General features: G+C 35.8%; 1 protein-coding gene across 2 annotated transcripts; it reads right to left on the bottom strand.

Moving 5' to 3' along the window:
- Nucleotides 1-4,315: 4,315 nt before the first annotated feature.
- On the bottom strand, nucleotides 4,316-117,541 carry POF1B (POF1B, actin binding protein). 2 transcript variants are annotated; one of them, XM_025372545.1, is made up of 17 exons: nucleotides 117,437-117,541; nucleotides 116,970-117,292; nucleotides 101,868-101,942; nucleotides 94,245-94,325; nucleotides 86,733-86,834; nucleotides 81,765-81,947; nucleotides 66,540-66,670; nucleotides 55,114-55,141; nucleotides 53,839-53,913; nucleotides 41,733-41,825; nucleotides 40,777-40,890; nucleotides 39,794-39,946; nucleotides 39,333-39,452; nucleotides 37,899-38,027; nucleotides 36,964-37,046; nucleotides 10,001-10,115; nucleotides 4,316-6,866 (listed from the first exon to the last, which is right to left on the bottom strand). In XM_025372545.1, the coding sequence occupies exons 2-17, from the start codon at nucleotides 117,249-117,251 to the stop codon at nucleotides 6,861-6,863; spliced, it is 1,770 nt and encodes a 589-aa protein (XP_025228330.1). In that variant the 5' UTR covers nucleotides 117,252-117,292; nucleotides 117,437-117,541; the 3' UTR covers nucleotides 4,316-6,860. The 2 variants fall into 2 exon arrangements, with proteins under 2 accessions (XP_025228330.1, XP_025228329.1); XM_025372544.1 differs by lacking the exon at nucleotides 4,316-6,866 and adding an exon at nucleotides 9,581-9,613 and having other exon boundaries at nucleotides 9,952-10,115.
- Nucleotides 117,542-123,082: the final 5,541 nt, after the last annotated feature.

The following is a 123,082-nucleotide window of genomic DNA, read 5'->3' as shown; positions in this document are numbered from 1 at the left end:
GATAAAAGCACCTGCTGTAATTCTGGCACATGTTAATTACTATGCTTAAACAGATAGTTGTGGGTGAGTGGACAGGGAATTCTTACTGAGGACATGACATTAAAGCTGAGATATGAGTGGTAAGAAGCAGCCAGCCAGATCTTGTGGAAGAGCAAGGCAGAGAAACCTGCAGATGCAAACAACCTGAGATACAACAAGCTTTGGCTGGACAATCGTTAGCAAGGGAGAGTGATAAGAGATGGTTGCAGTGATCCAAGATTGCGCCATCGCACTCCAGCCTGGGTGACAAGAGTGAAACTCCATCTCAAAAAAAAAAAAAAAAAAAAAAAAAGATGAGACCTATGAGAAGTTTGAAACGGGAAGTCCTTGGGAAAAGTTAAGGAAAGGAATACTGTTACATGTTTTGAAAATCACTCTGGAGGCTCTAAGAAATGTAGAGGAGCTGAACGATGCAGCCATGTTAAGAGGTTATTCTAGTTGTCATGGTTACAGTGGAGCTAGAGAAAAGTATATGGATTTTCTTCTATATGTATATTGGGCTTAGAAAATGTCAGCCCAGGTAGAGCAGATATGAATTTAGCCCATGTTACAAACAAAATACTGTCTTTAAAATATGGATTTTCCGGGCATAATGCTTTCCTACATACCAGAACAGATTCCACCTAAAAAATGTAAATCTGTAAGTCAAAGTACCTTCACAAGACAAAGAAAAAATTGGGAATTACTGAAAAAACATTTTTCTAGAACAGTTCAGGGTCATATGTGTAGACAGATTTATCCAATTGTCACTTTTAAATTGCTTATGCCATGAAGGAGAAGATAGTATTTGGGAACTCTTACCCAGATAGGGCCCTTAAATTCAACTGCTCATGTCTCTTACAGGACAACCACAAGTTTAGTTTGAACCTTGAACTTTCTTTAAAGATACATATCCCTTTAATTGCAGAAAACCATATAGAAAAATATAATGAACCTCTATATAGCCATCACCCAGCTTCAATAATTATCACTTTATGGCCAATCTTGTTTCATTTGTATTCTTCCTCACTTATCCCTTCATCCACTTACCCCTGATTAGCTTATTTTGATGCTTCCTTCCCCCACTGATTTAATTTGTAGCAAATCCCAGACATCTTTGCAACAAGTTTTGAAGGATACAGCACAATTCTTAACATGCTTACTTCCAAGGGGGAAATGACTAGTCTTCTATGAAGGCAGAGGGACAAAATAATCATCTCATTTAACTCTTTCAACTTCCCCTTGTGAGAACCAAGAAAAAGCTGACTAGACTTGGTATTCCATACAGTACGATTTTTTTGAACTAATAAGGCTTTAGAGAAGCTGCAGGACTAGATTAGAACCTTAGAATATAATTGGTTTGAGACCATTCCCAATCTCCCAACTTTGTTCAACTCCACCCTGTCCTTCCAAAAGAATTATAACTTGTAAATTTGGAACTGATTGAGAAAGATCTCTTCTTGTCTTGGATCCTGGATAAGAACTGGATATTGTTATGAGGGGTCTTTAGATTCCTAAAGGTCCTGCAGAAGAACTTGGCTAATTTGTAGCTTCAAGGGCATAGAATTAGATGTCCCAAACTAAAAATGTGTCGCTTGCCTGTTTCAGTTATGCCTTTCTCTTTGATCATTACCCAAGTAACTACTCCAAAGGGAACTCTCCTCCATTTTAAAATCTGGACCAATTGACAATATTGACACTATCTCATTTAACCTATAATGTAAGTCCTAGTCACCTCCCATCTGATTCCAAAAACCTCTTGTCCTAGATTCCAGTGCCACTCACCCATCATGACATGGCTGGCTCATCAGACTCTTTTAGGGAACTAGATCAAAAAGCCTATATTTTCTCCCATTTAAAGACATTTGTCTGTCTTATTGGATCTTGGCACATATGAGTTAATAAGTATTCAACACTGTTAGCAAACAAACTACAGAATCAAAGCATTACATTGGAAACACTGTTCCAACATAAAGGATCTCTGGAACATATACTTCAATTTGAAAAAGAATTATTTTAATGTGGTAGGATGGGAAACCAAGCGTAAAGGCTATGAACTTAACAACATCTCATTGTCTGTGACAGGCCAATCTAAGATTACCAAGACTGCCTAGCTATCTAATTTTCTCGTAAAACAATTCTGAGGTATGTCTTCTTCAGGACTAAATATTGTTAAATGATTTATTAAGAAAGATGCACTTGTTTATTACTTCCTTTATTTAAATGTTTTCTATGTACTATTTCATATATCCTAAGTTGTGTGTGAAATACTTCATATTTTTTTAACTGGACAAAAAGTACTATGGAAATCCAGTCAATTTGGTTTTGGCATGTGGTGGGGAAGATGTACCTCATGAGGAAACTTTTTCACAACATATTATTTACTTTCAAAAGAATTAATATTTTCAAAAGAAACATGTCATCTTTGTAGATTGCAACAATGGGAAAGGTGTGATGATGGCTTTTTGTTAAGGTGATCTAAATTGGGCGGTGAGATGGAAAGTTTTTTAAAGCTTTATTTTGTTCCTTTATGTTAAGAAGGAGTAAGGCAGCAAAAGCACTATTACAAGGATGGGAAGAATGCTTTATGGAACAAGTGAGTTATGGAACTTAGAAATCTAAGTTTGATCCAATCTGTCACTGATGGACATTTGGGTTGATTCCAAGTCTTTGCTATTGTGAATAGTGCTGCAATAAACATACGTGTGCATGTGTCTTTATAGCAGCATAATTTATAATCCTTTGGGTATATACCCAGTAATGGGATGGCTGGGTCATATGGTACATCTAGTTCTAGATCCTTGAGGAATCGCCATACTGTTTTCCATAATGGTTGAACTAGTTTACAATCCCACCAACAGTGTAAAAGTGTTCCTATTTCTCCACATCCTCTCCAGCACCTGTTGTTTCCTGACTTTTGAATGATCGCCATTCTAACTGGTGTGAGATGGTATCTCATTGTGGTTTTGATTTGCATTTCTCTGATGGCCAGTGATGATGAGCATTTTTTCATGTGTTTGTTGGCTGTATGAATGTCTTCTTTTGAGAAATGTCTATTCATATCCTTTGCCCACTTTTTGATGGGGTTGTTTGTTTTTTTTCTCTTGTAAATTTGTTGGAGTTCTTTGTAGGTTCTGGATATTAGCCCTTTGTCAGATGAGTAGATTGCAAAAATTTCTCCCATTCTGTAGGTTGCCTGTTCACTCTGATGGTAGTTTCTTTTGCTGTGCAGAAGCTCTTTAGTTTAATGAGATCCCATTTGTCAATTTTGGCTTTTGCTGCCGTTGCTTTTGGTGTTTTAGACATGAAGTCTTTGCCCATGCCTATGTCCTGAATGGTACTACCTAGATTTTCCTCTAGGATTTTTATGGTATTAGGTCTAACATTTAAGTCTCTAATCCATCTTGAATTAATTTTCGTATAAGGAGTAAGGAAAGGATCCAGTTTCAGCTTTCTACTTATGGCTAGCCAATTTTCCCAGCACCATTTATTAAATAGGGAATCCTTTCCCCATTTCTTGTTTCTCTCAGGTTTGTCAAAGATCAGATGGCTGTAGATGTGTGGTATTATTTCTGAGGACTCTGTTCTGTTCCATTGGTCTATATCTCTGTTTTGGTACCAGTACCATGCTGTTTTGGTTACTGTAGCCGTGGCATATATACACCATGGAATACTATGCAGCCATAAAAAAGGATGAGTTTGTGTCCTTTGTAGGGACATGGATGCAGCTGGAATCCATCATTCTTAGCAAACTATCACAAGAACAGAAAACCAAACACCGCATGTTCTCACTCATAGGTGGGAACTGAACAATGAGATCACTTGGACTCGGGAAGGGGAACATCACACACCGGGGCCTATCATGGGGAGGGGGGCGGGGGGAGGGATTGCATTGGGAGTTATACCTGATGTAAATGACGAGTTGATGGGTGCAGCACACCAACAAGGCACAAGTATACATATGTAACAAACCTGCACGTTATGCACATGTACCCTACAACTTACAGTATAATAATAATAAATAAATTTAAAAAAAAAAAAAAAAAAAAAAAAAAGAAATCTAAGTTTGAAAGCAAAGAAATTCTAATTTAAAGAAGAAACTTGCTTCAACTGGAGGTTGAACTATGTTAAAGTAGTCCACATAAGGAAATTTTCTGCTTTTGTTTTTAATGAGAGTGATGCTTGTTAGCTCCAACATAAACATTCACATGATGATAATTTCCTGACAAAAATATACAGCTAAACTAAAAATCCTTCTGCATATTTCCTACTTGGACTTTCACACAAACCATGTAAATACTTCACATATTTTATTTAGACACATAAACAGATTACTTTGCATGTCATTGCGCAGTCTCCATTTTATGTGACAAATCTAAAGTGAAAACATACTGGAATATAAATTAGATAAATAGGCACTCCTCACCTGACAACTTTGAAATTTTCAGAGATAAGCAGTGTGAAACTTATGAGAGGGAAATTTATCACTACTACCTCTATTGATCTTAATCACAAATTGGAAAAGATACATATTTGTCATTTAAATATATAGAACAGCTCTTTATATCATCACATTTTGTATTACAATTGAAAAAACTGTTAAGTATGATAAGGATGTTATGACCCCAATTCACTATCCATGGATCAAGTGAGCCAATAAAGTGCTGACTTCTTACTTTTTAAAATCTTTGTGGATATATAATAGGTGTACATATTTATGAGGTACATGAGATATTTTGATACAGGCATGCAATGTGAAATAATCACATCATGGAGAATTGGGTATCCATCCACTTAAGTATTTATTGGTGTTACAAACAATCCAATTATACTCTTAGTTATTTTAAAATGTACAATTAAGCTATTATTGACTATACTCACCCTGTTGTGCTATCAAATACTAGGTCTTATTCATACTTTCTAACCATATAGTTTTTGTACACATTAAGCATCCCCAGTTCCCCTCGCACACCCCTTTTCCCAGCTTCCGGTAACCATCCTTCTACTCTCTATATCCATGAGTTCAACTGTTTTGACTTTTAGATCCGACAAATAATTGAGAACATGCAATGTTTGTCTTTCTGTTTCTGGCTTATGTCACTTAACATAGTGACCTCTAGTTCCATCCACGACTCCTTAACTGCCCCCGAATTTTGGACACTGTTTTTGTTAAGTATTTTGGAAAACTCACACCTGTTCTCATTTTTAAACCTTAATAATAACAGTTTCCTATTAAGCTAATAAAACTTCCCCTTATATTATTTGTAATGTGTGCATAACATAGAACACTTTTTTTACAGTTACATATATGAATTATTGGCAGAGGAGAAACTCCTCTGTTGTTCCTACACCAAGGGAAAAAAATGTAAGGACTGTATAGCTCATGAAGAATATTAACATTTTTCTATCACAAAATATTGATAAAACTGGAATTGTATCAATTCATGTTATGGAGCTTAACATTTTAGCCAAAATATTAAGATAATATAAATGAGGCTTTTAGCTTCATATCAAGACCTATTTGAATACTTCTAGAAAAGAACATTAAAAGTTTTTTCCTCATTTATGGTTTGATGTAGTGTAGTGCCTCAACTGTTCTTAATGGTTTTAGTATAATGCATAATTATTATAATATAATTATAAGGCATTGCAGAATTTTATGTGGATACTTGCAAAGATATTTCAGTTCAAAACTTCAAATTATATACCCAAACATGTTTGTTGCCTTAATCTGTACTTGGACAAAGGCAACATTTTAATTTTTGCTAAGTCTTAACTTTAGCCAGATGGGTTGAAATTTAAAATTTTCATACTCATCTTGCATTGAAAAAATACTTGTGTTCACTTATGTTCACTTTGTAAGGTCATTAAAGCCCAATTGCTAAATCAACTTCTAAGCATACTAAATACTCTGCTACAAAATATTTCTCCCAAGTAGGATAAATCTGTCAAGTATTTGCTGTTGCTATTTTTATTCCCTAGGTCTTTATATCTATGTAATATTTCAATGACATGTTTGCATACCACTATGAAAAAACTTACCTTCCTTCCACCTACTACTACCATATTGTGTTATATGTTTTTTAAGAGGTAGGCTCATTTGGGGAAGGTATGCTTTAAAAGAACAGATTTGCCAAGGGACTAATATGTACTTAGAACCAGAATAGCATACTGTATAATTTAGTGGACTTAGTTATTTCAAAAGATATTATTCCACTTACCTACTAAATGAAATTAATCATCACCTTTGACTTAGCTATCTCTCCAACAGGTGAAAATAGTGTGAATAAAGCATATCTTTTAGTCATAAGGCCTAGTGTGAAAAGAAAATGTGAAAAGCAAAGTAGATATGTATTCTATACTAGCTATTATTTTTGCTTCAATTGTATTTTATCTTTTTCTGTTAAAAAAAAAAAACCATTATTTCATCTTGTGACTGAACTGCACATATAATATCAGAGAAAATCTTCTAATGGCATAACTTGTAAAATCTCTACCCCAACAAATTAGTTCAATATCTAGGAGGCACCCTATCTGAAAAATAATGAGCTATCTTCTACGGTGTCTGCAATCAAATTTTAAACAAGCAGGTCCCTCTTTCAATTAGTATGTTGTTATACTGAATACATGAGTGTTACAGAAAAGATTTAGGTCTCATAAATGGCTGAAGAAGCTGTCATCTACAGAACTAATTCATTCCATTAGATTTCTTGGGTTAGCAGCATGGTTCCAAATTCTGATTGGCCTTTAGTGATGGAAAAATAACAAAGTACTAATGCAGACACTCACACACACACAAAACAAAAACGCCTTTGAGTTGTAATACTTTGAAGTGGATCCATTCATGGCTAGAAAAGAAAAAAAAAGTTATCTTACAACTGGTTCATAATTAAAGTCAATGTTACTGTATGCAAAGTTATGGAAAATTATTTAAATTGGTATGCATAAAACAAAAGGACATCCATTGCACTTTTGTGGCACTGTTTTATACATATATTCAATGACACAATGATTTGTCTTTCTTACTTTAGTCATGGTATGTTTCAAATGACTTTAAGAGCGAAAGAGAATTAAGTACATTTCCTTCTTAGTATTATTTAGAGTTTAAGTATGTCCAATTGTCTCTTAATAAATATGGATTTTCATCTGTGAATGCATTTAAATATATTCTGACCTTGCTATCAGTATCTATAGATTCTTCAAATATCAATTTTGATTTTTACTGCTGCACATTTTTACTGGAGAGAGAAGTAGCGGCTACTGTTCTGTAGACCCTTTATTTGGCAGGTCTTCATATTGCCACCTCTGGGACACATGTGGTTAGGGTTAGTAGCAGCAATTGCTTCTCAGTCTTAACTTTCGGCATCAAATTATCTTTGGCAAATTTTAAATTCTGTGGGTTGATAATTAGTAGTAAGTAATTTTCAGCTAATTAATGACCTAACAAAAACAACATTTCAGAGTTTAAATGCGGTTATTTTTACTTTGGGATTACTAAACATTGGTTGCTTTCATTGATGACAACAACCATACTTAAAAGATTGATGGCTGGATTGTAGTAAAAGAAGGGCTTCAGCGCTAAAGAAACTTTTTGGATTTTTTTTTGTTGACTTAAATATTTGAGCTTGTTCAACCAAAAGATGTTTCTGAAAGTTATTTAACAGATGTTTAATTTTATTAACTATACATCTGAAGTGTAATTTTTAAATATTTTTCAAAAGGTTCTGCAGAATACCTGATTGATATTTGTATATTTGTCTATTGCTCACCATGGTATACTTAAGCATTTCAAGGCTTTTATTGAAGTATAATAAACATGTAGAAAAAATTGACATAAGTATTCAAATAAATGAATTTTCCCAAACTGAACATGCATACGCAACCATCTCCCAGATAAAGAAACAGAACATTATTAAGACCCTGAATCCCTCCTTATGCTTCCTTTTAATCAGTATCCACCCCACAAGGATAACCATTTCTTCATTTAATAGCCATAGATTTAGTTTTGCCTACTTTTAGTACCTCAGTAGTTTGACAGGTAGATAATTTATCATAAGAAGTCAAAAGCTGTCATTTTCACAATGTTTTAAGTCAGATCGGTATGATTTGAGAACTAGAATCCTCAAACTTTTCTCTGTTCATTTCACCAGAAGGATATCACACATTCCTATGATCCCTACCAGTGGCTTACTATTAGAATCTCTTGAACCAGTGTAGGAGTATATAATTAGGAAAAAAACCCAAGAACATTCTGTTAGCAGTTTTTCAACCTCAACACTATTTACTAGGGGCTGGACAATTCTTTGTTGCGGGAGACTGTCCTTCACACTGTATTATGTTCAGCAGCATCCTAGTTCTCTAACCACTAGATGCCAATAATACCCACCCCTCTGGTTGTGAAAACCAAAAATGTCTCTAGGCATTGCTAAATGTCCCCTAAGGTACAAAATTGCTGCTGCAGAGAGCAACTGTGCTAGGGAATATATAGTTGGCCCTTGGTATCCATGGGTTCTCCACCAATGATGGGTTGAAAATATTCAGGAAAAATATCACTTCTGTAATGAACATGTACAGACTTTTTTTACTGTTATTACCGCCTAAACAATACAGTATAACATGTACTTAGAATCTACATTGAATTAGGTATCGTAAGCTAGAAATGACTTAAAGTATACAGTAAGATGTGCATAGGTTATATGCAAATATTATGCCATTTTGTATAAGGGACTTGAGCATGTACAGATTTTGATATCTGCAGGGGATCCTGGAACCAATCTCTCATGGATATTGAAGGACAACCATATACCCCCTGTTTGATGATCATTACTTTAAAACTTAATAGAGCAATATGTGAAAGTTTTAGAGAAGTAGCTCTCATTCCTTTATAAGAAGGTTTCAATAATCAGTCCCCTTAGCAATGGATTGGACCACCTAAAAGATGCTAAGATCCATGTCACCTGGCCATTTTGGAGGATGTTGTAGAAGGTAAAGTAAATATTGGAGTATATGATGTTTAAAGTATTCTTCAGCAGCCTCACTATAACTGTGGGATTTAAAGCTGGAGGATGTTACAATCTAGTGAGGAAGCTAGAAGCATCTCTTCTTTCTAAATCCTAATTATATATATATACACACATACACACATATATATACACACACACGTATATACATGTGTATATATATATATGTAAAATCCACAGGAATAAGTACCACAGGCAAGATTGCAAGACAATTCTATTGAAACATGCCTCTTCTCCATTTTCCAGTTGCCTTCATAATTGTCTATGACATTTGCTACCTGCTTTAGAAAAAGGGAAACTTTTTTGGAAAATTTGAATGGAACCCATTCAATAACTACTGAGCTAGGCAAGAAAATAAATAAAATTAGTATATCACTAATGTTTATCTTCCTTTTGTGGGGCAAAAATTATATTTATATTATAGCTTAAATAATCAATTATATTGCCCTATGTATGAATCTTTCCAAAATTTCTTAATTCCCACTATGTATCAATAATGGAAACAGAAAATCCCAAGAGAAAAAAATACTCAAAAGTTTTTGGTTCATTTGATTTTTTACATCAATTTTAAAAAGCTGTACATATATAATCGGTCGGGCGCGGTGGCTCACGCCTGTAATCCCAACAATTTGGGAGGCCGAGGCGTGCAGATCACGAGGTCAGGAGATCGAGACCATCCTGACTAACACAGTGAAACCCCGTCTCTACTAAAAATACAAAAAAAATTACCCGGGCATAGTGGCGGGCGCCTGTAGTCCCAGCTACTCGGGAGGCTGAGGCATGAGAATGGCGTGAACCCAGGAGGCGGAGCTTGCAGTGAGCCGAGATCGTGCCACTGCACTCCAGCCTGGGCCGCAGAGGGAGACTCCGTCTCAAAAAAAAAAAAAAAAAAAAAAAAGAAAAAGAAAAAAACCTGTACATATATAATCAAAATAGGGCTAAAAATGTCCAAGTGAACTTACACAAGTGTATTTGTCTTCTGTTTTCTCAATCACAATAGTCTGTGTTTCACTACCCGGTGGTATATATTCGTAGTCATCATACAGGAGGCCTAGGATTGGATATTGTGTCCTGTACCTGTAGACAAGAAAAGAGTTTACAGGCTGCATGAGAAAATAACTTACATTCCTTTTTAGTCACTCCTAGTTTGATTGCCCTTATTAAGCCAATTTGGCTCTGAATGACTTTTTAACTGTTACTGAAAAAAGAAAAAAAAAAAATCCAATTTCAATGGACAAAGATGTACAACCATTATTTTCAAGAAAATAAAATAGAGAGACTTCTGTTTCTGGCCATGATGGACCACTGGCAGCACAGGACAGTGACCCCAGAAAAGGGAAGCAAATGATATGGGCCCTACAAGTGCTTAGCTCACTGCCTGGAGAGATTTTCTTGGTCACAGGATAAGGAAAAGGAAGCTAAACAGATCCCAGCAGTCTCACCCAGATGAGATGATAAAGTTTAGAATAAATATAGGCAAAGGCACCCTGAGTTTGTGCGGCACAGGAGCAGACAGAAGAGAGCTACATAGGCAGAGGTCAGGACAGCTGTAGGGGTTTTCCCAAGAACCTTTGGGTGAGTACCGATCAGTGTGTCTATATGTGGAGAAGCTACCAAGACTTAGGAAATAATGACTAGAAAAGAGCAGGCTGGCAATTTTTAGAGCTCTCATAGGGTTAGTAATGTTTTGTGTTCCACTAAGCAGAGTGAAAAGCTCTCCCGATGTAGAGGCCATCAGATAGATACCACAGAATATTGCCTTAGTAGTGGGATAAAATTAGCCTCAAAGTACAGGTTATTCTCAAAAAGCTTAAAAGCAAGGCTTTTGAATGTATGAAATTGTTTCCAAGTAATTTCCTCTCAGAACAAAACCCCAAATATTTTAAGTAATACCCTAGCAAAAATCTAAAATTCAACAATATAAAATCACAATTCATGGCATTCAATGAAAAATGAATAGTCATGCAATGGAAGATATGACTAATAATGAAGAGAAATATAAATTAGTAGAAACAGACCAGAAGACAATACTGATAAAAAATTAGTAGGCAGATGTGCATTTATTACAAACATGCAAAATATACAATGTATATTCAAGAAGTTAGAGGAAAACATGAACACAATGAGGAGAGAAATAGAGAATATAAAAAAGATCCACAATGGACTTCTAAAGATTAAAAATATAGATGGCATTAACAGCAGATTAGGCACTGCCTTAAAAAAAGACCAGTAAATTAACAGCAGATTAGGCACTGCATTTAAAAAAAAAAAAGACCAATAAATTTGAATACATCAAGAGAAATAATCTAAAATAAAACAAAAGAAAATGGAAAAAAAATGAGCGAAGCATGAAATAACTGTGGAAAATATCAAATGTCCTTATATATGTATAATTAAAGTCCTGCAGGATTGGCAGCAGAAAAAAATAATTGAAGACATAATGACCAAATTATTTCCAAGTGTGATGTAAAGCTATAAACACATGTATCCAAGAAGCTCAGTGAATGTGAAAAAAAGAAACATGAAGAAAACTACAGAGAGGCACATCATTATCAAATTGCTGAAAACCAGTCAAAGAGAATCTTAAAAACAGTCTCAGAGAAGAAAGGACATTATTCAAAGAACAAAAATCATAAGATTAACAAAAAACTTATCAGTCACAATGAAAGTCAGAAGACAGAAGAGCAACATTGTTAAAGTACTTTTTTAAAAAAAGTGTAAAAAAAAAATCTCCTTAAGCTGATAAGCAACTTCAGCAAACTCTCAGGATACAAAATCAATGTACAAAAATCACAAGCATTCTTATACACCAATAACAGAAAAACAGAGAGCCAAATCATGAGTGAACTCTCATTCACAGTTGCTTCAAAGAGAATGAAATATCTAGGAATCCAACTTACAAGGGATGTGAAGGACCTCTTCAAGGAAAACTACAAACCACTGCTCAGCAAAATAAAAGAAGACACAAACAAATGGAAGAACAGTCCATGCTCATGGATAGGAAGAATCAATATCGGAAAATGGACATAGTGCCCAAGGTAGTTTATAGATTCAATGCCATCCCCATCAAGCTACCAATGACTTTCTTCACGGAATTGGAAAAAACTACTTTCAAGTTCATATGGAACCAAAAGAGAGCCCGCATTTCCAAGAAAATCCAAAGCCAAAAGAAAAAAGTTGGAGGCATCACGCTACCTGACTTCAAACTATATACAAGGCTACAGTAACCAAAACAGCATGGTACTGGTACCAAAACAGATATATAGACCAACGGAACAGAACAGAGCCCTCAGAAATAATACCACACATCTGCAACCATCTGATCTTTGACAAACCTGACAAAAACAAGAAATGGGGAAAGGATTCCCTATTTAATAAATGGTGCTGGGAAAACTGGCTAGCCATGTGTAGAAAGCTGAAACTGGATCCCTTCCTTACACCTTATACAAAAATTAATTCAAGATGGATTAAGGACTTAAATGTTAGACCTAAAACCATAAAAACCCTAGAAGAAAACCTAGGCAATACCATTCAGGCCATAGGCATGAGCAAGGATTTCATGACTAAAACACCAAAAGCAATGACAACAAAAGCCAGAATTGACAAATGGGATCAAATTAAACTAAAGAGCTTCTGCACAGCAAAAGAAACCACCATCAGAGTGAACAGGCAACCTATAGAATGGGAGAAAATTTTTGCAATCTACCCATCTGACAAAGGGCTAATATCCAGAATCTACAAAGAACTTAAACAAATTTACAAGAAAAAATCAAACAACCCCATCAAAAAGTAGGCAAAGGACATGAACAGACACTTCTCAAAAGAAGACATTTATGCAGCCAACAGACACATGAAAAGATGTTCATCATCACTGGTCATCAGAGAAATGCACATCAAAACCACAATGAGATACCATCTCACACTAGTTAGAATGACAATCATTAAAAAGGAAACAATAGGTGCTGGAGAAGATGTGGAGAATTAGGAACACTTTTACACTGTTGGTGGGACTGTAAACTAGTTCAACCATTGTGGAAGACAGTGTGGCGATTCCTCAAGGATCTAGAACTAGAAATACCATTTGACCCATCCATCCCATTACTGGGTATATGCCCAACGGATTATAAATCATGCTGCTATAAAGACACATGCACAGGTATGTTTATTGTGTCACTATTCACAATAGCAAAGACTTGGAATCAACCCAAATGTCTATCAATGATAGACTGGATTAAGAAAATGTGGGATATATACACCATGGAATACTATGCAACCATAAAAAAGGATGAGTTCATGTCCTTTGTAGTGACGTGGATGAAGCTGGAAACCATAATTCTGAGCAAACTATTCCAAGGACAGAAAACCAAATACCCCATGTTCTTACTCACAGGTGGGAATTAAACAATGAGAACACTTGGACACAGGGTGGGGAACATCACACACCAGGGCCTGTCATGGGGTGCCCCAAGGGGGAAGGGATAGCATTAGGAGATATACATAATATAAATGACGAGTTAATGGGTGCAGCACACCAACATGGCACATGTATACATATGTAACAAACCTGCACATTGTGCACATGTACCCTAGAACTTAAAGTATAATAAAAATAAAAAAAAAGACCAGCTTACTCGTCTATACACAACAAAAATATTTTTGAATAATGAAGAATTGATAAAGACTGTTTTCAGACTTAAAAGGCCAAAAGAAGTATTCAGCAGAAAAGAAGCATGATAAGAAATGTTAAAAGAAGTTTTTAAGGCAAAGGGAAAATGATACAAGATAGAAATTTGAATTTGACCAAAGTAATACATAGTACCAGAAAAGATTAATATGTAGGTGAATTTAAAATATTGTTTTTCTTATTGTTAATATTTCTTTAAAAGATAATTGACTGTTGAAAACAAAAATAATAATGTATTTAGGGGCTAATGATATATGTAAAATAAGTATATATGATAAAAATAGTGAAAGTCATATTAGTCATATGAAGGGGAAATGGAAGTTGATTATTACAAAGTCGTTATGCTACATGTGATGGGATCTAATATTATTGGAAAATAAGCAGTGATCACTTAAAGAAGAATATTATAAACCCTACAGCAATCAAAAGAAAGAAGTATACCTAATAAGCTAATAAAATAGATTAAACGAAACATGAAGAAATAATCCAAAAGAAGAGAGGAAAAGAGAAAGAACGAAAATGTGAGGTAAATAGAAAACAAATAGCAAGAAAGTAAATTTAAATCTCTCCATATAGATATGTATGGCCTAAACACTACAATTAAAAAGCAAAGATTGTTAAATTAGATAAAAACTCATGACCCAACTACATGTGCTATTTACAAAAACCATACAATCCTTAACACTTTACATACAAGCAAACTAATAGATTAGTGTAAAAGGATGGAAACATATGTACCATGCAATTTCTAATCAAAAGAAAGTTGGAGTGGTTATATAAATATCAGATGAAGTAGCCTTCAGAACAAGAAGCATTAGTGCAGATAAAGGGTGATTTTATAATGATAAAGGTGTCAATTCATCAACAAGATGTAGCAATCCTAAATGTTCATTCATCAATAAAACATAACAATCCTAAATGTTTATGTACCTCCCAGCAGAAATTCAAAATACATGAAGCAAATACTGATAGAACTGAAAGGAGAAATAAGCAAATCCACAATTAGAGTTGGAGATTTTGGCATGCCTTTCAAGATAATTGATATAAGTAGAAAGAAAATTAGTAAATATATAGATGAAATCCCCAAATATGTGGAAACCAAAAAATACAAATCTGAAAAACCGGTAGATCCAAGTACAAATTAAAAGGAAAGTTAGAAAATATTTTGAACTGAATGCAAATGAAAATATAACTTATCAAAATTGTGGGATGCAGCTAAAATAGTGCTTAAGTAGAAATTTATAGCATTCAAAGTTTATATTACAAAAGAAGAATGGTCTAAAATCAATGACCTATGTTTCCAGGTTTTGAAACTGGAAAAGAAACAGAAAAGTAAGTGGAAAATAACATAAGAAAAAACAAAGATAGGAGAAGAAATCAGTGAAATAGGAAAGAGAGAAACAGTATAAGAAAATCAATTAAATTGAAAGCTGATTCTTCAAGAATATCAACTTAAATTAACACAACTCTAGTCAGACTGGTTAGCAAAGAAAAAGAACATACAGTTTACCAATATCAAGAAAGAAGGGATATCCCTGTAGGTCCTACAGTCTTTGAAAGAATAATAAAGAAATATTATGGCAATTTTATGCCAAAACTTGGCAATTTAGATGAAATGCACAAATTCCTCGAGAGCTACAAACTAAAAAAGCTAACTAAAGAAGAAATAGATAATCTGAATAAGTATGGGTCAATTTTTAAAATTGAATTTGCAATTAGATGCTTTCACACAAAGTCAACTCCAGTCCAGGATGACTTTACTAGTTATCTCTACCAAAAAATTAACAAATAAATGATATCAATCTTACATAAACTCTTCCAAAATATAAAATAGTAGGGCATACTTCTCAACTCATTGTATGAGGTCAGCATTACTCTGGTGACAAAGCAGTCAGAGGCATCATGAGAAAAGAAATGTACAGGCTAATATCACTAGTGAATACAGGTGTCAGATCCTTAACAAAATTTGAGCAAATTGGATCTAGCAATTTATAAAAAGGATACTACATTAATCTAGCACAATTTATCCCAGTAACAAAAGGTTGGTTTAATATTCAAAAATCAGCAATTCATCATTTTAACAGATCAAACAATAAAAACTTACGTTTGGGTTTGGGATTTTAAGAATAGAGGAGTAAGGAGTTTGACAGACCCTCCCTACAATAAAACAATTATTTGATGATTTCACTGGTTAAAATAAACTGCATATTTAAAAAAATTAATCATTTTAAGTCTCTGGAACTCATTTAAGGGAGGACAGCAAATAGAAAAATATTCAAGAAAATCTACTAAACCTTGTTAAGAACATTGAAAGACTATGATATTTGAGCCATGACCTGCTTCGTCTAACTACCTCCTATCCCTAAGCTCCTGTTTCGGGCAAGAGTGGTTGAGAAGTCGTACTCTCTTCTTCTACCCTGTCCCCCACTTGTAGAATGGAAACTCTATAGCAGACATGGCAGGCTGAAAATATTGGGTTCCAGATCAACTCTATCCAACATACTCCTTGGTCAGAGATTCCACAATGACAGAAGCAAGCCAAGGAGACCACAGGCTGCCACCTCCCCTCAATGTCCACTGACAGAACAGATTGTCACTGGAAAAAGTGGGTACCTGATCCAGTTCTGGTGCAGTGGCACAGGGATTCTTCCCAGGTTGAAAGGCAATGATATGGTTTGACTGTCTCCCCACCAAGATCTCAACTTGAATTGTATCTACCAGAATTCTCACGTGTTGTTGGAGAGATCCAGGGGAGGTAATCGAATCATGGGGGCTGGTCTTTCCCATGCTATTCTCTTGATAGTGAGTAAGTCTCATGAGATCTTATGGGTTTATCAGGGGTTTCTGTTTTTGCATCTTTCTCATTTTCTCTTGCTACTGCCATGTAGGAAATGCCTTTCACATCCTGCCGTAATTCTCAGGCCTCTCCAGCCATGTGGAACTGTTAAGTTCAATTAAACCTCTTTTTGTTCTCAGTTTCAGATATATGTTTATCAGCAGCATGAAAACGAACTAATACAGGCTGTCTATAAGTACAAATGCTATGCAGCTCTGTGTGATGGGACTGACTTCATTTGAAACACATAATGTAAAAATCCACATCTAAGAACGTTGTTGAAAATACCGATGGACTTTGTGGAGAGCAATTAAGAAGAGGCTGGAGGCTCTAGAATACAAGCAAAATGGCAGAGCAGCCTGAAGATAAATAGGAAAAGAGATGGCTAAAAAGAGTCCTCCTGGGATCACAGTCATTCATGGGAGTCAAGAAAGCTACGCACATATGCTAGGCCACAACCACTTAGGCGCATGCAGAGCAGAAATTGGGGGAAGAAATGAAAGCATGTCACAAGGTGGACATACCATCAACACAGGTCACATGACTCACTGGCGCAAGGGGCTTAAATGTAACCTCTAACAAATTGTTGAACAAAAAGTTGCTCTGGTCCAGGGGCAATTCCTAGGAAGCCAAGCTACAAATAAAATCAGGTTCATACATGGCAGTCGGGCCAACCATGTGCATGCCCAAGGCTGCACGCTCTCATGTGCAATCAAGGAGGGAGCTTCCAATACACTAGTCTCTGGCTAAATGTGGGTCAAAAAATGCAAATATCCTGAACTGTGATGGCAGCTCCCAAGCCACACATATATCCAATAGTGTAAAAATATAACTGGGTAAGGTGTCATAAGCACAACTTTTTACCACTAGGTGGCTTATTCAAGCTTGGGGGCATCCTCTGGGTAGTTCAGTCAGAAGGGCAAAAGCAAAAAAAACAAAACAAACACACACACACACAAAAAAAAAAAAAAAACAAGAGAAAAAAATCTGAACAGGGACACTAGAAGATAAACAATTTGGAGAAAACAAAAGACTTTGAAGAATTAGTTTAAGGAAAGTACTAAGTACATAATCATGCAAACAACCCCTAGCAAGAGGTGGGGGTGTGGGAACAGGGATCAGTATCCAGAGTTGCTACAGCATATTCTTCAAAATGTCTAATTTTCAAAAGAAAATTATAAAACATGCAAATAAAGAAGAAATACTGACACATAAAAGGAGGGAAGAAAGCAGGCAATAGAAAATTTTTGTATTTTGTTTATTTTTCAACTTATATTTCAGAAAACGGAGTACAAGTGCAAGTCTGTTACAAAAGTTTACATGATGCTGAGGTTTGTGGTATGAATGACCCTGTCACCCAAGTATTGAACATGGTACCCATAGTTTTTCAGCCCTTGCCTGCTGCCATCTCTCCACCCTCCAGTAGTCCCCAGTGTCTACTGTTCCAATCTTTATGCCCATGAGTATCCCATGTTTAGCTCCCACATTTAAGTGAGAACATGCACTATCTGGTTTTCTGCTTCTGTTAGTTTTATACAGGATAATGGCCTCCAGGTGCATTCATTTTACTTCAAAATACATGATTTTTTTTATGGCTGCACAGTATTACATGGTGTATATATACCACATTATCTTCTTCCAGTCCAACATTGATGGGCACCTGGGTTGATTCCATGTTTTTGCTATTTTGAAATAACACTGCAATGAACATGCAGGTGCATGTGTCTTTGGGTAGAATGATTTTTTTTTACTTTGGGTATATACCCAGAAATGAGAATGCTGGGTCAAATGGTAAACTCGTAGTTCTTTGAGGAATCTCCAAACCGCTTTCCACAGTGGCTGAACTAATTTACATTCCTACCAACAGTGCATAAGCATTCCCTTTGATCTGCACCCTCATCAGAACCTGTTGTTTATCGACTTTTTAATAATGGCCATTCTAACTGGTGTGAAATGTTATCTCATTGTGGTTTTACTTTTATTTCTCTGATCATTAGTGATGATAAGCATTTTATTCATGTTTGGTGGTTTCTTGTATGTCTTCATTTGAGAAGTGTATGTTCATATCCATTGCCCCTTTTTAATGATTTTTTTTTTTTTGCTTGTTGATTTAAGTTCCTTACAGATTCTGCATATTAGAACTTTGTCAGATACAGAGTTAGTGCATATTTTCTCCCATTTTGTAGGTTGTCTGTTTACTCCCTTGATATTTTCTCTTGCTCAGCAGAAGTTCTTTAGTTTAATTAGATACCGTTTGTCAATTTTCGCTTTTGTTGTCGTTGCTTTTGACATCTTCGTCATTACATCTTTGTCTGTGCCTGTGTCCTGAATGGTAATACCTAGATTGTCTTCCAGGAATTTTATAGTTTTGGAGTTTACATTTAAGTCTTTAGTTCATCTTGAGTTAATTTTTGCATATAGTGTAAGGAGGGGTCCAGTTTCAATCTTCTGCATATGGCTAGCCAGTTATCCTGGCACCATTTATTGAATAGGGAATTCTTTCCCCATTACTTGTTTTTGAAACCTTGGTCAAAGATCAGATAGTTATAGGTGTGTGGCCTTATTTCTGGGTTCTCTATTCTGTTCCATTGGTCTACGTGTCTGTTCTTGTACCAGTACCATGCTGTTTTGGTTAGTGTAGCCTTGTAGTATAAATTAAAGTTGAGTAGTGTGATGCCCCCAAGCTTTGTTCTTTTTGTTTTGGATTGCCTTGGCTGTACGGGCTCTTTTTTGGTTCCATATGAATTTTAAAAGTTTTTTTTTGTAGTTCCGTGAAGAATGTCAAAGATAGTTAAGTGGAAATAGTATTGAATCTATAAATTGCTTTGGGCAGTATGGTCATTTTAACAATATTGATTCTTTCTATCCATAAGCATGGAATCATTTTCCATTTCTTTGCGGCATCTCTGATTTTTTTTTTTTTTTTTTTTTTTTTTGAGCAGTGTTTTGTAGTTCTACTTGTAGAGATCTTTCACCTCCCTAGTTAGCTGTATTCCTTTTTGTGACAATTGTGAATAGGAGGTCGTTTCTGATTTGGCTCTCTGCTTGATATTTGTTGGTGGATAGGAATGCTAGTGACTTTTTCACATTGATTTTGTATCCTGAGACTTTGCTGAAGTTGTTTATCAGCTTAAGAAACTTTTGGACTGAGACTGTGGAGTTTTCTAGATATAGGATCATGTCATCTGCTAACAGGGATAGTTTGACTTCCTCTCTTCCTATTTGGATGCCTTTATTTCTTTCTCTTGCCTGATTGCCCTGTTCAGTACTTGAATGTTCAACATTCAATACTATGTTCAGTAGGAGTGGTGAGAGAGGGCATCCTTTTCTTATGCTGGTTTTCAGTGGGAATGCTTCCAGCTTTTGCCCATTCAGTATGATGTTGGCCGTGACTTTTTCACACATGGCTCGTATTATTTTGAGGTATGTTCCTTCCATACCTAGTTTATTGAGAAATTTTAACATAAATGGATGTTGAATTTTATAGAAAGCCTTTTCTGCATCTATTGAGATAATCATGTGTTTTTTGTCTTTAGTTGTGTTTATGTGATAAATCAGTTATTAATTTGTACATGTCTAACCAACCTTGTGTTCCAGGGATGAAGCCTACTTGATTATGGTGGGTAAGCTTTTTGATGAACTGCTGGATTTGGTTTGCCAGTATTTGTTGAGGATTTTTGCATTGATGTTCATCAAGGGTATTGACCTGAAATTTTCATTTTGTTTTTGTATCTCTGCCAGGTTTTGATATCAGGGTGATGCTGGCCTCATATAACGAGCTAGGGAGGAGTCCTTCTTCCTCTGTCTTGTAGAATAGTTTCAGCAGGAATGGTCCCAGCTCTTCTTTGTATCTTTTTTTTTTTTAATTTATTTATTATTATTATACTTTAAGTTGTAGGGTACATGTGCATAACGTGCAGGTTTGTTACATATGTATACTTGTGCCATGTTGGTCTGCTGCACCCATCAACTCGTCATTTACATCAGGTATAACTCCCAATGCAATCCCTCCCCCCTCCCCCCTCCCCATGATAGGCCCCGGTGTGTGATGTTCCCCTTCCTGAGTCCAAGTGATCTCATTGTTCAGTTCCCACCTATGAGTGAGAACATGCGGTGTTTGGTTTTCTGTTCTTGTGATAGTTTGCTAAGAATGATGGTTTCCAGCTGCATCCATGTCCCTACAAAGGACGCAAACTCATCCTTTTTTATGGCTGCATAGTATTCCATGGTGTATATGTGCCACATTTTCTTAATCCAATCTGTCACTGATGGACATTTGGGTTGATTCCAAGTCTTTGCTATTGTGAATAGTGCTGCAATAAACATACGTGTGCATGTGCCTTTATAGCAGCATAATTTATAATGCTTTGGGTATATACCCAGTAATGGGATGGCTGGGTCATATGGTACATCTAGTTCTAGATCCTTGAGGAATCGCCATACTGTTTTCCATAATGGTTGAACTAGTTTACAATCCCACCAACAGTGTAAAAGTGTTCCTATTTCTCCACATCCTCTCCAGCACCTGTTGTTTCCTGACTTTTGAATGATCGCCATTCTAACTGGTGTGAGATGGTATCTCATTGTGGTTTTGATTTGCATTTCTCTGATGGCCAGTGATGATGAGCATTTTTTCATATGTCTGTTGGCTGTATGAATGTCTTCTTTTGAGAACTGTCTGTTCATATCCTTTGCCCACTTTTTGATGGGGTTGTTTGTTTTTTTCTTGTAAATTTGTTGGAGTTCTTTGTAGGTTCTGGATATTAGCCCTTTGTCAGATGAGTAGATTGCAAAAATTTTCTCCCATTCTGTAGGTTGCCTGTTCACTCTGATGGTAGTTTCTTTTGCTGTGCAGAAGCTCTTTAGTTTAATTAGATCCCATTTGTCAATTTTAGCTTTTGCTGCCGTTGCTTTTGGTGTTTTAGACATGAAGTCTTTGCCCATGCCTATGTCCTGAATGGTACTACCTAGGTTTTCCTCTAGGATTTTTATGGTATTAGGTCTAACATTTAAGTCTCTAATCCATCTTGAATTAATTTTCGTATAAGGAGTAAGGAAAGGATCCAGTTTCAGCTTTCTACTTATGGCTAGCCAATTTTCCCAGCACCATTTATTAAATAGGGAATCCTTTCCCCATTTCTTGTTTTTCTCAGGTTTGTCAAAGATCAGATGGCTGTAGATGTGTGGTATTATTTCTGAGGACTCTGTTCTGTTCCATTGGTCTATATCTCTGTTTTGGTACCAGTACCATGCTGTTTTGGTTACTGTAGCCTTGTAGTAGAGTTTGAAGTCAGGTAGCGTGATGCCTCCAGGAAACTAAAAATCTTGAAAAAAAAAAGTGGAAGAATTGATGGCTAGAGTAATTAATGCAGAGAAGGTCATAAACGAAATGAAAGAGATGATAACCATGACACGAGAAATACGTGACAAATGCACAAGCTTCAGCAACCGACTCGATCAACTGGAAGAAAGAGTATCAGCGATTGAGGATCAAATGAATGAAATGAAGCGAGAAGAGAAACCAAAAGAAAAAGAAGAAAAAGAAATGAACAAAGCCTGCAAGAAGTATGGGATTATGTAAAAAGACGAAATCTACATCTGATTGGGGTGCCTGAAAGTGAGGGGAAAAATGGAACCAAGTTGGAAAACACTCTTCAAGATATCATCCAGGAGAACTTCCCCAACCTAGTAGGGCAGGCCAACATTCAAATCCAGGAAATACAGAGAACGCCACAAAGATACTCCTCGAGAAGAGCAACTCCAAGACACATAATTGCCAGATTCACCAAAGTTGAAATGAAGGAAAAAATCTTAAGGGCAGCCAGAGAGAAAGGTCGGGTTACCCACAAAGGGAAGCCCATCAGACTAACAGCAGATCTCTCGGCAGAAACTCTCCAAGCCAGAAGAGAGTGGGGGCCAATATTCAACATTCTTAAAGAAAAGAATTTTCAACCCAGAATTTCATATCCAGCCAAACTAAGTTTCAGAAGTGAAGGAGAAATAAAATCCTTTACAGATAAGCAAATGCTTAGAGATTTTGTCACCACTAGGCCTGCCTTACAAGAGACCCTGAAGGAAGCACTAAACATGGAAAGGAACAACCGGTACCAGCCATTGCAAAAACATGCCAAAATGTAAAGACCATCCAGGCTAGGAAGAAACTGCATCAACTAATGAGCAAAATAAACAGTTAATATCATAATGGCAGGATCAAGTTCACACATAACAATATTAACCTTAAATGTAAATGGACTAAATGCTCCAATGAAAAGACACAGACTGGCAAACTGGATAAAGAGTCAAGACCCATCAGTCTGCTGTATTCAGGAGACCCATCTCACACGCAGAGACATACATAGGCTCAAAATAAAGGGATGGAGGAAGATTTACCAAGCAAATGGAGAACAAAAAAAAGCGGGGTTTGCAATACTAGTCTCTGATAAAACAGACTTTAAACCATCAAAGATCAAAAGAGACAAAGAAGGCCATTACATAATGGTAAAGGGATCAATTCAACAGGAAGAGCTAACTATCCTAAATATATATGCACCCAATACAGGAGCACCCAGATTCATAAAGCAAGTCCTTAGAGACTTACAAAGAGACTTAGACTCCCATACAATAATAATGGGAGACTTCAACACTCCACTGTCAACATTAGACAGATCAACGAGACAGAAAGTTAACAAGGATATCCAGGAATTGAACTCATCTCTGCAGCAAGCAGACCTAATAGACATCTATAGAACTCTCCACCCCAAATCAACAGAATATACATTCTTCTCAGCACCACATCGCACTTCCTCCAAAATTGACCACATAATTGGAAGTAAAGCACTCCTCAGCAAATGTACAAGAACAGAAATTATAACAAACTGTCTCTCAGACCACAGTGCAATCAAACTAGAACTCAGGACTAAGAAACTCAATCAAAACCGCCCAACTACATGGACACTGAACAACCTGCTCCTGAATGAATACTGGGTACATAACAAAATGAAGGCAGAAATAAAGATGTTCTTTGAAACCAATGAGAACAAAGATACAACATACCAGATTCTCTGGGACACATTTAAAGCAGTGTGTAGAGGGAAATTTATAGCACTAAATGCCCACAAGAGAAAGCAGGAAAGATCTAAAATTGACACTCTAACATCGCAATTAAAAGAACTAGAGAAGCAAGAGCAAAGACATTCAAAAGCTAGCAGAAGGCAAGAAATAACTAAGATCAGAGCAGAACTGAAGGAGACAGAAACACAAAAAACCCTCCAAAAAATCAATGAATCCAGGAGTTGGTTTTTTGAAAAGATCAACAAAATTGACAGACCACTAGCAAGACTAATAAAGAAGAAAAGAGAGAAGAATCAAATTGACGCAATAAAAAATGATATAGGGGATATCACCACCGACCCCACAGAAATACAAACTACCATCAGAGAATACTATAAACACCTCTATGCAAATAAACTGGAAAATCTAGAAGAAATGGATAATTTCCTGGACACTTACACTCTTCCAAGACTAAACCAGGAAGAAGTTGAATCCCTGAATAGACCAATAGCAGGCTCTGAAATTGAGGCAATAATTAATAGCCTACCAACCAAAAAAAGTCCAGGACCAGATGGATTCACAGCTGAATTCTACCAGAGGTACAAAGAGGAGCTGGTACCATTCCTTCTGAAACTATTCCAATCAATAGAAAAAGAGGGAATCCTCCCTAACTCATTTTATGAGGCCAACATCATCCTGATACCAAAGCCTGGCAGAGACACAACAAAAAAAGAGAATTTTAGAGCAATATCCCTGATGAACATCGATGCAAAAGTCCTCAGTAAAATACTGGCAAACCGGATTCAGCAACACATCAAAAAGCTTATCCACCATGATCAAGTGGGCTTCATCCCTGGGATGCAAGGCTGGTTCAACATTCACAAATCAATAAACATAATCCAGCATATAAACAGAACCAAAGACAAGAACCACATGATTATCTCAATAGATGCAGAAAAGGCTTTCGACAAAATTCAACAGCCCTTCATGCTAAAAACGCTCAATAAATTCGGTATTGATGGAACGTACCTCAAAATAATAAGAGCTATTTATGACAAACCCACAGCCAATATCATACTGAATGGGCAAAAACTGGAAAAATTCCCTTTGAAAACTGGCACAAGACAGGGATGCCCTCTCTCACCACTCCTATTCAACATAGTGTTGGAAGTTCTGGCTAGGGCAATTAGGCAAGAGAAAGAAATCAGGGGTATTCAGTTAGGAAAAGAAGAAGTCAAATTGTCCCTGTTTGCAGATGACATGATTGTATATTTAGAAAACCCCATTGTCTCAGCCCAAAATCTCCTTAAGCTGATAAGCAACTTCAGCAAAGTCTCAGGATACAAAATTAATGTGCAAAAATCACAAGCATTCTTATACACCAATAACAGACAAACACAGAGCCAAATCATGAATGAACTTCCATTCACAATTGCTTCAAAGAGAATAAAATACCTAGGAATCCAACTTACAAGGGATGTAAAGGACCTCTTCAAGGAGAACTACAAACCACTGCTCAGTGAAATAAAAGAGGACACAAACAAATGGAAGAACATACCATGCTCATGGATAGGAAGAATCAATATCGTGAAAATGGCCATACTGCCCAAGGTAATTTATAGATTCAATGCCATCCCCATCAAGCTACCAATGAGTTTCTTCACAGAATTGGAAAAAACTGCTTTAAAGTTCATATGGAACCAAAAAAGAGCCCGCATCTCCAAGACAATCCTAAGTCAAAAGAACAAAGCTGGAGGCATCTTCTTTGTATCTTTGGTAGAATTCAGCTGTGAATCCGCCTAGTCCTGGCCTTTTTGTTGTTGTTGTTTGGCACGCTATTTATTGCTGCCTCAATTTCAAAACTCATTATTGGTCTGTTAAAGGATTAAATCTCTTCCTGGTTCACTCTTGGGAGGGTGTATGTGTCCAGGAGTTAATCCTGGACACAGCAAAAGAAACCATCAACAGAGTAAACAGACAACCTACAGAATGGGCAAAAATTTTTTGCAAACTATGCATCTGACAAAGGTCTAATATCCAGCTTCTGTAAGGAACTTAAACAAATTTACAAGAAAAAAAAAACAACCCCTTAAAAAAAAGTGGGCAAAGGACATGAACACTTTTCAAAAGAAGATGTATATGTGACCAACAAGCATATTATAAAAAGCTTAACATCACTGATCATTAGAGAAATGCAAATCAAAACCACAGTGAGATACCATCTCACACCAGTCAGATTGACTATTATTAAAAAGTCAAAAATGACAGATGCTGGTGAGGTTGTGGAGTAACATGAACACTTATACACTGTTGGAGGTGTGTAAATTAGTTCAGCCATTATGAAAGTGTAGCAACTCCTTAAAGACCTAAAGACAGAGATACCATTCAACCCAGCAATCTCATTACTGGGTGTATACCTAAAGCAAAATAAATCATTCAATTGTAAAGATGCATACATGTGTATGTTCATTGCAGCACTATTCACTATAGCAAAGACATGGAGTCAACCTAATGCCCATCAATGATAGGCTGGATAAAGAAAATATGGTACATTTACACCATGGAATACTACGCACACATAAAAAAGAACAAGATCATATCATTTTCAGGGACATGGATGGAGCTGGAGGCCATTATTCTTAGCAAACTAACACAGGAACAGAAAACCAAATATTGCATGTTCTCACTTATAAGTGGGAGCTAAATGATGAGAACACATGGACATGTAGAGAGGAGCAACACACACTTGGCCTTTCAGAAGGTGGAAGGTGGGAGGAGCAAGAGGATCAGGAAGAATAACTAATGGATACTAAGCTTAATACATGGGTGACAAAATAATCTGTACAACAAACCTCTGTGACTCAAGTTTACCTGTGTAACAAATCTTCACTTGTACCACTGAACATAAAATAAAAGTTAAAGAAGAAAAAAACAGGCATGGTGGCTCATGCCTGTAATCCCAGCACTTTGAGAGGCCAAGGGGCAGACTGGCCAACATGGTGAAACCCTGTCTGTACTAAAAATACAAAAATTAGCAAGGAGTGGTGGTGCATGCCTGTAATCCCAGATACTCTGGAGGCTGATGCAGGAGAATCACTTGAATCTGGGAATCAATGGTTGCAGTGAGCTGGAATCATGCCACTGCACTCCAGACTGGGTGACAGAGCAAGAGTCCATCAAAAAAAATGAGGATGAGTAAGAGGAAGAGGAAGAGGAAGAGGAAGAGGAAGAGAGAAGAAAGAAGAAGAAGAAGAAGAAGAAAAGGAAGAAGACGGAGGAAGGAGAAGGAGGAAGGAGAAGGAGGAAGGAGAAGGAGGAAGGAGAAGAAGAAGAAGAAGAAGAAGGAGAAGAAGAACAAGAAGAAGAAGAAGAAGAAGAAGAAGAAGAAGAAGAAGAAGAAGAAGAAGAAGAAGGAGAAGAAGAAGGAGAAGGAGAAGGAGAAGGAGAAGGAGAAGGAGAAGGAGGAGAAGAAGGAGAAGAAGGAGAAGAAGGAGAAGAAGGAGAAGAAGGAGGAGAAGGAGAAGAAGGAGAAGGAGAAGGAGAAGGAGAAGGAGAAGGAGAAGGAGAAGGAGAAGAATTATTAAAAAGAATTAAAGAAAATCCTGGCCGGGCGCGGTGGCTCAAGCCTGTAATCCTAGCACTTTGGGAGGCTGAGACAGGCGGATCACATGGTCAGGAGATCGAGACCATCCTGGCTAACACGGTGAAACCCCGTCTCTACTAAAAAAATACAAAAAACCAGCCGGGCGCGGTGGTGGGTGCCTGTAGTCCCAGCTACTCGGGAGGCTGAAGCAGGAGAATGGTATAAACCCAGGAGGCGGAGCTTGCAGTGAGCTGAGATCCGGCCACTGCACTCCAGCCTGGGCGACAGAGCCAGACTGCGTCTCAAAAAAAAAAAAAAAAAAAAAAAGAAAAAGAAAAAAAAAGAAAATACTACTGAATTTTTACATTAGTTTTGTGTTCTGAAACTTTACTGAAGACATTTACTAGGTCTAGGAGGCTTTTGGTGGAGTCTTTAGTCTTTTCTAAGTATAGAATCCTATCAGCAAGGAGAGAGAGTTTGACTTCTTTTCTTAATTGGATGCCTTTTATTTCTTGCTCTTGTCTGATTGCTCTGGCTAGGACTTCCCATACTACGTTGAATGGGAGGGTTAGAGAGAACATCTTTGTCTTGTTCCCGTTCTGAAGAAGAATGTTTCTCTCATGCTGTCAGTGGGGTGTTGCAGTCTCCCATTGTTATTTTGTGGTTGCCTAAGTCTTTTCATGGGTCCAAAAGAACTTCTTTTACAAATTTGTTTGTATGCAGATGTTATGTTCCAATGTTGGATGCATACATATTTAGGACAGTTAAGTCTTCTTGTTGAATTGAACCCATTATCATTATGTAATGCCCTTCTTTGTCTTTCTTGATTGTTGTGGGTTTAAACTCGTTTTATATGATATGAGAATAGTAATTTTGATTAGCTTTTGTGTGTTCAGTATGCTATTGACTGTGGGTTTCTCATAGATGGCTATTATTATTTTGAGGTATGTTTCTTTGACGCCTAGTTTCTTGAGGGTTTTTATCATGAAGGGATGTTGGACTTTATTGATAGCTATTTCTGCATCACTTAAGATAATCACATGCTCTTTTGTTTTCAATTTTGCTTATGTGGTGAATCACATTTATTGATTTGCATATGTTGAACCAACCTTGAATCCCAAGAATAAAGCCTACTTGAATGTGGTGAATTAACTGTTTGTTGTACTGCTGGATTGGGCTTGCAAGTATTTTGTTGGTGACTTTTGTGTTCATGTTTGTCATGGTTATTGGCATGAAATTTTCTTTTTTCATTGTGTCTATGCCAGATTTTGGTATCAGGATAATGCTGGCTTCATAGAATGAGTTAAGGAGGACTCCTTCCTCCTCTATTTTTGGAATAGTTAATGGTAGGATTGATAACAATACTTCCTTGTATGTCTGATAGTATTTACCTGTGAATCCTTCTGGTCCAGGGCTTTTGTTGTTGTTGTTTTGTAAGGATTTTTAAATTACTAATTCAATTTTAGAATTCATTATTTTTCAGTTCAAGTTTTCACTTTCTTCCTGGTTCAATCTTGGAAGGGTATATGTTTGCATGAATTTATCCATTTCCTCTAGATTTTCCAATTTGTGTTATAGAGGTTTTCATCGTAGTCTGAGGACCTTTTGTATTTCTGTAGGATTGGTTGTAAAGCCATCTTTTTTATTTCTGATTGTGCTTAGTTGAAACTTATCTTTTTCTTTGTTAATCTAGCTAAGTGTTCAATTGGTCTTTTTTATTCTTTCAAAGTACCAATTTTGGTTTCATTGATCTTTGGTATGAATTTTGCATCTCAATTTCATTTAGTTCTTTTCTAATTTTAGTTATTTTCATCTGCTATCTTTGGATTTGGTTTGTTCTTATTTTTCTAGTTCTGTTAAGTGTAATATTAAATTGTTAACTTGAGAACTTTCTAACTTTTGTTGTAGGTGTTGAGTGATGTAAACTTCCTCTTAACACTGCTTTGGATGCATCCCAATTATTTTGATATGTTATTTCTCTATTTTCATTAATTTTAACGAAATTATTTTTTCTTTCTTTCGTGATTTTGTTGTTCACCCAAAAGTCATTTGGGAGCAAGTTGTTTAATTTCCATGTAATTGCACAGTTTTGAGATATCTTCTTGGTATTGATTTCTATTTTTATTGCACTGTGGTCTGAGCATATGCTTGGTATAATTTTGATTTTTAAAAATTTATTGAGGTTTACTTTATGGTCAAGCATATGCTCAATATTAGAATATGTTTGGGTGGATTATTCTGTAGGTGTCTATTAGGTCCAGTTGGTTGAGTGTCAAATTTAAGCCCCAAATTCCTTTGTCAGTTTCCTGCCTTAATGATCTCTCTCATGCTGTCAGTGGGGTGTTGCAGTTTCCCATTGTTATTTTGTGGTTGCCTAAGTCTTTTCATAGGTCCAAAATAACTTCTTTTACAAATCTGTTTGTATGCAGATGTTATGCTCCAATATTGGATGCATACATATTTAGGACAGTTAAGTCTTCTTGTTGAATTGAACCCATTATCATTATGTAATGCCCTTCTTTGTCTTTCTTGATTGTTGTGAGTTTAAACTCATTTTATATGATATGAGAATAATAACCCCTGCTCTTTTTTGTTTGCTATTTGCATGATAGATCTTTCTCTATCCCTTTACTTTGAGTCTGTGAGTGTCACTGCCTGGGAGATGGGTCTCTTGAAGACAGCAGACAGTTGGGTCTTGTCTTTTTATTGAACTTGCTACTCTATGGCTTTTAAGTCGGCCATTTTGACTTTTTTACATTCCAGGTTAGTATTGATATGTAAGATTTTGAACATGTCATCTTGTTGTTAGCTGTTTGTTGTGTAGCTTTGGTTGTGTAGTTGCTTCATAGTGTCTGTGGGTGGGATATATGCTTAAGTGTGTTTTCATGGTAGAAGATATAATTCTTTCATTTCCATGTTTATCATTTCTCTAAGAACCTCTTGTATAGCTGGTTTAGTGATAATAAATTCCCTTAGTGTTTGCTTATTTTGGAAGTTTATTTCTCCTTCGCTTATGAAGCATAGTTTGGTGGGATATGAAATTCTTGGTTGGAATTTCTTTTCTTTAAGATTGCTGAATATAGAACCACAATCTCTTCTGGCTTGTAAGTTTTCTGATGAGAGGTCTTCTTCTAGCCTGATGGAGTTTCCTTTGTAAATGACTAGAGCCTTCTCTCCTGTAGCTTTTAATAATTTTTTCTTTCACACTGACCTTCATGAATCTGATGACTATGTGTCTTGGGGATGTTTGTCTTGTATAGTATCTCACAGAGGTTCTCTGTATTTCTTGAATTTGCATGTCAACCTCTCTAATGAGATTGAGGAAAGTTTCATGGACCATATCCTCAAATATGTTTTCCAAGTTATTTCTTCTCTCTCCTGTCAGGAATATCAATTAGTTTTAGGTTAGTCTCGTTACATAATCCCATATTTGTCAGAGGTTTTGTCATAATTTAAATGTTTTTTTCTTTATTTTTGTCTAAGTTGATTATAAGATTCTGTCTTCAAGCTCCAAGATTCTTTCCTTGGCTTGGTCTATTCTGTTGTTAATGCTTCAAAATATATCAGGTAATTTTTGTAGTAATTTTTTTCAATTCCAGAAATTTCATTTGGTTCTTTCTTAAAGTGGCTATTTTGTCTTCTTTCAACTTTTGGAGATTTTCACTGTATATCCTGGATTGGATTTCACCTGTTACCTGAATCTTGATCAGTTTCTTTGTCATGCAGATTCTGAACTTTATGGCTTTAAGTCATTTCAATCTGGTTAAGAACCACTGCAGAGAAGTTGCCTTGTTTGAAGATAAAGGGAAACTCTGACTTTTTTAATTGCCAGAGTTCTAGCACTGATTCTTTCTCATCTGAGCAGGCACGTGCTCCTTTGTGTTTTGGATTTGCTGTAATTTCTATGAGGCTTTTTGTTTTGATATTCTTTATTTCCCTTTACAGTTTAACTGTGGTGCAAGTTGAGTATAGTTAATTAGCTTTGTTTCTAGGTGCTTCCAGGGTGCCAAGGCTCTGTATGGGATCTTTATTTGTGGCTAGATTCTTACCTTGGGTTTCACAGGCAATGTGTATTGGCAGAATACTTTTGGTGTTGTAATTTGGGCAGTAATGCAGTAGATGGCAGTTAAGAGTAATGGTTGGCAGAGAGTCTTACTCTGCTCTGTGGCTTTTTTATATTTCTGCACATTTGCAATGGTACTCTGTGGGGACCGGGGGAGAGAGATGACCCCCTAGCCAGGTCCATTCCCAGGCCTCAGGGTAGCCCCCCTTGATCACTGGCACTGCATCCACATTTCATTTGTTAGATGTTCTTGGCCATGGGGCTCTCTCAGGCAGAGACTGTGTCTAGCAGACAGGCCTCACTCTTCCTGGACAGGCCCTGCAGACGGATGTGTGCCCTGCTTCTGCACTGGCCTATGAACTCATACCTCACACTCAGTGTATTGAGATTGGGGGTTCCTCCCCAGGTTGCGTTCTGGCAAAAATCTCAACTCAGAACTCCTGAGCTGTGTGCTACAACCTTGGGGCATTGGAACCATGCCTGTGGCTTTGTCCTCTACCTCCTTGGGATCAGGCGCCTGTTGTGCTGGGAGAGCTGAAGTGTTCCCAGGCTGTGGGGAAAGCACTCCAGCAGGGCCACTGGCAAGACAGTCAGACCAAGCAGTGGAGGCTGTGCTGCGTGAACACACTTGCAGAATCAGCCAGGCAAAAACTTTGGAGGGATTGTGGACAGAAAGACATGCAGAACAGATGTGTCCAGACAACCCTGGGGGAATGGGCACCAATGGCCACATTTTGTTGTAGCTGCTCCACATGTAAAACCCCCTGGGGTCCATGCAGGCTAGAGCTCTGTCTTTGTCTATTCTTTGAGCAGATCCTCCTGACAATTGAAATGACTGCAAGAGTCATGGGATCTCTTGTAGCTAGGATGCCAGAGGTCCATGGTGAGAGTGGGTTGCCCTGCTGTCACTTAACTCACCCATTCCTTAGAAGGTGTTTAGGACCAGGAACTAATCCTGGTGCTTGGCACACCAATGCAGTTTTCCCAGCTTTCTCCCTATTCAGCCTTAGCATCTGTGTTACCTATCAAATCTCAGTGTTTTCTGTCCGTGTTTTCTCTCCAAAGATCTTTTTAAAGTACAAACAGATAGTGGAGAATTTACTGGTTTGTTTATTGGATATTTTGGTCTCTTGTGGTGAGAGAAGTGCTTCCTGGATGTGTATACTTGGCCATCTTGTTCCTCCCTCCAGAAACTACTTTTAAAGAGGACCAGATGGTGTAGTTAGAAGACAAAGACTTCAAAGAAGCTATAATAAATATGTTTTTAGGGCTGGGCTTAGTGGCTCATGCCTGTAACCCCAACACTTTGCGAGGCCATCATAGGATGATTGCTTGAGACCGGGAATTTGAGGCCAGCCTGGGCAACATAGTGAGAATACAAAGAACTGAAAAAAACCGTGCTTAAGGAAGTAATGGAAGACGATGTCAGTGAAAATGTATAACAACCTCCAGAAATGCTCTATGCCATAAAAGAAAAAGGAAATCTGGCCAATAAAAATCAAAACTAACTTTATCAGAACTCTCAAAATTAATAAAGTTTTACAGTCTCCAGAGAGCATTTATTTAGGAAAAACAGTTAAATCTTGGTTAAATAAACAAGCTTTGTGACATTTGAAATTGTCCTATTCTCATCTCTGTCTCTCCAACTATGCAATAGAATTTTAAAACAATCTTGGTAAAACCCAGAAGCCTGGCAGTCACTACAAGACAAAACAAGGCTAGAGCTCCTTCAAAGCCACATTGTCATTATTTTAATTGTCATTGTTTGATTTGTCTGTTGATTCTGTGGAAAACTCCACTTGCAAGGATGTCTTTTAAAACTTGACTTGTAGCTCAACCAATTTGAAAATTCTTTTTCCTGGGAACATTTGTCAAAAATAATGTGCGGAAATTGTTGAATATCACAACTACCTGAGGTGGCTATAATAGTTCAGGCAGACAAGAAATTGACCAAAAATGATAAAAGGAAAAACTGAGGAATAAATTGTCCATAGTGGGCTTTGAAAAGTTGTTATATGTTCCCGGGAATCTAGAAAGCCAGAAGCATGTGTAGGGCTTTGTACATGCCCAAGGCTGTACGCATGTGAAGGAAAGGCCTGAGAAAACCCTGAGCCCTCACTACTGGCTAATTTTAAAACTCTGTGTAAGCAGGAAATGGGGGCTAAAGACGAGCTATAAATTGCCTACCAGAACATTGAAGAGGTGTCCAAACACAGACAAAGAGACTTTCAGTGAAAACTGGGAGACTTACTAGTTTCATGTTTGTAACGAAACCTCTGTTTAAATGTTAACTGACCACTAAGATAAATGAGCAGAGACTTCAGTGACCACATACAAAAAGAATACAGACTTTACAGAATTAAATCAGAAAAGCCACTAAGCAAAAGACAATAACATCAATAGTAAACAATATCATCAACGAACACCTTGGCAGGAGGGAGTGTCTAATTTCCAGAGTTACCACATTATATTATTTTCAACAAATAATATTTTATTTGTTGAAAATAAATAAATTTTCAGTAAAAAATTAGAAGACATACAAAGAAACAAGAAAATATTGCCTATCATGGAAAACATAACTTGAAACAGTCCATTAAGAAGCCAGATGTTGCATTTACATAGTCTTTAAATTGGCTATTTTAAGTATGTTCAAAGAACTAAAGAAACCATGCCTAAAGAACTAAAGGAAAGGATTAGAGTTGTGCCTTACGGAATAAAGAACATTATAGAAAATTAATTTTAAGAGAAACTACAGTAATTCTGAGGTAAAAAAAGATAACTAGATTTAAAAATTTCTCAGCAGCTGATGTGAATAAATGGAAGAAAGAATCAACAAATTGTGAAGAAGGTTCATTGAGTTTATCTAGTCTGAGGAACAGAAAGAAAAAAGAATGAAGAAAAATAAACAGGGCCTCAGATAACTGTGAGTTTCCTCCCTCTCCACAAGGAGAGGGAGGAAAGTGGCAGGAATAATAGCTGAAGAAATGTCTGAAAACTTCCCAAATTTGATTAAAAATATCAACCTGCACATCAAAGAAGCTCAACAAATGCCAAATAGTGGAAAAGAAAAAAAAAAAAAAAAAAAGAGATCCAAACCTTGACACATAATAATCAAACTGTCAAGGGCCATAGAAAAAAATAATCTTGAAAGCTGTAAAAAAGAAACATGTCAGAGGGATCCTCAATTAAAAATTATCAACTGATTTCTCATCAGAAATTATAGAGGCCAGAAGGCAATGGGATGACATATTCAAAGTAACAACAACAACAACAAAAAACACTGTCACCTGAGAATTATTTTATCCAGCAAAACTATTCTTCAAAAATGAAGGAAAAGCAATATTTTCCCATACAAGCAAAAACTCAAAGAATTTTTCACTACAAAACCTGTTCTACAAGAAATACCTAAGGAAGTCCTACAAGAAATACTAAAGGAGTCCTTCAGGCTGGAATTTAAGGACTCTATACAGCATCCCAAATCCCTATGAAGAAATAAAGATCACCAGTAAAGGTAACTATACAGGTAAATATTAATTAAATGTCTGGAGTAAACCTAAGGGGAAAAACTCAGAAAATGCAGTAAAAGTAACTAAAAGTAATAAAATATTACTGTAGAAAATATTTTACACAGAAGAAGACAGGAATGGAGGAACAGAAGAACAAAAAACATGTAAGACATAGAAACAAATAGCAAAATAGCTAATGTAAATCCTAACTTATAAATTACATTAAATGTAAGTGCATGAAATATTCCAACTAAAAGCAGAGATTGGCAGAATGTATAAAAAGATACAACTATGTGTGGTTTACAAGAGTCACAATTTAGATTCAAATACACAAATACGTAAAAAAGGAAAGGACAGAAAAAGATATTTCATACAATTAGTAACCAGAAGAGAGTTTGTATTAATACAAGACAAAATACATATGAGTATAAAACTTTATGACCTTAGGTTTGTCAATAGTTTCTTTTATATAATACCAATAGTTTTTTTAATATAATACAAGCAAGAAAAAATATAGATGAATTAGTTTTTTTCTATATTAAATACTTATGCTGCATATTATACTCTCAAGATAATGAAAAGACAACCCATGGAATTGATGAAAACATTTGCAAATCTTGTCCCTGATAAGGGACTTGTATGAGAACATGTGAAAATCTCTTGCAATTCAACTATAAAAAGACAACCCACTTAGATGGGAAAAAAATTTGAATGGACATTTCTTCAAATAAGATGTATAAATGGCCAATAAGCACATAAAAACTGCTAAACAATATTAGTTATTAGGGAAATACAAATCAAAACTCCAATTGGATACCACTTTCCACCACCTAGGATGGCCATAATCCAAGAGATGAACAATAACAAATGGCAGTGAGGACGGGGAGAAAGTGGAACGCTCATACACTACTAGAAATGTATGATGGTGCTTTTGCTTTGGAAAACAGTATGGCAATTCCTTAAGCCTAGAGTTACCATGTGACGTATCAATTCCACTCCTACGTGTATACTCAAAAGAAATGAATACATGTACCTTACACACTTGTACACAGATGTTAGCAGCATTATTCACAATAGCCAAAAATTGAAAACAACCCAAATGTCCAACTGATTAATCAATAAATAAAATGTATATCCATACAATTGGATATTATTTAGCAAAAAAAAGGAATGAAGTCTTGACTCATGCTAAATCATGGTTGCATTCTGCAAAGATTATGCAAAATGAAAAATCCAGACACAAAAGACTACATATTGTATTATTTCATTTATATGAAATATCCAAAATAGACTTCTGCTGAAGGTATTCATAATTACTTTATATTTGGTTTTGCTAAAAGGCTGGAATGTAATTTGTGGTCATATTGCTACCATGAGGGTAGACCTTACCTGAGGAAGATATCTACACAGGAAAGAGCAGAGCCAAGATATAAAGAAAGACAGATTTAGGCCGAGCGCGGTGGCTCACGCCTGTAATTCCAGCACTTTGGAAGGTCGAGGCGGGCGGATCATTTGAGGTCAGGAGATGGAGACCATCCTCGCTAACACGGTGAAACCCCGTTTCTACTAAAAAATACAAAAAAAAAAAAAAATTAGCCCTTCGTGATGGCGGGCGCCTTTAGTCCCAGCTACTGGCTGAGGCAGGAAAACGGCGTGAACCCGGGAGGCGGAGCTTGCAGTGAGCAGAGTTCACATCACTGCACTCCAGCCTCCAGCCTGGGCGACAGAGCAAGACTCGTCTCAAAAAAAAAAAAAAAAAGAAGAAGAAGAAGAAGAAAAGAGAGGAAAAAAGAAGAAAAGAAAAGGAAGAAAAGAAAGATGTATAAGGGCATATTTTGAACACACAAATCGGTCTGGATATCAAGTAATCCCAGTTAAGTTACTTTAAAAAGTCCCAGTTTATGTTGGGTCTTTTGTTACATGAAACAGAAAGAGTCCTAACTAATGCGGTTGGTTAAAAAAAAATTATTTGTTTTTCACTTCCAGGGTAATTAATATATTGTAAATTCAGGAAAGATGTGCTTCAGGATTTTTTTTGACTGAAATAGTGATGTCTTTTTGTGAATATTCATTCTTCAGTAGACTAATTGGCCAGCAGAAAACACCAAACTCTGTCTAGCATGTATGTATCAATTAAACATGAAATAACATGAATTATATGATCATAATTTTTATATTCAAATTTCATTTCAAAATACGTTACTTTTTAGTGGTAATAGTAGTCCTTCCACCAGTGGAGGGTTGGTTATGAGAGGAATATATTTCTTGCCGCAACTTTGAGAGTTCCTTACAGATAAAAGATAATATAATCATTTGACGGAAAGTAGAAACATGAGATAATAAATACATTTAATCATTTAGAAGGGTTACTAACAATGATTATACTCCCTCCCTTTTACTCCTTTTTAGCTTTGAGGTAATAATGTTCTAATCCCACTTGTTGAATATCACCTAGTGTTGCTTCACAGTACCTAATAAGTTATATTATATGCCTGTGCAGGAACCTGCAACTGATACAGGATATCTAAATTTGGAAGATAACTTGAGATTGAATGGGCGTGGTTCTCAAGATGAGGATGTGAAAGTTGTTGCTCTGAAAAGCCTGAAAAGTATATCCATAGAAGAAAAGTACTGAAACTTTAATATATAAGCAGATATAGTTTCTAACAAGATATTATCAATGAATGTTACTACCAGCACCATTTGCTCCATAACAGCAATACAATATTACCTATACTTTTTGATAATTCCTTCAGTACCTATTGAATGCCAGGTCGTGGACTACATGCTACAGATACAAGGAGGAATATAACACATGCTTTAATGAAGCAGCTCATAATGTAGTAAGGAGGTCACAGTCTACTGGGAATTTCACTGCTAATGAAATATAAAATCAATGTCTTAAAAATATTAAATGTACAACAGCATTTATTTTTTGCTTCAATTCTAACTTTCATTTGAATTATTTCTCCTGAAATATGTATATTCTACTTCCTCACTTGCACCTACATTTTATTTCATGAAATAAAGTGACTCCTGGATATGTGTCCTTTTCTAGTCCACGGGAAGTATTTATCCTACAGTACTACAGTACTAAGTTGTATTACTTTTCTCCATCCCCACCCCTTCCTTTTATACCTCTGACTGACGCTTTATAAGGGAATCCTTCTCTTCCAGCAAGCTTGTCAGTTCATGAAGCTTAAATTGGAAGTCACTACAACTTCCATCCCTCTTTGAAACATCTTTATGGTACTGGGTTAATTGGGACTAAGGATTTAAAAAGAAATAAGTATTAGTATAATATTTATATAGAAAATATGTAACTGAGTTCCAGGGAGGTTAAGTGACACAAATTCGCACAGTTAGTTATGAAATGAAAGTAAAACACCAATAGTCATAAACTTTCACAGAATTTCATGAGTATGTAATATGAAATGAAATGCCAATTACAAATTTCTCCTTTTTTTAAGGTGTCTTTGCTATGTAGGACTAAACATTATCTATGTAACAGTCTTAGGCTACAAGATTTAAAGTAAAGCTAAGAAAACAGGCATTTTAGAGTCCTTGAAATGATAATTCAGGAAATTGCAATACCAATAACTACTATTATATTCTGATTTTCAGTTCACAAAATATTCCTCCTCCATGAATTATCTCAGTTCTCACAGCAGTCCTGTGAAATAAGCATTATTATAATCTTCATTTACAAAACCAGAGAGGTTAAATGACACAGTCAGGCAGTAACATAGCTGCAACTCCAAGACAGATCTTCTGACTACAAATATTGCCCATTTCCCTCTTTACCTCATATGTGTATAGCTTAGGTAGAAGTGCTATTAGTAATGTTGGGATGGAAAAGAAATCAGTGGAGGAAATCTGCTAGAAGTACTGGTAGGTTTTTATAACAAATTATATTTTGTTTCATTTTGATTTTTGGTAAAAATTACACAGTGATGTTTGGAGAGACAAATTTGTGATTATTTTGTTTATGAAAACATTTAACTATATTTTACTACATTTAGGAATCAGTAAAATAAGGGTTAAATTAAGTAAATTCAACCTAGAATTACAAGATAAGGTAATATATACTTACAAATATCACCTTAATTTTGATGTCAACTATAGGTACATAAAACTTAACGCTGTTTTCCTCCTCATGCTTGACAAAGTCCTTGCTATTTACCATCCCTCGAAATTAAGTGAGAATTTTTACAAATCTAACTGTGGCTCTGTTGAGTAATCTCAAATATTGCTTTTGTCTATACAAGCATGCTTTAGGCAAGATCATAAAGAGTTATCCACTTATCCCAAACAATAAATTAATAAAAACCAAAACACTGAAATGAATGTCTTATTTCACTTTCCTGGAAGAGATTAAACTAAATTAGAAAATAATTTAACAGTTATATTTTAGACACGGTAATGTGTATTTAAAACAAAAGGATACATGACATATTTCTAAAACTCTACCTTCAGCTATTTTTTTCTTGTAGCTTTAAACTTGAATCCATCATTATCTTGCTAGAAAGTTTGTGCTGACCTGTGTATTTATGCAGTGTAGGATCAACATACCCTCAGCCTGCAGATCTCCCTGTCTTTCTCCATTCTCAAGTTTTTTACCATCTCCGTGTAATGGTTGCCAATCTCATCCATTTTAGCCTGCAGCATTGGGCCTGTGCAAGTCTCAGAAACCTACAGAAGGCAAAATAACTATCTGTAATTGGATTGTTTTGAAGAAAATATGTGTTACGTTACAAGGATTATTATTATATGAAAACCACATGATTAAGTAAGACATTGAAATAATGAAAGTGATTTTCCGGAACTGCATTATAAAGTTCAAATGTCAGTCATTAAGATCTAACAGTATGTGAAGGAAAACAGTCCATATATTTTCTCAAGATTAATATATATATTTTATATATATATATATATATATATATTTATATATATATGTATTTACTATTGCCAATGCTAGGATTACAATGATGTAACTAAGGTAATACTGTATATTTAAAAGGAAGTTTTAATACCTGCATTCTAAGGTTTTGATTCTCTTGCTCTAAATTACGTTTACAATATTCCAGTTCTTTTAGTCTGTATTCCATGTCTGATAGTGTATGTCGAAGAGAGAGATTGTTTTCTTCCAGTGCCTGGCATTTTGAACTTGAGTCTTGGAGTCCTTGCTGTAAAGAAGACACAGGTACATAAGATAGATGCATTTTGTTTTTGGTGAGGGAGTGTTCTTTTTATTGATTCATTCAATTGAATCAAGTAAATATTTTCCTATGCCCAGTTTTCTTATACTCTTGGTCTTAGATGGTACTTGTAAGTCAGCCATGTAAGATATTATAGTGGTGCCTCTAGTCTCACTTGCCTATTTTGTGTGACAGGGAATCATGAGTAGATGAATTTATAATGTCTCAATTTAACAATCAGACTCTTGCTACTCTGTGACAATACTACCCTGCTTTCTAGTAGGCACAAAAACAACTATATGCCTGATTATTTATGTGACAACTAGTAACTGAGCAAGAATTTGGGACAGCCATAGGAGTAAAGGTCAGGAAGAGGGTAATCCTTAGAGACTACTTACAATTTCCTAGGAATTCTCTCTGCTCAGACATCCAGAGAACTCATCTAGGGTTTTTTCAGTCATTTATTTATTGCACAAACATGTGTTAAGGTCTACAACAGCTTTTTTTCATTGACATGTTAGTAGATTAAATAAATGCATGAACCTAAATTTTTAGTATTTATACAATTCTGGTCACCCAACAAGACAAATGATTGTGTCCCATATGTGCTTTATATCTCAAATAGATAAGATTATCTGTTTTTCTGAGAGGGCTTTCAGCCATTGGAAATACCCGAAGCCACTCAATTCTCATATGAACAAATTTTTCCATCATATTTTCATTCTGTCTTGATCATATCTCATAACTCCAGTGTGCCAGTAATTGTGCATATGAAAAGCTATCAATCTAGATTAACATCAACAAAAACATCAATTTACCTTCTGCTGGTGATTATTTGCTCTCACTGATGCCAAGAGTTCTTCATACTCTTTTATTTGAGTTTCTTTGAATGATAAATCTTTCTCAAGTCTCATCTTGTCATTTTCCAGTGACTAGAAGCATAAATTATTTATTATGATTCAGAATTACAGAAACTTAACAGTCACATAATACAAAGACTTGTTTACCTTGGAAGATTTAAATAAGTACTTGTTGCATTTGTACTTGCTTAATAAAGCAGAATTCTTAAAAGTTAAGAAAATATGGGATAGGAAGTGATTGAAACTTCCAAAACCTTCACTGAAAGAGACATTTTGATGGACTAACTGTACATGAAATGAAGCAAAGCCTTCTGAAATATTTTAATGTTTTCCTTCAATCTACAAAGAGTTCTTGTTAATCCCAGCAAGTGGTAAATTTTTAAATTAGAGTCTAAATATGTTCATCATAACCTAGAAACAACAAAACTACTCCAAAGTCCTCAAGGCATTATTCAATGTGTGGAAAGCATTCTGAATGTATCTAGCGGATGGCACCAAGAACACCACTAAAATAGAAAATAGGAAAAATTAATTTTTTAGAGAAAAATGTTTTCAAGTTATATTTGAATGGAAATTCGGAGTATGCTTTATAATTATGAAAAACGGGGGATTTACCTTCAATGAGTCAGATTATTTTAATTCTGAAGACGACTCTCTGGCTTTAAGCATTAAATTGCCTTAGTGGTAAACTAAATGATAAGTGCACATCCAGCATTCTTTCATTTACATTTTGGATACCTCTTTTCTCCTCTCTCAATGCCAATTAACTGTTTGAAGAAAATAATTTAGCTTTGTCGGAGTAAGCATAATATTGTGCTATATTAAATTTTAAAAATGTATACTGGACATCTTTATTTCTGTATTAGGAAGCTAGGAACTAGAAAGGCTTTGGAAAAAATCAAAATAAATCTTACTGTCAAGTCATTTTGAAGATGTCCAAGCTCCTCCCGTATGTTGCTAAATGTGGACAGCACTAGTCGGAGTGACTTATCAGACATACCCCTCATCTGCAGGAAGAAAGGATTCATGGTTTAGTTTTATTAACATTTGAAAATAGGCAATATAAGTGAAAGTTATCTTTTTTTTGTTCCTACTAGCAAACTTATTAATAATTTTACTTTGATATGGCAAATTAGAATAGTGATACGATGCATTTTGTCTATAGTGTGTGTAAGTAATCCAAATAATATTCCTGAAGATAGCAATGTATTTATAACAAATATTTATTATTTTTTCCATGATAAAGTATCATCTTTGTCACAAAGTAGAATCCTAGCAACAAAATTTAATTTTTACATTATTCTTTATTTAAAAGATTAGAAGAGATGAGACAGTCAATCATCAAATAATAAAATGAATCTCCCTAAGTGTATTGCCAACTGCTTGAATTTTGCCTGAGGTGAGAAGAATATAATTATAATTAAGTTTAACTTTAAAGCATAGAGCTATCTCAATTTTTTTTTTTTTTTTTTTTTTTTTTTTTTACCAGAGTCTCACTCTGTCGCCTAGGCTGGAGTGTAGTGGCATGATCTCAGTCGACTGCAATCTCTGCCCCTTGAGTTCAAGTAATTCTTCCACCTCAGCTTCCCAAGTAGCTGGGTCTACAGGTACACACCAAAACACTCGGTGAATTTTTGTATTTTGAGTAGAGAACGGGTTTCACTGTGTTGGCCAGGCTGGTCTCAAACTACTGACCTCAAGTGATCCACCAGCCTTGGCCTCCTAAAGTGCTGGGATTACAGGTGTGAGCCACTGCACCTGGCTTATCTCAAATTTTAAAGAGAGAGGACACTCTTTTACTAGATTATTCTTATTTCATTAAAGAAAAATTGTTTAAAAAACAGACAACTTCAGCTTCTGGGAAGATGGAGTAGAAATACTTTCCACAACCAATCAGACATTGTTTAAGGCATAACTTTGTAACTTTAGCCTCTGATTGGTCACTTTCTGCAACCAATCCGACTGATAACGGACCAGTACTTCATTTACATAGAGTGTACACCAAGTTACCAGTGGGAAACCTCTAGAGGGCATTTAAATCACATAAAATTCTGTAACTGCGCTCTTGAGCCAATTGCTCAGCCCACTCCCACCCTGTGGAGTGTGCTTTCGTTTTCGATAAATCTCTGCTTTTGTTGCTTCATAAAAAAAAGAAAGAAAAAAAAATACTTTTCCCTAGCCTTCCTGTTAAGTACAACTAAAAACCTTGGACATTATATATAAAATAAATATAAAAAGACTCAAATTGGTGACAAGAGAAATGATTGGTTAGGAATCTTGGGACCTGAGAAATGACACAGCAGTGAGTTCCTGGATTTTCTTTTTGCTTCATATATTAGATCAGTGTTGGGGAAGCTGGTAATCTAGTTACATCAATGGACAACAAAAGTCCTGAAAAGAGAATTCTCTCTCTAGCCAAAGGACCATGAAAGGGTCAGCCTAGCAGGACAGAAAGCTTTTAGATAGTAACCACTCTATCTTAGCCAAACACCACAGAAGAAACTGCAACTCTACTTCCACACAATCGACGGCAAAGAAGAGAGCTTAGACTGCCCCCTTGTCAGGCTCTAGGGAGGTACACAACACCATTCACTGGGATGGTGTCAGAAAAGGCAGAGTGAAGAGATGGTGCTTTCATTCCTACTGGCCAAAAATGAAATTCCATGCACTGTGATGTCAGTTGAGACTGTGAAGGGAGCTTGGACTTTCACCCTATTGCATCAAGAGAAGCTGAGTGAGGGAACCTCCACTTCCACCACCAGCTGGCAACAATAGGTAGTGCACACACTTTCACTGATATTTGAATATTTGAATAAGACTCAGAGAACCACAACATAAAAATGGCCAGGTCTCCTATCCAAGTACTAGCCAGGCTCAATCCTGCTTAGCTTCTGAGATCAAACAAGATCAGGCATGTTCAGGGTCAATTGAAAATCACTCATAATTCCAAGAACAACAAATAACTCAATAAGAAAAAACACTTAATTGATGACAACATCAAGATAATAGAAATGTTAGAATTATCTGATAAAGTGTGTAAAACAATCATCATAAATACTTCAACAAGAAGTTGCAAAGAGACTGTAAAAATACATTGTCTCAACAACAAAATAAGTCTCAGCAAATAAATAGAAGACATAAAGAATACCTAAATGGAAATTTTAGAACTGAAAAGGACAATAACAAGACAAAGAAACAAAAACCAAACCAAAACAACAAAACTCTCAAGAGGTAGGCTAAAAAGCAGAATAGAGAGAACACAGGAAAGAATTAGTGAACTTAAAGATAGAATAAAATAAAGTATATAATCTGAATATCAGAAACAAATAGATTAGAAAAAATTAAACAGAGCCTAAGGGCCTGTGGGTGTATACCACATATCTAGTTTTCATGTTCAGAGTTCTGGAAGGAAAGGAGAAAGAGGATGGAGCTGAAAAAATGTTTAAAAAATTATGACTGAGAAGTTTTCCAAATTAGTAAAACCTGGTAACATACATATTCAAGAAGCTGAGCATATCCCAAACAGGATAAACCCAAAGAAATCCATTACCAGGCAAATCAGAGTCAAACTTCTTTAAACTAAAGACAGACTAAAAATTTTCAAAGCAGCAAGAAAAACATTAATTATTGGGAATAACAATTCAAATGACAACAGATTTCTCATTACAAATCATGAAGCCCAGAAGGAACTAGCATATTATTTTTTAAGTACTGAAAGAAAATAATTGTCAACTGTAAATTCTATATGCAGTGAAATTATCCTTTAGGAATGGAGGGAAAATCACATTTTCGGATGAGGGAAAATGAAAATAATTTGTCACTAGCAGACCTACCCTTAAAGAATAGCTAAAAGAAGTTGTCTAAAGAAAAGAAAAGGATAAAAGAAAGAATTTGGAACATTAAGAAGGAAGATATAGCATGGCAAGCAAAAATATGGTAAATACAATAGGTTTTCCTTCTTTTCTAGAGTTTTCTTTTTTTATTATACTTTAAGTTCTCGGATACATGTGCAGAATGTGCAGGTTTCTTACATAGGTATGCATGTGCTATGGTGATTTACTGCACCCATCAAACTGTCGTCTACATTAGGTGTTTCTTCTAATGCTATCCCTCCCCTAACCCCTCACCCCATGACAGGCCCTGGTGTGTGATGTTCCCATGTGTTCTCACTGTTCAACTCCCACTTATGAGTGAGAACATGAGGTGTTTGGTTTTCTGTTTCTGTGTCAGTTTGCTGCAAATGATGGTTTCCAGCCTCATCCATGTCCCTGCAAAGGACATGAACTCATCCTTTTTTATGGCTGCATAGTATTCCATGGTACATATGTCCCACATTTTCTTTATGTAGTCTGTCATTGATGGGCAATTTGGGTTGGTTCCAAGTCTTTGCTATTGTGAATAGTGCTGCAATAAACATACATGTGCATGTGTCTTTATAGTAGAATGATTTATAATCTTTGGGTATATACCCAGTAATGGGATTGCTGAGTCAAATGGTATTTTTAGTTCTAGATCCTTGAGGAAGCGCCACACTGGTTAAACTAACTTACACTCCAACCAACAGTCTAAAAGTGTTCCTATTTCTCCACATGCTCTCAAGCATTTGTTTTTTCCTGACTATTTGATGATCGCCATTCTAACTGACATGAGATGGTATCTCATTGTGGTTCCGATTTGCATTGCTCTAATGACCAATGATGATGAGCATTTTTTCCTATATTTGTTGGCTGCATTAATGTCTTATTTTGAGAAATGTCTGTTCATATCATTTGGCCACTTTTTGATGGGGTTGTTTTTGTCTTGTAAATTTGTTTAAGTTATTTGTAGATTCTCAGTATTAGTCCTTTGTCAGATGAATAGATTGCAAAAATTTTCTCCCATTCTGTAGGGTGCCTGTTGACTCTGATGATAGTTTCTTTTGCTGTGCAGAAGCTCTTTAGTTCAATTAGATCCCATTTGTCAATTTTTGTTTTTGTTGCCATTGTTTTTGGTGTTTTAGTCATGAAGTCTTTCCCATGCCTATGTCCTGAATGGTATTGCCTAGGTTTTCTTCTAGAGTTTTATGGTTTTAGGTCTTACATATAAGTCTTTAATCCATTTTGAGTTAATTTTTGTATAAGATGTAAGGAAGGGGTCCAGTTTCAGTTTTCAGCATATGGCTAGCCAGTTTTCCCAGCATTATTTATTAAATAGGGAATCCTTTTCCCATTGCTTGTTTTTGTCCAGTTTGTCAAAGATCCAATGGTTGTAAATGTGTGGCATTATTTCTGAGGCCTCTGTTCTGTTCCATTGGTCTATCTCTCTGTTTTGGTACTGGTACTATGCTGTTTTAGTTACTGTAACCTTGTAGTATAGTTTGAAGTCAGGTAGCATGATGCCTCCAAGCTTTGCTCTTTTTGCTTAGGATTTTCTTGGATATATGGGCTCTTTTTTTTGGTTCCATATGTAATTTAAAGTATTTTTTCTAATTCTGTGAAGAAACTCAGTGGTAGCTTGATAGGGTTAACACTGAATCTATAAATTACTTTAACTAATATGACCATTTTCAAGATATTGATTCTTCCTATCCATAAGAATGGAATGTTTTTCCATTTGTTTGTGTCCTCTCTTATTTCCTTGAGCAGTGGTTTGTAGCTCTCCTGGAAGAGGTCCTTCACATCCCTTATAAGTTGTATTCCTAGGTATTTTATTCTCTTTGTAGCAATTGTGAATATGAGTTCACTCATGATTTGGCTCTCTGTTTGTCTATTATTAGTGTATAGGAATGTCTGTGATTTTTGCACATTGATTTTGTATCTTGAGACTTTGCTGAAGTTGCTTATCAACTTAAGGAGATTTTGGGTTGAGACAATGGGGTTTTCTAAATATACAATCATGTCAGCTGCAAACAGAGGCAATTTGACTTCCTCTCTTGCTATTTGAATACCCTTTATTTCTTTCACTTGCCTGGTTGTCCTGGCCAGAACTTCCAATACTGTGTTGAATAGGAGTAGTGAAAGAGGGCATCCCTGTCTTGTGCCAGTTTTCAAAGAGAATGCTTCCAGCTTTTGCCCATTCAGTATGATATTGGCTGTGGGTTTGTCGTAAATGGTTCTTATTATTTTGAGATATGTTCCATCACTACCTAGTTTATTGAGAGTTTTTAGCATGAAGGGGTGTTGAATTTTATCAAAGGCCTTTTCTGCCTCTATTGAGATAATCATGTGGTTTTTGTCATTGGTTCTGTTTATGTAATGGATTATGTTTATTGATTTGCATATGTTGAATCAGCCTTGCATTCTGGTGATGAAGCTGACTTGATCTTGGTGGATAAGCTTTTTGATATGCTGCTGAATTCAGTGTGCCTGTATTTTATTGAGGATATTTGCATTGATGTTCATCAGGGATATTGGCCTGAAATTTCCTTTTTTTGTTCTGTCTCTACCAGGTTTTGGTATCAGGATGATGCTGGCCTCATAAAATGAGTTAGGGAGGAGTCTCTCTTTTACTATTGTTTGGAATAGTTTCAGAAGGAATGTTACCAGCTCCTCTTTGTCCCTCTGGTAGAATTTGGCTGTGAATCTGTCTGGTCCTGGGCTTTTTGTTTTTTCTTTCTTTGTTTTTTGTTTGTTTGTTTGTTTTTGTGTTTTTTTGTTTGTTTGTTTGTTTGTTTTGGTTGGTAGGCTATTAATTACTGCCTCAATTTCAGAACTTGTTATTGGTCTATTCAGGGATTCAACTTCTTCCTGGTTTAGCCTTGGGAGGGTGTATGTTTCTAGGAATTTTTCCATTTCTTCTAGTTTTTCTGGTCTATTTGCTTAGATGTGTTTATAGTATTCTCTGATGGTAGTTTGTATTTCTGTGGGATCAGTGGTGATATCACCTTTATGATTTTTTATTGTGTCTATTTTTCTCTCTTTTCTTCTTTATTAGTCTGGCTAGTGGTCTATCTATTTTGTTAATATTTTCAAAAAAGCCAGCTCCTGGAGTCATTGATTTTTTTGAAGAGTATTTCCTGTCTGTATCTCCCTCAGTTCTGCTCTGATTTTAGTTATTTCTTGTCTTCTGCTAGGTTTTGAATTTGTTTGCTCTTGCTTCTCTAGTTCTTTTAATTGTGATGTTAGGATGTTGATTTTAGATCTTTTCCACTTTCTCCTGTGGGCATTTAGTGCTATAAATTTCCCTCTAAACACTGCTTTAGCTGTGTCTCAGAGATTCTGGTATGTTGTGTCTTTGTTCTCATTGATTTCAAAGAACTTGTTTATTTCTACCTTGATTTCGTTATTTACCCAGTAGTCTTTCAGGAGTAGATAGTTCAGTATCCATGTAGTTGTGCGGTTTTGAGTGAGTTTATTAATCCCGAGTTCTAATTTGATTGCACTGTGGTCAGAGAGACTGTTTCTTATGATTTTTGTTGCTTCATATTTGCTGAGAAGTGTTTTACTTCCAATTGTGTGGTAGATTTTAGAATAAGTGTGATGTAGTGCTGAGAATAATGTACATTCTGTTGATTTGAGGTGGAGAATTCTGTAGATGTCTATTAGGTCTACTTGGCCTAGGGCAGAGTTCAAGTCCTGAATATCCTTTTGAATTTTATGTCACATTGATCTGTCTAATATTAACAGTAGGCTGTTAAAGTCTCCAACTATTATTGTATGGGAGTCTAAGTCTCTTTGTAGGTCTCTAAGAACTTACTTTATGAATCTGGGTGTTCCTGTATTGGGTGCATATATATTTAGGATAGGTAGCTCTTCTTGTTGCATCAATCCCTTTACCATTATGTAATGCCCTTCTCTGTCTTTTTAAAATCTTAATTGGTTTAAAGTCTGTTTTATCACAGACTAGGATTGCAACCCCTGCTTTTTTTTTTCTTTCCATTTGCTTGGTAAATCTTCCTCTATCCCTTTATTTTGAACCTATGTGTGTCTTTGCATGTGAGATGGTCTCCTGAATACAGCACACTGATGGGTGTTCACTCTTTATCCAGTTTGCCAGTCTGTGCCTTTTAACTGGGGCATTTAGCCCTTTTACATTTAAGGTTAACATAGTTATGTGTGAATTTGATCCTGTCATTATGATGCCAGCTGGTTACTTTGCCCGTTAGTTGATGCAGTTTCTTCATAGTGTCGATGGACTTTACAATTTTTTATATTTTGGTAGTGGCTGGAACTGGTTTTTCCTTTCCATATTTAGTGCTTCCTCCAGGAGCTCTTGTAAGGCAGGCCTGGTTGTGACAAAATCTTTCAGTATTTGTTTGTTTGTAAAGGATTTTATTTCTCCTTGGCTTGTGAAGTTTAGTTTGGCTGGATATGAAATTCTGGGTTGAAAATTCTTTTCTTTAAGAATGTTGAATATTGTCCCCTACTCTCTTCTGCCTTGTAGGGTTTTTGCAGAAAGATCCACTATTAGTCTGATGGGCTTCCCTTTGTGGGTAACCCGACCTTTCTCTCTGGCTGCCCTTGACATTTTTTCCTTCATTTCAACCTTGGTGAATCTAATGATTATGTGTCTTGGGTTTGCTCTTCTCAAGGAGTATCTTTTTGGTGCTCTCTGTGTTTCCTGAATTTGAATGTTGGCTGGTCTTGCTAGGTTGGGGAAGTTCTCCCGGATAATATCCTGAAGAGTGCTTTCCAACTTGGTTCAATGCTCCCCATCACTTTCAGGTGTACCAATCAAACGTAGATTTGATCTTTTCACATAGTCCCATATTTCTTGGAGGCTTTGTTCATTCTTTTTCATTGTTTTTTCTCTAATCTTGTCTTCTTGCTTTATTTGGATAAATTGATCTTCAATCTGGGATATCCTTTATTCTGCTTGATCAATTTGGCTATTGATACTTGTGTATGCTTCACGAAGTTCTCATGCTGTGTTTTTCAGCTCCATCACGTCATTTATGTTCTTCTCTAAACTGGTTATTCTAGTTAGCAATTCCTCTAACCTTTTTTCAAGGTTCTTAGCTTCCTTGCATTCGGTTAGAACATGCCCCTTTGGCTCGGAGGAGTTTGTTACTACCCACCTTCTGAAGCCTACTTCTGTCAATTCGTCAAACTCATTCCCCATCCAGTTTTGTTCACCTTCCTGGCAAGGAGTTGAGATCCTTTGGAGGAGAAGAGTCATTCTGGTTTTTGGAATTTTCAGCCTTTTTCCACTGTTTTTTCCTCATCTTCGTGGATTTATCTACCTTTGGCCTTTGATGTCAGTGACCTTCGGAAGTGGTTTGTGTGTGGACATCCTTTCTGTTGATGTTCATGCTATTCCTTTATTTTTGTTAGTTTTCCTTCTAATAGGCCCCTCTGCTGCACGTCTGCTGGAGTTTCCTGGAGGTCCACTCCAGACCCTGTTTGCCTGGGTATCACCAGCAGAGGCTGCAGAACAGCAAAGATTGCTGCCTGTTCCTTCCTCTGGAAGCTTCATCCCAGAGGGGTACCCACACAATACCAGCTGGAGCTCTCCTGTTTGAGGTGACCATAGACCCCTGCTGGGAGATATCTCCTAGTCAGGGGGCCCAGGCGTCAGAACCAGTTGAGGAGGCAGTCTGTCCCTTAGCAGAGCTAGATCACTGTGCTGGGAAATCTGCTGCTCTCTTCAGAGCCAGCAGGCAGGAACGTTTAAGTATGCTGATGCTGCACCCACAGCTGTCCCTTCCCTCAGGTGCTCTGTCCCAGGGAGATGGGACTTTTATCTGTAAGCCCCTGACTGGGGCTACTGCCTTTCTTTCAGAGATGACCTGCCCAGAGAGGAGGAATCTAGAGAGGCAGTCTGGCTACAGAGGCTTTGCTGAGCTGTGATGGGGTCCACCCAGTTTGAACTTCCTGGCAACTTTGTTTGTTTACACTGTGAGGGGAAAACCTCCTACTCAAGCCTTAGTAATGGTGGATGCCTCTCCCCCGCACCAAGCTTGAGTGTCCCAGGTTGCCTTCAGACTGCTCTGCTGGCAGCAAGAATTTCAAGCCAGTGGATCTTAGCATGCTGGGCTCCATGGGGGTGGGATCCACTGAGCTAGACCACTTGGCTCCCTGGCTTCAGCCCCCTTTCGGGGGGAGTGAAGGGTTCTGTCTCACTGGTGTTCCAGGTGCCACTAGGTTATGAAAAAAAAAAAAAACTCCTGCAGCTAGCTCAGTGTCTGCCCAAATGGCCACCCAGTTTTGTGCTTGAAACCCAGGGCCCTGATGGTGTAGGCACCCAAGGTTATCTCCTGGTTTATGGGTTTTGAAGACCGTGGGAAATGTGTTGTATCTGGGCCAGAGTGTAGAGTTCCTCATGGCACAGTCCCTCACCGCTTCCCTTGGCTAGGGAAAGGAGTTCCCCAACCCCTTGCACTTCCCGGGTGAGGTGACACCCCACTCTGCTTCTGCTTGCCCTCTGCGGGCTGCACCCACTGTCTAACCAGTCCCAATGAGATGAGCTGGGTACCTTAGTTCAAAATGCAGAAATCATTTGTCTTCTGCATTGATCTCTCTGGGAGCTGCAGACCCGAGCTGTTCCTATTCAGCCATCTTGCCCTGGACACTTTTCTAGAATTTTTTAAATTATGTTAAGTGGTTGAAGCAAAATTTAGTAACACTGTCTAATGTAGTTCTCAATGTATGTGGAGAGAATATTTAAGACAATTATAAATGCAGATAATAAAGATATGTAAAGGAAGCAAAATTTTATACATTTCACTGAAACTGGTGAAATATCAACACCAGTACACTGGGCTAAGTGTTTAAATGGTTTAAAATAATATACAATGTAATACTTAGAGCAACCACTAAAAAGCCATAGTAAGAGATACAAGCAAGGGTACTAGAGACAGATTAAAGTGGAATTCTAAAACATGTTCAAGTAATCCATGGGAAAGCAGGACAAAGAAAACAGGGAAACAAAAATTAGAGACAACAAACAGGAAATAAAACAAAATGACTGATCTAGCCCTAACATAACAATAATTGCAACTTATCTAAATATACAAAATAAATAAAAGACAGAGATTGAGAGGATAAAGAAAAAAAATCCCACTCCCGTATCTATAAGATACTCACTTCAAATAAAATGAAAATTTTGCGCATATATATGTATATATATGATAGTAAAAGGTTGGACAATAATCAAACCACACAAACATTAATCAAAAGAAAGTTAAAGCCATGCTAAAAGGGAAATTGTAGCACTAAATGCTTATATTAGAAAACAAGAGAGGTTCCAAATCAATAACCTAAGTTCCTATGTCAAGCACCTAGACAAATAAGAGCAAAATATACCAAAAGCAAGCAAAGATAGGGCGTAATACAGATAAGAACAGAAACTTATCATTTTTGTGGTAAGACCATTAAAATTCATTCTTTTAAAACAGAAATCAATGAAACTGAAAACAGAAAAACAATAGCGAAGACCAATGAAACTAAAATCTGCTTATTTGAAAAAGTCAATAAAATTGATAAGCCTCTGACAAGATTGACAAAGAAGAAAAACAGAAGACACTAATTATTAATATCAGGAATTAAATAGAGAATAGCAGTACAGCCATCAAAAGGATAAAATACTATAAACAACATGAACAACTATACATGCATAGATTTGACAACTTAGATGGAATGTACTACTTCTTTGATAAACACAAGATACCATAACTCACCCAATATAAAATAAATCATTTGAAGAGCCCTGTAACTATTAAGGAATTGAATTTAGTTTTTTTATTCCCCTAAACCAAATCTCCAGGCCCAGATATTTTCACTGGAGAATTCTATCGAATGTTAAAAAGGAATTAGCAACAAATATTCAGAGTCTTCTAGAAAATAGAAATGGAAGAAACATTTCCTAACTCATTTTATAAAACTTGTATTACCCTGATATCAAAACCGAAGAGAGTACCGAAAAAAAGAAAGAAAAGAAAACTACAAACCTACAAACCAATGTGTCTCATGAACTTAGACGCAAAGATCCTCAGAAAGAGTTTTCAAAAAAAAAATAGACCTGGAATGCACGTTGGATGGATATCCCACCACCAGAGATAATATCAAGAATGGCTCCCAGATTCAGGTTTTGAGGAGCATATGTGTTCCTCAAACCACCATCTATAATACAGACTGTTTGTCACTAAAAATAATATTTCATTTAATTTTCATAAACATTATACCAGGTTCAATACTTTGGTGATCAACAAAGACCTGAGACCAAATATCAAACTTAGAAATTGGTGTCACCAGACAAAACTAGATTATCTTTAGGTTCATTTGTTGGAAAAACATGTACTCTTCTCTTTAGTCATATTTTCTTAGCATCTATCTTTTTTTTTTTTTTTTTTTTTTGAGACGGAGTCTTGCTTTGTTGCCCAGGCTGCAGTGCAGTGGTGCGATCTCAGCTCACTGCAATCTCCACCTCCTGTATTCAAGCCATTCTCCTGCTTCAGCCTCCCAAGTAGCTGGGATTACAGGCATGCGCCAACATGCCCGGCTTATTTTTGTATTTTTAGTAGAGAGACGGGGTTTTACCATGCTGACCAGGCTGGTCTCAAATTCCTGACATCAAGGGATCCGCCCACCTCAGCCTCCCAAAGTGCTGGGATTACAGGCGTGAGCCACCGCGCCCAGTCCTTATTATCTGTCTTGATCTGTGGTCTCTCCCTTCCTCATGGGGAATTTACTGTTCCAGTGGTCTCTAGTCTTCCACAATTCTGGAAAAGTAAGGAATTGGCCTTTCCATTTCTCCTTGCCAATGATGAGATAGGGTGTGTGTGGTAGGAAAGAGGGTGGAATGGAGAAGAGGAAGGCAAAAACTATGAGATAGAGTCAGATTGTACTAAAGTGCTGAGGGGTAAATAAGGGCATTCTATAGAAGGGAATAATATTTCCAGAATGTGTTCCCAGATGCTAGTCATTCAATATACTTTTTGGTGATCTCACTAAACTGAAATATAACCCTAGTCTAATAAAAGAATCATCAACTCTTAGGAAAGAGGATTTTAATTTGGGACTTTCTGTTCTTAATCAAGGGAAGCAACCTAGGAAGCTGTTTGTTAGTGTTGATTTCACACATCCACGCTTGACCCCATCTCACCTGCAGAATGTAGCGAATTTGCTGTTTTGTAAACTCTGATAATCCTTTAGGAATCAATGATTCAATGTCTTCCAACTGTAAGAAAAAAAGGCTTATCCATGGAACAGATACATGTCAATCTTAAGAAAAGCAATCCACAGACTTTTGTGTAATGGGACATATTTTAGGAATATTAAAAGATTAATTCACTTTTTGAGAAACAGTTTCTATGAGTTTAATTTCTAGCCTTATCAGTTCTTATTTTAAAAAATCAATTATATTACAAACAGTATAAAAATAATCCTGAATTCCACGCATTCGAGGGAAAACCTTTAGGCAACCAATGAGAAGTTCCATTTAAAAAAAAAAAAAAAGATGAAATTAAAACAAAAGCAAAATGGTCTATTAAATACCTTTACACACTTTATTCATTGTATATTTTTAAAAACTGGAAGTTTTTTTGGGTGATATGACATTCTAGAAGTTCATTTTTGAAATAATGAAAACTTTGGGAAATAAAAATTAAGGGTGTTGCAGGTTTTACTGAGAATTTACATAGAGCTGTGGTGACTTTTGAAAGATTGTAATGTTGCCACCACAACACTGAAACAGCTTCAACTAATTTTAAGTGAGGAGCTGAAGGGAAGTATTTCTTAAAGGTAATTTAGGAATTACTGAATAATTGTAATGAATGCAGTATACCAGTACACTGGAAAAAACGATTAAAATCACAAAAGAGGGAACTGTGCTTTTTATTGCATTGAAATAGGTTTTTCTCTATTTGATTATTCTATTAAAAGCAATTATTAAGATAATATGCATATGTACTAGATTAATACTTGAACATATTTTTACTTTAAGTTGCTGACTGGCATGGCACATACAAGGTTTTGAAGCATATTAAAACTAAATTTGCTATTTAATTAATCATATAGATTTCAGTTTTCTAAAGCAGAGAATATGTGGTCAGTGAAATAAGTCTTGTACCCCATAAATAAATGCACCTACTATGTACACACAGAAATGAAAAATAGAACATTTCAAATAAATATTGCAATAAGCATAGACAAATCACAAAGTGACAGTTGATAAAACTTTTTTGTGAATGATTAGTAGTTTTATAGTTATTATAAATATGTAATGTTTATATAATTTTAAAGGCAAAATGGCCACAAATTTTTTCACTTACCTGCATTTTCAGTCTAGTAAAGGTACTTAACTAAAAGAATATTATTATTGCAAATATCAGAATCTCTTATTACACTATATTCGATTTTCAACTATTTTTGCACTTACCTCATCTGTAGACTCAAAGTCTTGTTTGCTGCAAGAACAAAAAAAATGATAGACAACTTTAGGAAAGTATATTCACTGATCATATATAAATGCTAGTTTTCTATTAATTGTATCTTACTTTTTGAAATATAAGAGGACTTATTCAATTTATAAGCACAAGTGAAAATATTAAAACTAAACTGGCACTTTTACTTAGTTTGACTAAAATATTTTTTCTGGAATTAGCAGATCTATTAAAAATGAACATCTGAATAACAAAATAATAAAATATACAGAAGTGGTTAGTACCATCCGTTAGCACCAGTTTAATTGTGGCTAGATTAGAAGTCCCCTGTGCTTGGCAATAAATGCTACTTGGGTGAATAAATAACAAAAATAGCTTTTCTCTCTCTATTTCCACTTTCATTTTCTCCTTCTTGTATCTTTCAGTGCTGATTCCATCTTCTCTCCACAGTGTTTTCAAGTTCTTCATACCCTATTTAATAAAATCAAAGCTTGCAAGAAAAGCCTGAATAACTCATTTAATCTATACTAGAGTATATTTGGCAATGACTAGCTTGAATGATATTTGAATATTTACATAGGGACAAAGCATTAAGCAAAATGATCAAAATTCTAGTGGGGTAATAGAATTTCCAGCATCATAATGAGGATTTGGTCACAGGGCTTGAAAGACCCTTTGTGGAGCCATGATAGGTAGGAAAATGCTGAAGAAGATTTGTTTCTGGTTATACCAGACTGGCACTTGCTCCTTTGGGAATGTTGAAAACTGGAAAGGATACATTGATACTGTTGTCTGGGGCAAGACCCAGGCCTTCATTTTTGCCAACTTGTTCCCACTCTTCTTGATGGAAGAATTAGGCCCAAAATATATATGGTAAACATACTTCTCAAACAAATGAACAGAAAACAGTAAACATGGGTTCTGACAGCAAGGCATAATATTTATTTTATTTTAAAATAATTAACTTGACTTTATTGCCTAATAGAATTTTATCATGAAAACATTTCAAGATTGATTTGTGTCTTCTTTTTTTTAACTTTTAAATTAAGTTGAGGGGTACATGTACAGGTTTGTTATATAGGTAAATTGCATTTTGTGGTGGTTTGGTGTACAAATGATTTCATCACTGAGGTAATAAGCACAGTACCCAATAGGTAGTTTTTTGATCCTCATCCTCCTCCCACCCTCCACCCTCAAGTAGGTCTGTTGTTCCCTTCTTTGTGTCTGTATGTACTCAATGTTTAGCTCCCACTTATAAGTAAGAACATGCAGTATTTGGCTTTCTGTTTCTGCATTAGTTTGCTAAGAATAACAGCCTCCAGCTCCGTCCATGTCCCTGCAAAGAACATGATCTCATTCTTTTATATGGCTATATACTATTCCATGGTATAGATGAACCACATTTCCATTATCCAGTCTAAATACCGTCAGTGGGCATTTAGGTTGATTCCACGTCATTGTTATTGTGAATAGTGCTGTGATGAACATAGGTGTGCAAGTGTCTGTATGGTAGAACGATTTATATTCCTTTGCGTATTGTTGAAAACAGTTTGGCAATTAGTCCAAGAACTTAAAACAGAATCAGCATTTGATTCAATGAATTTCTGGGTCAAATGGTGATTCTGTTTTAAGTTGTTGGACAAATTGCCAAACTGCTTTTCACAATGGCTGAACTAGTTTAGATTCCCACCAGCAGTGCATATTCATTACCTTTTCTCCACAACCATACCAGAATCAGTCATTTTTTGACTTTTTAATAACAACCATTCTGACTGGTGTGAGAAGGTATTTCATTGTGGTTTTGATTTGCATTTTTCTAATGTTCAGTGATGTTGAGGTTTTTTTCATGTGCTTGTCAGCTACATGTATGTCTTCTTTTGAAAAGTGTCTGTTCATGTCATTTGCCCACTTTTTAATGAGGTTGTTTGGTTTTTGCTTGTAAGTTGTCAAAAAGAAGTGTGGCAATTTTTCAAAGACCTAAAGACAGAGATACCATTCTACCCAGCAATCCCATAACTGTACATATACACAAAAGAATATAAATAATTCTACTGTAAAGACACATGCTTGTGTAAGTTCATTGCAGCACTATACTATTCACAATAGCAAAGACATGGAATCAACCTAAATGCCATCAGTGATAGACTGGATAAAGAAAATGTGGTACATATACACCATGGAATACTACGTACCCATAAAAAACAAGATCATGCCCTTTGCAGGGACATGGATGGAGCTGGAGGCCATTATTCTTAGCAAACTAACACAGGAACAGAAAACCAAATACTGCATGTTCTCACTTATAAGTGGGAGCTAAATGATGAGAACACATGGACACATAGAGGGGGAACAACACATACTAGGGCCTATTAAAAGGTGGAGGGTGGGAGGAGGAAGAGGATCAGGAAAAATAACTAATGGGTACTAGGCTTAATACATGTGTGATGAAATAATCTGTACAACAAACCCCCGTAACACAAGTTTACCTATGTAACAAGCCTGTACTTGTACTCCTGAACTTTAAAAAAATATTTAAATTCCTTATAGATTCTGGATATTAGACCTGTGTTGGATGTATAGTCTGCAAATATTTTCTTCTCTTATTCTGTAGATTGTCTTTTAAGTCTGTTGATAGTTTATTTTGCTGTGCAGAAGGTCTTCAGTTCAATTAGGTCCCATTTGTCCGTTTTTGTTTTTATTGTAATTGCTTTTGGCATCTTTGTCCATGAAGTCTTTGTCAAGACTTAGGTCTAGAATGATATTTCCTAGGTTATCTTCGAGAGTTTTTATAGATTTTGGTTTCAGGTTTAAGACTTTAATCCAACTTGAGTTAATTTTTGTATATCGTGTAAGGAGGGTTCCACTTTCAATATTCTGCATATGGCTAACCAGTTATCCCAGCACCATCTATTGAATAAGGAGTCCTTTCCCCATTGCTTATTTTTGTAGATTTTGTCAAAAATCAGATAATTGTAGGTATTTGGCAATATTTCTGGGATCTCTATTCTGTTCCATGGGTCTATGTGTCTGTTTTTGTAGCAGTACCATACTGTTTTGGTTATTGTTGCCTTGTAGTAGAGTTTTAAGTTGGGTAATTTGATGCCTTCAACTTTGTTATTTTTGCTTAGGATTGTCTTGCTATTCCAGTCTTTTATGGTTCCATATGAATTTCAAAATAGTTTTCTTTAATTCTGTGAAGAATGACATTGTTAGTTTGATAGGAATAGCATTGAATCTGTAAATGGCTTTGGGCAGCCATATTGTCATTTTGATAATACTGATTATTCTTATCCACTAGCATGGAATGTTTTTCTATTTGTTGGTGTCATCTCTGATTTCTGTGAGCAGTGTTTTGTAATTCTTATTGTAGAGGTCTTTTACTCCCTGGGTTAGCTGTATTCCTAAGTATTTTACTCTTTTTGTAGCAATCGTGAATGAGATTGTATTTTTGATTTGGCTTTCAGCTTGGATATTGTTGGTGTATCGAAATGTAGCTGATTTTTGTACATTGATTTCACATCCTAAAACTTTGTTTAAGTGGTGTATCAAATCAAGGAACTTTTGGGCAGAGACTATGGGGATTTCTAGGTATAGAATCATATTGTCTGCACAGAGGGATAGTTTGACTTCCTTTCTTCCTGCTTGAATGTCCTTTATTTCTTTCTCTTGCCTGAGAGCTCTGGCTGGGACTTCCAGTGCTATGTTGCATAGAAGTGGTGAGAGAGAACATTCTTATCTTGTTCTGGTTTCAAGAAGAATGCTTCCATCTTTTGCCCATTTAGTATGATGTTGCCTATGGGCTTATTAGAGATGGCTCTTATTATTTTGAAGTATGTTTCTTCAATTCTTAGTTTCTTGAGAGTTTTTAACATGAAGGGATCTTACATTTCATCAGAAAACCTTTTCTGTATCTTTCGAGTGATCATGTGGTTTTTGTTTTCAGTTCTGTACTAGCATTTATTGATTTGCATATGTTAAACCTACCTTGCCTCCCAGAAATAAAGCCTACTTGATTGTGGTGTGGATTAGCTTTTTGATGTGCTGCTTAATTTGGTTTGCTAGTATTTTATTGGGGATTTTTGCATCAATGTTCATCAAGTATATTGGCCTTAATTTTTATTTTTTGTTGTGTCCATGCCAGGTTTTGGTATCAGGATGATGCTGGTCTTATAGAATGAGTTAGAAAGGAGTCCCTCTTTCTTATTTTTTCAGAAGAGTTTCAGTAGAAATGATACCAACTCTTCCTTATACATTTGGTAGAATTTGGTTGTGAATCCATCTGGTTTGGGGCTTTTGCTATTTGCTAGGCTCATTATTACTGACTCAGTTTCGGAACTCATTATTGGTCTGTTCAGGGATTCAGTCTCTTCCTGGTTCAATCTTCAGAAGTTGTATGTTTTCAGGAATGTATTTGCTTTAGGTTTTCTAGCTTGTGTGCATAAGGGTGTTTGTAATAGTCTCTGAGGGATTTTTGTATTTCTATCCCCTTTTCATTTCTGATTGCATTTATTTGTATCTTCTCACTTTTTCTCTTTATTAGTCTAGCTAAAGGTCTATCTTTCTCATTACTTCTTTCAAGGAAACAGCTTCTGGATTCATCACTCTTTTGTACAGTTTTTCATGTCTCAATTTCCTTCAGTTCAACTTGAATTTGGTTATTTCTTGTCTTCTACTGTCTTTGGGGTTAGTTTTCTCTTGTTTCTATAGTTCCTCTAGATGTGTTTTTGGGTCGTTAATTTGAGATCTTTCTAACTTTTTGATATGGGAGGTTAGTACTATAAACTTCCCTTTTAACACTGCTTTGTTTGTATCCCAGAGATTCTGATACGTTGTATCTTTGTTGTGATTCGTTTCAAAGAATTTCTTGATTTCTGGCTTAATTTCATTATTTACCCAGAAGTCATTGGGTAAATAATGAAATTAAGGTTGTTTCACTTCCATTTAATTATATGGTTTTGAGTGATTTTCTTAGCATCAATTTCTATTTTTATTGTACTGTGGTTCAAGGGTGTAGTTGTTGTTATTTCATGGTTTTTTGTTTGTTTGTTTGTTTTTTGTATTTGCTGATGATTGTTTTATGCTCAATTTTTGGTCAATTTTGGAATATGTGCCATGTGCAGATGAGAAGAATGTATAGTCTGTTGTTTTGAGGTGGAGAGTTCTGTAGCTATCTCTTAGGTCCATTTTGTCAAGTGTTGAGTTAAGGTTCCGAATATCTTTGTTAGTTTTCTGTCTTGCTGATATGTCTAATACTGTCAGTGGAGTGTAACAGTCTCCCACTGTTATTGTGTTGTTATCTAAATCTCTTCATAGCTCTCTATGAACTTTCTTTATGTATCTTGATGTGCCTGTGTTGGGTGCATATGTATGTGGGATTATTAGGTCTCATATTGAGCCCTTTACCATTATGTAATGCCCTTTGTCTTATTTGATTTTTGTTAGTTTAAAGTCTATTTTCTCTGAAATTAGGGTTGCAACACCTGCTTTTTTCTGTTTTCCATTTGCTTCGTCGATTTTTCTCCATCTCTTTACTTTGAGCCTATGGGTGTCATTTTATGTCACATGAGTCTCTTGAAGATAGGATACCTTTGAGTTTTGCTTCTTTATCCAACTAGCCACCCTGTACCTTTTAATTGGGGCATTTAGCCCATTTGTATTCGAGGTTAGTATTGATCCTGTCATCATGTTGTTAGCTGATTATTATGTAGACTTGTTGGTGTGGTTACTTTATAGTAACACAGGCTCCGCCAGTGTTCCTGTATGCGTTTGCCCGCATATAGTATCACTGTCCTGTGTACTTAAGTGTGTTTTTATAGTGTTTAATAATGGTCTTCCTTTCCATATTTAGCAATTCCTTCAGGACTTCTTGTAAGGTATGTTTGGTGCTACCAAATTCCCTAAGCATTTGCTTCTCTGAAAATGATCTTATTTCTCCTTTGCTTATAAAACTTAGTTTGGCCAGATGTGAAATTTTTGGTTGAAAATTATTTTCGTTAAGAGTGCTGAATATAGTCCCCCATTCTCTTTTGGCTTGTAGGGTTTCTACTGACAGATCTGTTGCTGACTCAATGAGGTTCTCTTTGTAGGTGACCTGCCCTTTCTTTCCAACTGCCTTTTACATTTTTTTCTTTCATTTCGAGAATCTGATGACTATGTGTCTTGGGTGGTCTTCTTGTGAAGTATTTTGCAGAGGTTCTCTGCATTTCCTGAATTTGAATATTGGCCTCTCTAGTGAGGTTGGGGCGATTTTCGTAGACAATATCCTGAAATATGTTTTCCAAGTTGCTTCATTTTTCTGCCTCTCAGGCATGCCCAGGTGTCATAGAGGGTCTCTTTACATAATCCCTTATTTCTCAGAAGTTTTGTTCATCCTTCTTTGTTGTTTGTTCTTTTTCTCTGAGTTATTTTGTTGAGCCAGTCTTCAAGCTCTGAGATTTTTTCCCCCACTTTTGTCAATTCTGCTGTTAAAACTTGCAATTACATTATGAAATTCTTGTAGCACGTTTTTCAGCTCTATTAAATCAGTTTGGTTCTTTCTTATAATAAGCCATTTTGTCTATCAGCTCCTGCATTGTTTTATTGTAATCCTTAAACTCCTTGTATTGGGTTTCAATTTTCTCCTCTGTGTTGATGATCTTTGTTCTTATCCATATTCTGAATTCTATTTCTGTCATTTCAGCCATCTCATCCTGGTTAGGAACCACTGCTGGGGCACTAATGCAATCCTTTTAAGGTAGGAAGGCACTCTGGCTTTTTAAGTTGCCAGAGTTCTTGCACTGGTTCTCTCTCATCTTTGCGGGCTGATGTTCCTCCAATCTTTGAAGCTGCTGACCTTTGGTTGGTTATTTTTTTCTTTTATCCTGTTTGGTGTCCTTGGAGATTTGGTTGTAGTACAAGGTGAGTACGGTCGACTGGCTTCGTTTCTGGAGGATTTTAGGGGGCCAAGGCTCAGCTACGGACTCCTGAACTGCATGCTTGAATTCTGGGGGGGTGGTATTGGGCCAGACTTTGATATATGGCCCCTGAATGTTAGGAACTTGCCACACTGGAGAGGTTGAATTCTTCCCAGACCGCTGGTCACAACACTCCTATGGGTGGTGCCAGCCACCATACTCTATAGAGTGGTGGCAGTGTGATCCACCTTCGTTTGCACATGCCAACAGCAGTGGCAGTATGGTGGGGTGCACATTCATTGACTGCAACATGGAGATTGCAGGTGCAGGCGTGCCGGCCTCTGTGGTAGTGTTCACAGTGGCAGCTGTGGCAGCATGGTGGAGGTGGGGGAGGCATCAGGCTCCGCCAGTGTCCCTGCATGCGTTTGCCCGGCAGTGGTGTTAGCACAGGGGTGGGGCACTGGTAGCACTGAACTGCGCGCGCCCTTTGTGTGCGCGTTCACACAGGCGGCAGCTACTGCTGGGGGTGGGGGCGGGTCCACTGGTCTCCCCACATACTTTCACATAGACAGCAGTGTCCGTGCAGGTGTGGGGCGCTGGTGGGTGCTGGACTAGTGGTCTCTGAGCCGACGAATGCTCTGATGATAATGGCGGCACAGCAGGGGACTGGGGGGCGGGATGCACCGACGCTGGCAGCTGTGGCACAGCAAGATGCATGCGCACATTCATGCTAGTGGGAAAGGGGAGGCAAGGCCCGTCTGCACACACGCACTGTCAAAACGATGTGGAGGATGGGGTTGGCCATAGGAGAGTGCGTGCAACTAAGTGGCACGAGTGAGGCTGTTATGGGGAAGGACACGGGCAGACGGGTGCATGCCCACGGGGGCTGCTCCCCTGCCCACTAGAGCTCTTCACTGATAAAGTAGTGCCTGTCAGTGCAGGAGGTATGATGAGGGCCCCCAGGACACACCCCACCTGGGCATCTGAGGCTGCACTACAAGCAGGCAGAGCCAGTCTGGGGCTGCAGGAGAGGGCAGTAGACTGAGGGGTGTTCTGGCCTCTTCTCATGGGCAAGACTGCCCTGCAATGTTTAGGTCCAACAGTTTCCCTAGGGCTAAAGTGTCCTAGGGATGGGCATCCTTGGCTGTGTTCCACTACAGAGGCTCCCACACCAACCCTCTAGGCTCCACACTGACTGGAGTTCTGCCCCTACCACTTCTCTAAGCATGTCTCCCTGCCAACTCACGTGTTCATGGGAGTTGTGGAGTCTCCTGCTGGCAGGTTTCTAGAGGCCCATGCCAAGTGCAGGTTGCTCTTTACCTGCTCAACTCACTCCTTCCCGAGGAGTTGTTGGGGCCTAGAAAGGAGCCCCAGTGTGTGGGTAGCCCCGTTCAGGATTCCCAGCTTCTTTCCTCTTCAGCCCCCATAATATTTATTTTAAAGTAAAATAGTTTTTGTGTGTTAACTCCTACCACTACTTTCTTTGTAACGGCTTATGAGTAATATATTGCCTACAGAGACAAGTGGGTCACTTACTGTGCAAAAGCTCTTACACACACTTATAAAACTATATGAACTAGTGAGTAGAAAGATTACTGAAGGTTCCCTTTTCCAAGGCATGACTACATATGTGCAATTGTCTGCATGTACCTATGTGGTATTTCCTGTGTTGCCCAAAATCGAATTTATAGGGAGGCCCTAGCAAAAGTAGAAATAGCTTCTTGTTTTTTAATGCTTTACTAAAGTAACTACATGTATAGATGCAAAGCTAAAGCAAGTTAAAAATGTGAATCACAATGCAGTTTTAGTAGTCTTGCATTACTCTTAACTGGAATTATGATAATATTAATAGACCTTTGCATTTAAAAGATACTAATCCTTACTTCTTCCAATTCAAATGCCAACCTGATATACACGTCCCTAGTCACTTTTCTTTCTATAAATAAGAAAACAAAACAAAGAAACAAAACAAGGAACAATAAATAGCACTTAATATCAGAATTTTAAAAAGTTACCAGAATGGTTTCATGTGACAAATTTCTTTAATTTTTACCTTGCAGCCCACTAATTGCTGAATTGCACTTTGGAATAATAGGAAAAGTGTATACAAAAGAGGAGGGAAAGATGGAGAACGTGGAAGCAAAGAGAGCAGATTAGGGAGGTGGAAAAGTCGGTGGGGAGTATATCTTCATTCAACACTGGAAGATGGTGGCTAGAATTACATTGGGCAGAAAAAAGAACAGAGTGACACTCCCTGTATGCACAATCTTAAACAATTTGCCTAATATTACACATCTAGTGTTGCAAGGTTAAGTGATTTTCCTAAGGAAAATTGGTTCTCAGAGTGTGGGTTCTAGTCCCAGATTTTGCCACTTTTGCAGCCTCAGTTTAGTGGTCCTGAAACTTGATCATGTATCAGAATCCTCTGAAAAGCGTGTTGCTGAGCCCTCCCCACAGAATTTCTGATTCTTTAGGTCTATTTCTAAATGTTCACATGATGCGGATGCCACTTGTAACTAAATATCTTAACTAATTTATTGCTTTAACAAATGAATACGTATTTTTACTTGCCTGATACTATGCATTTAGTATGTATAAAAAAAAAAAAACTGTGACATGAACCCAGGATATGAACTCTGGATCTACAACAAGGGTACTTAAGACTATGTCCTATATACTTCTGAATTTTACAATGTGATACTTTGATAGAAATATTCACAGGGCATGGTTAATGCACAGAAGTAGAGCACCTAGACCAAACTGAAGATTTAGGGAAGGCTTTGCAGAAAAGTTCATAGATTATAGGTAAAGGAGTACTCAAAAATGTTGGAATCTATCTCAGGCACTTAGTAGCTGTGTGATCTTAATAACTTATTCTCTTTGGGTCTTCATCTGAAACTTTGTAAGGTTATCATGCAAATTAGGTAATATAGATAATGCCTGGCACATGGTGGATGCTTAACATACAACTGATTATTACATTAAGGGAAATATTTTAAAATAATGAACATGTGTAAAGAGATGAAATAGTTGTTTGGGTAATGGGAAAGAAGGAGACTTGTTTGTGTAATGGGTAGTGGAGATGGTGTTGATTAGGATAAAACTATGATGAAGGTCAAGTTGAAGATAGAAATCATGCATTTATAATGGCACCAGTTCAAATAAATGGCTCTGCTTTTCTCTAGCAGTGATCAGCTGCATGAGCATAGCAGTAATTAAGGCCTTTGTTCATTTAGCAAATATCTGTTGAGCACCACAGTAAACCAGCCACCACACTATGCACCAAGGACACCAGGGTAAATAAAACAGCCCTCATGGAGCCCTCTGCATTCTAAAGATAGTGGGTGTTGCATGAAGGAGGTGTTGGTGGTTTTTTTAAAAAAGAGAATAGGGCAGAGAGTTAGAGTAATCCAGAGTTGGGGTTTTGCTAAGTGGGAAGGGCAGTTCAAAAAGGAGGCAAAGCAGTTGAGGGTGACAGTAAGATAATGGTTGTAGTCATTAATATGAAAGCAAGAAAAGTCAGGTGGGAGGGAGCTAATATATGGGGAAAAGACAAGCTGTACAAGAGATTAAGAGAGAATACATTACAGACACCAGAATGTTGACATGGAAAAATATATACCATATATATTTGAGTGAGAAAACATACAAAATAGTATATATGGTGTCATCCCATTTACATTAACCTATATATTATATAAAATTATATATTATTTAAAATCTAAGAAGTAGAAGAATCTAGTTAGTGAAAAGTCTGAATTAGAAAAAATTCTATTGACTTTCCTTTATCTTCCAGATTATTTTGAATTTGTGGAGCTTTCCTAGATTTTGCCTGACAGATGGCCACAGATAATGCTGTAACTATATAGTAGAAGGCACCTTTTGGGGTGTAGCTTATAGAATTCATTTCATGACAAAATATGGTCTCATCTACACATGAACAGTTGATAAATTTTTAATGCATATCTATTTAAATCTATAATTTTATATTGTATTATATAAAATTATGTTTATATCCATTGATATATTTTTAATTTAATGTAATAGATAATATAATATACAAAGTTTATATATAATATATGACATATCAAATATATTTTAAACTCTGGCCTACATATGTTGAACGCACATAAGTGGAAGATAAACAGTCGTGTGTTGGCAATAGGATGGTACCTAGTATCATCAATATAATATCTTAAAACAAGTTATAGTATGCCATGCATTTTTTAGCTCCTTGCCCAAGAGGTTGCTTTTGCCATGAAAGTACATCACAAAGGAGGGTACATGGAATTCTTTACTAATCCTAAAAGGGCTTGTGTTTTTTGTTTTTTGTCTGATGATTTTCATAATCTACGTTAACTCTTAAAATGAGACATTTGCTCATATCTGCCCTGTTACCTATTGAAAGTACTAGAGTTTTGCTGTGAACCTAGAACTGCTGGTAAAAATAAAGTCTATTTTTAAAATATTAGAATGTTGTAAAATGTTTGGTAGCTACAACATGAAGGCAAATAATATGTTTACAGTACCTTCCTCCAATTCTCTGCAAATGTTCTAATAAGCAGTGATATAGATCCGTATTCTTTCGACTCAGATCAGCAAGCAACTCTCCAAAATATCTGGGGTCCAATTTTTCAGGGCCATCATCCTGAATTATCACCTGAAGCAAACATCAATCACAATTGTAAGCAATATTAAGTTTTTCTAAGTTCACAGATATTTTTATGTGAAGTGAAAGCAAGATAACCTATTAAAGTCATCACACAAATCAAGCCATTTTTTCAGAGATACATTTTTTAACGTGGGAGAAATTTAAAGAAAAATCAACATTGCGATGGCAATTTCAACTTATTTTCACTGAAGTCTAAGTGTTCGAATGAATGAGAAACTTGAATAACATAAACATTCTTGAATATAGGCATTAAATAAAACAGCAAAATGAGCAAATTAAATCACATGGCTTATTCATATGTCTCCTGTGGAAAAAAGAAAATATGAATTATACTTTTTATTAATTTTTAAAATTAAAAATTAATTGACACATAATAAAAGTACATATTTATGAGTTTTAGTGTACTATTTCAATACCTGCATACAATCTGTAATAATCAAATCAGGATAATAGCATACTCATCATCTCAAACAATAATCATTTCTTCACGGTGAGAGCATTTAAAATCTTCTCTTCTAGATATTTGAAAGTATAGAGTAAATTTCTATTAGCTATAGTCTCCCTACAGTGTTATAGAACACTGGAACTTATTTTTTCTACATAGTGGTAGTTTTGGATTTGTTAACCAATCTCTTCCTATACTTTCTTCCCCCTCCCTTCTAAGCCTCTTGCTACCACTATTCTTCTTTCTACTTGCATGACATCAATATATTTATATATTTAGCTCCCCCATATAAGTGAGAACATGTGATATTTATCTTTCTGTGCTGGGCTTATTTCAGTTTACATAATGTCCTCCAGACTTATCAATGTTGCCTCAAATGACAGGATTTTATTCCTTTTTATGACTGAATATACTCCATTGTGTACATTGTGTATATACACACCATATTTTCTTTATCCACTTACCCGTTGATGGACACTTAGGTTGATTTCATATCTTGGATATTGTTAATAGTGCTGCAATCAACATGGGAGTGCAGATATTTCTTCAACATACTGATTTTTGAATTATACTGACTATAGTAGAATTACTTCCAGTTGGACTTGCATATTCTAAGTGAAAGTCAGTCTGATTTGTTAGTATATCTTAAAGGTAGATTAAATAAACCTACTCAATTCAATGCATTTTAAAGTATTTCTTGTTTGACTTCCCCCATTTATTATTTAAAGCGAATATTTAGTCAATCTCACATTGGAAAGAGTAGCTCAGAGCCAACTGTAGAGAACTCATAGACTTCAGAGACATTTGAAATCCTAGACGTAAATTACTATGAACAGTGTCCTAAATAAGACCATTCTACTGGCTTCCTATTCTTGGGTATCAATCCTTTCAATATTATTGGGCGCTGTGGCTCCCATCCCCAAAACACACTGCCTGGAGGATGATAACTTAGGTTACACTCCATACTACTTTTAATATTTCATGTGAAACCAAGTACCCTAAAAACACATTTATTCTTAAGCATATAGATGGTAAATGGATTTGAATTTGACTACTGATACTTCCTTTTCAACCTCTCCTCTGAATGCAGACCTTAAAACACTGTACATTCTAAAGCAAATGGAAGAATTGCAAAGTAAGCAAAGATAATTTTTCATAATTACATCTGTGACACAAAAATCAGTTTATAAAATGTTGATCAGTGAAAAAAAGTGAGACACAAAATACAGTGTAGTATCATCACATTTTTGTTAAGTCTAGATGAATATACCACAATATTAGTTATCTTGTCCATGTACACTTTGGAGTTGCTTTCCTGAGTAAATAATGATTATCTCCTAAAAAGAATAAAGTCTCATGCATGAAGGCATGAGTAGATGGGTAAACCTGTAAAGTCAATATTATCACATAGTACGTTTAAATATAGAATTAACAAGTAGTGCATATATAGAGATGTAGATAATATATGAAAAAAGACATAGTTTCATATGTCTATATTTATATATTCTATATAAAACCTTTAAATGCTTACATAAACATAAATTTATTTTTTTCCCAGTATGTTCTCTCCTTTAGCCATAGTAGATTTCACTCTCTGGGGCACACACCACACATTCCTGCCTCTAGGATTTTACTCACATTGTTTTCTGCTTAAATACCCTCTGTCCTTCTTGTTGTATATCCAAATCTTACCCATCCTTTGAAACTCATCTCAAAATCTATCATATCCATGAAAACTAAAACTATGCCAACCAACAAGCTAATTCAATTCAGCTCTTTGTGCTCAGCTATCTTGAATTGTTTTTATACTATTATACAGATGTAAGTCTTGTTCTCTCAGCACCCTCTTTTTACCACAAAAGAAATAAACAAGAATGAGTCATATTTTTTGGTATATTTGATAGTATCTAATACGGTACTGATTAAATACTCTACAGCTGCTCACTAAAACTTGTTGCATTGAAAGAAGTCATCTACCTGATTAGAAATGCCCCCAAGTGCTAGTGATTCTGGAAATAATTTTTTTATAGGTTTCTCTCTTAAAGCCGCCGCCAACAACAACAACAACAAACGGTTAACAAAGTCAGAAAAAGTATAGGCAGCCCTTCCTTAGGAATATCATGGTGATCCCTTGTACCTTCCTTACTAGTAAGAGTCAGTATCATCACACACAGTCTAATTGAAGCAACTAAACTGAACTCCTTGTAGAGTTGGAGGCTGGTATTTGAGTTCTACATAGACTTCTGGATAATGTCCATCAGCTTCTCAGTGATTGACTCCTCTCAGGAAATGAAGGTCAAAAGCAGGCAAGTCGCTATTCAGAACTATGTCTCATTTAAAGAGTCAATGTGTTTAGGAAAATCATAAGATAAGGACCAAACCAGCCCTTTTGGAATCCATAATCCATTTGGGTTCAAATTTGGGAGGGGAATCCTGGCCGGGCGCGGTGGCTCAAGCCTGTAATCCCAGCACTTTGGGAGGCCGAGACGGGCGGATCACAAGGTCAGGAGATCGAGACCATCCTGGCTAACACGGTGAAACCCCGTCTCTACTAAAAAATACAAAAAACTAGCCGGGCGAGGTGGCGGCGCCTGTAGTCCCAGCTACTCGGGAGGCTGAGGCAGGGGAATGGCGTAAACCCGGGAGGCGGAGCTTGCAGTGAGCTGAGATCTGGCCACTGCACTCCAGCCTGGGCGACAGAGCGAGACTCCATCTCAAAAAAAAAAAAAAAAAAAAAAAAATTGGGAGGGGAGAGGACTGAGGAAATTAAAATTCTCATCTATTGTTAAGTCAGGACTATTACTCAAGACCAAGGTGAAATTTTCCTAACTGTAAACTGTGTTGTGCTAGTTAGCAATATTTTCCATTATTAAATCTTAGCTCTTTGGAGCTTCTTAATTTTAATGGAACTATTTGTTGGTCTGTTTTGACATAGCTTTTAGAAGTGGCTCAAAGCCATCTTTTTTGTTGCCTTGAGAAAGCCAAGATAGAAGTCGTCCCAAGGATACATGTGTGCCTTGGGCCAGAATAATGGTAGCAGTAATGGATAGAAGTTTTCTCCCTGTTACAATACTGACGTGAAATATAGCTGCACCTCATATATACTCATCTTCCTGATGAATGGGAGCTATTTCAAATGTTAATCTTGGATAATTACTTTAGTTGTTTACCTATAATCAAGGAAGGAATACAGACTGTGCTGAAGAATATAAATATATACAGATATACAAAACATGATATTTTTCTAAAAAATTACAAAAATTGTTAGATTCATGAGCATGCATCAATGAAGTACGTTTAATCAGATCACTATTTGACTATAATAATTGCCAAACAGTCTAATTCCTTGTCTCTAATTCTAGGTGAGAAGCCCATGATGATAATTGCTTTAGCAAACTCAAGGCAAAGCAACAATGCTTAAGTGTGCAACCAGAGGCAAATTAGTGTCCATTTTCCAGAAAAAGTCTGTAGGAAGGAAGTAATTTCAAAAGAAAATAATTTCTAAAGAGAAATTATGGACCTCACCTCACTACTGCCTTGGAAGTTCTTGACCTGGTTCCAATTTGGGGTGTTGTTTCATATTTGTAGTCTGTGAAACTCTAGGAGTAGTAGGTGGACTTTTGTTGCTAGCCTCCACACTTTATAAACTTTCATATTCAAAGGCAACACACTTAACCAACCGTAGTTACATAGTTCAGTGGTAGTGATTATAAGGTACAATCAATAGTTGCTGATTTCAACTGAGCTATCTATATTCTCTTGCCTGGTTTCCCTTCAGCTTAAGAACAAATATTTGTGAGAAGGCTTCTCAGGGGTAGGGATAGTTTGTAGTCAAGGAACAAATGACAATCCAGTAGAACAGTCTTGGCTTAATTAAATTTATTCCTACTAGGTAACTGGCTTAAATGTGTGCACGTTTCACCTATTTAGAAGGGTAGTTTAGCAGATTATAAAGCTATTAAAATGCCATATTATATAAAAGCAATTATATCTAAGGAACTAAACTCCCAAAAGGTCATTAAAATATTAAGTAATAAGATCTGCTGTATTAAGATCCAACTGGATAGTGAGTTCTGAATTGTTGCATGGCAATGGAAAACCTCACTATTAGTAAAAGGTTATATAACATATAGATTATACATATATGTCCAGCCAAAATTATAAGGATGTGGTGACAGTTTTGGATGTATAAGATTACTACTTGATTTTGCTTTGATTTGGAACATTTAATATCTATTGGACTGATTCAAACATAGTTAATCCAGTGGGTATTAATCCCTGATGAAATTAAATGCATTTCAGATACAATGTCATTTGGCTAATGAGGTAAAAATAAATAATTGATCTCTCCTTATTTTATGCCAGAAGTAGCAATTCTGACAAGAGAAAAAGTAAAATAATTTTAGGTTCTGAAAATCCTCACTATTATTTTAATCTATATACATATTTTAATAAAGAAATGATGCTACCTAGTGCATATTAGATTATCTTTTATATTCTTTTTTCTTTTTCTTTAATTTTTAATTTTTGTGCATATATAGCAGATGTACATAATTATGGGATATATGAGATATTTTGATACAGGCATACAATATGTAATAATCATATCAGGGTAAATGGGGTATCCATCGTCTTAAGTATTTATCCTTTCTCTGTGTTACAAACAACTTATAATGCTCTTTTAGTTATTTTTAAATGTACAATTAAATTATTGTTGACTATAGTTATACTGTTTTTCTATCAAATACTAGATCTTATTGTTTCTAATTCTTTTTGTGCCCATTAACAATTCCTAATACTCTCTCACCCCTGCCCCACTACCCTTCTCAACCTCTGGTTACCATCATTCTACTCTCTATCTCCATGAGTTCAAATGTTTTATATTTTAGTTTCCACAAATAAGTGAAAACATGTGATATTTGTTTTTCTGTGCCTGGCTTATTTCACTTAACATAATGTCCTCCTTTTCCACCCATGTTGTTGTTAACTGACAGGATATCATTCTTTTTATGGGTGAATAGTACTTCATTGTGTATATATACCAAATTTTCTTTATCCATTAGACTGTTGGATAAATAAAATTTTTAGATTCCTTCCAAATGTTGGTTATTTCCTTTCTTTTGTGTATATACCCAGCAGTGGAATTGCTGGATCATATGGTAGCTCTATTTTTAATTTTTTGAGGAACCGCCAAACTGTTCTACATAGTGGTTGCACTAATTTACATTCCCACCAGCAGTGTACTATGGTTCCCTTTTCTCCACATACTCACCAGCATGTGTTATTGCCTTTTGGATAAAATCCATTTTAACTGGGGTGAGATAATCTCTCACTGTAGTTTTGATTTGCATTTCTCTGATGATCAGTGATGCTGAGCACATTTTTACACATCCTGTTTGCCATTTGTGCACCTTCTATTGAGAAATCTCTACTCAGATATTTGGAAATTATTAGATTTTTTTCCTATTGTTTGAGCTCCTCATATATTCTGGTTATTACCTCCTTGTCAGATGGGTAGTATGCAAATATTTTCTTTCATTCTGTGAGTTGTCTCTTCACAAGTTAAAAGCTGTACAGAAGATTTTAACTTGATGTAATCCCATTTGTTCATTTTTGCTTCAGTTGTTTGTGCTTCTGGGTTATTACTCAAGAAATCTTTGCCCAGCCCAATGTCCTGGATAGTTTCCTCAATGTTTTCTTGTAGTAGTTTCATAGTTTGAGGTATTAGATTTATGGCTTTAGTCCATTTTGATTTTATTCTTGTATATGGTGAGAGATAGAGGCCTAATTTCATTCTTTTGCATATGGATACCCAGTTTTCCCAGCACAGTTTGTGGAAGAGACTGTCATTTTCCCGATGCGTGTTCATGGCACCTTGGTTGAAAATGAGTTCACTATAGATGCATGAATTTCTCTCTGGGTTCTCTATTCTATTCCATTTATCTATGTGTCTGTTTTATGCCATTACAAGGCTATTTTACCAGGTTAGTGTAACTCTGCAGTATAATTTGAAGTCGGTTGAATTTTTCCCAATTTTAGCAACATTGAGTTCCAATGCAAAGTCCCACACTTACCATGTTCTCCCTCCCTCAAGCACACAGATTTTCTCTCCCTGCCACACAGCCTCTGTTAGGGTGGCATCAACAATTCAAGACTGTTTTTCCTACCCTCATCAGTGCCTCTTTCAGTGATATGAAGTTACATTCAGGTACTGTGATCACTCACCTAATTTTTGGTTCTTATTAAAATACTTTCTTGTGTATGTAGCTAGTTGTTAGTTTTGGTGTTCCTGCAGGGAGGACAATTGGTGGAAGCTTCTCTTTGTCCATCTTGCCCCACCTCCTGGTTCATATTAGATTTTCAACACATGTTGTCACTGAATTGAATGTACTGTACAATAGTCACAATTCTAAAATGAAGACTTATTTAACCATAACAGTTCTGTACTTGAAATAAAGAACTAATTTAACTTTCTACGTGAAGAAATATAGATAGTAAAATGTTGTAATGAAAAAATAATTGAATTTGAGAACAAATGTGGAGCTTCCATTTCCCATTTGTGAGTTAAGTAAATTGCTTATCTTCTCTGTACCTGTTTTTTTTCAACTGTATTATGTAGGCAATTTAGTATTGCAGGAGGCATCAAATAAAATTAAATAAGGGGAAAAGTGCTCAGTAAATTTTTAAACAATTGTGCAAATAATTTTCTTTAATTTAAGGCATACGTACAGTTTGCTACTGGAATGACAGAAGAAATGAAAGACAATTGTCTCATTTTCTATAAGACTCTCAACTGCTTGGGAGTAGAGATACTGTTGTTTTTTTAAGTTCTAGTGCCCAGCATAGTACTTGGATATAATAAGTCCTAAGTAAACATTTGTTGTATAAAAGTATTTTTATCACCATAAAAATAATAATAATGCTGATTCTGCATCAACTCATCTTGTTCATCAAAAGAAATATTAAGGACATCCCTTTTAACAGCCTAATCTTTCAAGGTAAGTAAGTAGTGAAAAGGTTGCTTATAATAAACAATAAAATTGGAGCTACATATTAAGCAGAACAGAGGGAAAAGCACTAGTTGTAAGAGGTGCTTCAACAAATCACACTGAAATGGACTTAGTGAAACTTATTCAAAGCTATTCTCACTTCCTTTTTGGGGGTGTGTGTGTGTGTGCGTGCATGTGTGTGTGTTTCCAGTTTGACATTCTTCTTTTCCCAACCAATTAAAAACAATGTAGGTGGTTTGGGTTGTAATTTTATAATGGGTATAAGTGATTGAATAATAACATTTCTAACAGTTTAAATTATTCTTTCTCATCAGAAAATAAAATGTATGATATTTTCTTGTACTATAAAGTGAGTATCAAGAATTTGCAAACCTTTTTCTCATAAACAATGGGAATTCTGCAACAAGGGCTCTAATGAGAGCTACAGATCAAATGCTAAGAGTTCCAAGAAGAAAACCTAACTTTCAACTGTATGAGAGAGGTTGTATGAAGAAAGAATCATCAAACTATGACAACTGATTAGGTGTGGAGTGGCAAAGTAGAGAGAACAGTAAAAAAAGGTGTTAAATATTAAGACAAATAAAGCACTGGATATGTCATTAATAGATGAGACAGAGTGAAAAGCTGATATGATTCGTTTGAGATGACTGTGGGACAGTCAAGTAGAGATGTCAGGTAGGCAATTAAAAATGATGCATTGGAGCTGAGAAAGTTTGGGGTATTGTCCATACAAAAGTAGTAGCAAAGGTCAAGATTTTATATCATGTTGTCAACGAACAGAAGGTAGAAAAAAAGAAGGAGGCCTGTATTAGTCTGTTCTCATGCTGCTGATAAAGACATATTTGAGAATGGACAATTTATAAAAGGAAGAGATTTAATGGACTTACACTTCCACAGGGCTTGGGAGGCCTCACAATCATGGTGGGAGACAAGGAAGACCAAGCCATGTCTTACATGGATGGCAGCAGGCAAAAAGAGAGAGCTTGTGTGGGGAAACTCCCTCTTATAAAACTGCCAGATCTCATGAAACTGACTCACTATCACAAGATCAGCATGAGAAAGACCTGCCTCCATGATACAATTACTTCCTACCTGGTCCCTCCCACAACACATGAGCATTCAAGATGAGATTTTGTTGGGTACACAGCCAAACCGTATCAGGGGCCAAGAATGGGTCCTTGGAGAAGAGGTCCTGATGAAAGAAGGAAGAAGTGCCTGAGAAGAAGTCATAGAAGCAGCAGTACAGTATAATGGAAAGAAATATATCAAGAATAGAACAGATAAGCAGTACTAAATGCAGTAGAACTGAAACAAAATTAGGGTCAAGAAAAGTAAGTGGGATTTGGCAACTTGGAGGTCAATAAAAGCACTTTCAGGAACATAGTGAAGCTAGAATCTGGTTTGCAGTGTTGAGGAATGTGTGAATAGTGAGAAAATGGCATCTGAGAGTATGCCTCCCTCCTTTGGAAACTTTTCAGATGAAGGGAACAAAAGAGATGAGATTATAAGTCAATAGAATTGTAGGGTCACAAAGGGAGTCACCCTGATCACAAAGTTAGAGTCTTAATTCTTGAAGATCAAAAGAATCAGAAGTTTGCTGATGGTATAGAAAAATTTTTCAGTAAAGTGGAGCATTGAAGGAATTCATGTGGTGAACCAAAATTGTGGTCCCTGGACCAGTAAAATAGCGTTAGGATAACCAGGGAACTTGAAAATGCAGATTATCACGCCCCAGTAATCTCTCCTTAAATAATTCTTCCAATTGATTCTGGTGCATGCTAAAGTTCGAGTTCCACCATCTATTGTTAGTAGAAGGCAAGGCTACCTGCAGAGAGGGAGACAGCAGCAGTGAGACTTGGAGTATGAGCAGGGTGGGAAAGATAAGAATTAGACATTGAAGACTGGTAATGACTTGATTAGAAACTATTAAAAAGGCTGTTTAACAATGGTGGGAGTCCAGAAAGACCGAGACAATCTGTACTAGACTAAATTGGTTTAGTCTGAAGACGTTCTCTAGGAAACAAAGAAGTCAAAATCTAGGGGCACAGAAGGTGGATGGCAGTCTATACAAAGCAAAGGATCAGCAAAGTGATGACAGTAAAAGGAGAAGGGCTTCTAGCAAGATCACTGCTGAACTGGCTGACAATGGAAACCAGTGTGGCTTAGAATTGAGGGCTGGAGAGTTTGGTGAAGGTGACGTTAAACAGAAATGAGAGAGTAAGAGATAAAATAAGAATGTGATGGCAAGAGAAAGAGACATTCAGAATCCCGGGTTAAACAGTTTCAAGTGAAGATATAAATTCAAAGACTGGCCAAAGGCTATGTGAACTGAAGACGTAGAAATGAAGAAATTGAGAGTGAGGAAGAACCTTGAAGACAGTGTGGGAAAGGGTACTGATGTGGGTGGTGAAATTCTTATAGATGATTCTGGATTCAGTAGGAAGTGGAGAGAAGATTGTAAATTGGCTGGTGAAACTGTTAAGAGAGTGACCAAAATGTCAGTAGAGAGTGATAATTCAAACCAAGGTGGGTGGTGTATATGGATTACAGAGTTTCAAAGAGAGTTGAAGGTTAGTAAGGGATAATTGATCAATAGGAACCAGAACATTTGTGTATTGAGAAAAGAATTAACAATAGATACACAAAAAACAAGCAAATGAAAAAAATTAGAGAATTATTAACACCAGCAAAAAGTTGTGCCAATAAAAGAAGCAAAATAATACACAATTTGGTTCAGCAGTAAACGATATTTTATAGCAATAATAATATAAACACTGAACACTGATTTACCAAAACTAAATGGAGATTTAACTATATTGGGATGATGGAAGGGATGAAAACAGTTGGATGAGAGATTAATAGAATTAAACCTTTGTGTGTCAGAATTATCAACAGATAATATATAACACCGATAAATCAAGACATAGCAGCATTAAGTATATGCGTACTATAAGTTTATGCATACTAAAAATACATGCATATCATTTAGCTTTATATATAGCAATTTAGCTAAATGCAAGTAAATATCACAAGACAAAGCTAACAATTGAAAATGGTTGCCTCTGGGGATCAGCTCTGGGTGGTGAAGAGGGTAGGGACAGGGAATTGCTGTTTGTTATATGCCTTTTACTGCTATTTGGCCTTTTAAACTACGCACATGTATTACTTTAATTTAAAAAACTGATTTCTAAAACAGCAAATAAGTAACAATGTGTTAAAAATAAAGTTGAGTTTGCCATAAAACAGTAGTTCAAAAAGGTTTCATAGCAAGAGGTTGCAGAGGTTGCAGAAGACAGATAAGGTAGTGTTGGGAAAAAGATAGGCCCCAAATGGACACTAATTAAATTTGTGGAAGCAACAGCAGGGAATAGACGTTTACATGAAAGGCACTCATTTTCAATAATGGGGTTGAAGAGGGCAATAAACATGGAGAGAAACTTGAGCCACCTGTTAATGAGTGAGGGGATAGACAGAACTGCTGAGTTTATTGAACTAACCAGCCCTGAAATTCTATCATTGGTGAATGACATGTTAAATAAACATTATAGCGAGCTTCCCAGAGACGTGCCAGAAAAAGCACCTGACACTAAGATATGATGTTTTTTGTCAATTCATTAAAGGCATCACATCACAAATTGGAGTATTTTTCATTGGCAACAGCACAATCCAGGTGATCAGGACTGTTCCCTTTACATCTTCCCATGACTACAAAAGAATTCCCTGAATCCTCAAGCCAAGTGGAAGAAAGTTGTACACACACTATATACACTTATTTGAATACTTCTTACAAACGCCACCTATATGACAACTTGTAAAATAAGTTCAGCTGAGCTTTTCCCTGTCATCAACAGGTGTAAAATTATCTGTTCCTTGCTAATGACAGGAAAATGATCACAGTATGTTATCCTTAATTTCTTCAGGAAAGTATAGGTGACTTGTAATATTTTGAATTTGAAATCAGAAGGGTGATATTACTAGGGAGGACCATGGAAAATGTACATAAATTAATTTTATAGAATATTTTAAAGCCATGTTTTTAGATATCTGATTTTGAAAAATATTTTTAATGCCTTTCACTTTGGGGAAAGTACTTTAAAGATGATCTAATTTCATCTAAAAATAGTCTTACAGTGAAACTAATTTCTTATCTTGGTGATTTGAAACATTTGCGATCCAGAGTTGGGGAAGAAGATCAATAATCAAAGATTAATTTCAGCATCTGCTATGGACTTGACACTAAGATAGATGCTTTACGTATTTTATCTCATTTAATCCTCTTGTAGGATATATTGTACATTAAAGTATGATTCTTCCCCTTTTAGAGATGTAGAAACTGAGGTTCAGTCCAGCTAAGTCTATTGCTGAAGCTCATACAGCTCAGCACGATCAGGTTTTATAAATTCAGATAATTAAATTGAGTGCTTGTGTTCTATTCCTCTCTACCACGCTCCTTCCAAACTACAATTTAACTCTAAACACAAACTGTGAAAATGGGGAAAATGGGTCCTACTTTAGTTTTAAAACAGCCTAACCTATGTCTGCATATTACTCTTTAAAGATACTCTTCTACCCACATATCACGACGGGGGACATGTAAACACCAAGGAGCCTAGATGGGAGAACTCCCTCCTTTGTCCATGGGATCTGCACAAGCAGGTTACCCTGTCATCACTCTGAGCAGGAATGGACCCAATCCAATGTAATCTATACAAGTGAAATTACTAACTCTAAGCTTCCAACAGACTAGTGCTTCCAAGGGCCTATTCTATTTTCAGCAGCACTTCAACTTCATCCTTATAAAATATTGAAAAAACTGGGGGTTGGGGGCTGTGGAGGGATAGCATTAGGAGAAATACCTAACGTAGATGACAGGTTGATGGGTGCAGCAAACCACCATGGCACATTTATATCTATGTAAACAAACCTGCACATTCTGTACACGTATCCGAGAACTTAAAGTACAATAAAAAAAGAGATTATCTAAAATGGAAAAAAGCAGAATTTAATAAAATTAAAGAAAAAAATCCTCCAGCCTTTACAAAAGCTACATAAAAATCTCAAACTACAGTATGAATAATAAAAAGTGATATATTAGTTACCCAATTCTGCCCCTTTACTGAGTAGACAACATATAGTCTAGTCAAATGTATCATTAGATGTACTAAGCTGGGAAAAGAATATCATAACATTACTGTTGCCACTGGACAAACTCTTAATCCTGTCATACAGTTCCCATCTCTGATAATTGTCCCTCCTACCATTTCTATTGTCATTATTCTACTTTGTTTTACACCTAGACTATTAAAATAGCTTCTAATAATATTTTCTTTGCAAAGTTTTCCCCATTGATTTTTTTCAAGTTGTAGACTTTGTAGTTTATAAAAAATTTCCAGCACATATTTTTATTTAGTATTTTATGGATGAGGATGTTGCTGAGAGATTTTGTATTACTAAGAACATATAGCTTGAGAGGAACAGAGTTAGGACAAGAACTCAGGTCTCCATACCCTGAAACTAGTCTGCTTTCTATCACCAATACCTTCCCTGTGTCAGACTCTTCTTAACCAAGTGCTTTCTTTATTTTTATACTATTGCTCAAGGACTCTCCACATAAATGACCCAAATTCAAGGAGGAACTATCAATGGGCTCTGGAGTCAGCCTACATATGTATAAATCTTGGCTGTACCGCATGCTAGCTGTGTAAGTCTTTGCACATATTTTAAACTCTTTGAAACTCGGTTACCTTATATGAGCAATAAGGATAACAATAGCACCTTCCTAATCTGATCGTTGTAAGAAGAAAATTAATATGCTAGCCATAGTATCTATTAGTATTTTCCTACTCAGCAACCTTCACTCATCCTCCATTGCCTACTAAAGAAAGCCCAAAGTTTTTAAATTAACACTTGAGAATCTCATGACCTGGCCTTAATGTATCATATTAACACTACACCGTAATACTCCTTGTCGCATGTCTTTCATGCCATAAAAATCAAACCCCTAACTTTTTCTGAAACCCAGAATTTACTTTCCCAAACCTATAACTTTGTTTATGTGGTTCCCTCTGCCTAGGATATTATTTCCATGCAATATCAATACCGTATATGGAAATTCTGCCCGTTTTTCAAAGCCCAGGTTAATTACTTCCTCCTCAACACAGCCTTCCTCGATTTCTCAGCCAAAATTAATTTCTTCACTCTTTTGTTCCCAAAGTGTGTTGCTTCTTCCTCTTTTATGACTGAAAACACTTTGGTTTGTATTATGCTTTTATATGTGCCTGCCACTTTCCCCTATTAGAGGAAACTAAGGCAAAGCAAAGTTAAGGATTAGGTTGAACTGTATAAAATTGTTGCTATTATGCCAGTTTCAACCTACAAAAATGACAATTTCAAATGATCTAATCTAATAAAATGGTTTTTTTATAGTTGTATCTAATTCACTTAAGGTAAATACTCAATACCTTCTGGATTATATTCTATGAGTTATCCTAGAGGCCAATGTTTCTATGCAGATATACAGAAGAAAGACATTTTTAGGCTTTTTTTAAATTAGAAAACTGTAAAAAATGTAGAGACAAGGGTCTCACTATGTTGACCAGGCTTGTCTTGAACTGCTGGCTTCAAGAGATCCTCCAGCCTTGGCATACCAAAGTCCTGGGAATGCAGATGTGAGTCACTGAACCTGGCTCTAGGCTTTTCTTAGATTGACAAAACATGGATTTTAAATCTTTTGTAGTTCTTTTTGACTAATGTGGCCAGAACGTATATTTCAAAATTTCAGTTCTTAGAAATAATCTCATGTATATTTAATATACAACAATCAAATTCTTATGTGGACTGGCTCCTTCTTTATTTTTTCTTATATTCTTTTGTCTTTTAGTAAGAGGTGCCTATGAAAGAGGTCAATTGGAGATCTAGAAAAATACAAGTGATGGTTGATTCCCTATTGTTCTAGTTATTAATGTTAGTTTTACCAAGATACAAGAAAATATTTTTCCTTCAACACTTGTATAGCAGATGTTTACAAGATTCCAAAGTCTTCATAACATAAATTACCAAGAATTGTATTACATGAGATTTCTCCTTAGCAACTAAGTTCTAGTTTCTATTTTGTCAATGTGATACATAATAAAATCTATACATATTTTGACTTGATTCTCAAGTCAAATAATATATTCTCAAAGAAGACATACAGAAAGTATGTATATATTCTCAAAGAAGACATACAGGAAGTAAATACCAGTTTGTGAAATGTGACCATTGAAATCATCTTACATAATATAACTGCCAATTTATTGTTCATTTAAATATGATACCTCATGAAAATATTTAACATTGCACAACTATTGGGCCCATTTTAGAACTGAAGATCCACTACAGATTAGGTATTCATTAACCAGTTCATAACTAACCTCATAGATTTAATGTCTTAGTGGACCTAAATTGTTTTGTCTTCTGAGAGAAGATGGGAAGATTTGTTCTAAATATGCTATGACAAGGCACAAATACCAGTGGTATAACTTCTCAGTATTTTGATGAAAATTTAATGGGAGTACCTGCACAGTGGTATGAGAAGAGTTCAAGAATGTTATTTCAGTTTGTTAAGGAATCAGCTGATTGATCTTACCTGCTCACAAATCTGGCTTGATCCACTATGGCACAGTTCATTTCCAGTATGTGTAGAAATTGGATCATTTCCTGTGATGGCTTGGATTTGCTGGCTAGAATCAGGTTGTTGCCAGTGTGCAGAGTGGATGACCTGGGGCTGTTGGACAATGTGATGATGGCATTGAGCCTGAGGATGGCACTCCTAAGACACATACACATGCCAAAAACAGCCACTTAGGATAAACATTACTAATCAAGAAAAACATCTGAAACCATTTTTTTTTTAACTTAATGTTTTCTTTCACTACAATTCAAACCCTAGGATTTATAGTTTTAACTAGTGATAGAAAATTTGTATTGAATTCTGCTTTTATTTGATCAAGTTGTCGTGACCATCCAAATACTTATCTAGATTGGCCAAGGCATTGCATGTTATAATTAAATTAATATTCCAGCTATACTTAACACTAAAATAATAATGAATATTAATATTAGTATTACTTTGATGATTCAGTAGGCACTTCAGAATCTAATTACATAAAACACGATAATACTGAAGATATAGATAAATTTAAAATGAAAAAATAATATAGTATAGTGATTTTCAATGTCAGGAAGCATATTAGAGTCACAGTGGGTGGGGAGCAAAGTTCTTATCCTTATGAAACGTAAGGATAAATTTATTAAAAAGATAAAAAAAGCCAGTCACTGAAACTTCAGACCTAGAAAACATGGATTCTAACTGATTTTATCACTAACTCTGATCTTGAGAAACTGTGTATGCAACCTTTATGAGCCTCTGTTTTCCCATTTATAAAAGTGAAGATGGTACATTTTCCATTGGGGTGCTATGAGAAGTAAATAATGTCTATAAGTTGATTACTACAAAGTAGGTGAGTAACAAACATTATCATTATGATCGCATCATCATAATTTTCATAATCATCATCAACTTTATCATTTACCCTAATAATTTTGCAGATGGAAAAAAAACTCTGAGGTCTAGAAAAGTAAGAGAATTTGCTCATAATAACACAATTAATTAATGGCAAACTTGGGACTGGAACTCATGATTTCCAGCTTAGACTTCTTTTAGGATATTAGGCTGAATTTGCACTGACCCCAAGATATTCTGGAATTTGTTGTTTTTAAACTAAATCGTTGTTATCTGCTTATTTGTCATGGCTTTTTTTCTGGTAAGTATAGAGCACGGACTAAGAAAAGATATCTAGTTATTTTAGTTTGGGGGATTTCAGGCATACTTGAATTTGCTTTCTTATCCTGTGATTATTCTACTTCGATAAGAGACATCTGGAAGCCTGTTTTCAAAAGAAACATACTGTATTTTGAATCACAGTGCTATATGTATGCACATACAATTAATTTTGAAAGTATAAATGTAATGCACTATATCCTTTTGACTATGGAAAGTTGACCTATATTAATACAGTAAAACACTTCATATTTTAAATTTTCATATGAAATAATTTTCAAGCTATATTAAATGAAAAAAAACAAAGTGCAAAAGAATGAAATAGTATACTCTTTCTGCTGTAACTTTTTTTTAAGTGACATATACATTTACAAATATATATAACTGCTTTGAAATGCATAGACCAAAAGAGTTTTAAGAGTAGCTGCTTCTGGGAGGAGAAACTGGGGACAAAAGTGTCTGGATAAGGAGGTTTATTTGTCACCGTATACCTTTCAATGCTCTTTTTATGCCTCTCAATTTTTTTATACTTTAAAATTTTTCCATGAATAAAAATTACCTTTTCATGTATACAAAAAATATTTTGAAAAAAATGAAATATATATAACAAACACATTTTACAAATAGAAGTTGCCTTGGTAGATATAAAGATAATAAAGGTCATAGAATAAGTTCATGGTATCATTTTCTCTAGACTCTTTTCAAATATTACACACTTTGTACATATACTAGCACTAAAATCTTTACAGTGTAGGAATTTTGGGGGTGAACGTATGTTACATTATTATTATCTTTTATGTTACTAAATATCTTCATATATTGGAATGAGGTAAAATTACACTGATAGTCTGAGATGACTATTACTCATCGGAGAGCCTGTAGGCTATTGAAATAGAACCTCTCCTGAAGGAATAAAACAAAACAAAACAGTATGTTCCTCACAAAGCAAGTTAGGAAACTCTTGGAAAGCACACATCACTAGAGGGCAATAAAGAAAACAAAACCTGTTTCTTAAAAATCTTCCTGGCCGGGCACGGTGGCTCATGCCTGTAATCCCAGAACTTTGTGAGGCCAAGGCGGGTGGATCACGAGGTCAGGATATCGAGACCATCCTGGCTAACATGGTGAAACCCCGTCTCTACTAAAAAATACCAAAAATTAGCCGGGCATGGTGGCGGGCACCTGCAGTCCCAGCTACTCGGGAGACTGAGGCAGGAGAATGGCATGAACCCAGGAGGCGGAGGTTGCAGTGAGCCGAGATCACGCCACTGCACTCCAGCCTGGGGGACAGAGTGAGACTCCGTCTTAAAAAAAAAAAAAAAAAAAAAATCCTTTGTTAGTGTATCAGTTGTCCAGTTGTCTCTTGAATAGAACACTGACATTCCTGTCATCTGTGGTGCCTTGCAGGTTACCTGAGCCCATTTGGCCTATGAACCATTTACTGGTACCACTGAGGTCTTAGCAGGTTTTCAGTTTTTAATTCTTACACCTGACTACTAAAGTTCTTTTTCTAAAGCAAAATGTTCATATATTCATCATATTTTTAAAATACATAATAAGCTGAATTTTTAAAGTACAAAAAGATCAAACATTTCTGATTTGTCATATTGTTTTTCCTTTTTGATAGAGTAAAAAGAATTATGATGAGTACAAATCATATGAACTGGATAGTTATCTTGCACCTGGCACCACTTTACCACCCTTCCACTACAAAGATCTCTTTTTTCTTGAACAGTTCTCATCTCCTAAGAGCTAGTCCTATTTGATTTGGTCACATGTGACGGTAAACAGGTTCATCCAGACTTTGGCTTTACTCAGATTGTCCTAGTTTATCTCTATCACTGAGGAAACTACTAGGACAAAGCAATTGAAGTTTGCTTTATCTGCATGGTTCCTTTTACATTGGGTAGCTTTCATGGCGGTTCCCAAACTCCCAAACTGTTTAAGTAATTAATAAGAAGAAGTGGGCATAAACAAGTAAATACTCAAGAACAGTAAATAGCTGCAGTATTCTCTTAAAGGAGCTAGTCTTTAGTTGCTCCAGCTGCACAGCAACAATGTACAAGATATTCAATCTTTTACTCTAGAGTCAATAATTAGAAACACTATTTGTTCTCTTGAAAATAAGAAGCTAGAAGCAGCATGAAATGATTTGCCTCTAACATTCCTTATTATTTAAAACGTGTCAAACTTATTTTCTATAGCCCAGGTGGATAAAGGACAGATGTTATAATTTGATTTGTTATAAAGGAAAACACTCCTTGAAGAATAGGTACATTTCATGAAATTTTTTCTACTTGGTATCATAATGTCCAGAAATATTCTGCTGCTCCTCTGTAAGATATGTGTTCAATACAGATCATAGCAAACCCTTCAGACTATATCCAGCTTTCCAAGCAAACCAAAATGTTAAAGATTTGCATGTTTATGATTCTGAAAGTTGGCTTCATTTTAACTGAACACAAATAAGTAATAATGTATTAGTTCCTATGAATCTGGTATGTCCACAAGTGCTCATAAAAATAAAATGAGTTCTTATGCCAAAAAGTTCAAAAAGGAAAAGATATAATTTTTTAGTCAGTTTGATTTGCATATGAAAAAAATGATTTTGTTATCAAAACTGATTTGATAGTGTTTTAACTGCCTATTATGAGTCGAATTGTACCCTCCCACAGCCAAGATATGCTGAAATCCTAACTCCAGTAACTCAGAATGTGACTCTATTTAGAGACAGAGTCTTTATAGAGATAATCAAGTCATTAGGATGGCCCTAATACAATATGACTGGTGTCCTTATAAACATGCAAATTTGGACACAGAAACAAACATGCACAGACAGAAGATGATGTGAAGACACATAGGAAAGTTTCCATAGGAAGACAAAGTACTGCAGTGATGCATCTACAAGCCGAGGAATGTCTGAGGCTACCAAAAGCAAGGAGACAGGAATGGAAGAGTTCCTTCTCTGGCAGCTTCAGAGAGAACATAGCCCTGCCAACACAGTAAGTTCAGGCTTCTGGCCTCCAGAACTGTGAGACAATAAATTTCTGTTGTTTTAAACCACACAGTTTGTGGTACTTTGTTGCAGAAGCTCTAAGAAACTAATACACTGCCCTAGTTCAAGAATGTCCAACAGACAAGTCCTGGACATTGGACTGGACATGCTTGTATGAACTGAGAAGAGCAATATGAAACCTCAGTTCGTTATAGTAACAACTCTGCATGAAGGACTTGTGGCTCTAGATGCCATGGAATTACTGTGGCCTTGCTGCAGTTTTATACTTGGTCTGTCGATTTGAGCGTAACAGAATTTTTTAAATGTACTAGAAGCTTTAGTTTTCTAGATCTTTTACAGTATATGGTATTTCACATATCTGTTCCTATGTATTGTTCATTTAAAATTCATTCTATATTAAAAGAATTAGAACAAAATTATGTTTTAAATTATGATTTTTGTTGGACCAGTTTAAAGGATAACATACAAGGCATTGGGATATCTATATTAAGTTCAGATTCTGCCATTAATTTTCTATGTGACTTCACATATCCTGGTTTCAATTTTCTTTCAGTAAAAAGGGGACAATAATACTTCACATGAAAAATGGATATGAAAGTATTAAGGATGGTATGAAGGGTTCTAGATATCATAGCATATTATAAGTCATGGTGGTCTTGCCTTGCACTTCACAGTTGAATGTCACTTGAGCTCTATTAAAATACTCACAATTCAAAATTATACACTTAAAAACAAGTTTTTAAACAAACATTACTTACCTGGTCAGTATTTAGCTTCTCTACTTTTCTTATTGTTTTTTCATAAATAACGTTGTTTCCTGGGAAGAAATGGCTTCCTCTTAGGAATTGAGACAGTGGTTCCTAAAATGATAGTAAATTATATGTTTTGTTTTGAAAGTTGTCTTTTCAGAGTAATGTTAAATTAGGCAAATATCCAGTGTCTAATAGGCTCCGAGGTAGTGGCCGTCCTTAGGAAGAGAGTGGAATGACATCCCAATAATGTTGGTAGATGCAAGGAAATAATAATAAAGGTAGTTCCCTTTATCAAAAAGAACAATCTGGATTTCTCCTATTACATTTTACTAGGCCTAATAACGTCTTTTGTGGAGATTGGTGGAGAGTGGAAAAGATAATTTTCTCTCTGTTCCTAAGGCAAGATATAATGAGTTTCCTTCGAGGTATGCAAGCATGAGGTCAATCTCATTTAAATTGGGTTCACTGGAAGATTTCTTTCTATGCAAAAATTGTTGGAGAAATGCAAAATAAACATATTTCAGCATGACTAGGCCACAAAGTAGGTAGAAATATATTAAAGATTTTTTTCTGCAACTCAATTGGGTGCCCTTGAAATGTACAATTCTTAATTGTGATTATAATCAAGGCTAAGACTCTCAGAACAACATATGTTTTGAATATTAAGAGCAGAATAGAGGCTTTAAGAGCCACTTTATCTCCATATATTCAACTAAATTGCTGTAAGATTAGCTGAGTGCCTAGAAGACGTCAGACAATGAAATATAGGCTGGTGACATGTCCAAAATCTGAAAGAAACTGGGGAAGAGCTAATAAGAATCAGACCAGGAGTCTAAAATAAATGTCATATGCACCATGTTCTTTTCCCTTCCTTTCGTTTTCATTTGAAGTCTACTTGAGTAGGGAGATCTGGGGTTGTTTTGTTTGTTGTTTTTCTATGAAACACAATTTGCATTCATTTATTTTATGATATAGGGGAATACTATAGAAGACCACATAGGCAAGCCTGTTACTGGTTAATGTATTTAAGAACATTTCAAAATCAACAAAACGTGCTAGGATTTTTGTAATCTGCTATTGTAAATACTCATAGAGCAGCTGGACCAAAACACTGATTGTTTAAAAGGGAAGATGCTATCGAATCAAAAGTTACATACTTACTGTATTTAAGTTTGAGCAAAAGGTGTTTTAACCAACTGTTCCTTGGAGACTTTGGTAAAACAAATATATAAGTGACCAAATCTGTCTAGGTGATGAAGTATTAAATCTAGAGCTGAATATATTTAGAAAGATTTTCCTGGAAGCTATTTTGTGTTTGTTTGTTTTTGTAAAAGAGCCCCTATGGTAGTTATGTGCAATCATGAAACACATGCTTAAGTGCTTGCTATACACAGTGTACTTAGCTACATGCTTTGAGGCATAAAAATATAAGTCTGACTTATTTTATTACCAAGAGCATTTAATATTGATCAGTATTCATCAAACTATGGTAGATAGCCTATTTTTATTCTGTCCTCAAGCTAAGAATGGAAGTTAGATTTTAAAGGACTATAAATAAAAAACAAAGTCCAAGGCCCTATGTGGCCAGGAAAACGTAAAATATTTGTTATCTGTTTCTTTACAGAAAAATTATGCCAATCCCTGATCTAGATAATATATGAACACAAACATGTATGCAAGGTAGAAAGAGACAAATGCCCTTACATGTACAGAGAAAGAACTTACGGGATGGAGTTCAGAGGAAAAAAACTGAGTTCCATCTGATGGTGCTCTAGTAGGGTACCTGGATTAGGTGGCACTTGAAAGAAGATTAAAGTGGTCTTTGAATATGAGAAAACGGAAGAAAATGGTATTCCAAGTGAAGGAAACAAAACAATTAAAGTCACCAAGTTTGGAAAAGTGTAAGTTATATGTCTAGGACACACTTAGTAGATAGAGCTTGGTTCTTCAAGCAGTGAGAAGTCTTTATGTGCTTTTAAACAGGGGTATGAGGTGAAGTTTACTTCAGGGAGATTAATTAGAGGAAGAGTACAGATTAGGAGACTGGTAAGATTATCCCAATAATCAAAGATGGTACTGTTCAAAGATGACTCTGAGATCTTGAATCTGAGGAGTCTATTACATGGTACCAAAAATGAAAATGTTGAGACATTTTATGTGCTCCTAATAAGAATCTAGGTCTGATTATGTTTTTATTCCCCAGAACACTTAGCAAACTACATAGTGCATAGTAATCCCTTTAACATGTGGCAAATGATTGCAAATAGCTCCCAAATTGACTCTTTTACAAAAAAATGTCTGGATAGACACTCAGATATAGATGTTTAACACATAGGTGAAAATGCAGGTCTGGAACTAAGTGGGGAGTGCAAGGCTACAGATCTATTATATATATCAAGATCACCTGCTCACTAGTGCTAGATTAAGCCAGGCAATTGCTGAATAGTCAAATGAAGAGCAAATATAGAACTAGACATTTCTCAAGAGGTCTTAGAGGATAAAATATTGTAATTTAAGGGAAGAGTAATTTTCAAGAAGCAGTAGGAAGTCAAAGGTAAAAATGTTTCAAAGTGGCCAACAGATGAGAATTATAAAGTGGATTGGATTTGGATTACTACAAATCCATTGGGTTTGACTACTAAAATCAGTGGAAGAAAGTATAATGGGAGAGAAATCATTGAGTCATAAAATCTATATTGCAGTTCTTCCTTCTCCTATGTGCTGCAGAAAATCAGGTAGGCCATTAACCTTATCAGAGGCTCAGTTTTCTTAGCATAGGGAGGGTAATGCAGAATATTAAGTAATATCATGTGTTTTAAAGTACCCTTAATCTATAATTTTAATGTACAAATTACATTTGTTTTAAATAATATTGTAATATAATATTTAAAATCCATACTGTGTTTTAAATAATATTGATAATTCCCTTATAACTTTTCTACAAAAATATACACAAGTAGGCTTACTGAGGGCAGGGACTTTGACTGTCTTGAGTACCACATAGTGAGTGAATAGATGACTGAGTGAGAAGGAATGATATGAACCTTCATCTTAGGAATGTAACCATCCTCTAAGAGAGGGAAAACAAATTTAGCAAAAGCATGAAATTTTTTTTTTCTGTGAAATGAAGTTCACTATAAACGATGAACAATCATTTTTTTTACAAGACAAAGGATGGTCTAGGCACAAACGATGTTGATTCTGTCTCGAATATTTTGGTCATATTACTTGAATGACTTACTGAAAAAAAACACCTCCAAATTTAGGGGACTATTATTTTCCCCAAATCTGTAAGAAAGTAAATCAAAAATTGATATAAATAAACAATTCTTTGAAAATAAGTCAATAAAATAAATTCAATCAGAAGTTTTAGATTTCTCAACAAATGAGCTGCTAGACAACTCTACTATTTTGGCACCTTCTTTTTCTCAACCTGTCCATTTGAATTGGTGCCAGATCCACCCTAAAAATTAATAGGTGTTTTCAAAGTGGCAGATCTTATAATTTTAATTGTAACAGCTAGAACCTCTGGCAGTAATTCTCACATCTAACAAAATATATAATCCCCAACATCTACTTTACTGTTCCCAGGCCCCAAAACCTTAGTGGAAAATTTTTTAAAAAAAGATTTGCTGATTTGGCTCGTTACAATTTGAAGATATCCAACTTCAAGTAGACCCTCCAACCTTTGTGGTTATATTTGTATTCATCAAATTCTTTATAACGTTGATAATATTTTCATTTTCCTCAACTCCTGTGCTTATACTCCGTCTTTCTCCTCCTATTTACAGTGAAAACCAAGATAATCTATCTAATTAGATCTCTCTGTTTTCCTGCACATCTCAAAAATCTCTCTTTTCTGCTCCTTCCATCCACTTAAGGAAAAAGATGCATTCTCTCTCTCTTTCTCTTTTTTCCTGAAGTCATTTCTCCATCTGTACCTGGAATCCCATTCCTTCTTATGTCTTCCAGAATATTATCCCATTTGTCTACTTTCTCTGTTGCATCTTTAGCCTTTCTTATTACTGTTAATGGTCAAACTCTATTTCTCCAACCTCATCTTCTTAGGCCTTTTGGTCATTTGAGATGGTTGAGCACCCCATGTTTGCATTTGCTTCAGTTACGGTGTGTTCACATCCCTTGCTGATAACCTCTCTGTCTGTGAAAGTGGCTCCTTCCTTCTGTTCACTTAAAGTAGACATTTCTCAAAGTTCTGACCCAATCTTCTCCATTACCTCTTAGTGATCTCACTCATTCCCATAGCTTCAACGATACCTTTAAGAGGAATGATTCCCACATCTCTGTCAAATGTGACCTTTGAGTCATTTTTTAACTGCCTGTTAGGTGTCTTTGTTTCTATGCACCTAAAATGCTACTGGTTCAAATAAAACTCAAAATTTCACCCTTTTCTAAATCTACTTCTCCTCCCACTCACATTTCAATCACTTTAAGTGGGTCACCTTACTCTCAGTGTCTCAAGCTAAAAAGCTTAGGGTCATATTGACTTTTCTCCATATCCAATAAGTCATCGAATCTTGTTAAAGCTACCATCTAAAATAGCTGTCAGAAAAGATATAGAGTGATGAATTAGCATCAGAAGACCTGAGCAAGTTATACTTACTCAAACTTTCATTTCCTTAGTAGTAAAATAATGCTAACAACAAGATTAATCATACTAATACCTTAAATACCACAATAAATCCTTCCCTGATTTCCCCCAAACAAATATATTATCTCCGACATCTGAACTCCAATAATAATTTATCCGTAGTCCTTTCATGGCATCTATCCTACATCTCATCATGTATTCTACATAGCTATTTGTGGACCTGTCTTATTTCTTTCCCTGATAAGAGCTGTATGCTCCTTTAATTTGGGAAACATGTCTTATTTCACTTTCTGTTGAGAGACTGTATAGTGTCTTCCCCATAGCAGGAGCTTCACAACTGGAAAATTAATGAAATTGATTAGTATTAATTGGATTATATCCACTAATGGAACAAGTGTATTTCCTTCATTTCTGGATCAGATGTTAACCAGAATGCATAAATCCTTAGATTAAATGATGACAAATGGAGATCAGGAACAACAAAAAATAAACAGACTCAACAGAGATAGAAAAAATCATAATGGAACATGTGGATTGAGATTATTTTAATTACAGGAAAAAGAAATAAAGATTAGACAAGCTGGGAGGTGAAAGAGGATGAAATTGCTGTTTAGAAGGCTCAGCTTATTATAAATATTGTAATTAAACTAGAATCTTCTCCTGAGGGGATTTAAAAGAGCAAACAAAAAAAGAATCTACTTAGATAAATAAAATGGGGCGTGTAGCTAAACAGGATTTTCAAGCTATTTTGTAAAACAAGTTAGATTACTTTTCATTTACAAAGCATCGTGAAACTTGAAATTTGCTTCATTCCTCAATAATGTAAAGAGTTAAATGATTTAAAATGACCATTTTCTTCAACCTTCTGCTGGGACTTTGTCCTGAGAGAAAAATTGATACGACTGTATTCAACTACAAGTTGAACAAGTTTGTAGTTGAACACAGTCATGTTGATGAGGTCTTACAGGGGTAGGCTCAGTTTTTCCAATATGTTAGGTATTTGCATATATACTTCTAATTTCTCCGTTCTTGTAACTACATGTGGGTAAGGGGGTGCATAAGTGAGTATTAGATCCTAATTCACCTCCATCATCAATTGTCCTTCATTTGCAAATGTTTCACTCCCATCTCTCTATTGTTCAATTTCAGTTCCAATTTTGCTCCTTTGTAATTGAATGGTTTTGCACTAGCTAGGAACTTAAGTTGAAGAAGGTTGGGACTTTGTTTTGTTTACTGCTTTATCCTCCAGTTCTTAGGGCAATTTCTGGAATGCAATAGGCAATCAATAAATATGTATTGAGTAAATGACTGAATTTCTCTCTGCTTCCATTTTTTTTTCACCTTTTTAGGATTAACCAGGACATAATATTGAAATTGCCCAGCACGGAGTATATACCCAATAGTTATTAATTCTTTTTTTTCCCTATTAACTAAAGAATAAGGATTCATCCAAAGTCATGTAAGAGTTGCTGGCAAAGTGGATTGGAATCCAAATGATTGGACATTTTATATCTCTCTGGATATATCCTAGGCAAGCACAGCAATTCTCACACTATGAAAATAATGGGTATCTAGAACTAACTCTGAAAGCCAGGAGTATCAAGTGCAATATGCATCCAAGTATGCATATCCCCCAGATTATGTATAAAAAGAAAGAAAAAGAGAGAGGGAAAGGAAGAAGAGGAATGTGTGAAGTGACTGGCCAAGTAACAGAAAAAGATATGCTATCCTCTCCCAGGCCCTTTCCATCTCCCCCTCCCTACCTCTCCCTCCCTACCTCCATCATTTTCAGATTCATTGCATAAATATTTGATTCTGCAAAAGGAGGAACAGGCAACTGATTTAACTGTAATAACATGCCCTTTCAATATTTACATGGATGTATGAAAACTCAAGCAAATGTCCAAAACAATCACTCCTCGACTCAGAGCCTCGTAGGTTCATACCGACACACATGCACAACTAGCAGCCTGCCTAGCTAAGGAGCCATGAGATTATTTTTAATAAATAAGTAAATGAAGAAGAAAGGGTTTAGATATTAGTAGAAGCTTAGTACATCTTCCCCACTCAGAATAGTAGGAAGCAGGACCCTAATCTAACCCTTTCCTTTCCACAGCTGAAGTAAATATTTTATCTTATAAGGGAAGGGCAGGATGGCTTCACATCATGGCAGAAAAAATAAAGAGCAAAGCAAAGAATTATTGTAGTCCTCTCTGGATCATACTGTTGCCAGTTGTGAAACCGATGTCCTTACAACCTCCTAGAGCTTCCTGTTGCAGCTAAAAAAGGGGTATGTGTGCATGAATGTAAATGCATGTGTTGAGGATGGCTTATTATAGTGGAATCTCAGTTTGTGAAATGTAAGGATTTATATCTCAGTAAACAATAATAATGTAATTTTCTAAAAAACTCATTTCTGGGCACAAAAGTTCACACACCACAGGCAATACAGGCATAGGGGCACTATTTAACTTTTGACCTTTAATTTTCATCTTCCTAGTCCATATCTCCATGGCAAAGGTAAATAGTCTGAAAACTCCAACCCCTGGTGTAGCAATTGACAGAGCTTTTATGTGAAGCCTGTAAAAGAACTTTGTCCCTTTTTTCTTTCGTTCAAAGTGCATAAAAGTCTTTTGTAGCATAAGGGTGGGACTATAGAAGAGGAAAATGTTTACAACCCAAGAATTTCCAACCTGCTTGGAAGTATTGCATCTCTGAGTCAGAATATATAGACGCCTGGTTGTCTGGCATTAAAGATGACATTTATTGATACTGATAATCAGCAATTTACTTTGTAACTGTAAGAAAGTCCAACAATCTGATCTTAAGGATCTGGTAACTGATTAAGCCTTTTTGTTTAAGCAATTAACTTCTAAAGAATTATATCTTGGGAAAAGTTTGTGTCTTACCTGTTCAGGATTTTGTACTACATATTTCCTAATAGTGGTCTGTGGATATGTAGTAACTTTCACTGTTGGAGAATGAAGTTCCTGTAAAGAAAAGATAAAAGCTGGATATAATCATAGTTATTTAATTACCTTGGAGCTATCAATAACAATAGGGAACAATTTCCAGTGTGATATTTTTAGTTATTTGCATGAATGATGATGTATGATTTAGTTAATTTTAATTTCAGAAACGTGTATAAAAGCATGTGTTCAGTGCTCAGCATTTTACTGGGTACTTGTATTATACTCATTTCATGGTATTTCATCCACATTCCAAACTATATTTGACAAGCATTTTAAAATGCTTGTTTCATTATAAATGATTATAAGAAAATAATACCTCAATAGTGATGAATTAAACCTCTGGTTTGGAAAAGACATCTTATCTTAAAAAAAGTGAAAAGAGACACAAAGAGAAAAACGTGTATGTGTGTGTAGTTAAACATATAAATCTTCAGTGTGCTGGAAAGGAGGACCATAGATATCATTGTAAAATGTTGATGGGAAAAGAGTTTTTTTTAGGGGGTTCATGTAGATTTATTTATTATTTTTAACTTTTATTATAGGTTCAGGAGGACATATGCAGGTTTGTTATATAGGTAAATTCATGACACGGGGGTTTGTTGTACAGATTATTTCATCACACAGGGACTAAGCCCAGTACCCAGTAGTTATTTTTACTAATCATCTCCCTCCTCCCACCCTCCATCCTCAAGTGTGGGCCAATGTGTATTGTTCCCCTTTTTGTGTCCAGGATTTCTCATTATTTAGCTCCCACTTACAAGTGAGAACATGCGGTATTTGGTTTTCTGTTCCTGTGTAAGTTTGCTGTGTAATGGCCTACAGCTCCATCCATGTTCCCACAAAAGACATGATCTCATTCTATTTTATGGCTGCCTACTATTCCATGGTGCATATATATATATATATCACATTTTCTTTATCCAATCTGTCATTAATGGGCATAGTGATTTCATATCTTTGCCTTTGTGAACAATGCTGCAATGAACATTCATGTACATGTGTCTTTATGGTAGAATGATTTATATTCCTTAGGATATATACCCAGTAATGGGATTGCTGAGTTGTATACCCAGTAAGGGGATTTCTGGTAAAAGGGTAGTTCTATTTTTGGTCCTTTGAGGAATTGCCACACTAATTTACACTCCCACCAACAATGTATAAACTTTCCCTTTTCTCCACAGTATCACCAGCATCTGTTAGGTTTTATTTTCTTCTGACTTTTTAATAATAGTCATTCTGACTGTTATCAGATGGAATCTCATTGTGGTTTTGACTTGCATTTCTCTAATGATCAGTAATATTGAGCTTCTTTTCATATGCTTGTTGGTTACATGTATGGCTTCTTTTGAGAAGTGTCTGTTCATGTCCTTTGCCCACTTTTTAATTGGGTTGTTTGTTTTTCTCTTGTAAATTTGTTCAAGTTCCTTATAGATGCTGGATATTAGACTTGTCAAATGTGTAGTTGACAAATATTTTATCCCATTCTATAGGTTGTCCTTTCACTCTATTGATAGTTTCCTTTAATGTGCAGAAGCTCTTTAGTTAAATTAGATTCTGTTTGTCAATTTTGCTTTTATTGGGATTGCTTTTGACATTTTGTTTCTATGTCCAGAATGGTATTGCTTAGGTTGTCTTCTAGGGTTTTTAGAGTTTGGGGTTTTACATTTAAGACTGTAATCAATCAATCCTGAGTTGATTTTTGTATATGGTGTAAGGAAGGGGTCCAGTTTCAATCTTCTGCATATGGCTAACCAGTTATCCCAGCTCCATTTATTGAATAGGGAGTCCTTTCCCCATTGCTTGTTTTTGACAGCTTGGTCAAAAATCTGATAGTTATAAGGTGTGTGGCTTCATTTCTGCACTCTCTATTCTGTTCCATTGGTCTATGTGTCTGTTCTTGTACCAGTACCATGCTGTTTTGGTTACTATAGCCCTGTAGTAGTTTGAAGTTGGGCAGCGTGATGTCTCCAGCTTTGTTCTTTTTGCTTAGGATTGCCTTGGCTATTTGGGCTCTTTTTCTCATTCCATATGAATTTTAAAATAGTTTTATTTCTAGTTCTGTGAAGAATGTCCTTGGTAGTTTAATAGGAATAGCATTGAATCTATAAATTACTTTGGGCAGCATGATCATTTTAACAATATTGATTCTTCCTATCCATGAGCATGGAATGTTTCTCCATGTTTGTGTCATCTCTGATTTCTTTGAGCAGTGTTTTGTAATTCTCATTGTAGAGATCTTTCACCTCACTAGTTAGCTGTATTCCTAGGTATTTCGTGTGTGTGTGTGGGTGGGGGGGGCAATTGTGAAAGGGATTGCATCTCTGATTTTGCTCTCGGCATAATTGTTGTCCGTGTATAAGAATGTTAGTGATTTTGCACATTGATTTGGTATCCTGAAATTTGGCTGAAGTTGTTGATCAGCTTAAGGTAGTTTTTGGCTAAGACTATGGGGGTTTCTAGATATAGAATCATGTCAACTGCAAACAGGGATAGTTTGACTTCCTATCTTTCTATTTTAATGTTCTTTATTTCTTTCTCTTACCTGTTTGCTCTGACCAGTACTCCCAATACTATGTTGAATAGGAGTGGAGAAAGGGGGCATCCTTGTCTTGTGCAGGGTTTCAAGGGGAATGCTTCCAGCTTTTTCCCTTTCACTATGGTGTTGGTTGTAGGTTTGTCATATATGGCTTTTATTATTTTAAAGTATGTTCCTTCAATACCTAGTTTATTGAGACTTTTTAACATGAAGCAATGTTAAATTTTATCAAAAGCCTTTCTGCATTTATTGAGATAATCATGTGGTTTTGTCTATAGTTCTGTTTATGTGATGCCTTGCATTTATTAATTCGTGAAGGCTGAACCAGTGTTGCATCCCAGAAGTGAAACCTATCTGATGGTGGTGGATTGGCTTTTTGATGTGCTGCTGGATTAAGTTTGCAAGTATTTGGTGGAGGATTTTTGCATCAATGCTCATCAGGGATATTGGCCTGAAGCTTTCTCATTTTTTTGTTGTGTCTCTGCCAGGTTTTGGTATCAAGGTGATGCTGGCCTCATAGAATGATTTGGGGAGGAATCGTACCTCTTCATTTTTTTTGTAGTACTTTCAATATGAATGGTACCAACTCTTCTTTGTACATCTGGTAGAATTTGGCTGTGAATCCATCTGGTCTTGGGCTTTTTGTTGTTGCTGTTAGGTTATTTATTATTGATTCAATTTTGGAGCTCATTATTGGTCTGCTCAGAGATTCAATTTTTTCCTGCTTCCATCTTGGGAGGAAAAATGTGTCCAGGAATTCATTCATCTCTACTAGGTTTTTCAGTTTGTATGCATAGAGGTGTTTGTAGCAGTTTCTAATGGTTATTTTTATTTCTGTGAGATCAGTGGTAACATGCTCTTTGTCATTTCTAAGTGTGTTTATTTGGATCTTCTCTCTCTTCTTCTTTATTAGTCTAACCAGTAGCATATGTGCCTTATTAATTTTTTGAGAAACGAACTCCTGGATTTGTTGATCTTTTGAATGTTTTTTTGTGTCTCAATTTCCTTTAGTTCAGTAATGATTTTGGTTATTTCTTGTCTTCTGCTAGCTTTGGGGTTAGTTTGCTCTTCATTTTCTAATTCTTACTGTTGTGATGTTAGGTTGTTAATTTGAGATCTTTCTAACTTCTGGTTGTGGGTGTTTAATGCTATAAATTTCCCTCTTAACACTGCCTTAGCTGTGTACCAGAGATTCTGGCATGTTGTGTCTTTGTTCTCACTAGTTTCAAAGAACTTCTTGATTTCTGCCTTAATGTCATTATTTACCCAAAAGTCACTCAAGAGCATGTTGTTTAATTTCCACGTAAATGCATGATTTTGAGGGATTTTTAAAAATTTGACTTCTATTTTTATTGCACTTTGGTCCAAGAAGGTGTTTGGTATGATTTCAGTTCTTTTGCATTTCCTGAGGATTGTTTTATATCTGACTGTTTGGTGGATTTTAGAGCATGTGCTATGTGATGATGAGAAGAATGTATAGTATGTTGTTTTGGGGAGGAGAAGTTCCATAGAGGTCTATCTGATCTATTTGGTCAAATCTTGAGTTCAGGACCTGAGTATCTTTTTAAGTTTCTGCCTTGATGAGCTGTCTAATACTTTCAGTGGAGTGTTGATGTCTCCCACTGTTATTGCATGGGAGTCTACATCTCTTTGTAAGTCTCTAAGAACTTGCTTTATGAATCTTGGTACTCCTGTGATGGGTGCATATATATTTAGGATAGTTAAGTCTTCCTGTTAAATTGAAATATTTACCATTAGGTAATGCCCTTCTTTGTCTTTTTTTTTTTTTTTTTATCTTTCTTAAAGTCTGTTTTGTCTGAAATTAGTATTGCAACCCGTGCTTTTTTATTTTTTCATTTTCTTGGTAGATTTTTCTCCATCCCTTTATTTTTAGCCTACGGGTGTCATTGTATGTGAGATGGGTCTCTTGAAGACAGCATTTTTTGGGGGGAGTCTAGGTTCTTCATCCAGCTTGCCATTCTGTGCCTTTTAACTGGGGCGTTTAGCCCATTTACATTCAAGATTGGTATGGAAGTGTGTGCATTTGATTCTGTTATTATTTTGTTAACTGGTTATTGTGCTGGCTTATTTGTGTGGCTGCTTTATAATGTAACCGATCTGTGCACTTAAGTGTGTTTTTCTATTGACTGGTAATGATCTTTACTTTCCATGTTTAGTGCGCCTTTCAAGATCTCTTGTAAGGCAGGTCTGATGGTAACAAACTCCCTTATCATTTGCTTATCTGAAAATAATCTTATTTATCCTTTGCTTAAGAAGCTTAGTTTGACTGGATATGAAATCCTTGTTTGATGATTTTTTTCTTTAATAGTATTGAATACAGGCCTCTAATCTCTCCTGGCTTGAGGGTTTCTGCTGAAAAGTCCACTGTTAGCCTGATGGGTTTTCCTTTGTAAGTGACCTGTCCTTTCTCTCTAGCTGCCATTAACATTCTTTGTTTCATTTCAACCTTGAAAAATCTGCTGATTATGTGTCTTGAGGATTATCTTCTTGTGTAGAACCTTGCATGGTTCTCTGTATTTTCTAAATTTGACTGTTGGCTTCTCTAGCAAGGCTAGGGAAGTTTTCGTGGACTATATCCTAAAATGTTTTTCCAAGGTTTTGCTTTCTCCCTGTCCCTTTCAGAGTTGCCAATAATTCATAGATTTAGCTTGTTTACATAATCCCATATTCCTCAGAGATTTTGTTCATTCTTTTTTATTCTTTTTTTCTTTATTTTTGTCTGACTGTCTTATTTCAAAGAGTCAGTGTTCAGGTTCTGAGATTCTTTCCTTGGCTTGATGTATTCTTCTTTTATTTTATTTTATTTTATTTTTTTATTTTTTTAAGACGGAGTCTCGCTCTGTCACCCAGGCTGGAGTGCAGTGGCGCGATCTCGGCTCACTACAACCTCCGCCCCCCAGGTTCATGCCATTCTCCTGCCTCAGCCTCCTGAGTAGCTGGGACTACAGGCGCCCGCCACTGCGCCCGGCTAATTTTTTGTGTATTCTTCTTTTAATACTTGTGATTGCATTGTGAAATTCTTCTAGTGTGTTTTTTCAGCTCTATCAGATCAGTTAGGTTCTTTTTTCACTACCTATTCCATGTGTCGGTTCTTGTATCATTTTATTGTGATTATTAGTTTTCTCAGATTGGGTTTTGCCATTCTCCTAAATCTCAATGATCTTTATTTCTATCCATATTCTGAATTCTGTTTCTGTTATTTCAGCCAGTTCAACCTGGTTAAGAACCTTTGTTGGAGAACAAGTGTGATCATTTGGAGGACATAAGCCACTCTGTCCTTTTGAGTTGCCAGTGTTCTTGCATTGGTTTTTTCTTACCTCCGTGTGTGGGTGTTCCTTTAACTGCAGTGTAGGTTGAACACAGTCAGTAGACTTCTTTTTTGGATGTTTTCACAGGGCTGAGATTTTGTGCAGGGTCTAAATAGCTGACTTCTTGTCTTTGGTTTCACAGGGAGTTATGTTAGTGAGGTATTGTTGTTGAAGCTTTGGGTTGTGATCCAATATGTGGCGCTTAGGCATAGCAATCTGTTAGTAGGCTCTTCCGCAGTCCCGTTGCTCCTCTGTTATTTCCTCACAGTTGCAGCTATGCTCCCTCTCAATGCCCTGAAAGTGTGGGCTCCTCTCCCACTTGAGTGCTGGCTGTAAATTGTGGCTTGGCACTCCAGGGATGGCCATTTCAGTGTTTGTTTTCTCCTCAACTTGGAGGCAGCAGAGACGACCTTAGCAGTGGTTGTGGTCAAAGGTCTTTTACTTGTCTCCCGGGAGCTCCACCCAGGGAGATACAGGTCAGCAATCACTCAGTGCTATCAGCCCGGGATGGAGGTTCTGTGCTGTAGGCCTAAGCCGGGGTTCCCTGCCTGGTAATGAGCACGCAACGGGTTCCATGGCAGGGAAAAGAGTTAATATCATCCATATAAAGAGAGTTCTTATATATCAGTGAGAACAAAATCCTAAGGGCTACATTTCTAAGTCAGTTATAACCTTTATCCCACTGTCCAGTGGTTTGTTATGTATGTGGCCCATGCTAGTCTGTGAGCTCCTTGAAAATAGTGATTGTATCTAATTTATCTTGGTGCAATATGTGGCACATACTTGGTGTTCAGCAAATGTAAGCTGAGTAAGTGCATTACTTTAATTGACCTAACTCTAATCTAGACCAAACTGAGAAGTGGTAGGGAAACTTTTCTTTAATAATCTTCTTATTTTTCTGCATAATATCATATTTTCCTTGCTGTACTCAAGGACTAAAGACCAGTTTTTGTTCATTTGTCTCCTCACTATCCAAGTTCACATCCTGACCCCGCACTGGGTCAGATTGTTTTCTTAAAACAGCATCTCCCGCCTTCCTACCTTCTAAATCCCATAACCCCTTTACTCCTCTTTCATGTAACAACAAACTTAGTGTGCTTTATGTTTTACTTTCTTAGAATTTACTTTTTTATATATGGCAATTACTTAATGAAACACATATTTTAATATTCTGTTTATTATTATAGCTACCTTTTGGATACACAATACCTAGATTCAAGAATAATCCTAAAAGTGGGATTATTAGCCATAAAGGCTAAGGAAATAGACCCTTGTGTGTCTTTCAAATCATACACCTATAAGAAGAGTTAGTTATGACCCTATAAGTTATTCTCTCTGAATATGAACTCATAATACAATCACTCATAAAGCCAAGTCTTCAATCAATCTGAGATCTGGGTATTTCATCCACACTCACTAGGAGATCTTTGGCTAAATTAAACTGCACTCAAACTAAAAGCAGTTAGATTGAATAGGCAATGAAACAGAAGAATCTGATTCATAGTACTCGTTTCACATTACTTTTACTGGGCTGAGCTGATTCTCATATGTGAGAATCCTCTTTCATAGTTTATGATCCTCACATGATGTGAATGTGTAAAGTCTTATGAGGATCTAAAGATTGCTTACATACATGAAGAAGCCTTCCATATAAAAAAGAGGAACAAATCTAATGTAATTCACAACTTCTTTTACCTGTTCAGTATTTTGGGTTATATGTAGAGTACTTGGGCCACATGTAGATATTTTTAAAGTTGGAGAATGGAGTTCCTGTTAAGAGAAACAAAAGGGAGTTCAGAAATTATTTGAAAGTCTTAAGTTCTCATGGTATTTTTTCTTTATTTTTATAATAATCTGATTAGTACGAAATAAGAGCATTATTTAGTGCTTTCTTAGATAATGTCCATCTTTCCAAAGAACTAAATTACTTTGTTGTCTTCTCACATAATCCAATGATAAAAGAGTTTCTAGAGTGCTTTCATAGCAATACATTCTACTTGTACTGTTAGGTTGCATTCTTTTTGTTTCTGCTTCAAGAACTCTGCATTCATATACACCCCAATGTTATTATTATTATATGTTTGCAATTAACAAGATATAATATTTTATCAAATAAAACTTTTCTTTCAGTATTTGTTTTATTTATTTTTAAAAATTCATATAAATTTAAGGGGTACAAGTACAGTTTTGTTACATGGATATTTTGCATAGTGATGAAGTCTGGGCTCTTAGAGTAACCATCAACCGAATAGTGTACATGGTACTCATCAAATAATTTCTCATCAAATGATGTAAACTTTAATAATGATCAAACCAAGAGACAGACACCCCATTCTCCATGATGTGCTTATTTCACATTGCATGCCTGTATCAAAATATCTTATGCACCCCATAAATATATACATTTACTATGTGCCCCAAATTTTAAAAATAAAATAAAACTTAGAAAAAATAATTCTCAAACCAATATAAGAAACTACCTTTGAAAACTCAACTAAGAGTAATTTTAAGAATAAATTTTAAAGTACCTTTGAAGAAGGTAGTTTGAAGAATAAACTTGAGTAAATTTCAAACTACCTTTGAAAACTCAACTAAGAGTAACTAATTTTAAATCAATTCAAGCTGACTCTTAATTATGCTTTGTCTATTCTGCTTCTTGTCTAATTTCAAAGAGTAGACTGTATTGTTAAAAATAATCTGTAAAAGTGAAATAATATAATTTTTTAAATGGTCCAATAAAATGATCAATCTATCCATCACACTGGCATTGTTTACATATTTCCTCAAAGCCAACAAAACTGCAATCACTTCATTAGTGTGCAAAGAATTGATGGCATTACTCAATCTCCCCATACCTTATCATAATTTACAATCAATTGGCACAACTCCAGGATATTTTCCTACAAAGGTATAAATATTTTTTCTTTAGAACAAGGGGACTATTAAAAATCAGAATCATTAATTTACAAGGGAAGCACTGACAGACACATACAGAACTATGGCTATAATGTAGGTATTACATGTGTTCTTAAAACAGGACTATGCATTTACTCAAACTGCCAAATGTTCTGCATTCTTTCGTGTTGTTCTTATCAAACTTATAACATTTTCATCCTCCCCCACCCTTTATATCAACAGCAGTACTGCAGGCTCAGTATTTCTAGGAATCTTTTGCATATGTTCCCAAATTTTCTGCTAATAATTGAGAAGACTTACTCAGACAAATGCAGAGAATTACAGATATTAGACAAAACAGGTACACATTATCCAGTTTAGGAAAATGGTTATAAATACAACCATGTGCAGGCAGGTTTTGCCCACAGACCCAAGAGGAGCAGATTCAAGAAGACAAGAAAAAAGAGGGGTGCTCTTTAGTTATGAAATAATACACGAACACATTCTTAATATAAACATTTATATAGATAAGGTTAAAGACCTTCTCTTGACCATCTCCCCTCCACTCACTTACCCAGAAGTTACCATTGTTGTCAGTTAAGGTGTCTACATAAATACCTATGTATAAATAGTAGTATCATTGCTTTTGTTGTTCTACAACTTAAACCAAACAGTATCTCTTGTATTATGTACTAGATACATGTTTTAACTCATTATTTTAAATTAATAGTATTCAGCTTGTTTATATGTTTTCCTACCGATTAACATTTAGATTATTTCCAGGTTTCCACTATGCTGCAATGAGCATCCTTGTGCAACATGTTTCTTTAGAATTCCACACAGAATTAGGATTGCTGGGACATAGAGTATGTGTGTTACTCATTTGAACAGATACTGCCCAATTAATTTCCCAAATTTGACTATGATAATTATACATCCACCAGCAGTGTGTGAAGGTATTCATGACTAGAGGATGTTTGGTCTGTTTAGGCTGGGGCTAATAATATTATGCTAGTATCATTCTGAGAAGACCATTACGTACATGGCTAGTATCTGGTAGCTGTTGTAGAAATGATAGCTCTCTCCTCCTTCTTGTAACCAATTCAAATATGATGCCATTAACAAATGAAACATAGCAAACCTTACTAGCCAACTGGACTGTCTTTTAAGATACAAAAGTGTACTAAGAAGTTTTATAAATCTGCAGAAATTAAAACAAATAGGAATACACACACATCACACATCACAGATAAAGACATTTATTTACGCTAGCATAGTCAGAATTACTTTATTCACATGCTGAGATAATAGATATTTAAAGGGCAAATGGTTGTATTTGAGCAAAGACTAGTCTTGCTCTAAAATGAAGGAATTCTTTAATCTTCTTATATGTGGAAAGCTGGAACATCAATTCCATAGATTATAATATACTCAATTATTTTTAGCCCTACTTCATCCTTCATTATTAGAATTGATCATCTAGACAAATGTGGCTTTCCCATACAACCCTCATGGAAACATTAGATAACAAATGTAGTACGTTGAAAAATTACGACATTAAGATGTAGCTTAACATGAATCAAAGATATTTAGACATATAGTATTGACCAGCATGAATTTAAATTGCATCAGTATGGATTTAGGCTGATCACAAGGGGGAAAACCTCTCTGAACATAGGTTTATTAATTCCAGAAAGACTTGCTAAAGAAAAACCCTTTTCCCTGGAAGTCTACAAAATTAGGTAATATGGTGTGAGTAAATGTCAAAAATAAACAAAATCTTGATATTGAAAGGTATTTCCAATGGCATCAAGATCCAGGCAAGATTGCAGCAAGGCATCCCATAAATAGCAATTGACCATTCCATAGAAAGTGATCCAAAGTATTTTTGAATGAATGAATGAAAAGGAGATCTTAGTTTTAAAAGCACTCCAGGAATAACAATCCAAATCTCCCTCTTAATAACCTGTATCAGTCAGTGTTTAATTTTGTTACTTATCTGTATATCGCTTACCTAAATCTTTCATGTTGAAACTATTAAATTCAATGAACAGTCACTTTTTTTTTGTTTTTATGCCTTTTGTGACAAAACCCCACATTCCTGATGACCAAATAATTGAAGGCGATAATGGGGTGGTGGTGGCTATCATGACATAGTGGAAAAAGTGCTAGACTTGGAGCCAGGAGCCCTGGATTTTATTCCCATTTATACTACTAGCCACTTTTGTAATATTGGTCAATTCGTGTTCTCTCTCTGAGATTTTTTCCTCGTGTGAGAAATGGAACATGGGTGTGGGCGAGTGTGGATTAGAGGATCTTTAAGCTTGTTTCTATTTCTGACATTCTGTGAGTATAAGAGACCATTCCCAACTTATTATTCCACACAAACAAAACAATTTCAAAATTTTAAAACTTGTCAGTCTTGTTTTCCTTTGATGATGATTATAATGATAACTAACACCTATTAATAGCTTTCTATGCCAAACATGTTACATAGATCATTCTCTTTAACACTCAAAATAACCCCATAAAGAAGATACTATTATGACCCCATTATATACACAAGTAAAGTTAGACAGAGGTACTATAGGTAACCAGATGGAGATTACACAGCTAATGCTAAGGTGCTGGAATTCCAACTCAGTTAGCATGACTCCAGAACTCATTCTCTTAATCACTATACTTTGCCACTTTTATTGCTTGTCTCATTATATTTTCTGTTTTTCAAGTTGTGTAACCTAATTATATGGTTAGGTTTGACTAGTGCATATAACAAGTCAAATACTGGGATTTTTAAAATTATTCACTGTCAAAAGCAACTTTGGAGGCCTGAAAATAAGACACCTACCCAAAAGTGGCTGTGTGAGAGAACAGCCTTGATTAGATAATTTAAGCTTCCATAAACTCAATAGAATTTGTTTGTAAAATGCGTGATACATTTACGGAGTGTACTCACAGGCCTCTAAAACTCAATAAACCATTGAGTTTTTATTTAATACTCATATCATCTAATCTCTTCAATTTTGCAGGAAGACCTTACTTTTTCTCATAAAATATTCAGCATTTTGTTGTCATGTATTCCTGTGGGTCAGACTTGCTATATACACAAACATTATACCTTATTACAACTTTAAGTAGAGTCTGGTGAAAAGGAATTTGGGGCCGGGCGAGGTGGCTCACGCCTGTAATCCCAGCACTTTGGGAGGCCGAGGTGGGCGGATCACGAGGTCAGGAGATCCAGACCATCCTGGCTAATATGGTGAAACCCCGTCTCTACTAAAAATACAAAAAATTTTAGCTGGGTGTGGTGGGGGCGCCTGTAACCCCAGCTACTTGGGAGGCTGAGGCAGGAGAGGCAGAATGGCTGAACCTGGGAGGCGGAGCTTGCAGTGAGCTGAGATCCCGCCACTGCACTACAGGCTGGGAGACAGAGTGAGGCTCCGGCTTAACAAAAAAAAAAAAAAAAAAAAAAAAGAAAGAAAGAAAAGAAAAAAGAAAAAGAAAAAAAATTTGGTTTATAATTATGTGGGCTTGGTTCTAATATATCTAGGTCCTTTTTTTCCTGCACTGCTTCAAGTAATGATTTTCAATTTTGGGAAAGTTATAACAGCTCTCTTCCTCCTATTCATTCTTTACTTTTTGTAAAGTACATAGGGCATTACCAATTTTAAGACCAAAGTAGATTAAAATCAGTCTGTTTTGGGTATAATTTCATTACATCTCTTGAGATAACTGTCCATACCTTTGTACACTCTAAATCGGAGCTAGGAAACTCTGGTTTCCCTAGAGAATTCATTATTCACAAAAGTATATCTTATTTCCAACTATTTGTTTAAAAAGCTGTTTTCAGGGAAACATCACACATCGGGGCCTGTCTTGGGATCAGGGCTAGACGACGAATAACATTAGGAGAAATACCTAATGTAGATGACGGGTTGATGGGTGCAGCAAACCACCATGGCACGTGTATACCTATGTAACAAAACTGCATATTCTGCACATGTACCCCAGAACTTAAAGTGTATGTGTGTGTATATATATATACACACATACACACACACACACACACACACACATACATATATATATATGCTGTTTTCAGAGTTAAATCAGATGATGTGCAAATGGCCTAAATGTCTCAGTTATTTACTTTAGTGAGAATGCTTTTGAGTAGCTCAGTGCAGTGGAGAAAGAAGGGAAAGCAGAAGCTTGAAAGGTGTTATTCTCCTTTGATAAAAGGAAAATGTTACAAACTTAATATATATCCTAAATTCTAGGATTATTTCAGAGCAAGACCTTGAAAACTAGAGGGAAAACTATTTTTGTCCTCTAACATATTTTTGTTATTTTCAAATCCGATAATAGAACATTAGAATGGGAAAATATACAGTAAGGGTGACCACCAAATGTTTTGTTGAAATAAAAAATGTGAACTAATTTAAACTGAAATCATGAATACCTAAAGTTAACTAAGGGAGATAGCTGATGTAATGAAAATATCAGGAGCTGGTTTCTAAACTCAGGGAATCCACTAAACAGTTGTACTAAATAGACAAGTTATTTTGAGCTATTCGAGTCTCAATTTCCTTATTTGTTTAACAGACAAATAATACACGATGAATATTGTCTTTATTCATACATTGTTCAATTTGTACAATAAATATAATAATGCTTGTTTACCTAATTTTTGAGGTTCTAGCAAGTTGTTTACTAGATACTCATATACATGGAAGAGTTGTGAAAAATAAAAAACCCATGTATTAATATGAAATATTATTTTTACTGGATTGATTATATATGTGACTAAGTTATTAACTTGCAGTTTCTTCACTACTGACTGTGTAATGACATTGAAAGAGATACAAATGATGAGTAGAATATAATCTCTACCCTCCCATGGTTATAATTATGTAGGGGATAAACACTATGAGTACAAATAGGAATTAAGTAGACTATCATAAGACCTATAAGAAGTTCACTAGGTGAGTTTTGAGGGCTAAGAGCTAACTTCAACCTGGGACAATCAGAGGATCAGAAGGTTACATTTGAGGAAAGGCTTGAAAAATTTGTATAATTTCAGCGTGTCTAGATTGGTGAGGGCGAGGAGCAGGGGCATTTCAGATGTAAAACCAATGGAGTGAAAGACATAGCTGTGGAAAATTGGGGACTTTATTTAGAGAACAATGATTTACACTTAGCTAAAACATAGGACACCAGAAGGAGAGTTCCAGGAAATTCCACAGGAGCCCTATCATGGAGGGTCTTGAAAGTCAGACTAAGCAATTTATAGATGCTTAGTGTCATTGAAAGTTTTTGCAGCAGAGGAGTGATATGGGATGTGTATAGGGAATTTAAGCAACTTTTCTAGAGAACATATTCTTAGGTGTAATTAAATTTGTGAAGATTTTAAAATAAATTCATGCAGGAACCCAAAATCTTTCTATCTTTCTTTCTTTCTTTTTCATTCTTTCTTTTCTTTTCTTTTTGTTTTTTTGTGAGACAGAGACTCACTCTGTCACCCAGGCTGGAGTGCAGTGGTGTGATCTCGGCTCACTGCAAACTCTGTCTCCCAGATTTGAGTGATTCTCCTGACTTAGCCTCCCAAGTAACTGGGATTACAGGCATGAGACACCATGCCAGGCTAATTTTTGTATTTTTAGTAGGAATGGGGGCGGGTTCACCATGTCAACCAGGCTGGTCTTAAACTCCTGACCCCAAGTGATTGGCCCGCCTCGACCTCCCAAAGTGTTGGGATTACAGGAGTAAACTACCATGTCCAGCCCTTTCCTTGGTAAATTCTAAATGTGTTTGTTTTGGTGTATGGGTGAGTATTTAACAGTAGTACAGGCTACATCCCTAATCCAAATATCCAAAATATGAAATGCTCCAATATTCAAGTTTTTGACATGACAAGTGGAAAATCCCACACTTGACTTCATTTGACAGGTTTCTAGTCAAAATGCAGTAAAATTTTTGTGCAAAAAATTACTAAAAATTTTTATAAAATTACCTTTGATCTGTGTGTATAAGGTGCGTATGAAACAACTAAATTTTGTGCTTAGACCTGGGTCCCATCCCTAAGATAGCTCATAATGTATATGCAAATGTTCCAAAATCTGAAAAAATATCCTAAATTTGAAACTCTTCTGGTTCAAAGCATTTTAGATAAGAAATACTCAACCTGCAGTAGTTTTTATGAAGGAATCTCTGAGCACATATATGATACGCTAAACGAATTACAAGGTAACTAAGTAAGATACAATAAATAAAAGTACTTCACACAGACAGTAATTCAGCAGCATGGGAGGTGAAGGGGGTATCTCTATAAGCAGACTAATTAGCAGTTTCAAGGTAATTTGATTAAAGGAAGTCACAACAAGATTCCCAGGGAAATGATATAATGACAGATCAGAATAGCTACTCCTTTAACAACATTTGCCACAGTAATTAATGATTAATATTTGTCCATAAGGGAAAAAAGTATAAGTCAAATAAAAATAAGTCAGATCAAGATGCCTAATGGGGCCCAAGAACTAGAATAGTAAACTAATCAACTTATTAAATAATGTCCTTATGTTTATTTTATGTGTTCTCTTTTTTCACAGAGGCTATTTGTGTCTTACTTTCCATTTTCAGTTCAAAGAGAGGGCACAGAAGTGTGAAACCAACAAACAATCTTAGTTAAGTCACATATCTTTCCTAAAGTCACTGCTGGTTGTCACATTTAAGCATTTTTGGAAGCCATAATCACAGAAAGGGAGGAGAGAAAGAGGGGGGGAGAGAGAGAGAGAGAGAGAAAAAAAAAAACTTACATGTAATTTCCAGTTGCATTATATTACCCAAACATTTGTTTTAATTTAAAAAAAAACCTCAACCCTCAAGACGTGTACAGTCCATGGTAGTGTGGAGGAAGCACCACTGACATACAACTTAGTATTATAAGTACATGTGTCACTTTATATTTAAATAATGCAAAGTGATACTAGCTTTAACAGGAGACCATATCCAGAATGGAGGTGGGATTGGAGCACTACATTGAGGAGAGGGTGAGAAGATTCAGGGTTGAGAAAACTTTGAAGACGACTTTCCACATGAATTTTGAGAGATAGGTGGGATTCCAACAAAGATATGAGGGAAGGGTGGATGTTGCCAGAGTGGGTGATGGCATGAATAAAAGGAGGGTTTGGGAGGGAGGCAAAATGCTCAGTTTGTTCAAGAAATCTAGAGTGCTGTAGTGTCTGGAACACAAGGTGGAAGGAGGTGGGGAATGGGAGATAGATTGTAAAAGTAGGATTGGACTCTCCTAAGGAGGCCCTTTAACATCATCAAGATAAGGAGTTTGAACCTAACATCAGAACCTAATTATGACTGTTTTAGAAAAGATTTTTAATTACAAATCAAATGCCATTTTATTGCTGAGATCATACACTGAGATCATGCATAATAAGGTACAAAGCAATTTTATTTCTTTGTCATATTTCTATCAAATCTCTCTTGAAACATTATGACTCTAAATAACTAAAAATTAATCAACTTGCTGCCCAGTGCTGGAACATTATGTTTTGATACAAAATAATCAGTAACATTTATGAGAAAAATATTTTTAAAAAGAATACAAAATAATCAGTAACATTTATGAGAAAAATATTTTAAAAATTCTGAAGAACAAAAAATAATCTGCCTTCTTGGTAAATAAAATATTTTAAAAACATTGAAATGTTCATTTATATTACTTATTTATGGCCTGGCTTATGTACCAAAGGAGTTTAGGGTGTTTATGAGAGTGTGCACAAGGAAATGATTATGAAATACAATTTGGAGACTGTAATATAAATAAGAGTCAGTTGTGTAGGCCAGAAATATACACTCTAGCATAGTGGTTACAAGTATAGACCTGTCCAATAGTACTCTCTGCAAAGGTGGAAATGCTCTATTCTGTGCTGCTCAATACAACCACTAGCCACATATGGTTACTGAGCACTTAAAATGAAGCTAGCATGATTGGGGAACTGAATATTTAATTTTATTTGATTTTAATTTAAATATAAGTGCAAATAGCCATATGTGGCCAGTGACTACCATACTGGAAGTGCATCTCTAAAGAAAAAATTAAGGAAGACGTAGACTGCAGGCAAGCTTTAATGTTTGGTGTCACTTCACATTTAAAAAAGGAAAAAAAACACATTTTAAAAATTTCATCTCAAACATTGGGGTTCAGGTTCAAAGGCTATAAGAGCATGAGAACTTCCAAATTCCTCTTCTAAAGGGTACTTCTTCCTATAAACATCATAAATACATTCCTACTATTTCAGTCTTTTGATCACATACCACAGGTTTTAGAAAATTGCTTTCATGCTTTTCCTCATCAGCCTTTCTTAGCTAGTAGAGCCTTAATAAGCCTTCCAAGTATATGTGTTTACTTAATCTTTCCAGTGTCAAAGGAACTTTTACTTTAAGGTCTATTCTTTTAGCTTATTATCTTGTCTGTGTAGCAAGGGGGGTTTTTGACTGCAGTTTTAGATATCAATAATGCAAGTAAAGGAAAGAAAATTGAGTGCTAACTCCACGCCAGACATTGTGTTGGACATCTTCACATGTTAACTCATTCAATACTCACAACAGTTTTGAAGGAAGGTATTATTATCCCTATTTTACAAATGTGGTAACTGAGGTCCTGAGAGGCCAAGTGATTTATTCAAGGAAATACATTATTTAACACTTCCTATGTGTCAGGCACTTTGCCATGTGTTTTCCTCCATGTAATATCGTATTTGACTCTAGCAACAATCCTATGAGTTAGGTATTATTAATGCCCCATTTTACGAATAAAGCAACTGAGGCATACAGCTAGCAAGTTCTTAAAGCAAGGATTAAACAAACCCAAGAAGTTTGAAACCTAAGCGTACATTCCTAGGGACTCCAACTAGACTGCTTCGTAGTTCTATTCTGCCAAAGTCCACCTCATCATTGCATATTTATTTACAGCTCTTCCTGAGACATTCCACATAGACCTGTTTGGGCATTTTCTTCATACAATTTTCTCTGCAATTAGTCTTTAGACTGCAACGTCTGAATCTCTTCAGTCAAGACCTGTTGGTTTCATTTTCCTGTTGATAGCTCTGGTCAAAGAGCTCAAAATCCTGGTGTAAGACATACAAGAGAGACTGAGGGCAATGATAATTAAATCATAGAGAATATTACATAAGTAGTGCAGGCTTTGTTTCTAAATATTTGGAAATTTGTTAATATGAAAGTGTAATCTTTTACGTTGTCTAATTTGAATTTTAAAACTTTACGTAAAGACTAATATACAGTATAATATTCCACAAAGGAAAACCATGGAAGGCTTGTGTATGCTCCTGTTATTCCCAATGACTATGAGAATCACTGAAGGTAATAATAGTGAGTTACAAACACTCTAGGCTGAACAGTTTCAAAGGAAGCAGTATCTTTAAAAACCACCTGACATTCATGCTGACAGAATTTGCCAAGGCAAACATCCATTTGAATACATTCCCTGAATAGTATGGGAGATGTTTTTGTTAGAATCTTTCAAAGCCATGTAACATAGTTAAACACCTGTCTGAGGTTATTATTGAGATGTTATACTGAACTTATACAGCAAGAAACATGTTATTTATAATAATCTATCTTTAGATGAAATAAACACTTCTTTTATTTAGGATAAAATCTGTGCTTCTGTTGTCATACAAAGAAAGCAACCGAATGTATAATAGAACTACTTCCTGCTTCTCCTTCTCTCCAACCCAAATCCCTCATTTAAGAGGTCCATACTGGGTTCTTTCTCTTCCTTTTCTGAAGAAAACTAGAAGACAGAGAGAAAATAAAATATACAGTCTTTTTGCAGTGCATGCTTTCTGTCTTTAAAAATTATGAGTATGTATACTTTATTCAAAATCAAAAAAGGATCTCTACTGGGATAACTCCTGGTGTGAAGAAAATGTTGGCTGAAATATATTTACTTGTAAAAGTTTTAACTTTTAAATAGAGCTTAAGAGCATGGCAAATTCCCCAATTGTTTTGTCATGAATTGTCAAGAAAAGAAACTTGAAAGGACAGTTTCCCTCTCTTCCACTTGCCACCCCCATATCTTGCCACACACACACCGTGACAGCTTATAAGTGCCTTTGACTGAAAACAGGCCCAGCAATTTATCAGACCTCCCTTAAACAAGATACAATTGCCATGGGCATTTTCACTCAGCAATTAGTTGCACTCTCCAATTTCTATAGCTTCATTTAATTGTAAGCACAAAAGAGGTGACCAAAGCTGAAAATTCAGCCCCTTTATCCTATGACCTCATTCTTTTTTCAGGCAACTTACTTCCCTGAACAATCATTCCCTTTAGTGACTACGCCCTTGAACAACAATTTATCAAAGCAGCGCACCGCTCCCCACAGAACAGGAAACTTTTCTGATAGTGTATAGAAATCCTGGAAGAGTAGAAGAGTTATCCACAATCTTTGCAACAAAAGAAAAAGCACACAAAAAAACCATATAAACAAAGGTAAGCCCCAACTGAATAATTGTTGAGAACAAAGGTCATTCATAAACACACATTTTCCCCCAGGCTGCTCTCTAGAGTTTGTTTGCAAGTTTCAAATTCAAAAGAATGGCAACCCTTATAACATATACACTAAAATAATCCTTCTCTCACAAAAGCATGTTTTACTTGATAAAATAGTGATGGTCACAACACAAAATAATCCTTTAAAACGAAATATAGATAGACACATGGGATACCTACAGACCAGGCTCTGTATGTCTGTTCTAAAAATGAGCTCTCCCTGGACAGGTCAGTGATATTTATCCAGAAAATCACAGTGTTCGCTAAAAAAATAGGCACTTAATAAACATGTATTCAGTGAATGACTGGTATTTAAAAATATTTTAATCAATTTTTTCTCTCTCACAACAGAGCTGCTCTGTATACGTGAAAAATATCTTGAACTTCATGAAAACCTTAATTAGTGGAAGGAAAGAATGTAAGCCCAATGAGTAATTCATATCAATGTTGCTCATTTAAGGCATTTCATTTTGAGTTAATGATGGTAGGTTAACAGCTAAGCTTTTTAAAAGATTGAACTAAGAATTGTTGTTTTACTTTAAGCTTCTAGAACTCTATTTATTTGCAAGACCACATTCAGTCTAAAATACATCTGACATTTTGATTATACCTATGTTTGACTGTATCTGTTCATGTAGATAAACCCAGTAATTTTAATTCTACCATTAATTTAGAAAATTTCGCCAGCAACTGGTTTCTACATTTAATTTTCTCTGAGAAACACCCTATCAATCAAACAAAATAATAACCAAAAAACATAAAATATGTTTAATTAAAGAAACAAAGTAATATTATATGTCTGGAGAAATTTAAAATATGTTTATATCCATAAACACCATTTTAGTGCATAAGAGGATAAGAGAAGAAAAGCGTGTACTCAAAAGCTAGAAATGGAAACTACTAAAGTGCTACAAAAAAACATTTGATTAAATCGAAAATGCCTACTACAAGACCTAAAATTATGATTCAGGAAGCAAAGCAGAGTAGCATCAATTTTGGTTTCTCAAAGGCAACATATTTTACTACTGGTAATATTTCTTTTAAAATCTCATGAATTCCCTGAATGTCATCCAAGAACCAAAAGGCAAAAAACAAAACAAAACAGAAACAAAGTAAAAGTTTAACTGAATTCGTGATGATCAACCATTGATTGTAGTATCCATTTTTCTAGCTGCCATGGTCACCAACTCTGGTATTAGACTAATTGCTACACATCAACTCATCTGAAACATGGTTTATTAAGGATAGACCCTGTTTAAACATAAAGTGAATTAAAGGTTTTTGAGTAATAAGTACTGCTTGCTTATGCCTGTCATGGTACATTATGCATACCATCACATTATACTCATTTCGTTAGCATAAAGGTAATTTCAGATCAAATCTAAGTCCTACTTTACACGATGCCATAGTGCCATTCCATCAACAAACAGGGAGAAAGGAAAATAAAACAGAACAGTTTCCTAGTCATATTCTTTGTGGCAGCTATCTAAAAGCTGTCTTGCCAAATTCTCTTTTAGTGGATTTGTGAATGCCCTTTGATATCCAATTCAGTTTGAAAATATATAGTCAAATATTCTTTCTTCTTGTTTCACTAAGGAATTAATACTTCTTTTTTTCCCTTTACCGCATAGCTTAACTTTCACCTTTCTCATTTTCTAACAGCACTTACTTTTCTTTCTTTTCAATCACAAATAACTCCAGACTTCACAGAGCTCTCCATTCTGATCTTTTATCCCAGTTTCTGCAGCTGCACTTTCTACCCTTAGGTTCTTTATAAACTCCTCTAGGTGAGCTACATTTTAGGATGGAGATAGTCCATTTTTAAGGATCACTTTGGCAAATGCCAGGTAAAATAAGGAAAATCTTGTAAAAAGCTCAGCCAACTTGATCCTGAGTTATTGAAAGAGGAAGTTGAACCAAGGAGTAAATAATAAAACATACTCCTAAAAATTGTTCTGTAGTCAATATTTATAATTTGTCAAATTTCAGTTTTTAAATGTCTATTTACCTTTCTTTTACTAGCAAGTTGACAAAAAAAGGGTCTAAATATGTTTAAATAACTATGGCAGATAGGATGATTTTAGCATTCCTATGATAATACTAATTGTTTTTAACCTTCACATTATTGTTTTTGAGTGACAGTAAAACAAAGGTGGCATTCATTTTGTTCTGCATTAGCATCTCAATATGAATATTGGAATGTACATTTGCATTATTTTTATCACTCATGCAAAGTAGTATTTTTGACCTTTATATTTTTCTTCTCCTTGACCTCAGTATAAGTGGAGTTTTTCTCAACCAGTTGAGAAATGTTACTTTATATTCTACTTAAATTTTTGGGTTTTGGAAAGATAATATGTATTATTCCTGATTGGTAATAATAATGTAACATAGCATCATATCCCAATGACTGCTTTTTGAGATTTTTGTATCTTAAAAACATAATTTCAGTTTGGACAGAATTTTCCAGAAAACTTAAAACATGCAAATTTAATGTAAAAGGTGTCAGAGGATGAAAATACACATAAGGCTGCTAATTTTACGTAGTCTTGCAGTATTACCTTGCATTTATTGGGAAGGTTATTAACACAGGTATTGGTGCTAAGAATAACTCTTAAGAAACAACGTATTTCATTTTATGGGATGTCTTAGAGTTCCATCTTTTGTAGCTTTCATGTAACATTTGCTTACATCTTGCCTTCCTCAATCCTATATCCACTCTTTCAGTAATCTTTCTACAAGTATTCCGTAAATTATTCATCTAGGCTGTACAACAAAAAGTGTGTCATTCTTGGAAGATGAAACACATATGACAATTCAGACATCTGCACCTCTTACTTATCCTGTAGCAGCTATACTCTTTGCTGAGCACAAATAATTGCTTATCACTCAGACATACCACAGTACCTGTGTCACCATATTTGATACCAAAAATCCTGTTTGCTTCTGATATGAAGTGAATCAGTAGGAACTTGTTCTAATAAAAAATCTACTGTACTCAAGTTGAGAACTGCTTTGCAGTAGGGGCAAAGGTATTCCTTGGATCAGATCTTTCAGTCAGATCAAACAGAAGATGAGCCTTCCTGTATTATGGTTAGATTATGAAAATAATTGAAACCCGGAAACAAACAACCACAGACACTAGTAAGTGAAATAACAGCCAAGAGATGAATTTGGGTGACTGTCCAAGGCATATATAACTGCAATCCACCAAAAGATATCCTGTAGAATAGAGGCAAAGAAGCAGAAAGGAAGAGAAATCAGGTTGAAGATTGCTCTTCTCCACTAGCCTGGCGTAACTGTCTTTGTCGTACCTGAGAATGGTCGCTCCAAACCAAATTTTGGTAGGAGGAGGTGGTTTTGAGAGGGGAGAGCACTTCCCGGGAGTTGAAGGGGTCCAAGGCCTGCACCACCTTGTTCATGGGCCCACTGTAGGTCCTCACTCGCTCATACACTACATTTTTTTCTGGAGGCTGATGGACTTGGCCTGACTGATGGTAGCGGTGGTAATGCTGGGGCTGGCACTGCAGCACCTCTGGAAGCTGCTGGGTTCCACAGCTGCTGCTGCTCGTCTCACTCCAATAGCTCGAGCTCATCTTCTTCCAGTGGTCAGCAAGGGACCTCCCAGATGCTCTACCTAAGGAACAAACAGAGAAATAGAATGGGAAAAAAAGGCAGGCAAGCAGGCAGGCAGGCAGACATACAGACACACGACACACGTGTAGAAACCACTTATCAAAAACCTCTGCCAATAGGGGTGCCGGGAAGAGAAGAAAGCTACCTGAGCCCCAGCAAGAGCAGGTCTGGCAGCTGCAGATGAAGCAGCAAAATATTTGAGCTCAAATGGAAAATGGAGCCACCCTGTGACATTGCTCCAGGAAATGGTACTGACACGCCCTTGAGGGGCGGATTCACCTAGCAGGTTTACATGCCAGGAGAGGCCCTGCCTTGCCACGGAGATAGCTACAAGGCTGCCCAGTAGGTAAAGGAGTCAGAAAAGCAGAAATGCAGAATGTCAGGGATGAAGCCAGAGCTTCCAAGCACATGGGCTTAAAACTTCACAAAGACATGAAGATGCAAAAAACTTGCTAGAGAAAAAAAGTCACAAATGTTATATGAAAGTGTCTTTTTTATGGTTCTTAAGTTTAGCAAAGGTAGTTACCAGCATAAATATTATCACTCCAAATTCCCATACCAAAATAATGAGTATTAGTCTAGGAATACCCCAATTTTCACGGATAAATTTGCATTTTTTGCAAAACCCATCTGATAATTGCAGTTAAGGAAGATTACTAAGGGATCTCTTTCCAGTAACTTTGTCTAATATATGGACTTCTTTATCTTACTCAAAGCCTTGTATTCTTTTCTATCATACATTGAAGGAAATCTGTCTAAATGATTGAATTGCTGTATAGGAAGGTGGATGGCCAAGAAAAACCTAAAGATTCCACAAATGCTTTGCATTTTGGCATTCACATCTGTTGTTTTTCTTTTATGCAAAGGAATTTCTCCTGCCCTTATATGTGCCCTAGGAAACACTGAGTTTGACTGACTTTTTAATATCTAGTTAGTAAGGGAGCTGCAAGTCCTGAGAGGTGACTTAACTGACACAATGAGATTTAAATGTGTTTACAACTTACATTTATTACTACTTGAAATTTTGATCATAATGCCTATTTACCCTCAGATTTTACTATGCAATATACTTCAGCACCACTTAAATCCAGAATACTCATTGAAAGTGACTTTAGTGAAAAGTATCTTCCTAATGTGTATATGTGCAATAGGACCTAGCATACCACCACCATTCTAGAGAGAAAGAGAATGTCATGCAGGGGGCTAGCAGCATTTTTTTTTTTTTTCTTTTTCTGCCAAGAGAACAAAGTGTTATGATTTACTATTTACTATGTGTCAGGTACTGTTCAAGGGGTTTTATGTGGGTTATAATTATTTCACCATTGAAGTTACTTTATGAGGGTTTATAGGTGAGAAACTGAGGCACAGACATGGAGAGTTTGAAAACTTTCCAAAGTTCAATAACCTGTAAATCGTGGGCCTGGCATTTTAACATATGGAGATTCATATTAGAGTCTAAGTTCTTATCTGGTATATTATACAGCTAGATAAATTCTCAAATTGTTCTATTTTACAGCTAGATCATTTATTAGTTGGGTAGGGAAATAACCCTCACACACCTGGGGTATGTTTTGGAATATAATATATGAAAAAATATCTCTCTTGATTTGGAAAAAATGAATGGCAGAGTTTACAAAGTGAGTAATTAAGTCTGACATCAATGCAAGTCAAAATTCTATATCAGACTGTAAATTGTCTGATGATACATGCACCAAGAGTAGAGATAGGTGATCCCCGAAAGACTTTTGGTATCCCTGCTTCATGGTCTCTGAATATCTGCCCTTAAAGTCAATTTTACCAGTGGCGCAGTTTTGTTCTGAACTAATTGATCTCTGTGTTCCAACAACCATAGTAGATAAAATTGTATCTGGATTCTAGACAGAGTAAATAAATCCTCAGTATGATTTGAATGCAGTGGAACCAAGCCTCTATGATCCTGGAAAATCCCCAGGGATAACTGACCTCTTCTGTAAAAAAAAGATTACTTTAAAGCAGCATTTCTCAAAGCGTGTCCTGAATAACACTAGTTCTACAGGATCCTATACCTGGAAAAAAATGTTTGTGATCAAATGAGTTTAAGAAATATTTGGAAATACTTGGTTAAATACAATTTGAGAATAGCTTTATTGCTATAATACTTCTATCCTTTCCTAAGCCGATGTGCACCATGATCTTCTAAATGGATCAATGGTATGCAGTGTTTTTCAAGTTTTGTTGGTGATAAAATAGATTTTGTGTGTCATATTTTGTGTTTTTCTGATTTTTTTCTTCTGCATGCTTTTGACTAGACTCATATAGTAAGAATTCATATCTAGTTTGTAATTCTACTTCTATAATAAAAACATACCAAAGACCATTTGATCAGCCACGTTACTATACTAGTGATACTTAAGTGAGATCCATGAATCTCATCGGGAAAATTTTTAGAATTGCAAATTCTCAGGCCCCACCCCAGACCTACTGTGTAAGAAATTCTGAGGGTGGGGACCAATGATCTGTTTTAAAAAGCTTTCCTGGTGATTCTGATGTACACTAAGGTTTGGATATCCCTGAACTATATCAATATAATGGAGGCAGATTTCGACAAAAGAGGACGATAGTAGTGGCAGAAAGATAGACTACCTATTAGGTAAGAAATTGTAAGCAGCTCAAGAATAGTTTACTAGAAGTGTGCATGCAAGTAGAAGTGAGCTAGGACTCTGGATAAGAGTCAACATGTTCTACATATATGGAGAAGTAAAAATGGGTGTGAACTATAGTGTAGTACATTAATTATAGCTATATAAGGTATTCTGGCAATAAAAATAAAAGAGGATACTATTAGAGTATACCAGAAAGCTGTACACTGTAGTGTTAATTAATGCAGTTTTGCAGTCAGATAGACCTGGATTTACATTCTGGTCTACCATGTACTAGCTCTATGGCGTAACAAACTATGTTACTTTCCTGACCTTCTGTTGCTTTTCAATGAAATGGACAATAGCCCCTAACAAAGAATTTGGTGTGTCCACTAGATAAAATGCATGTGAAGTGTTTAGCATGGTGTGTAGTACCTAGTAGCTGAACAACAAATGGAAATTCTTAACATTATGCTCTAGGTCTGCCTTGAGGTAAAGGAAGAAAGGGCTTGCCATGATTTGGCAGATAGAAATATATCTGTAGCAGAGCATATCATATAAGAAGGCCTTACTTGTGAAAAGGGAAAACAAACAGGGGCAGGGAAATGACCAATGGCATAGTCACAGAAAAGGCTCAATCAATTTACCGAAAAGGAAAAGGTAGAATGAAGTTTGAGTGAAAGGCAAAGGCAGTCATTTATAATTTAAAATGCTTGGCTGTGATGGAAGACTTTAGTTGAAGGTAAAGTCCTGTGATATCTCTTCTAGGTGTCTGTTTTGTAATGGACAAAAATTGTAAAGAGTAACTTAAATGTAATTCATTAATTTAGAATATATGTACAAAAGTACTCTAAGCAAGCAAGAAGAAAGGAAGTAATAAAAATAAGAACTGAAATAATTGAGATTGAGAAAAGTGATAGAGAAAATAAATCAACCCAAAAGATGGTTCTTTGAAAAAAATTAGTAAAATTGATAATCCTCTGGCAAGATAGACCAAAAAAGAGAGAAAATACATATAACCAAATCATGAATGAAAGGACTCCACAGATATTAAAATGATAATGGAGTATCTTATAAACAATTTTATGTACATACATCCTACAACTTAGATGAAAAGGACCAATTCCATTTTCACTAGGAAATGAACCAATTCATAGTGAGAAATAGACGAACTATCACAACTCGCCCAAGAAGAAATAGATAAACTTAATAACCTTATATAAATAGAAGAGATTGAATTCATACTTATAAACTTTCCAAGAAGAAAAATGCTGAATTCCACCAAATATTTAAGGAAAAACAATACATTTTCTTTTTAAAATTTGTATAAATTCAAGAGGTACAGGTGCAGTTTTGTTACATGGATATACTGCATAGTGACGAAATCTGGGCTTTTAGTGTAAACATCACCCAAATAATGTACATTGTATCCATTAAGTAATTTCTCATCCCTTACCTCCCTCCCACTCTCTCACCCTTCCAAGTCTCCAATGTCTGTTATTCCACTCTATGTCCATGTGTATACATTATTTAGTCCCATTTATAAGTGGAAAACACACGGCATTTGACTTTCTGTTTCTTTATTGTTCACTACAGAACTCTCCATCCAAAAACAATCTCATATACATTCTTCTCATTGCCACATAGGACATACTCTAAAACTGATCACATAATTCAAAGTAAAGCACTCCTCAGTAAATACAAATTAATTGAAATCATAACAAACAATCTCTTGAACAATGGCACAATCAAATTAGAAATTAAGACTAAGAAATTCATTCAAAACCTTACAATTACATGGAAATTGAATAATCTTCTTCGGAGTTACTTTTGGGTAAATAATGAAATTAAGGCAGAAATCAAGGAATTATTTGAAACTAATGAGAGGAAGCATACAACATGGCAGAATTTCTAGGACACATTTAAGACAGTGTTAAGCAGAAAATTTATAGCCCTAAATGCACACATCAAAATTTAGAAAGATCTCAAGTTAACAACCTAGCATCACAACTAAAAGTACTAGAGAACCAAGGCCAAACAAATCCCAATGCTAGCAGAAGACAAGAAATAACCAAAACCAGAGGTTGAACTGAAGGAGATTGAGACACAAAAAAGCATTAAAAAGATCAACGAATCCAGGAGCTGGGGTTTTTTTTTTTTTTTTTAATTAATAAAATAGATCACTAGCTAGACTAATAAAGAAGAAAAGAGAGAAGATTCAAATAAACATAGTCAGAAATGACAAGAGAGATATTATCACAGATGCCACAGAATAAAAATAACCATCAGATAATATTATAAACAACAACCACTATGCTCATAAAATGGAAAATCTCAAAGAAATGTATTTCCTAGATACATTTACCTTCCCAAGACTAAAGCAGGAAGAAATTGAATCCCTGAACAGACCAATAAAGAACTATGAAATTGAGTTAGTAATAAATAGACTACAACCAAAAAACGCCCATGACCAGATGGATTCACAGCTGATTTCTACCAGATGTACAAAGAAGGGTTGGTAATATTCCAGCTGAAACTATATCAAAAAATATTTCTAACTCATTCTATGAGGCCAACAATATCCTCATACCAAAACCTGGCAGAGACACAACAAGGAAAGAAAACTTCAGGCCAATATCCTAGGTGAACATTGATGTAAAAATCTTCAACACAATACTGGCAAACCAAAAAGAGCAGCACATCAAAAACTTTATTCATCATAAACAAACAGTCTTTATCCCTGGAATACAAGTTTGGTTCAACATAAGCAAATCAATAAATGTGATTCATCAGATAAACAGAACTGAAGATAAAAGCCACATGATTGTCTCAAGAGATGCAGAAAAGACTTTTGATAAAATTCAACACTTTTTCATGTCGAAAACTCTTAATAAATTAGGTATTGAAGGAACATACTTGAAAATAATAAGAGCTGTCTATGACAAGCCCACAGCCAGAATTATGCAGAGTGGGCAAAAGCAGAAAGCATTTTTCTTGAAAATAGACACGATAAGGATGCCCTGTCTCACCACTCATATTCAACAGAGTTTGGGAAGTTCTGGACAGGGCAATCAGGCAAGAGAAGAAATAAAGAGCATTCATATACTACAGGGGAAGTCAAATCATCTTTGTTTGGGGATAGCATAACCTTATATCTAGAAAACCTCATAGTC

Source organism: Theropithecus gelada, chromosome X, assembly GCF_003255815.1.
Source record: "Theropithecus gelada isolate Dixy chromosome X, Tgel_1.0, whole genome shotgun sequence".
NCBI lineage: Eukaryota > Metazoa > Chordata > Mammalia > Primates > Cercopithecidae > Theropithecus > Theropithecus gelada.
The sequence above is the reverse complement of the archived record's forward strand: the minus strand, read 5'-3'. Positions and strand labels throughout refer to the sequence as shown.

Bases quoted from the DNA above. Each gene is read 5' to 3' on its own strand.
- POF1B (XM_025372544.1), bottom strand. From the start codon at position 117,251: ATGAGCTCGAGCTATTGGAGTGAGACGAGCAGCAGCAGCTGTGGAACC. The intron at 94,326-101,867 runs GTAAAAGAAGTT...TTTTCTTTACAG, and splicing joins TAACCCAAAATACTGAACAG to GAACTTCATTCTCCAACAGT. The intron at 66,671-81,764 runs GTAAGATCAATC...TGTTTGCTTCAG, and splicing joins CAAGCCAGATTTGTGAGCAG to GTGATAATTCAGGATGATGG.